The following is a 104334-nucleotide window of genomic DNA, read 5'->3' as shown; positions in this document are numbered from 1 at the left end:
ATGTAACTGCAGAGTTTTACAATTTGTACATTTTACCAGATTTACGGAGAACAACATAACAAATATAGGCTATAAATGTGATAGACTGGATGTGGGAGACATCCAGCTGCGATATCTGCCATCACATTGACTGCTAGAACGAATTTAGTTGATCTGATTGCCCAGGTGGATCCACCATCTCTCTGACAGGAGAATTTCACCTACAAGTGAGATAAGACAACACCTGAATTCAGGAAGGAAATCTCTGCTTATTTACTTGATGTTCTCTGTGTTCCCAACTTTGTCCAATGAAGGCCTGTAAAGGAAGAATATGGCAGCACAGTGTAATTAGCAAGAAGAGCCCCCAAGGAGCGGGGTCCTTGATGAAAAATGTAGTCATGTCTATGAAAGAGGTAAGTACGTTCACAGGGACTTGTGACAAGGATAACAGCACAAACACCCAATTCACAACAACTTTCACAATCAGCGTTTGGACAAAACACGCACATGAAGACATGTGACCCACAGAATATTAACCCCTTCGCAACCCTGGGATTTTCTGTTTTTGCATTTTCATTTTTTGCTCCCCTTGTTCCCAGAGCCATAGTGTTTTTATTTTTTGGTCAATATGGCCGTGTGAGGGCTTATTTTTTGCGAAATGAGTTGTACTTTTGAACGACATTACTGGTTTTACCATATCGTGTACGGGAAAACAGGAAAAAATTCCAAGTGTGGTGAAATTGCAAAAAAGTGCAATACCACAGATGTTTTTTTTTTTTTTTTGCTTTTTTTTACCACGTTCACCGAATGCTAAAACTGACCTGCCACTATTCTCCAGGTCATTACGAGTTCGTAGACACCAAACATGTATAGGTTCTTTTATATTTAAGTTGTGAAAAAAAATTCCAAAGTTTGATAAAAAAAATGGCGCCATTTTCCAAGACAAGTAGCGTCTCCATTTTTTGGGATCTGGGGCCGGTTGAGGGCTTATTTTTTGCAGGCCGAGCTGATGTTTTTATTGATACCATTTTGGGGTAGATCCGATGTTTTGATCGCCCGTTATTGCAATGTTGCTGCGACCAAAAAACGTAATTCTGTCATTTAGAATTTTTTACTCGTTACGCCGTTTACCGATCGGATTAATTCTTTTTTTATATTGATAGATCAGGCAATTCTGAATGCGGCGATACCAAATATGTGTATGTGTTTTTTTTTTTTTTATTATTTTATTTTGAATGAGGCGAAAGGGGGGTGATTTAACCCCTTTACCCCCGAGGGTGGCATGCACGTTAATGACCAGGCCAATTTTTACAATTCTGACCACTGTCACTTTATGAGGTAACTACTCTGGAACGCTTCAACGGATCCCCGATTCTGAGATTGTATTTTCGTGACATATTGTACTTCTTGATTGTGGTAAAATTTCTTCGATATCACTTGCGTTTATTTGTGAAAAAAATGGAAATTTGGCGAAAATTTTGCAATTTTCAAAATTTTAATTTTTATGCCCCTAAATCAGAGAGATATGTCACACAAAATAGTTAATAAATAACATTTCCCACATGTCTACTTTACATCAGCACAATTTTGGAACCAACATTTCTTTTTGTTAGGGAGCTATAAGGGTTAAAAGTTAACCAGCGATTTCTCATTTTTCCAACAAAATTTACAAAAACATTTTTTTTTAGGGACCACATCACATTTGAAGTCACTTTGAGAGGTCTTTATGAAAGAAAATACCCAAAAGTGACACCATTCTAAAAACTGCACCCCTCAAGGTGCTCAAAACCACATTAAAGAACATTATTAACCCTTCAGGTGCTTCACAGGAATTTTTGGAATGTGGAAGAAAAAAATGAACATTTAACTTTTTTCACAAAAATGTTACTTTAGACCCAATTTTTTTTTATTTTTGCAGGGGTAACAAGAAAAAAATAGACCCCAAAATTTGTTGTGCAATTTCCCCTGAGCACGCAGATACCCCATATATGGGCAAAAACCACTGTTTGGGCGCACAGCAGGGTTCGGAAGGGAAGGAGTGCCATTTGACTTTTTGAATGTAAAATTTGTTTGAATAATTAGCAGATGCCATGTTGCATTTGGGGAGCCCCTGATGTGCCTAAACAGTGGAAACCCCCACAAGTGACACCATCTTGGAAACTAGACCCTTCAGGGAACTTATCTAGATGTGTGGTGAGCACCTTCAACCCCCAGGTGCTTCACAGAAGTTTATAACATTGAGCCGTAAAAATAAAATTTTCACATTTTTCCCACAAAATGTTTTTCCAGCCCTCAATTTTGCATTTTCATAAGGTAACAGGAGTAATTGCACCATGCAGTTTGTTGTGCAATTTCTCCTGAGTAAGCAGATGCCCCATATGTGGAGAAAAAACACTTGAGGGGTGCAGTTTTTAGAATGGTGTCACTTTTGGGTATTTTCTGTCATAAAGACCCCTCAAAGTGACTTCAAATGTGATGTGGTCCCTAATAAAATGGTTTTGTAAACTTTGATGGAAAAATGAGAAATGGTCAACTTTTAACCCTTATAGCTTCCTATTAAAAAAAAATGTTGGTACCAAAATTGTGCTGATGTAAAGTAGACATGTCGGAAATGTTATTTATTAACTATTTTGTGTAACATATCTCTCTGATTTAAGGGCATAACAATTCAAATTTTGAAAATTGCAAAATTTTCAAAATTGTTGCCAAATTTCCATTTTTTTTTTACAAATAAACGCAAGTGATATCGAAGAAATTTTACCACAATCATGAAGTACAATATGTCACGAAAAAACATTCTCAGAATCAGGGGGGTCCATTGAAGCGTTCCAGAGTAATTACCTCATAAAGTGACAGTGGTCAGAATTGTAAAAACTGGCCTGGTCATTAACGTGCAAACCACCTTGGATTGTAAAGGGGTTAAGGTCCAAAGACCGGGCTTATAACTAGCACCAGGGTCGCCAACCGACCAGAAAGTCCACGACAGACTATAAAAATTATATTTGCCCGGTCCATAAAATTTTTTTTTTTTAGAAACTTCTGCACATTATTGTGACAGAAAAATTATTTTACAGTAAATGTAGCTGATGTCAACTTATCAGAAATATGGGCTATAGACAGTTATCACTTATCGTAATGATTTATTATGGTTTTCCAATGTGTCCGTAAAAAAATACGGTTCTGGAGTGGCCATTTCAGTCTCCTGACCTCAATATCATTGAGCCACTCTGGGGAGATCTCAAGCGCGCAGTTCATGCTAGACAGCCCAGGAATTTACAGGAACTGGAGGCTTTTTGCCAAGAAGAATGGGCAGCTTTACCATCTGAGAAAATAAAGAACCTCATCCACAACTACCACAAAAGACTTCAAGCTGTCAATGATGTTAGAGGGGGTAATGCACTGTATTAAGAACTGGGGTATGCTAACTTTTGATCAGGGTCATTTGGATGTTTTTGGTTGTCATTAAGATTTAAAAAGAGAAAACACAGTAGTTTGACAATAAATGGCTTCACCCAACCAATAACCATGAGTGGAGAAAAAGTTTTTTTGTTATCATTCATATTCTCTGAAACAAGGCCAAGAAAGGAAAAATTCTGCCGGGGTATGTAAACTTTTGAGAACAACAGTATAAACAAAGGAAATAGAGTAATACATGGGTGATTTGACTAAAGAGAAACCATTTTATATATAACCTTTATCATATACAGTGGCGTGCAAAAGTGTTTGTCCCTTCCTGATTTCTTATTGTTTTGCATCTTTGTCACACTTAAATGTTTCAGATCACAAAACAAATTTAAATATTAGACAAAGAAAACACAAGTAACCACAAAATGCAGTTTTTAAATGAAGCTCTTTATTAACCCCTTAATAACATCTGACGTACTAATACGCGTCTGTGCCCTGGGACTTAAGAGCCAGACCCGTATTAGTACGTCATGGCGATCGCACGCGCACACAGGCTGTGCGGGCGCGATCGCCGCCGGGTGTCAGCTGATTGTCACAGCTGACACCCGGTACTATGTGCAGGGAGCGGTCCTGCACCGCTCCCAGCATATTAACCCCCGCGATGCTGCGATCGAAGTCGATCGCGGCATTGCGGGGGCCAGGGGAGGTGATCGGCGATACTCACCTCCTCTTCCGGCTTCCAGCGCAGTCTGCAAAGGCTTCCCGGGTGTTGCCATGACGACCCGATGTCATCATGACAACATCCGGGTCACCAGAGAGCAGGAAGATTGCTTGGGCATGCGCAGTGCATCTCCAAGCAATCTTCACACTGTGCACTTCTGACAGCCTTCATGGCATAGGGATGGTGCTTCATTCCTGTGCCATGCAGGCGATCAGAAAAAAAAAAAGTGAAAGTACCAGAGTGGGACAAAGTAATAAAGTGTATAAACTGTGTGAAAGTGGAAAAAAAAAAAAAAAATGTGCAAAAATATTATAAAAAAATTAAAAAAAATAATACACCAAAAATAAAAATATAATGTACCCATCAATAAATATTATTATAAAAAAAAAAAAAAAAAAACACAATAAAAGTACACATATTTGGTATCGCCGCGTCCGGAACAACCTGACCTATAAAACTGTCCCACTAGTTAACCCCTTCAGTGAACACGGTAAAAAAAAAAAAACGAAGCAAAAAACAATGCTTTATCAACATACCGCCAAACAAAAAGTGGAATAACACGCGATCAAAAAGACGCATATAAATAAAAATGATACCGCTGAAAACGTCATCTCGTCCCGCAAAAAACAAGCCGCCATACAGCTCCATCAGCCGAAAAATAAAAAAGTTATAGCTCTCAGAATAAAGCGATGCTAAAAAATATTTTTTTCTATAAAATAGCTTTTATTGTGTATAAGCGCCAAAACATAGAAAAATGATACAAATGTGGTACCGCTGTAAACGTACTGACCCGAAGAATAAAGCTACCTCATCAATTTTACCACACGCGGAACAGAATAAAAAAAAAAAAAACAATTCCTGAATTGTTGGTTTTTGTTTATTCTGCCTCCCAAAAATCGGAATAGAAAGCGATCAAAAAATGTCACGTGCCTGAAAATGGCACCAATAACAACGTCAAGTCATCCCGCAAAAAACGAGCCGTCACAAGACTGTCTGCCAAAATCTGGAAAAATTATAGCTCTCAAAATATGGCGATGCAAAAACTAGATTTTACAAAAAATGCGTCTTTTAGTGTGTGACAGCTGTCAGTCATAAAAACCCCATATGATTCTGGCATTGCTGTAATCACACCGACCCGAAGAATAAAGTCGTCTAATCACTTATACTGCACAAGGAACGGCGTCAAAAATAAACTCTTGGGTTAGGATTGGGCTAGGGTTAGGGCTGGGTTTGGGGCTAGGGCTGGGTTTGGGGCTAGGGCTGGGTTTGGGGCTAGGGCTGTGCTGGGGCTAGGGTTGTGCTGGGGCTAGGGTTGTGCTGGGGCTAGGGTTGTGCTGGGGCTAGGGTTGTGCTGGGGCTAGGGTTGTGCTGGGGCTAGGGTTGTGCTGGGGCTAGGGTTGTGCTGGGGCTAGGGTTGTGCTGGGGCTAGGGTTGTGCTGGGGCTAGGGTTGTGCTGGGGCTAGGGTTGTGCTGGGGCTAGGGTTGTGCTGGGGCTAGGGTTGTGCTGGGGCTAGGGTTGTGCTGGGGCTAGGGTTGTGCTAGGGCTAGGGTTGTGCTAGGGTTAGGGCTGGGGTTGGGATTTTTTTCAAAAGTAAGAAAAAAAGATGACGATATGGCGACTAGTGTTGAGAGCAAGTGCTCGCTACTTGAGTTTGCATCGGGTGCTCTGGTATGCATTGAGTATCGTGGGTATTTGAGTGACATGCTCTAGTCTCTGCCCCATATGCTTCGCGGCCAAAAAACTTTACGGGGATTGCCTGCCATGCACGAGCGATCCCCGCATGTTTTTTTTTGGGTGTCTAATAACCGTGAAACATGCGGAGCAGGGACTCGAGCATGTCACTCGAGCACACGCTGTACATGGTGCATACCTGAGTACCCGATGCAAACTCAAGTAGCGAGCACTTGCGCTCAAGAATAATGACAACTTATTCAATATGATGACCTAATGTAAACAAATTCTGTGCCGTACCTCTGGGTTCAAAATGTTCACTATACACCTTAATAAATTCCTTGAGGGGTATAGTTTCCAAAATGGGGACACTTGTGGGGGAGCTCCACTGTTTAGGCACATCACGGGCTCTCCAAACGCGACATGGTGTCCGCTAACAAATTGAATGGAAAATCGGCTCAAATTGTTAGCGGATGCCATGTTGCGTTTGGAGAGCCCCTGTGTGCCCAAACATTGGAGCTCCCCCACAAGTGACCCCATTTTGGAAACTAGACCCCCCAAGGCACCTATCTAGATGCATAGTGAGCACTTGGAACCCCAGGTGTTTCACAAATTGATTCATAAAAATGAAAAAGTGTTTTTTTTTTCACTTTTTCATTTTTACTAATCAATTTGTGAAGCACCTGGGGGTTCCAAGTGCTCACTATGCATCTAGAAAGGTGCCTTGGGGGGTCTAGTTTCCAAAATGGGGTCACTTGTGGGGGAGCTCCAAAGTTTGGGCACAGAGGGGCTCTCCAAACGCAATGTGGTGTCCGCTAACAATTTGAGCCGATTTTCCATTCAATTTGTTAGCGGATACCATGTTGCATTTAGAGAGTCCCTGTGTGCCCAAACATTGGAGCTCCCCCACAAGTGACCCCATTTTGGAAACTAGACCCCCCAAGGCACCTATCTAGATGCATAGTGAGCACTTGGAACCCCCAGGTGCTTCACAAATTGATTCGTAAAAATGAAAAAGTGAAAAAAAAACAACACTTTTTCATTTTTATGAATCAATTTGTGAAGCACCTGGGGTTCCAAGTGCTCACTATGAATCTAGATAGGTGCCTTGGGGGGTCTAGTTTCCAAAATGGGGTCACTTGTGGGGGAGCTCCAATGTTTGGGCACACAGGGACTCTCCAAATGCAACATGATATCCGCTAACAAATTGTCGGCTCAATTTGTTAGCGGATATCATGTTGCATTTGGAGAGTCCCTGTGTGCCCAAACATTGGAGCTCCCCCACAAGTGACCCCATTTTGGAAACTAGACCCCCCAAGGCACCTATCTAGATGCATAGTGAGCACTTGGAACCCCTAGGTGCTTCACAAATTGATTCATAAAAATGAAAAAATGTTTTTTTTTTTCACTTTTTCATTTTTATGAATCAATTTATGAAGCACCTGGGGGTTCCAAGTGCTCACTATGCATCTATAAAGGTGCCTTGGGGGGTCTAGTTTCCAAAATGGGGTCACTTGTGGGGGAGCTCCAAAGTTTGGGCACACAGGGGCTCTCCAAACACAACATGGCGTCCGCTAATTATTCAAGCAAATTTTACAATCAAAAAGTCAAATGGCGCTCCTTCCCTTCCGAGCCCTGCCGTGCGCCCAAACAGTGTTTTTTCCCCAAATATTGGGTATCTGCGTGCCCAGGGGAAATTGCACAACAAATTTTGGGGTCCATTTTTACTTGTTACCCCTGTGAAAATAAAAAAAATTGGGTCTAAAGTAACATTTTTGTGAAAAAAGTTAAATGTTCATTTTTTTCTTCCACATTCAAAAAATTCCTGTGAAGCACCTGAAGGGTTAATAAAGTTCTTGAATGTGGTTTTGAGCACCTTGAGGGGTGCAGTTTTTAGAATGGTGTCACTTTTGGGTATTTTCTGTCAAAAAGACCTCTCCAAGTGACTTCAAATGTGATGTGGTCCCTAAAAAAATGGTTTTGTAAATTTTGTTGGAAAAATGAGAAATCGCTGGTCAACTTTTAACCCTTATAGCTCCCTAACAAAAAAAAATTTTGGTTCCAAAATTGTGCTGATGTAAAGTAGACATGTGGGAAATGTTATTTATTAACTCTTTTGTGTGACATATCACTCTGATTTCAGGGCTTAAAAATTCAAATTTTCAAAATTTTCGCCAAATTTCCGTTTTTTTCACAAATAAACGCAAGTGATATCGAAGAAATTTTTCCACAATCATGAAGTACAATATGTCACGAAAAAACAATCTCAGAATCAGGGGGATCCGTTGAAGCGTTCCAGAGTAATTACCTCATAAAGTGACAGTGGTCAGAATTGTAAAAATTGGCCCGGTCATTAACGTGCTAACCACCCGCGGGGCTTAAGGGGTTAAAGGAAAAATAAATCCAAACCTACAGGGCCCTGTGTGAAAAAGTGATTGTCCCCTAAACCTAATAACTGGTTGGGTCACCCTTACAGCGACAACTTCAATCAAGCATTAGCGATAACTGGCAATGAGTCTTTTACAACGCTCTGGAGGAATTTTGGCCACTCATCTTTGCAAAATTGTTGCAATTCTGCCACATTCGTGGGTTTCAGAGCATAAACCGCCTTTTTAAGGTCATGCCACAGCATCTCAATCGGATTAAAGTAAGGACTGTGACTAGGCCACTTCAAAGTCTTAATTTTATTTTTCTTAAGCCATTCAGAGATGGACTTTCTGGTGTGTTTTGGATCATTGTTCTGCTGCATGACCCAAGTGTGCTTCAGCTTGAGGTCATGAACAGATGGCCGGACATTCTCCTTCAGGATTTTTTGATAGACCGCAGAATTCATGGTTGCATTTACCACAGCAAGTCTTCCAAGTCCTGAAACAGCAAAACAGCCCCAGACCATTACACTACCACCGCCATATTTTACTTTTGGAATAATGTTGCTTTTCTGAAATGCTGTTACTTCTACTCAGATGTAATGGGACATACACCTTCCAAAAAGTTCAACTTTTGTCTCGTCAGTCCACAGATTATTCGCCCAAAAGTGTACGCAATGTAGGATATGGAACACATTAGCTCCGTACACTGTTGCCAAGTACTGCACTTTATCTCCCAGTCAAGATGGCCTATGGATAGGTCTTCAGCTGTTCAGTCCTAAAAAGCCCCTTTAAGGCGATATTGAGTTATGTGTATGGTCTGCTTAAAAAAAACATTCAAATCAGTCCTGATAGTATTAAACTTCTAAACTCCAGTATGCACTAATCTGGCCCAAGCTGAGGAGCAGATACCCTTTACTGGAGGGCTACCTGTGTATATAAACCTCCTGTAGTTTTATACCTGGCACAACTTTTCAGATAAAAAAAGGATTGGATGGTCACAAAGGGCTGAGTGGAAACATCTCCTAAACATTTGATCCTCTTTTAGCTCTAAAAAGGCATGCAGGATTGCTAAGCTGTCCATTATGGAGGCTGAGACAGGTAGCGAGTAGAGATGACAGAACCATAACTGTAGAGAGAAAAAAATGGGGATAAAATTACCAGTAAAAATCCCTGAGTTCCCCTGATTCTGCCACTCTTTAACTTTTTGCACTGCGTCTGGAGTGCAGTATGTGAAATCTCTGCTTGTAGTGCAACTAGGCGTTTCTTCAGTCTTCTCTAGAGGAGTGTGCTGTAACCTCCACCTCCCACATCCAAGACAGCTAGATCAGCTGCTAAGTTGTTATTGGTGGAGTCTGGGACAGAGGGGTGAGACACACGCTCCCAGAGAGGACTCTGAAGAAACACCCAGTTGCACTACAAGCAGAGATTTCACATACTGGGCCGCAGAAGCAACAAATGTGAATATCTCTGCAATGGAGCAACGCAGCACAAAATGGAAAAGAGCGTCAGAATCCGGGGAGAACAGGGATTTTTACACAGTATTTAACTTGATTTTTTTTAAGCAGGTGACAGGTCTTCTTTAAGTAGATATCCATCATAATTGATCATTTAAAGCACCATACATCATTTTATGATTATAAACTTTCAGATCATATTTATTCCCCTTATTCATGACCCTAATTAAATCTACCTTGCTACTGTACAACAAAAAAAAGTGTATTATGCACTCGACAAGTGTTTCCAATTCAGTTTTTGCCTAAATTATAGTCAATATATTGTGTTATAAAATTTCACTTACCAGGGGTTCCAGGATATGAAGTTGATGGGTTCCACCTATGTCCCATTCACGAGGAGTAAGAAACCTAAAAGAAATTGTTCCTCCCATCATCTGCTGGATCCTGATAGATCAGTCATGGAGGACATTTGTAGAGGACAGAGTGAGGTTTGCTAATATATTGTGCAGATCTCTACTGATTGGCAAGAACTAGAATTGGAGATATATCGTTCATGGGCGGATAAAAAGACCTCCCATTGCTCAAAATATGCCCCCCCCACCCACAACTACCAATAGAAGTACACAACTTAGGACAGCACACATGGATCACAGTACAGATTCAATAGAAAGCAGTGTGTCAGAGCTTTCTTTAGAATCCGTGCGCACTGAGGACCTGTGTGCTTTTCTGATGTCTTTTCAGCAATCTTCGTAGCGGTCTTCAGACACAGACCCTCTCTTCAATCCAGATATATAAAGGTACATTCAAAAAAAAAAAAATTTTGGACCAAACATTCATTTATTCTTTTAAAGGTTATGTACAGTCTTAATTAAACATACATTTTCTAAGATATTACCACTGAAGAGTCTGTAAATCCTTTATCTAGCTGAGTGATATCCTTTATCTAACTGAGCGCCTTCTGACATCTTGAGATAACTGAATGGATGGGGTTGTAAACCGATCTCCAGTGGACATCGGGGAAAGCATGTACTGTTGCAGGGAGGGCAGGAAAAACAAGCTATAGAAATGACGGAAAGCACATGTAGAGGAAATAAGTCCAGCGTAGAAGTTGTGCTAATAATAAAGACAGCAGTACCCTGGATATACACAGAGCTCACATCCAGGGGGAACTACCTCTAGAGAATAAATATCTGAAACTTGGATCAGACTCTAAACTGAATTTTAGGGGGTCCTGAAAATGAATGAAGGAATAAGATTGCAGACTGAAAGATGGTAAAATTGATCAAACTGAAGGTAGCCACTGATACATGTAAAAATCAAGTTTTTCCAAGACAAAAGGAGTCCACAGATAGGTGACTAGATTTCCCAATACAATCTGTATACACTATTAAATAGATCTCTTAGACCTGATGAGGCAGTTGGATTTACATTGAAAATCCATGTCAGAATGGGCATTTTAGAGTTGGACAACAAAAAACTTTTAAGATGGGATTATACAGCCAATCAAACAAGGATTTCTTAATTAAACCAATATGATCAGGTCTAAGACAGCTATTTAATGATGGAAGCAGTTTGGATTGTAAAATTGGCTCCAAGTCCTATATAGCTGAATATGAATACACATTTATACATTTCCCTATCACAGTAAATAGAAAAACAAACAACAATTGTTGAATAATTTTTTTATTTCATCTTTACACATTCAGGGAAAGAAAAAACATAAAATAAAACATGAAATAAAGCATGTACCTGAATAGTTGGCACAGTTTCCCCCCCAAGTGCCTGTTTACAAGCATAAATGAAAAATGTAATTTGGGATGAAGTAGTAGAAGCCTGATCTTTTTTTCTCAATTTTTTATTTTTTTTTTACTTTTTCCACTCGTCCAGATAAAAAGACCTGATGCTACTCTGATTTTGGCCCCAAAATAACACAAATGGCTTGTGGAGATCCCAAACCAAGTTGTGCAGAACACATCAATCTAGAAAAAAGAATGGAGAAAAATAGCCCGAGTGGGTAATTATGTATCCTCCAAATGCAACATAAGCTGCAATGTATCTAGTCAGATTTTTAACTTGTACCACCCTATGAATGCTGCAATTAATTTTGTCACAACATTTAATGTGAAGCTCCAACTTTAGCTTAGTTTGCACCTTGGGTTTTAGCATGAAAATGGGTAAATCAGGTTTAAAATGCAGTGCAGAACACAGGCTAAACTTTTAGAAAAATGCAAAAATAGCAATTCCTTTATTATAGCTTTGGAATTAATTCTTCTTGATTCAACTGGGTTATGGGGAAATTAAATTTGTTTTATATAATTACTTTACTAGTTTAACTACTACAGACCCAAGTTGAGATAAAATTGCCTTTGTCCGTCGATTGGTCAATAGGGCATCTTCTTGGGACATCCTAAGAGCTCAATCCGACGTTCGATTTTTTTGCACGTATGAGAAACTGGACGGATTATTGTGATCAAAGTCTGATACAAGGGTCATCTAATTTTCTTATATGTCGAAATGTAAAAAAATAAAAAATTCTCCATTCTAAAAGTCAGTGAAAATTGGACTGCACTCGGATGTCATTAGAGTGCAGTGCTATTTTTTTACGGACCCATTAACTTGCACTGTCAATTCTGATTGGATCAAAATTCAACATGTCTCTGCAGACCTCTCGGTCGAAGAAAAATCACGGACATGTGAATGGCTCCATAGACTATTGTAGGTGTGAGTGTGATCAGTGAAAATCACGGCGAGCACACGAACATAAAAAAAGGACGTCTGAATGAGCCCCTAAGGGTATGTTCAGCTATTGAGTTTCTGCAGCAGTTTTTTTTTTACACCTGCACCAAAAAACAAAGTGGTAACAGGAAAACTGCAGCTTACAATCTGTACATTTTTACTTGCAGGGGTTTTTTTTGTTTTGTTTTTGTACAGCAGATCAAAAAAAAAAGATGGAAAAAAAAAGCGTGTAAAATAGATTTTTGAAATCTCATTCACTTTTCTGCAAAAAAAACCCAAACATCTAAGGACAGCTGGAAAAAAAGCCACCTGTAAGCCATAATTAATACCCAACGGTCCTGGAGTTTTAATCAGATCAATCCTGCTTGTAGAAAAAGGGAGAAGAAAGAAAATCGTATGATAGAATTACTATTTTTGCAATTCTGAAACTTTTTAACAGTGTCTGCAAAGTTTCCTTTTTAAAGTTTTCTACTTTAAAAAATGATTAAAATTTTAAATAAAATAAAAAAAACAAAATATATCATACTTTTCAATCTTGCACTGAAATCCGAAATTTGTTTCTCCCCCACTGCTTTAAATTTCCTGCACTAATGATATGTTACCCGAACACGTGACGGCAGAAACTTAATAATTAGTGTAGGTATGGAAGTTTTGACCTGTGTGATGGTTTTCGTTTTGACATTTTAGAGGATCTAAAAGTTAATTTTTTTTTTCTTAATATTAGAACACACATTCAGTCGATTCATTATTTTTTCATGGATCCGGAGACATGGCAAACCTCATTTATATGTAAACAACACATTAAAAGCTCAAATGAATTGCTGCAAAAAAAAAAATATATATATACAAATTAACATAATAAATACAATATAGCAGCAATTACAAAAATGTTAGGTCACAGTTGCAATCAGAATTGCAATAAAACAGCACACACACACAAAAAAAAACATAATAGAAAAAAAAAAGTGCATATTCAACTTTTCCATTAATGGATGACCCGATCCCATTCACGGAAAAGAGTTAGTACCTCAAATAATGAAACTGAATAATAAATAAAAGCAAGAATACATTTTTTACGCTGTAACGACTCCAAGTGAGGCTGAACGATTATCGATTTACAAGGTCATATATGAGGTCACTGTTATAAGAGGATAGGCTACTAAAGGAAAAAAATATTTCTTCTTCCCACTGCAATTAGGAAAAACAAAACGGAAGGGGATGATGACCCCAGATACAACCTTGTAAACCAGCCCTAGGGCTATATGGCAACATTTGGTCACGTTGCGGTAAATCACTTTACCGCAACAGTCCTGCAACCTCAGTGTATCCTCATAGGAATATTATTGTGCAACAAAGTCACAATTTTTTTTTGCAACTGTTGCACACAGTCACCAAATTTTGTTTCCCCCCCATAGGAAGACATGGAGGCTGCACGATAGTTTTTACAGCAGTCTATTAATTACATAGCCTTAAAACGAGGAGAAAGTAACAAAACGGCATAGAAACAAAACGGTAGATGAACGTTAAGACGACATTATCCTTTTACACGCGTCACAATTTTTCTATGAACATATTTATATTATATTCAGGAAATTATATACTATATAATCCGGACATTAGGAAGTTGCTTATTTTTTAAGAGCCGGCAGAATTGCATATAATAACATTTATTTAAAAAAAAAAGTTTAAAATCAAAAAGAAAAACACTACTTGACGAAAAATAAAAAAAATTAGAATATAGTACCGAGATATTACATATTTTTAAAAAATCTTAAGATCAGGCAGAAATTCACATTTAATTACATTCAAGAGTAACAGCAAGGAATATAGGGAAATATAGACAGCCGGCCAAAACACTTGAGTTTTTAAGACATTGTTTTGGCGTGAAAAAGTTACAGAATTTGACGCACAACATTTATGTGCAAAACAAAATAATTAAAAAAAATTACGCCACCTTTTCAAAATGTGAAAGATAGGGGAAGAGCGAAGAGTCACATCTCTAGACAAAAAAAGTGTTCTAGCTAAAGATGCTCCAAATCTAGCAAACATTTTGCAACGCTTTCGAAAATTTGGCGAAAATAACTGCAACGTAGCCCCAGACTTCAAAAAAATCCACTCATGAAAAATTTCCCCTAGTGTTCAAAAATCACAGCCGTATTCCATTTCTAATCATAGAAAGATTTTTATCACATTAAGGTTTTCTGTATATTAGCGTTATTACACAACGTTTTTGATATTGGCCTATAATATTTCAGACGTACATTTAAAAATTGGAAAAATATTTTGACCAGATTAAAAATATTTTTTTATCACCACGCTCCCTCCTTAGTGGGTTATTTTAAACCAGATGTCCACTCTTACAGGATGTTGACTGACTGCAGCGGTCACATGAAACAGAAATTGCCAGTCACGAAGAGCAGCGACATTGCGGGAGGAGAGGATACATTGATTGAATTTTCTAAGGGTCTTTGAATTGATTAAGCAGAGGTTGTCCAATAGCCGACAACCCCTTTAACAGGGGACGTGTTATCTGATTCACGCTGCAAGGGTAGGATGAATCAAAGCCTGGCTGCACAATATTTTTTTTTTCAGAAATGCCCCAGTGTTTCGGAGTAAAAAAAAAAAAAAATTGAAGATCCGGCCAGGGACCATTGGTAGAGACAAGGCTGGTCCGATGCTGCCCCACGGACAGCTTCTCAAAGCGCTGCTAGGAGACGTAGACAGGTCTCTCACTATGGGAAAGACCTGTCAATCACCTCTGGCAGTGCTGGGAAGAGAAGGCCAGGAGACATAGGGAGGGGTGAGGCTAGTCCGGTGCAGCCCCCAAGGCCAGCTTCTCAAATTGCTGCTTGGGGACGTAGACAGGTCTCTCACTATGGGAAAGACCTGTCAATCACCTCTGGCAGTACTGGGAAGAGCCGGCCAGGAGACATAGGGAGGGATGAGGCTAGTCCAATGCCGCCCCCATTGCCAGCTTCTCAAAGCGCTGCTAGAGGGGGTCAACAGGTGTCTCTCTGTGGTAGGGACCTGTCAATCACTTGTGGCAGTGCTGGGAAGAGCCGCCAGGGGTCGTAGGGAAGGATGAGGCTTGTCTGGTGCCGCCCCCATGGCCAGCTTCTCAAAGCGCTACTAGGGGACCTTGACAGGTCTCTTGCTATGGGAAAGACCTGTCAATCACCTCTGGCAGTACTGGGAAGAGCCGGCCAGGAGACATAGGGAGGGATGAGGCTAGTCCAATGCCGCCCCCATTGCCAGCTTCTCAAAGCACTGCTAGAGGGGGTCAACAGGTGTCTCTCTGTGGTAGGGACCTGTCAATCACTTGTGGCAGTGCTGGGAAGAGCCGCCAGGGGTCGTAGGGAAGGATGAGGCTTGTCTGGTGCCGCCCCTATGGCCAGCTTCTCAAAGCGCTACTAGGGGACGTTGACAGGTCTCTTGCTATGGGAAAGACTTGTCAATCACCTCTGGCAGTACTGGGAAGAGCCGGCCTGGGGCTGCACTGGACTAGTCTTGTCCGCGGCCGGATCTTCTATTAATGTTATTAAATGCTGGAGTGTTTCAGAGAAAAACATATCTAATTGCAATCATGAGCCCGACTCCGACTCATCCTGACTGCAATTTGGGCAGAATGGGCATAAAGGGGTTTCCGCTCCATAAACTACTGTAGTTTGTTCAGCCAGTTACAAAGATTGGCTCTAACTCTGGCAAAAGTGACCAGTTCATGACTCACATGGCCAGTAAAATAAAAAATAATATATTCCATCCTCAGCTCATTAGGAATCCGTAAATCTTCTCTAAACCCTAAAGTTGCTTTGTGGATACATTAGCAGCTCTGCTGGACACTAAACATCATTATAGGGCACACTCAATTTGGGAGCCATGGTGAAAAAAATACATTTGATCTGGGAAATCGATTGGCGGAAGGGCTTCCATCCCAACACGTAACACTGTTATTTGTGTTTAACAAACATTTAAATCATTTATAAATACAATTAAAATATATCAACATATAAACAAAAATAACAATTCAAGAATCTATTGCCGACCCTTCGTATTTGCAGTGGAGTTGCTAGGATAGGGTTAGAGGTAATATTAGGGCGAGATTCCCGTGGTGGATGATGGGTATTTGCACTGAAATCCACAGCAGAAATCCTTGGCTGACCATCAGATGTTTGCGATCAATTTGAAGTTTGAACTGAAGAGGGCGCACAAGCTCGATTAAATGTGGCTACCTGCTGTCGTTTCTGGGCAGAAACCGCTTAAAGGGGTTATCCGGGACAAACTGGTCTACTTGGCAAAGACTCAGAGCGATCACGTCACGTCAACAAGGCAGCTCTTCCTATTCCAGGCTGCTCTGTCGATGGGGCGTGACTGCCGACGTCATGCTGATTGACACCCGGCTCCCCGCAGTGAGGCAGTAGGGATCTGTCTGTCAATCGGAATGAAGTCGGCAGTCATGCCCCATCAACAGAGCAGAGCAGAAGAGAAGCCGCTGCTCTGTCGACGTGATGTCAAAGCAAGCTGCTGAATCACCATTAGGAGCGGTAGAGAAAAAAAACGAGAGGCAGTTTTTGGGTAGATTTCAGCTTAGGATATTGGTTAAAATCTGCATTATAATAGTAAAAAAATTTAAAAAAAAAGAAAAAAAAAAAAAAAAAACTTGTGTGAATGTTCCCCTTACATAGAAAACTTTGCCATGCTGGGAAAGTATTTTGCTCATACATTGAGACAAAGGGTCAACTTTTTTTTTTTCAGACACACAAAAGTAAAAAGGAGGTCTTATTGTCTCCAGTCTACCAATGTAGAATGAGTTTGCGATATGTCTTTACCGTACCGTATATATATATATATTTTTACATAAATATTTATATAGAATATAATTTCGAAATTAGAACATGCAGTTATAGTGACAGGACCTACTGTACAATATAATACAAGATACGGGGATGAGGGATAAGGTTGCAGCTTGTTCAGGATAGAACGGCTAGAAAACCCCACACTTATAATGTCTCCTACATTAAACCCTCCAGACCCCCCCCCCAAAAGCCCCTGCAGTGCTATAGACAACAAGCAATGTTCCTCCAGCACAGCAGAGGTTAGAAAAGCTCATGGCTACAATAGGATAACAGACGCAAGTAAAAGAATTTTTTTCATTTCAAGAAAAATAAAAATTTCCATTGTATATCCTAAATAAGCCAGTTATGTAGCAAAAAGCCACAAGTAATGCAAGGATCAGATAATGGTATATATGATATCTCTAGGTAAAAGTATCATGCAATTAGCCGCATACACAGAAATGCCTGTGGGTATATAGGACTCCGACATACATTCAATGTATGCGCCCCTGCAGAACATCATTAGGTGATGCCAGCGCCTCTCGTCATGGTCCCGAGCCGGCTCAGGGTTTTGGGCAACCACGTCACGGTTTCTCACATTACCAAGCATGCACAGCCATTACCAAGATGGGTATTAATAGGAGATTACCTAGTAGGTTAAAAAAAATCATAAAAACGTATACATAAGTCTAGGGTGTGAAGAGCGTCCATAACCTGTATAGGATGATGTCAGGGTGTCGTAACAGCCAAAATAATGGAACTTAGATCATTTGTTTAAAATTAAAAAATACGATCCCTATAAAGTATAGTTGTCTTTACACAGTGTAAAGGCTTCACAGACCAAAAACAAAAACATTCCTGTATTGGGAAGTGTCCGTATTTGATAATACAGAACAAGACCACAATTTTATGTGGGGTTTTGTGAGAGGAGACCACTTAAAAAAAAAAAACTAAGTTAAAATAGCAGATTGTGTATTTCGCATTTTGGGATTTTCTTCCTCAAGGTTCCCCATGCCCTAAACTTTTCTATGACCATTTATCCAGCACTGATCCCATTGATCCTGGATTAAAGGAATTTTACTGTACAAGGTCAATCCCACATTACTTCTGTGTCAAAACTCATTAAAATAAGTTTTCTAAATCAGAGAACCTCAATAATGCATCTTAGATAACTTTTGCAGTACCAACCGGGCTATTAAATAACAATTTGTTATATAGTAGGAAAACTAATTTAAAGGGGCTGTCTGGGGAAAATAAGTCCACACCGATTGGCAGAACAGGGAGTTTCTCTCTCCAATCGGACCGCTAGGAAGGGGCTCTTTTAATGGAGAGGCCGCGCGCACGCTCCTTTACAATGGAGAGGCCCAGTGCACGCTCCTTTACAATGGAGAGGCCCTGCGCACGCTCCTTTACAATGGAGAGGCCCTGCGCATGCTCCTTTACAATGGAGAGGCCCTGCGCTCGCTCCTTTACAATGGAGAGGCCCTGCGCACGCTCCTTTACAATGGAGAGGCCCTGCGCACGCTCCTTTACAATGGAGAGGCCCTGCGCACGCTCCTTTACAATGGAGAGGCCCCGCGTACGCTCCTTTACAATGGAGAGGCCCCGCGTACGCTCCTTTACAATGGAGAGGCCCTGCGTACGCTCCTTTACAATGGAGAGGCCGCGCGTACGCTCCTTTAAAAATGGAGAGGCCGCGCGCACGCTCCTTTAAAAATGGAGAGGCCGCGCGCACGCTCCTTTAAAAATGGAGAGGCCGCGCGCACGCTCCTTTAAAAATGGAGAGGCCGCGCGCACGCTCCTTTAAAAATGGAGAGGCCGCGCGCACGCTCCTTTAAAAATGGAGAGGCCGCGCGCACGCTCCTTTAAAAATGGAGAGGCCGCGCGCACGCTCCTTTAAAAATGGAGAGGCCGCGCGCACGCTCCTTTAAAAATGGAGAGGCCGCGCGCACGCTCCTTTAAAAATGGAGAGGCCGCGCGCACGCTCCTTTACAATGGAGAGGCCACGCGCACGCTCCTTTACAATGGAGAGGCCACACGCACGCTCCTTTACAATGGAGAGGCCACGCGCACGCTCCTTTACAACGGAGAGGCCGTGCGCATGTTCGACCACAGCTGTATTCATTTCCAATGGGGCTGCCAAGAGCGGTGTTCAGATTTTAACGGCAGCCCTATAGACAATGAAAGGAGTAGCAGTCGGGCATCTGATATGCCGCTTCATTTTGTAACTTGGGAAAAAAGTGCCCAGTTGGGGAGAAAAGTTTCCACTTCTCCTAATCGGTGCCCATTCCCAGAAGTCCAACTGGGGAGAAAAGTTTTCAGTTCTGCCAAATCGGTACTGTTAGACACCCACCGATCTGTAAAGAATCACCTTTCCTATGGATAGGTATATATAGTTTTAACCAGATAACCCCTTTGATACTGCTTTCATGCCATAATTTTGTTATGGTAATATTTTAAGGCCAATAGTTACTTTGAAGTCAGCAGCGCAATTCTACCTGTCTAAGATGATGTGCAATATAAGGGTTTTCTTGCCCTAATGCAGAGAACATTTCCCATGGTTCCTGAGTTATGTGCCGTTTTATTTAGTGCCATTTTCAATGGTCCTTCTAGGGAAGGAAACATGGCTCACAAGATCCTCTGGGGCGTGTCTCGTGAGCCACACCACCTTGTATAAAACTATAAAAATTAGCACCAAATATAAAGGCCCATATCTCTGGAACTGTATGGCAGAATTTAAAAAAACAAAAAAACTACATACTCAGGGGAGCAGCGGGAAAAAGATACAGAGCCTAAACTGGCCACTTCTGATCTGGTGACAAGTGCCATTTAAGGCTACCAAAGCTCCCAACCGGACCCCAATGATTTTAAAGAGGTCAGACAGGATTGCAGTATATTGGATGAAAAGAATAGTGTAACAGACGGAAGTTTTCTTGCTTTGAAACAAAGTAATGGGAAAGCTTAAAGAAAACAAAAGGTGAAAACCTACAAAAAATATTATGGGAAATGAAAAGTAAAGTAACTGAACTGGGATGAGGAGAAATTCCGAGAGAAGATCTGAACAACTGGCTGACGATCAGAGGTTCTCCGCTTCGGTTTATGCAGCATATTCACTATTTTATCTATCTGGTTTCATACATTATTTTAGGCATATTATTTATTTTTTTTTACAGTTTTGCACATCTTGATGTTAGTTGCCAAGTTTCTGAGGGTGATTTTCTCTTCCAACTTCTACATGATTCCATTAAAACTTTGTGTCAATGGCAGACACCGGTAACAAACTTGGTTACAACTCCACTAACTCTACAACCCACTTTCCCCCATTTGATTGATTCCTATTGGCAAAACTGGAATGCGTATTTAGACATCCATCCCACTACAAAGACGTAACGAAGGGGTTTTCAAGTCTTTTCTTTAAAACATAAAAACCAACACTGATTTGGATTTTCTTTTGGAATATACAGTGACATACACAACATGCATTACGAGATGGGGAAATCACTGCTGCGGAGGCGGCAAATCCTGGCTACTATCTGCTTAGTTTACTGGATACTTTCACCTCTCGGACTGAGGATTTCCCACGGCTGGTTTTACTCCCTGCAGAGTGGTGAGTGCCACCTGGTCCCTTGGATAAGTTCTTACTTTGTTTGCTGCAGCAATAATCCTGTTGACAGGACCGTCTTGAAGAAGAAGAACCAGATAGGGTGGGTGGGGATTTGCTCCGGCCAACGTACGGTGACGAGCTTTTGGGGTCATGATGATGAGGTCTTCCTGCTCTTGATGAAGAAGAGCTATTAGTACGGGGTACGGAGGAGCTGCGCGGAGAAGCACTGGGGCTACGTCGAGGAACCACGGGGCTCTTGGGAGGAGTTTTGGGACTGTGGGGGGAACCTGGACTTTTGGATTGGGAAGAACTTCGTGCCTTTTGAGACCCATTCTGAATAATCTGAGCGAGGCGGGAGAGCAGGTCTGAATCAGAATTCCCGCTTCCTAAAACCTTGTATCTGCGTATGCTATAGAAAAATATATAAAAAAAGAGAAAAGTAAGCACACAACAGTCCATTTGATCCTATTTCTACAACAAATTTTAACAAAAGAGAAGTCAATATTTTACTATGAGGGTTTTTGGTCACGGAAGCAAAACAAATCACTCTACCGGTAATATTGAACCAGTCCATACAAACATTTTGGGACATAAAAAAAATTTCCTAACGGTTTGTGACAAGATGTGAGCACTGTCCTTCATCTCTACTGTATTGGAGCCGAGACCAGCACTGTGCAAATACAACAGGCCATTGGATCTTGCCCATCTCGTCATGCACCATACAACCTAAATGGTGATCTTGTGTCTCTCTACTTTTTTTTTACAATCAGCAAAACACTAAGAAACAAAGTAATAATCTAATGAAAAGATATAGACCTCTGTAGTTTTCCTTACCGTGCCTCCACTCCAGGTCGTGTGGGTGGTTTTCCAGGTGGTGGCCTTGGCAGAAAAGGCGTTGAAGGAGCGCTGCTTATCTGATCATTACTTGTCCAGGACACGGGGCGAGGGATCTTACTTCTCCTAGAATGGGGGCTGTGAGATGTTACACTTCCATCGTCAGACTGCCGGACGTTTGAATCAGAGACTGTTCTAGGAATGAAGAAGACTTCGTCCTCAGATAACCGTACAGCTGGTGGTGAGGTCTTTTCCTCCACAGACTTGTCAGAGGCACTTGAAAGATCACCAAAAAATGACTTTATTTGCCGTTTTTCCATTAAGAGCCTGGCAAGATCGGTCTGATGGGCTTTTTTCAAAAAAAGCTTCTCCTTTGCAGATATCGGAGAGGACGATTCTGATGCAGAATCGACCTCCTGGGCCAATACGGGAATCCTGCTGTGTCTGGTTGGAAGAGATGACCTAGTGTGATCCTTTTTGGAGTGCTGAGAGCCATCGCTTAGGTCACAACGCAGCCCATTTTTAAGATTTCTTTGATCCTTATCGCCAACATGGTCAAGTAACGTAGACAAGCTGGACTCGGCACAGCCATTAGATACTGTGATTTTATCTTTGTGATAACCATTTTGCTGAACCTTTTCAAGGGAGGTCGCTGTAGGCACTGCCACGTCAACATTTGAGACTGCTTCTAACTTTATTTCTTGAAGATCTGAGGGTTCATTTGGCACAGAGCAAAAAGTCCTGGTCTTTGTGGGTTCATAAATATCAGTCATTACTACGTCTGGGATTTTACACTGTCCAGGAGAAATCCTAGGAGAATGACAACTTTTGTTTTGTTCAGACTTGCCCTCAACCAGAGACCCAGAATGGGAGCGTACCAGAGTCTCTAGACTTTTCTTCTCTTTTGGCATTGGATCATTACCATTAACCATGTCATTATTGCCCGAGTCTATGGCTGTGCCACTTGCTTTGCTCTGACTTGGTTTATCTAACTCCAACGCCAGGTTTCCTTTGTTAGTAGCGGTGGCGAGATCATCTTCAGTTGTACCATAGCCTGTTGGCATCTCATGTGGGGAGAACATTTCTAAGACATTGGAGTCCCGATCTCGTTTCTCTAAGGCTGGTCCACAAGGAAAGCTTTCAGAAGCTGACTGTGTTGAAGTAACTGAAGGTCGGGGAATCGTCATCTAAGAATACAGAAAGTGATAAAATAAGAGATTAATGCCTCTACCAACAACACACGCGTACCCAATGCCATCTGATGAAGCATTAGACTGTATGCAGGCACCTGAGCCTTAACAATAAAGTGAATTTATTGCTTTCCTGAAAGACATAGGTAACAGGTAACGGAGGTAAAACATGCATTATTGTATAAAACATGCATCAAAATTAAAAAATGCAACAACTAAATGCACAGATAAATACCCATGTTAGTAAAAACTTTTTTTCTTTTTTTTTACAATTTATTTTTTTATCTATTTTTTTCCTTTTGTAATTGGAATTATAATAATTTCACCCTTTCGGAACTTTTAAAAAAAACAAAAATAAAGCAAAAAAAATAATGTCATTTTCGAAATTGATGCAGAAGTCACACAGATATACAAAGAATTTAGACCACGCTTGAATTCTTGCAATTGCAAGAAAAACACAAAGGCCACAATACCTAAAGTCTCCGTGAAGCCCAAGTCTAAGTGTCGCTAATGTAACTCTGATTTCCTAATTAGAAAACCTATTTTATCTAAAATGAGTTTCCATATAACTAATTAGTTATCTCTACATCGTCCATATTTACGGAGCCGTCTCTTACCTGCCAGCATCCATGGCTCCTCTAGGATTAACCAGCCTGGCGCCAACATCACATGCGCATCACGAAGCAAAGATGACTTTGCACCAGGCCAACTAATCAAAAGAGGAGCGGGGGATGTTGTCCGGGAAGAGGCGGTTTGTAGGGTTCCCGTTCGGCAGCCACAGATTACTGAAGTGGCCACTTGACTGGGGTCCTGGGAATTGATTTGCACCAACTCTAAGTCTAATTTAATATGACTAATAGACCGTTCTACCTACAAATTACATACGTCATTTATTCTGCAAGTGAAGACCAGGACCAGCGCTGTCTTCTGTTGCCACATTTGAATCGGGGACGGTATCTTACAGATTTCTTCAACAAGCATTATAGATTTACCCACATGCCATCTACCCATCTAGGACATGTGCCATCTACCCATCTAAGACAGGGGTGATTTACCCATGTGATCGCCTCTCCGGCTGCATGTTCTTCGGGTTCAGGTGCTGAAAGCATTCAGCCTATATGGGTGATTCTGGTACGTCTACTTGGGCATGCAAAAAGTATTTCAGTGCCCGTGCAGAAGAGGATGCAATCAGAGAGTTGGTTGCAATGATAAGTCACGACACAGCCACCACCTTTGAAGTATGGACGCGGTGACCACCGTGTAAAGCGTTTCCACTTGGTACCTATAGGCTTCATTGTATGTCTCGTGATAAAGAACGAGGCATTTTTAGAGTTTCCTATGCCAACAAACATCCTAAACTCTTGGGAAACCCCTCTAAAAGGAGATGCATTAAAGATATCGTGGGCAAAATGCAAAGAATCTGGTGGATCAGCCATCTACATGAAGAGTAGACACGTATACCACGTCTGTGTGACCGCTCAAAACTTTCCTTGGTGCCAACAGACACCGAGGGCTCTAGGAGCCGGACAAGAGACCCTTAGCTGATATTAGGAGCAGGTATCTTTACAGAAGGGGTGGTCTTCATGAGACAATCCCAAAGTTCACAGAACCTTCTAAATAGATTACTAAAATCTTTGTATATAACTACTTTTACGCAGTTTATGCAGTTCTACAAGTCCAGGAGAATCTGGAATAAAGATCCTCTCCGCAACTGCACTTTTTATGCCCTGTTATACTCTAGGGAACAAACAGAATGTAAAAGTGAAAAAAAAAAAAAGAAGATACAAAAACTTTGACATGGATTAACAAGTGACAGTGACTTTTGGACATTTCCATTCATTCACCTGGGACTTTGATATTCGTATTACACTGGGGTACTTGGTGCCACCATGGGGAATGGCAGGCAGCTTCCTGCGGTTGGCTGAACGAGAGGAAGAAGAGCAACTCTCAGCCGAATGACTCTTGGGGATGCCAATCTCTTTCTTGTGTGGCGACTCTGAGCGGCTCGACTGGGGTGTATTGGGGCTGGTGAAGCGCATGGGATTGCTAGCAGGTCTTGAGGTAGAAGATAACAGGATGTGAGAAGCACCGAGCTGTGAATATGACGTGAGGGGGTGAAAACAAAATCATAAAAGGAAAATAAACAATGTATGCACAGGCCAGCACCCGCCATGGCAGAAGAGAAGGAGGTGAGCAAGCAAGGAAAATAATTTACCTACCTTATGTTCAGTGCAAGCCACGGACGTGATCTCCACTCTGTTTCATTTGCTTTGGTGCAGCCTGAAGCAGAAGTGGACTTTCCCCAATAACTTACTAAACGATGGGGGGAGTTGACAGCTCGGACCTGAACCAATTGGCAGAACGGGGAGTTTTTATTTTTTTTTTATCCCCAATTGGGCACTTTTTCCCCAGTTAAAAAATGGAATGAGAAGATAGATGACCGATGGGGTTGCCGGACAAATCCGAGAGGAGCATTTGGCAGCTCCATAGGAAATTAACGGAGCGGTGGTTGAGCATGGGCTCCATTCTATCGATCAGTTCGGTTCCCAGCGGTCAGACCCCTACCGATCAACAAGTTATCACCTATCCTGTGCAAACCCTTTATGCTCCTGGGGCTCTTTCAGACGTGTATGATAATTGGTCCGATAACGGATCACAATGCACAGACTGGCAACACATCTCCTGACTCAAGAGTGACAGCTTGGGTCCAGGAGATGGGGGTGGCCAGTCCGTACATTGCGATCAGACATCGGACCGACTATTCCAGACATCTGAAAAAGTTCTTACTCTATTCTGTAGCTGTGGTTTAGAGGTAGGGGCCCTATTTTTCGTCAGGCCTTGCCCCTTGGCTGTCGCTCTGATATGCGGGAACGCTCCTGCAAATCTCTGGTAGTGGCATATCTCACTAACAAGAGGATCATCTGTCCGAAATCGGACATGTTAGATCCTTATCTCTCCCAACATCATCTGTCGGGGGCCCCCATACACATTAGACCATTGGAAGAACCGTTACATATTGGCCAACGTTAGACAAATGTGTATGGGAGAGGCATGGATCCCACCTGACTCAAAGATTTAATGTCTGAGATGGAAACCCTTTAAACTGTGCTATGAAGCCCCATCTTGATATTACAGGTATATGTGTTTCATCATTAAATGGAGGGCTATGCCAGCAGTATATCAGTGGGCATTTCATGCTTTGAAGATAAAAAGCAGCAGTTCGATGTAAGCAAAGCCAGCAAAATTAGAAAAATGTGTGCATCAAAATGCAGAGCTACCTGTGTGACCATGAGATTACAGGGGTTGTCCCCATTCTGGTAAATCCTTAGTAATAAAGTAGTCTGCCTTGTAAGATAAAATCCTCATTTCCTCACATCCCCCAGCAACGATGGTGCCCAGTGACATTGTTATGCTACGTGAGCCCTGCAGACAATCAGCGTCCGCGCTCTCAAATCCCTTGGATGAAAGTGGCACAAGAGTAATAAGTGACCCAAAAGTGGCCCAGGGCTCAAGTGGCGTAGCAATGTCGTGGGAGACCTGGCACAGACAGGATGATTGGGGGGGCAACCCCTTTAACTCCTAAATGACCAGATATATCACAACATAAATGCCCCATGAAATAGGAAGCGGCATTGCTTACCGGTGTGATGGCCCCTTCAGCTTGCGCTTCCATGGGACTTGTAGGTGTTGCTGGAAGCAGCTGGCCAGCAGCTCCTGACATAGGATCTAGCTTATCAATACAAGGGCCTGAGGAAATCAAGATATCAAGTTCGATCCCTGCATCGGTTTTCTTATCAGTCCATGAGCCTAGTTTCGGAGGGCCGTCTTGAGGAGACTCTTCCAGCACATGGAGCACCTCCGGTTCCTCTTCTGATGGACTTCCGGTTACTTTCTGACCCTTATTCCCATTTGACGTGAAATCCTTTAAATCTCTATCTTTATCCACAATGACCCATTCTTTAGAATCGACCTCCTGCCGGCAGGAGCTTAGATTGACTGCTACAAACCCACTGCTAACCACACCATCCAGGTGCTCCGGGGAGCTGCCGGATCCTGGTTTAGAGCCCTCCGGCATATACTCATCATCATAGTGCCAGACGTGGTCGGTACTGGTAGGGGCCACAATCGTCTTTCTTGGTAGAGAAGGAGATGGTGACGACCCATCAGCAGCTGCTGCATCTTTCAAGTTTGGATCCTTCTGGATCTTTTCAGCACTAGAATAAGAAAAAAGATAAAGTAATGAAATAAAATTATATTTATTAAAGCAGAAAAATAAACAATTAAATACAAATCAAACCATAACGATCGGTTCATTACCAGTTCTCCAAGAACTTGTCCGCATCGGGTTTGGATTCCAGAGTTAATCTCCTCTCCAGTTCGAAGCTGTGTATGGTGCGTAGTTTGCGCAGAAGAGGAACGTCGCGGTCTAACTGGGTAATTTCTGAACGAACCCTCACAGGAGATCCAAGGCTCGGAGCATTATGGATGCCATTCGCGTGACCATTGCTGTGTTCTTCTTCTGTGGCAGCCTAAAAATGAGAAAGAAATATACATTCATCATTAAAAGGGGTTTTTACAACCAAAGACACTTGTCACCTAATTCAGTAGTTTTTGGTGATAAAGGTCTAATCTCGGTCCCCACTAATAAAATAGTAATCAGATTTCCCATTCTTCTGGGAATGAACAGAGATTCATTGTCTATGGGACTGACAGAAACAGCATTCGGCTAGCCATGTGACATTTATCATCTATTGTCATGATAAATGCCTTTAAAACCCCTTTAAATCTGTACCTCCCCTTTAATTGTTAGAACTCCCTCTGATGCATCAATACTCTGTTAGTCTTTATGCATAGTTGACTCTTCCTCCAAATCCACTCCGCTCTCCTCTGACCAGTCTCCACATTGCAACTTCAGTCCTGTGTCAGCCCGGCCATGCAGTGCTGTGTAGCTCCTACTCTGCAGCTTCAGTCCTGAGTCAGCCCGGCCATGCAGTGCTGTGTATCTCCTACTCAGCAGCTTCAGTCCTGTGTATCTCCTACTCAGCAGCTTCAGTCCTGTGTCAGCCCGGCCGTGCAGTGCTGTGTAGCTCCTACTCTGCAGCTTCAGTCCTGTGTCAGCCTGGCTGTGCAGTGCTGTGTAGCTCCTACTCAGCAGCTTCAGTCCTGTGTCAGCCCGGCCATGCAGTCCTGTGTCAGTCAGGCCATGCAGTGCTGTGTAGCTCCTACTCTGCAGCTTCAGTCCTGAGTCAGCCCGGCCATGCAGTGCTGTGTATCTCCTACTCAGCAGCTTCAGTCCTGTGTATCTCCTACTCAGCAACTTCAGTCCTGAGTCAGCCCGGCCATGCAGTGCTGTGTATCTCCTACTCAGCAGCTTCAGTCCTGTGTATCTCCTACTCAGCAGCTTCAGTCCTGTGTCAGCCCGGCTGTGCAGTGCTGTGTAGCTCCTACTCTGCAGCTTCAGTCCTGTGTCAGCCCGGCTGTGCAGTGCTGTGTAGCTCCTACTCTGCAGCTTCAGTCCTGTGTCAGCCTGGCTGTGCAGTGCTGTGTAGCTCCTACTCTGCAGCTTCAGTCCTGTGTCAGCCTGGCTGTGCAGTGCTGTGTAGCTCCTACTCTGCAGCTTCAGTCCTGTGTCAGCCCGGCCATGCAGTGCTGTGTATCTCCTACTCAGCAGCTTCAGTCCTGTGTCGGCCCGGCCATGCAGTCCTGTGTCAGTCCGGCCATGCAGAGCTGTGTCAGTCCGGCCATGCAGAGCTGTGTCAGTCAGGCCATGCAGTGCTGTGTAGCTCCTACTCAGCAGCTTCAGTCCTGTGTCAGTCCGGCCATGCAGTGCTGTGTAGCTCCTACTCAGCAGCTTCAGTCCTGTGTCAGTCCGGCCATGCAGTGCTGTGTAGCTCCTACTCTGCAGCTTCAGTCCTGTGTCAGCCCGGCCATGCAGTGCTGTGTAGCTCCTACTCAGCAGCTTCAGTCCTGTGTCAGTCCGGCCATGCAGTGCTGTGTAGCTCCTACTCAGCAGCTTCAGTCCTGTGTCAGTCCGGCCATGCAGTGCTGTGTAGCTCCTACTCAGCAGCTTCAGTCCTGTGTCAGTCCGGCCATGCAGTGCTGTGTAGCTCCTACTCAGCAGCTTCAGTCCTGTGTATCTCCTACTCAGCAGCTTCAGTCCTGTGTCAGCCCGGCTGTGCAGTGCTGTGTAGCTCCTACTCTGCAGCTTCAGTCCTGTGTCAGCCCGGCCATGCAGTGCTGTGTAGCTCCTACTCTGCAGCTTCAGGCCTGTGTCAGTCCGGCCATGCAGTGCTGTGTAGCTCCTACTCAGCAGCTTCAGTCCTGTGTCAGTCCGGCCATGCAGTGCTGTGTAGCTCCTACTCTGCAGCTTCAGTCCTGTGTCAGCCTGGCCATGCAGTGCTGTGTAGCTCATACTCTGCAGCTTCAGTCAGTGTTGCTGTAGCTCCTACTCTGCAGCTTCAGTCCTGGGTCAGCCCAGCTGTGCAGTGTTGCTGTAGCTCCTACTCTGCATCCCTGTTGTGCAGTGTGCTGTAGCTCCAGTCCTGTGTCAGCCCGGCTGTGCAATGTTGCTGTAGCTCCTACTCTGCAGCCCTGTGTCAGCCCGGCTGTGCAATGTTGCTGTAGCTCCTACTCTGCAGCCCTGTGTCAGCCCGGCTGTGCAGTGTTGCTGTCGCTCCTACTCTGCAGCTTCAGAGCTGTGTCAGTCCGGCCATGCAGAGCTGTGTCAGTCCGGCCATGCAGAGCTGTGTCAGTCCGGCCATGCAGAGCTGTGTCAGTCCGGCCATGCAGAGCTGTGTCAGTCCGGCCATGCAGAGCTGTGTCAGTCCGGCCATGCAGAGCTGTGTCAGTCCGGCCATGCAGAGCTGTGTCAGTCCGGCCATGCAGAGCTGTGTCAGTCCGGCCATGCAGAGCTGTGTCAGTCCGGCCATGCAGAGCTGTGTCAGTCCGGCCATGCAGAGCTGTGTCAGTCCGGCCATGCAGAGCTGTGTCAGTCCGGCCATGCAGAGCTGTGTCAGTCCGGCCATGCAGAGCTGTGTCAGTCCGGCCATGCAGAGCTGTGTAGTTCCTACTCTGCAGCTTCAGGCCTGTGTCAGTCCGGCCATGCAGAGCTGTGTAGCTCCTACTCTGCAGCTTCAGTCCTGTGTCAGCCCGGCTGTGCAGTGTCTCCTAATCCTCCAGAGCAGGCAGCTTGCCCTACCTCCTACTCTGCAGCTTCAGTTCACTGGCGGGATATGCGGTGCCATAGGAAAGTACTACTAAAGAATGAAAACTAGCCCTGTTGTACAGCAAAAACCTGTGACAAGTACTCTCATCAGTCCTTGGAGCTCTGCTCTCACTGTGCATTTATTCACAGGATATAATGGGAGTTGTAGTACTTTAAATGTTTCAATTCATTCAGTCACATGTAGTACCTCAGTGTAGCATTGTGCATTAACCCGTTTTCAGGCTACGATGGGACTATTAATACATGTGCATTTATTCACAGCCTATGCTGGGACTTTTAGTACGGTGTGTGGCAATACCCAGTGAGCAGATCCTGTAGAGCTGTAACATTGCAGTATGCAGTTATTTAATTCTATGCCATGCTGGGACTTCTAGTACAGCAGTGTTGCCGTTTGTACTTCTTTACTTCTGGCTGTGCTGTGACTTGTAGTACCTCAGTGAGGAGGAGTATTTTTTTACCATCTAAGCAGGAACCTGTTGTACCTATGTTTTATAGTATAAATTTATTCTCAAGGCTATCCTGTGACTTGTGGTACCTCAGTGTTGCAGTGTACACATATTCACTACTAGCCTATACTGAGACCTCTATTACCTGTATTTTGAGGTAAGTCTATGCTGGCCCTTGTAGTAAGTCAGGGGTGTAGTGAACATTTATATTAAGGTTATGCAGAGACTTTAAATTCCTCAATGTTGCAGTGCACTTATTTACTTCTGTGCTGAGACTTGTGGTACTGCGACAATTGAGTGTGCAATTATTTCTGGGCTATACTGAACCTCGCAGTGCTGCAGTATGCATATATTCACTACTGGGCTATGCTGGGACTTGTGCTCCCTAGCGTGCATTTATTTACAGGCATCAGTCCAGCCAAACCAGCCTAAAAGTTGGTACAGTAGAATAAAAATTTGTTCCCATGGCAAAATTTGACATTTTCTGTTTAATATGTAGAGCATGGGCAAGCTAACCCCCCACGCCTTTATCTATAGTTAGAAACCCATTATTATTATTTTTTAGAACAGTATTGGACAGCACAGTGCAACATAGCAGCTGCAGAAAGGGGGAAAACTAGGAGTATCGGCAGGATAAGAAGTTTGTTTTTGGCTGGAAATAGATAGGGAAGGTGCTGGATAAAAAGAAATGACAAGTCGAAGAAGTCTGGGCAACAAAAGTCGGGGGCTTAATGGAGTCATCATGGCTGTGTGCACCACATGCAAAAAAGTGCACAACTATGAGAAGATGTCACCTATGATTCAATGGGGGGCGTAACGATCGCGGTCACAGAGGTCATGAACGGGCCTCTGTGGGTGAGGGGCCCGCCGACATCAGCGCAAACTTCAAGTGGATGTGTGTCCTCAGATGCACATTCAGCTGAAGTGTATTGCGGGGTAGAGACCTGTCAGTTCCGTGCGCGGCCTTACACGCTGCCGGCGTGCACAGCAGTGATGTCATGCGCTCTCGTCACTTGCATGCTGAAGTCAGGGCCGGCTTCAGCGCGTGGCGGGGGAGAGGAGGGAAGGCGAGTAGGAGCATTTATTTTTTTATGCATTAAAGGACAGCAGCAAAACAAGGGACTTATACCAGGATGGGGCCCACGATAAGGGACATATATACCAGAAAGAGAAACATACATAGCAGGATGTGGGACATCTATACCAGGATGTGGCCCAGAATAGGGGACATCTATACCAAGATGGGGCCCAGAATAGGGGACATCTATACCAGAATGTGGCCCAGGATGGGGACATCTATACCAGGATGTGACCCAGGATAAGGGACATCTACACTGTGTTCCAAATTATTATGCAAATAATATTTTCTCAGATTTTCCCAAATTACCTATATGAATTGCAGTCACTGTAATTTTCCAGTCAAATAACTATTAGAGTACAATTGAAAGGTTTTTGTACAAACTGCCTATGATAACAGTATATTTTTAAAAAAATCAAACACTCAAACTGCACTCAAAATGCATGTTCCAAATTATTATGCACAGCAGAGTTTTCAACCTTTTCATTTTAATAAAGAACAAAAAAATGGTCATTTTTGAAATTATAAGCATTAGCAGGTTATTACAAACTGAAATCAAACAGTTTTCAACTCAAAACTTTATTCTAGGTGATGTTACATTTGCACATAGGACCGCTTGTTCGAAAGGAGCTTCTGAACTCTCTCGTCCATTGAATTTGTCAGGTTTTGGATGGTTTCTGCTTCAATTGTTTTGCATGAGGACAGAATACCCTCCCAGAGCTGTTGCTTAGATGTGAACTGCCTCCCGCCATCATAGACACTCCTTTTGATGATGCTCCAGAGGTTCTCAATGGGGTTGAGGTCAGGGGAGCATGGGGGCCACACCATAAGTTTGTCCCCTTTTATGCCCATAGCAGCCAGAGATGCAGATGTGTTATGTGCAGCATGAGACGGGGCATTATCATGCATGAAATGATCTCGATGGTCCAGATGGATGGAGTGGAGGATGGCTGGTTGATGGGACACCCCATGCAAACACGGCTACGGCGCTAACAATGAGAAGGTGGAGTAATTTTTTGGGCTGGAATCATGGGGAGAGAGATTGTCGGCCCTTTTAGGATCCCTGAAGGGGTAAAGATGAACTCCATAATGTATGTTGAGTTTCTCAAACAGCACTTCCTTCCATGGTTCAAGAAGAAGAACAGTTCATTCCGCAGCAAGATCATTTTCATGCATGATAATGCACCGTCTCATGCTGCACATAACACATCTGCATCTCTGGCTGCTATGGGCATAAAAGGGGGCAAACTTATGGTGTGGCCCCCATGCTCCCCTGACCTCAACCCCATTGAGAACCTCTGGAGCATCATCAAAAGGAGTGTCTATGATGGCGGGAGGCAGTTCACATCTAAGCAACAGCTCTGGGAGGGTATTCTGTCCTCATGCAAAACAATTGAAGCAGAAAACAACCAAAACCTGACAAATTCAATGGACGAGAGAGTTCAGAAGCTCCTTTCGAACAAGGGGTCCTATGTGCAAATGTAACATCACCTAGAATAAAGTTTTGAGTTGAAAACTGTTTGATTTCAGTTTGTAATAACCTGCTAATGCTTATAATTTCAAAAATGACCATTTTTTGTTCTTTATTAAAATGAAAAGGTTGAAAACTCTGATGTGCATAATAATTTGGAACATGCATTTTGAGTGCAGTTTGAGTTTTTAATTTTTTTAAAAATATACTGTTATCATAGGCAGTTTGTACAAAAACCTTTCAATTGTACTCTAATAGTTATTTGACTGGAAAATTAAAATGACTGCAATTCATATAGGTAATTTGGGAAAATCTGAGAAAATATTATTTGCATAATAATTTGCAACACAGTGTATACCAAGATAGGGGACGTCTATATAAGGATGTGGCCCAGAATAGGGGACATCTATACCAGAATGTGGCCCAGGATGGGGGGACATCTATACCAGGATGGGGGACATCTATATCAGGATGTGACCCAGGATAAGGGACATCTATACCAGGATGTGACCCAGGATAAGGGACATCTATACCAGGATGTGGCCCAGGATAAGGGACATCTATACCAGGATGTGACCCAGGATAAGGGGCATTTATACCAGGATGTGACCCAGGATAAGGGACATCTATACCAGGATGTGGCCCAGGATAAGGGGCATCTTTACCAGGATGTGGCCCAGGATAAGGGACATACATACCAGGATAGTGGATATGTATACACACACACACACACACACACACACACACACACACACACCAGGATGGGGCCAGAATGGGGACATATATACTAAGATGGGCACAGGATGGCGGACATTACTACATAATGGGGGAGGAGGTGCAACTTGTATGTCATTATAGAATTTAGAACACTACAAGGGCCCATACACCTGACAAACATACGGGGGGTAGGAGGTGGTCCCAGGTCTAAACCTTGCACCAGGGCTCATCGGACTCTAATTATGCCACGGGCTGTACTGTATTCACCCATATGGTGCACACCACTATATGGTGGTAGTATTGGTGTTTGTGCATTGTATTCAATAAAAGTACGATATTATTATTAACTCACTATGCAATGGCAGAGTTCATTATGTTGCGGGGGTATTTGGGACTTGTGCAGTACAATGATTGGTTACATTGGTTTTTGTATTGCGTGTTTTGCTCAGTAACAATATAGAAATAGGGAGGCAATATTTTAGAGTAAAGTAGGATAGCGGAATTATTTAATAAGTATGTAGATGTATTTTTTTTTTCTCTACATGGGGTGGGCTGTGTTGCGGGCGCAATAAATGAGCATTTGGGCCGCCCTTGAATGCACAAGACCAGTACGACCGGACCTGTGGCTGTCAAATGCTTTCCTTACATAGGACGGTATACTCACATCCATAACAAATAAACCCATTGTGTTCTATAACAATCCAGACTATGGAGAATAATTGGTGCATAATAAATACAAGAATGTTATGGGGTAGGTAGAGAATCTTTAATTTTCAGATCGCTCAGTACCTTGCAGAGCCCCATTTTAATTTTATTCCTGTTGGCATCCATCTCCTCCCAGACATCTTTCTCCTGGGGACGCTGATGGCTAGGTGATCCGGGAATCCTTTCAGGGGAAACCATAATGGGGATTCCATTCTCGCCATCGCTGAGCTGTTCATCGGGAAACACTTCATCGGTGTTCTCACGTAGTAGATCTCCATTGACGGGGGTAGCATTTGCAATTCTAACCAGAGGAATCAAGTTGAATATTTTTTAGTTACTTTATAAGAAAATGAGCCATAGTAAGAGTTAATAAATGTCCACTTTCTAAAATGTAATTTTGACGTCCAATATGGTGTGCAGTCAATTTATTTACCCTAAGCTGCTGTATATTTATATATAAAAATCAAAACTGTTCTTTACTCACCCTACTCGGGTCCACCTCCTGAGCCTGCACAATGCGACTGCCATAACACAGTACAGCAGTTCACTTTTCATTTTAAATCCCACCCGTAATAGGATGTCATATGATGGGAAGAGATTAATTTTTGAGATGGAACCCAAGGATATGGATGAGAAAGATGTCTCAGGAGTCATGTGAGTATGACATCAATATGACGTGAAAACATCTCCAGACAATTTAGAAGACATTTTATGCAATGTCAGGAGTTTTATACCATTGCAGGAGAATTTTATAGTTTAGCTCCTACAGGAAACTGAAAGTTTAGGAGTCAAAGGGATTTGTTCCACAAGTCTGATGTAAGAACTTGACACAAAACGCTCACCCATGATTAAATAAAAGAAAATAGTCAACAGCATTGCCGGCTATCAACAGGCTGTAGAACAGTGACACCGCGAGAAGGCTGGAAGGAGGCATTAAACTGATACACAATGAAGGGGCCCATCACTGATGTGATATATATGGTCTTTGCTAAGAATAGGGGACCACCATCAAAGTCCTCAAACAGTCCTTTGAGATTAGTGGAAAAACTTGATCTAGTGGTGGCAAAAGTGTATAATTTAACTCTCTGGCTATGTAGAGTACTGAAGATCTATAACAGAAAAAAATACTTTTACCTACAATATAAAATATATAAAACATTTTTTAAAAAAGTGTAATATTTTTTACTTCAAAATATAAAAAAAACTGTGTGTGAAGGTTAGTATTTTCTATATATATTTTTTTTCTTTTTTTAAATCCATCATATGGTCCCAGAGATATGGACCTTTTTATCAAATGTTATTTTTTTAAGGTTTTTACATGGGGGGTGGCTCACAGGGGAATTTCACAGGGCAGTCTAAAGACACGCCCCCATTGATCCTATGAGCCACGCCTCCTTAGTAAACTCCATAAAAATTAGAACTGAATAAAATGGGCCATATCTCTGGAACTGTATGCCGGATTGAAGAAAAAAAAAAAAGGCAGAAAACTCGGGGGAGCAGCAGGAATAAAATAAGAGCAAAAACTGGCCATTTTAAACTTGATGATAGGACCCCTTTAAGTATGATATTTAAATGAAAAATAAATACAGGTTTATTCATGGTTCTGCTTTTTTCTTACTTTGTGTGAACATGATAAATAATTCCCGCACATACCCAATGGCAGCAGGAGTCAGGCGAGTGTGAAGCTGAGGGGTCGTTGATGTTGTAGTGGTAGTTAATGATCCGTCCATGCCACTCTTCTCCCAGTCAAATGGATCACTCTCCACAACACCGTATGTCTTCATACTGTTGTCAAAAACTGATATAAGAAGCTGCAAAAACAAATAAAATTAAATAAAATTAAATTTAAAAAGCAATGCTCAAAAAAAAAAAAAAAGAAGACGAAGACAATCTTGTAGCTTAAACAAACTAATTTGATTCCTGCCGGGTTCTATAACAAATACGCTGCCGAGATAATGTGATTTCAGCTCCTTCGCGCTTCCTTTCTTCCAGCCTCAGGAATAACTCCTGTCTGCTCTAGTGCAGTAAGCGATCATTGGAAGACTCGTTGGGTTTCGCAGCCAGATCACCCGTCAAATCAAATGCTTCACCTTCCCGATGCTTCCCGCTACAGGACGATGATCTGCCTCTGAACACCTTTTGATCTGTGACATAAAAGGGGCCGGATCGCACTTCTGAAAACACACAATGTTGAGCGGATTGTCGCTGGCAAGGCAGCATTCATTTCAATAATTAAAAGTCATGTAATAAATGCTTTACCCAATTTATGGGTTTCGCTGGCATCTTCTGCACTTTAAACTATACTTTTAACTAAAGACATAGGATATGTTCACATATGAGTTTTTTGCAGCATTTATTCCTGTGCGTTTTAGTGGAGGGGAAAAAAACAAGAAACAAACACACAGTATTTTCTGGCTTTACAGTACTAGAAAAGTAGATGAGAAAAGTCTCGTTCACACGCTCCGTTCTTTTTTTCTTTGCCTTTTTTTTAGCCGGTGGGCATTCTTTGAAACCAACAGCATGTCAAGTCTTACAAAGTTTTTCACCCATTCAAATGAATGGAAAAAAAACTCAAGTAAAAACCACACACAAAAAAAAGCACGTAAAGTAAACAGCATTTTTTCTGCCAACACTATGGTTATTGAAGCAGACAAACCTGCAGCAAAAATGCTGTGTGAACATACGCATAAAGAGGTTGACAGGCCTTTGGGCAGAATCCTTATATTTCTAATATTACCCAAAACATAAAATGATTACAAATAGAGGGGGCCACCGCCAGCGCCCTTCAGAGGCCGGGTTGGAGGGCCCGCCTCCAGCGCCCTCCAGAGGCCCAGGCGAGGCCCGCCTCCAGCGCCCTTCAGAGGCCCAGGCGAGGCCCGCCTCCAGCGCCCTTCAGAGGCCCAGGCGAGGCCCGCCTCCAGCGCCCTTCAGAGGCCCAGGCGAGGCCCGCCTCCAGCGCCCTTCAGAGGCCCAGGCGAGGCCCGCCTCCAGCGCCCTTCAGAGGCCCAGGCGAGGCCCGCCTCCAGCGCCCTTCAGAGGCCCAGGCGAGGCCCGCCTCCAGCGCCCTTCAGAGGCCCAGGCGAGGCCCGCCTCCAGTGCCCTTCAGAGGCCCAGGCGAGGCCCGCCTCCAGTGCCCTTCAGAGGCCCAGGCGAGGCCCGCCTCCAGTGCCCTTCAGAGGCCCAGGCGAGGCCGCCTCCAGTGCCCTTCAGAGGCCCAGGCGAGGCCCGCCTCCAGCGCACTTCAGAGGCCCAGGCGAGGCCGCCTCCAGCGCCCTTCAGAGGCCCAGGCGAGGCCGCCTCCAGCGCCCTTCAGAGGCCCAGGCGAGGCCGCCTCCAGTGCCCTTCAGAGGCCCAGGCGAGGCCGCCTCCAGCACCCTTCAGAGGCCCAGGCGAGGCCGCCTCCAGCGCCCTTCAGAGGCCCAGGCGAGGCCGCCTCCAGCGCCCTCCAGAGGCCCAGGCGAGGCCGCCTCCAGCGCCCTTCAGAGGCCCAGGCGAGGCCGCCTCCAGCGCCCTTCAGAGGCGGGAGGGAACCTGCAGCTTTGCACGGACACAATTGCTGGCAGGTTCCCTTTCACAATGCTTGCCGAGTACATACCGTGTAATCTGGTTTTGTAAAATAGTCCAAGCCACTGATGTGTTCAAGAAATACATGGAATTCTTGGGGGAGATGCTTCAACATAAGGCGATGTTCATATCGTTCCTTAATAGAACCCACTTGTTCCTATGAGGAAAAACCTTCTGGTTAAGAGTATTGACGAGAACAAGGATAATGTAGTACGTCACTCCAGTAGAGAAGGATGCACATAAATTACAGAGCGACGTATAATCATGTAGATGTGAAGCATTTTAATACATGTAAATGTGTAACAAGTAACTTTGCTCAGATGTCGATGTACGAATAGTTCAGTCATTCAACTCATATCTCCTAAGCATCCTGGGGGAACGGGAGGGTTCACAAATTTGTATTGAGACCAGGAACAAACTAACACAAAAGGGGTTTTCAATCATATTTTTGGGGTGTTCCTGGATGGAAGAGGTATGTAACATTTGTCCAGATGGATGAATCGAGAAATAACCAAACCTTGTCCTTTATCTTCCTCCATGGTAGCTGGCCGACCACAAACTCAACCAGCATGTAGAAGAGAGACCACAGGTCATCATGACGGCCCATCTCCTGCAAAACACAAACCCATTGACAAGCAACTGAATGGAAAAACTCAGGTTTGTTTCAAAACCATGAAAGTGTTTTGTGACAACACAATATCAGATAATATTAATAAATGATATTAAAATATCAAAACAAAAGAAAAAATAAAAATATCAAATATTATAATACTGTAACCCTGGATCTGGTTAGCTTTTAAAAAGATCACCCCCTACTCACCCTGTTTCTATGTGCATTGACAGATGCATATCGTACTGTTCCACGAAATCCAGCAACAGCACGAGGCTAGAAAAGAAAGCAAATGATCAGGATTAGAAGTGGACATTGTTCTTAAAGCATCTTCTATCAGCAGGACTTTGGATATTACACAACCATGTTGCAGACCACAGAAATATGCAGCTGCATTTAGTCTCTTCTGGACATGACATCAGTAATTTCAATGCCACATTCTTCAGTGTTCAGCAGCAATCAAAATGATTCAACCCCTTTAGAGATGAAAAATTTACAAAGTTCATGTTTGCAATAAATTAAACAAGAAAATTTTTAATATCGCAACCCAACTAATTTAAACAAGGGGATTCTCAAAAATTCATCACACAATGTTACTTTAAAGGTCAACTGCAGTCTCAGAATTATTCAACTTGTGCATAAGAGTCTTTAGTACTTAAAAGAAGCCCCCTTTGGCTGTTATGACCTGCTACCAATAATGCATAGCCAGTCACCAATCTTAGCCAATTCCTCATGGACGTGCTGCAATCATCTTCTTTAAATCCAATGAAAGATTTTCTATGGGTTCAAGTCAGGAGACTAAAGGCCACTCCTGAATCTTCCAGAACTTGTTTCTCAAAGCAAGTCCTGGTGAGGTATCTATGGATCATTGTCCTGTTGGTAAGTAAAATGACACCCAAGCTTCGGCTTCTAGAAGTAATGATGATTTATCCTGAAATTTCCTGTTACTTGATGGATTCAATCTTGGTCTGCACAAGTTGAGAAAGCAAAGCAGTCCAGGACATCGTCGAGCCACAGCTATTGTTCACTGTAGGCATCACAGAGCCACTGCCATGCTTCATTGTAGGCATCACCAAGCAACCGCCATGCTTCTCTGTAGGCATCACAGAGCCATCGCCATGTTTCATTGTAGTCATCGCCGAGCCACGCCATACTTCACTGTAGGCATCACCGAGCCACCGCCACGCTTCAAAGTAGGCATGACCAAGCTACCACCATGCTTCTAATTATAATCATTTTTATTGTTTTTCAAAAATACAAAACAGACAAAAAGGAGTAAATCATATTTTAAAAACAAAGAATAATTATTATTTAATTATTTCAAATGCCCCCCATCCTCCCTATACCATTCATTTATGGGTGCTATAAGTGTTATTTATTTAGTTGTATTACAGAAGGTCTGCATCTGTAGAAGTTGCTGAACAAGCTACCACCATGCTTCACTGTAGGAAAGGTGTTATTTTCAGCGTATGCTTCATTCTTCCTCCTCTAGACATGCTGTTGATCCATAGGCCAGAAAACTTTTAGTTTTGGGTCATTGCTCCAAAGAATATAATCCCAAAACTCCTTTTTTTTGGGGGGGGGGGTCAATAGAGATGTATCTTGCAGTTTGGGCATGGAGAACTTAAATGTTTAGTATGCACCTTACTGTATAAACTGAAACCTCAATGCTTGCGGCCACCAAATCTTGCTAAAGGTTATTTTTCAGTCACGTAAGGGTTTTTGACTGTTTGCCTCCTCAGGAATCAGCCGCTGGTAGCGTTCTCAACAACCAGGTAGTGTAGCCAGTGCTTCTTTATCTTTGAACCCTGCTTCCAGCTGTATCACTAGGAACATTCATTGCCTTTGCTAACTTTTTATACCCTTTTCGCTGTATGGCAGCGATTTCTTCTCTTAACGTTTTTTGATGGCTCTCTTGACAACCCACGAATATTGGTGAACTGGAAACCATTGCGGAACATACCAAGAATCCTCAGGAACACTACCAGAAGCTGATGTCTGGTTATGCATCACATTTGCAGCAGGTCATAAAAGCCAAAGGCACTAAAAACGCTTATCATGAAGTGGTTGAATAATTTTGAGACTGCCTAAATCAATAAAAGTGGCATTTTGTGTTGAATTTGGAGAAACCACTTGTTATATTAGCTGTGTTCATGTATTAAATTGTTTTTATTTTATTACAAAAAGAAGACATTTTGTAAATTTGCTAATAACCAAATTTGCATTGGAGATTGAATAATTTAATTTGATCCATGACCAGCATGTATTCAATCTCAAAAATTTTCTAAAAAGAAGGGGATAATGACTAAAGTAAGACTCTGGCAATCACAAAGTAATTTTCTGAAATCAAGCAGTTTTAGAAAATTCTCCGTATACAGCAAAGGAGATCACACAAGTTGTATCAATATAGAGCAGGGTACCCATGGAAGAATCTGCAGGGGAAGGAGGTGGGAGAACAGATCAATGGTGGGGTCAGCAAAAACTTGTGAAAAAAAGTGAGTGAACACAGTCCCCTTCTACACAGACTACATCCAGCATGTATTACTGGGAGGGACAATCTGAAATCAGGAGCAGTTTGGAAAATGTAAATGTTTACACCAGGCAGTATAATTTAAAGTAAATGGAATGACTTTCTGCATTGAAGCAGATAGGAATATGTCTCACAACAAACCTGCTGACTGTTTCTAATGGCAATAAGCAGAATTATGAATGTAGCTCGGGACTGCAGCACAAGCAATATGAGCTTTAACTTTTCACCAGTGAACAAGTAATGAAGCGTATTACGTAATCACGACTTGTTAGGTACAGCATGTCAATATACCATTTGTCACATGGTTCTTCTGGTGGACATAAGATTTACAGGAGGGCCTGGTCACATTCATAAACCTACAAGAATGAATGTGGCCATAAATGTGGTACATACAGGTGCATCTCACTAAATTAGAATATCATCAAAAAGTTAATTTATTTCAGTTCTTCAATACAAAAAGTGAAACCCGTATATTATATAGAGTCATTACAGAGTGATCTATTGCAAGTGTTTATTTCTGTTAATGTTGATGATTATGGCTAACAGCCAATGAAAACACAAAAGTCATTATCTCAGAAAATTAGAATGATTAACAAAAAACACCTGCAAAGGCTTCCTAAGCGTTTAAAAAGGTCCCTTAGTCTATTTCAGTAGGCTCCACAATCATGTGGAAGACTGCAGACTTGACAGATGTCCAGAAGGCAGTCATTGACACACTCCACAAGGAGGGTAAGCCACAAAAGATCATTGCTAAAGAAGCTGGCTGTTTCACAGAGTGCTGTATCCAAGCATATTAATGGAAAGTTGATTGGAAGGAAAAAGTGTGGTAGAAAAAAAGTGCACAAGCAACCGGGATAACCGCAGTCTTGAAAGGATTGTTAAGAAAAAGTAATTTAAAAATTTGGGGGAGATTCACAAGGAGTGGACTGCTGCTGGAGTCATTCCTTCAAGAGCCACCACACACAGACGTATCCAGGACATGGGCTACAAGTGTCACATTCCTTGTGTCAAGCCACTCATGACCAATAGACGACAACGCCAGAAGCGTCTTACCTGGGCAAAGGAAAAAAACACCTGGACTGTTGCTCAGTGGTCCAAGGTGTTGTTTTCAGATGAAAGTAAATTTTGCATTTCATTTGGAAATCAAGGTCCAGAGTCTGGAGGAAGAGTGGAGAGGCCACAATCCAAGCTGCTGGAGGTCTAGTGTGAAGTCTCCAAGCTGCTGGAGGTCTAGTGTGAAGTCTCCACAATCAGTGATGGTTTGGGCAGCCATGTCATCTGCTGGTGTAGGTCCACTGTGTTTTATCAAGACCAAAGTCAGCGCAGCCGTGTACCAGGACATTTTAGTGCCCTTCATGCTTCCCTCTGCCGACAAGCTTGTGGAGATGGAAATGTCATTCTCCAGCAGGACTTGGCCCCTGTCCACACGGCCAAAAGTACCAATACCTGGTTTACACACAACACTATCACTGTGCTTGATTGACAGCAAACTCACCTGACCTTAACCCCATAGAGAATCTATTATAGAGAATCTATAGGGTATTGTCAAGAGGAAGATGAGAGACCCCAGACCAAACAATGCAGACGAGCTGAAGGCTGCTATCAAAGCAACCTGGGCTTCCATAACACCTCAGCAGTGCCACAGGCTGATCGCCTCCATGCCACGCCGCATTGATGCAGTAATTGATGCAAAAGGAGCCCCGACCAAGTATTGAGGGCATTTACAGAACATACATTTCAGTAGGACAACATTTCCGATTTTAAAAACATTTTTCAAGCTGTTGCTATAAAGTATTCTAATTTACTGAGATAATGACTGCCGTGTTTTCATTGTCTGTAAGCCATAATCATCAACATTAACAGAAATAAATACTTGAAATAGATCACTCTGTGTGTAATGACTCTATATAATAGATCCCTCTGTGTGTAATGACTCTATATAATATAGGAGTTTCACTTTTTGTATTGAACTGAAATAAATTACATTTTTGATGATATTCTAATTTAGTGAGATGCACCTGTATGCAGCTGCATATACTGACTCCCTGTCAGATTCACATTAGCGGTTTCCATTGCTGCCTCTAACCACATCACACAAGCAGGTCAAGAAAGTGTCGTCCTAAGGCCCCCAAGACACACGAGCAATGTGAAGACTTGTCATTACACTGGATAGGAGCACTCAGTAATTAAGGCTGGAGTGACAATTAGCAATTACAGCTGCCTGGCACATTAATTTGTAATAAAAAATAATAATAAAGTACTAGAACAGAAATCAAGAGTTGTGACAAGATATTTAGTGAAATTCCAAATGAGAACGGTTTATGCCGGCACATAATAGAATTAGTGATTCAGAGGCAAAGGATTCACTATGAGCAGTCATTTGACTGGAAGGAAGGCAAAAGCAGGAAGGAAGGCAAAGGAGGAAGAAAGGAAGGCAGGTAGGCAAAGGAGGAAGGAAGGAAGGCAGGTAGGCAAAGGAGGAAGAAAGGAAGGCAGGCAGGCAAAGGAGGAAGAAAGGAAGGCAGGCAAAGGAGGAAGAAAGGAAGGCAGGCAGGCAAAGGAGGAAGGAAGGAAGGCAGGCAGGCAAAGGAGGAAGAAAGGAAGGCAGGCAGGCAAAGGAGGAAGAAATGAAGGCAAAGGAGGAAGAAAGGAAGGAAGGGAAAGGAGGAAGGAATGAAAGGAAGAAGGGAAAGGAGGAAGGAATGAAAGGAAGGAGGAGAAAGGAGGAAGTAAGGGATCAAAAGAAGGCAGGAAGAAAGGAAGGGAAAGGAGGCAGGCAAAAAAGGAAGGTAAAGGATGAAGGACAGAAGTTTTTCTTGTACATGGAAGAAAGGAAGGCAAAGGAGGAAGAAAGGAAGGAAGGGAAAGGAGGAAGGAATGAAAGGAAGGAGGAGAAAGGAGGAAGTAGGGGAGGAAAGGGAGACAGGAAGAAAGGAAAAGAGGATGAAGGACAGAAGTTTTTCTTGTACATGAAAGAAAGGAAGGCAAAGGAGGAAGAAAGGAAAGCAAAGAAGGAAGGAATGAAAGGAAGAAGGGAAAGTTGGAAGGAAAGAAAGGAAGGAGGAGAAAGGAGGAAGTAGGGGAGGGAAAGGAGGCAGGAAAAAAGGAAGAGAAAGGATGAAGGACAGAAGTTTTTCTTGTACATGAGCATGGTCTTATTGCAGTTCAGTAATATTTTCAATGTTTATGACCTGCAATAGAAGACAAAGTCAATATACGCACATGGAAAAGACGTGTCAATCAAATAGAGTGGTGCAGGGAGAAGCCTGTTACGGTCTCCCGCTAAAGACCCCAGCTGGTTCTTCAAACTAGACTTTCTCTAAACACTGAAGCTTTTTAAAGGAAGACATGCCCGATTTCAGTCGCACAGCTGGGCTCTTAGGTTTGCTGTTCATGTTCGCACAGCAAGAATGCAATTCGAAGTTCCCTTTAAGTGGGCAGTTACCAATGCCTACATTTACTCCTCTTTTCCACCACTATACTTTATTTATAGCATTAGCAATAGACAACATATAGCGAATAACCACATTGTATCCTTTTCAAGTGGTCAACCAGCCTCTGTGGGGGAAAAAAAAAAAGCTAGTCCTGGATGGCCCCTGCACTGGACAGCCCTGGCAGCTACCCACCAGCGGGCAATATGCAGCACTACTCCCCTGCCACGCCATACACCTAGAGGTATACAGCATATCCTAAGGCCTCGCTCAGACGTTGGACTTTTTCATCTACGTGACTATGTAAAAAAAGGACTGATTTTCATTAGCATTTTGTCAGTGATTTTCTTGAATGTAAAAAAAAGTAATAATTGCAAAGTTTCTCCTACTTATTACAATGTTAATCACGGATTGAACACTGATCCGTGTGCTGCCGTGATTATCATAGACATATATGATTGTTTTTGGTCCGAGTCACAGATCAAAACCAGACATGGGCTCCAAAAAAAAAAAAAAAAATGTAAAAAACAGATATGTGAACAGCTCTATAGACAATCATGAATACGTGTTCTATCCAGGAAACAAACAAAACGGAGGTGTGAATGAGGCCGAAGCTCGTTTCAGTCAATTAGACTGTAACTAGCTATAACATTAGGCTTCTTCTCTGCAGGGAGGCTGCCCATAGCTCTGCCATGTCCTGGCCTCACCTCCTTGCCTCGCTCATAACGTGAGAAAATACATATGAACATTTCTTTCAGATAATCTGATCAAACAGGATTATGTCTGCCTAGATGTACAGAGGAGGATGGTGAAGGCTGGAGGCTGCACATTAACGACTGCCAGCTCCAAATAAAACCCTGTGTGCTTCAAGCAAGGGTGGATGTTTTGACATATGACAAAAGATGCATCGACATTACAGACTAGGAGCATATGGAGCCAGATTACAGTTTTCTATCTATATTTGTGTATTGCAACATTATCTGCGCTGACATCCACCCACACATACGCATTATTATTATTATTATTTTTTACTTCCAACATTTATAGCTGAATCCAAGGTCTGACAGCAAACAGAAGGTCATGTTATCAGGTCTCGTAGACAAGGGGTAGGACTTTTAAAAGTAACATTAAAAGGGAATCTGTCAGCAGGTTATTGCTATGTAATCTGAGAGCTGAATGATGTAGGGGCAGAGAGCCTGATTCCAGAGATGTATCACTTACTGGGCTGTGTTTCTGCTTTAAAAAAATAAATAAATCAGTGCATTATCACATAAATTTTACTGTTTCAATACAATCATTGTTTAATCACAAGGAGATTATCACTATAGGACTAGTCATCTCATACCCCATGGTAAACTGCTATGTGCAACCCCACCCCCAACATGGATTGGCAGCTTTCTGCCAGTGCAGAATCAGCCAATCAGTGGTGTGGGCGGGGTTATACAGAGCTCAGCTAGATCTTCAGTAGAGAAAACTGTGATTGTATCAAAATGACAGCAAGCAGTCCAGCAAGTGACAACGCTGGAATCAGGGTCTCAGCCTCTACATCATGCTGCTCTTAGATTACACAGCAAAAATCTGGTGACAGATTAATTTAAAGTGTGGACTATGGAAATAAAGCGATATTGCATCACTAATTTTATATATAATTTTCTTTCTAAATATGTACACATACATATTATCTATACACACACACACACACTAACTAGGCATCTGCATTGCATACATATATATGTATAACGTACGTGTGTGCACATGTGAGATATAAGTACATATTATATATACATATACATATATATATATATATATATATATACACACACATACACTTAAAGAAATTTCTGTATTTTCATTACTATGAAAATTGTACATTCACACTGAAGGCATCAAAACTATGAATTAACACATGTGGAATTATATACTTAACAAAAAAGTGTGAAACAACTGAAAATATGTCTTATATTCTAGGTTCTTCAAAGTAGCCACCTTTTGCTTTGACTGCTTTGCACACTCTTGGCATTCTCTTGATGAGCTTCAAGAGGTAGTCACCGGAAATGGTCTTCCAACAATCTTGAAGGAGTTCCCAGAGATGCTTAGCACTTGTTGGCCCTTTTGCCTTCACTCTGCGGTCCAGCTCACCCCAAACCATCTCGATTGGGATCAGGTCTGGTGACTGTGGAGGCCAGGTCATCTGGCGTAGCACCCCATCACTCTCCTTCTTGGTCAAATAGCCCTTACACAGCCTGGAGGTGTGTTTGGGGTCATTGTCCTGTTGAAAAATAAATGATGGTCCAACTAAATGCAAACCGGATGGAATAGCATGCCTCTGCAAGATGCTGTGGCAGCCATGCTGGTTCAGTATGCCTTCAATTTTGAATAAATCTCCAACAGTGTCACCAGCAAAGCACCCCCACACCATCACACCTCCTCCTCCTTGCTTCACGGTGGGAACCAGGCATGTAGAGTCCATCCGTTCAACTTTTCTGCGTCGCACAAAGATACGGTGGTTGGAACCAAAGATCTCAAATTTGGACTCATCAGACCAAAGCACAGATTTCCACTGGTCTAATGTCCATTCCTTGTGTTCTTTAGCCCATACAAGTCTCTTCTGCTTGTTGCCTGTCCTTAGCAGTGGTTTCCTAGCAGCTATTTTACCATGAAGGCCTGCTGCACAAAGTCTCCTCTTAACAGTTGTTGTAGAGATGTGTCTGCTGCTAGAACTCTGTGTGGCATTGACCTGGTCTCTAATCTGAGCTGCAGTTAACCTGCGATTTCTAAGGCTGTTGACTCGGATAAACTTATCGTCAGAAGCAGAGGTGACTCTTGGTCTTCCTTTCCTGGGGCGGTCCTCATGTGAGCCAGTTTATTTGTAGCGCTCGATGGTTTTTGCAACTGCACTTGGGGACACTTTCAAAGTTTTCTCAATTTTTCGCACTGACTGACCTTCATTTCTTAAAGTAATGATGGCCACTCATTTTTCGTCACTTAGAATTTGTATTATTGCAAGAAAAAAGCAGCTAACAGTCTATTCAGTAGGACTATCAGCTGTGTATCCACCAGACTTCTGCACAACACAACTGACGGTCCCAACCCAATTTATAAGGCAAGAAATCCCACTTATTAAACCTGACAGGGCACACCTGTGAAGTGAAAACCATTTCCGGTGACTACCTCTTGAAGCTCATCAAGAGAATGCCAAGAGTGTGCAAAGCAGTCATCAAAGCAAAAGGTGGCTACTGTGAAGAACCTAGAATATAAGACGTATTTTCAGTTGTTTCACACATTTTTGTTAAGTATATAATTCCACATGTGTTAATTCATAGTTTTGATGCCTTCAGTGTGAATGTACAATTTTCATAGTCATGAAAATACAGAAAAATCTTTATATGAGAAGGTGTGTCCAAACTTTTGGTCTGTATTATTTATTTTTATATATATATATATATATATATATATATATATATATATATATATATATATATATATATATATATATATATATATATATATATATATATATATATATATATATATATTAAAAAAAAACGTAATTCTGGAGTTTAGATTTTTTTATCATTACGCCGTTTACCGATCTGATTAATTTTTTTTTATATTGATAGATCGGGAGATTCTGAACGCGGCGATACCAAATATGTGTATATTTGATTTTTTGATTGTTTTATTTTGAATGGGGGTGATTTAAACTTTTATATTTTTTAAATTTTTTAAATATTTTTTTTCTAACTTTTTACTTGCTTCAATAGTATCCTTAGGAGACTTGAAGCTGTGATTGTCCGATCGCCTCGGTTTTACATAGCAGGGCTTCAGCCTTGCCATGTGTAACAAAAGAGCTCATCTGCTATGAACGCCGATCACTGGGTGGAGCTCATAGCAGATCGGCTATGACAACCACAGGGGTCTCATCCAGACCCCGGGTTGTCATGCTAATCCATTGGTGACCCGTGATCACGTGACAGGGTCGCCGATGGGCGGAGCCAACAACGCTTCTTCCCTTCCAAATAATCCCTTTAAAAAAAAAAAAAAAAAGAGATGTTTTCAAAATGGATTAAGAAAGTAATGCCGCTCTCAAGTGAAATTTAATCAGTCATTTTCACCCTCATTTAACTAAATCAACATTGTGTGGAGCCAAAAGAAAGGCCTGTACGCCCCCGCCGTTGTGCGAGTCTCCTTGATGGCAGATCATTAGTGACTCCACGGCAGGGGCCAGGTGCCTGAATGCAAATCCAGTTAGGACTCTGCAGCATCTGATGTAAATGTGTCCTCCAACAAATCGAATCCTGCGCTCTCATCTGGAGCAGAGATAATGGGATTAATCAGGCCACTATCGCCTATGGAGACAGAAGCGGCAGCCGGCAATGGGTCAGAACACGGTGATAAGTGTTTGCTAGTGCAGGACAGGGTCCTGTGGCAACCTGCGGCTCGTTGGGCCCGCTCATCGGCACGGCTGCTGTTTTTGGCATATGGATTCTGTAACATTCATTAATAATTCAATGTTTCACAGTATTGGGCAAAACAGAAAATAAGACATATCCATTAGTAGCTCCTCGCATAAGAAAATCACATCTTTGGCCATAAGCAAGTTATTATTGGCAACTATACAGCTAAAGGCCGCACCATTTACTACAATTTTGTGGTAGTTGTTACACGCACGCCGCTAGGTTCAGATAGGGCAAGGCGGGTTTCATTAATTTTTTGGAATCCTGGGGGAACCGTTACTCAGGGCAACCATAGGCTGCAGCTTCTCTCAAGCACACGATAGATTCAGTTGCTGACCAGACACATGTGACAAGAGTCTTTTTCAACAATGGAATTTAATCTGAAGCGCGGCCAGCGCAATTCAGGGATATTACAGCAACAATCTTCACTACAGTACAATCTGAGTTTGAGCAACCGGCTCCAGTAACAATACAGTAGTTTCTTCACAAGACACAGTATTACAGTCTCTTCAGTAGCATAATTCAGACAAGATTAGATCTCTTGGCAGCATGCTTCTATGCATAAACAGCAGGCTTTTCCTTCACAAGGACTCACTAGTACAGAGCATTCTTTATACTGCATGGAGATGGAGGAGGGGGTGGGGTTGATGCGGGAGATGATCTCTGTGGCACAATTCCTTCCAGTCCTTATCTTCCGGCCCGTTGATAGACTTCCAGAACTAACAGTGCAGGGTATCTAACCTGTGTTGAGCTTTACCCTGGACTTGTATCCTGTTCTCTTTCCTGCACTTCTATGAGATACAGATCACACACACCACTTCTCCCTTTGGCTGCAGCCAGAATAGTGAACAAGTTCCTCACAATCCCCCTTGGGCTCTGCTAACCACTCCCTGTCTCTTTTGACTGTGTTAACTCTAAAAGTTGCTGGATGCTTTTGTAGCCACAGCACTACTTCTGCATGTCACACTCTTCCCTCCTTTTTGATATCGTACTCGATATTCGTCTTAATTGGTCAATCTGACCAATTCTGAGACAGTGGTAAAAGTTGAATAACTTTATATACAAACTAGAAGGTGGCCTGATTCTAATGTATCGGGTATTCTAGAATATGTATGCGGCCGACCGGGCGCAATCAGCAGAGCGTTGTTTAAATTTAGCGCCAAAATCGCTGATTGGTCGTGGTTGGCGGTTGCGACCAATCAGCGATTTTGGCGCTAAATTTAAACACCGCTCTGCTGATTGGTCGTGGTTGGCGGTTGCGACCAATCAGCAGAGCGGTGTTTAAATTTGGCGCCAATATCGCTGATAGGTCGCGGCCGCCAGCCGCGACCTATCAGCGAACCGTGTTATTGAGGACCGGGGAGCGGATCTGCCTGTGCGGGTACTTCCACTGCGAGCAGCTGGGAGATGACCGGCTAGCGCTGGTCATCTCCCGGCTGCATCGCCGCTGACCTCCGTGCGGCAGATGAGCCGCTAACGGCCGCCATCTTTTTCTGAAATCCCGCGTCGCTGATTGGCCGCGGCCGGACCAAACAGCGACGCGGGATTTCCTGGACAGACAGACAGGATAAGACGATTATATATATTAGATTGGCATAACATTTACAAACATCAATAACAACCTATTCTTACGACCTTTTGCTTGTAGAACTCCTATAAGAAATACACAATTAAAACAAACCGCATATCTTCCGCTGGAGCTTTTCGTATGTCATCAGTCAACTCTCTCTCTCTCACTAGGCCAAAACAAGTCTTTCCACCAGGTAACATTGTCTATACTGTCTCTCAGTGGTGAATACCACAAAAAAAAAAAAAAGCTTACCTGGTCCATAGTCAGAGATACCCATTTCCAATCGACAGTCCTTGGCACTTGGCTCGGTTCACCAAGTGTCTCATACGTCAGCATCACAGGCCTCCTCACTTCTCGAGTCAACATCCTCCTGGTAGTTTGTTCTTCAGATACCACAGGTTCCTCGGTTGCAGGAGTTTCTTCTCCCGCGCTTATTTCTCGTACTGCCTCAGATTATCTTGGAACAGCCTCTGTAAGTTCCTGTACTTCTCTTGAATCGTCCGTTTCCACCTGGTCTGGTAATTCTGCTACTCCTAAGTGTCGATCGGTCTCTTCAGTGACCAGTGTTCCATCATCAGATCTGAATTGGACTTCCTCTGTACTCCGTGGTAGAAACTCTGAAGCCTCGGGACTTAATTCATTCTCCTGAGGATGGTACATCCCTCTCCTTGCCGGTCTGAGAAATACAACGGTGTGTTCTTCTTCATCTGAACTTTCAAGGTCACTATCCACCTTCGGAGCTTCAGTCTGTGGTGGTCCCTTAGTAGATCTCGGACAATGGCTACTTCTGGGAAGTATTGTTGTGGTGGGAGATAATCACAGGGTAGTAGTAAATTCCGATAGACTATTCTGGTTTTCTTGTCTCCCGTTTCCAATCGGATTTCATACACTGGGCTGTCATCGGCTTTCCTCCTTAAGACCACATATACCTTGTCTTCCGAGTAAGAACAAAGTTTTCCTGGACCGCCTTTCTAACGTACATTCTTGACTAGCACCCGGCTTCCCAGTGCCAATTCTGATCCATAACTTTTCGATCATAGTACTCCTTACTCTTGCTCTGTCCTTGTGTAACCACTTTGGACGCTATGTTGTATGCCTCTGCCATCCGTTCCTTCCATTTCCGAATGTACTCCGGATACGTTCTGTAAGTCTCTGACACCGGAGTATCGAACATGATGTCGATTGGCAGTCTTGGCGATCGTCCATACAATAGAAAGAAGGGTGAGTAACCCACTGCATTGCTCTTTGTACAGTTATAGGCATGTACCACTTTTGACAGAGAACTCTTCCAGTCTTTCTTCTCGTCAGCTGTTAAAGTGCGCAACATCGATAATAATGTCGAGTTAAAACGCTCCACTTGTCCATTACTCTCTGGGTGATAGGGCGTTGTGTGAGATCTCTGAATTCTACAGTACTTTCCTAGCTTTGCAAAGAGCTGGTTCTCAAATTCTCTTCCTTGGTCATGGTGTAACCTCGTAGGGAACCCAAACCTCAAAGCAAAATCATTGAAGATCTTCTCTGCCGTTGTTTGACCCGCTTTATTGGTGGTGGCATATGCTTCAGCAAATCGAGTAAAATGGTAAAAAGTCAATTGAGACCATCTCAAACAGATACGTAGTTTGGATGTTGCCCATAGGTGCCCAGGTTGATATGTTGGGACATTTAGCTTTCAGACACCCACACTCCCTGGTCGCGTACCTTTCAATATCTCTCTGCATGTACGGCCAGAAGAAACGTTCACGGATCAAGTTTGTTGTCCTTTCCACTCCCAGGCGTCCCATGTTTTCATGGAGTTCTTTGAAGACCAGCCTAGGGAATACTCTGGGTAGTACCAACTGCCGGTTTTGACCTCCTTTACAATACAGAATACCGTATTCACTGAGGTAGAGCTTTGTCCATTCTTTAACTAAAACAGATACTGCTGGTGACTCATTATCTCTCTCCCGTTTACTTGGAAACCGATTTTGGTCCACATAAAGTAGTATTCTACCAATTATCTGAACTTCCTTTTGTGCTCTACAGATTTTTCCTTTTGGTAGTTGTTGAATAGACAGGGGGTGATCTTGTTCTCTCGCTTTTATGGTGGTTTCCACCATCAACGGACACCACAATAGTGTCTTCCTCTTGATGAGCTTGTACTGCTTGGGTAGTGCTCTCAATTGCTTCCAGACTGACTTCCTCAGATCATTCTTGCATGAACTCCCCGGGCTCTAGTGGCATTCTTGACAATCCATCAACATCCGCATTGCATATTCCTGGCCTGTACTTGACGCTGAAATTGAAGTCAGCTAGTTCAGCGACCCATCTCTGACCCGTTGCATTCAGTTTGGCTGTAGTAAGGACATAGGTCAAAGGGTTGTTGTCAGTGTATACCTCAAACTCTTTGCTGTAGTAGAGATAATCTCTAAATCATTCACAGATAGCCCATTTCAGTGCCAGGAACTCCAATTTTCAGGAATGTAGATGGTAATTCTTCTCGGCTTCTGTCAATGTTCTAGAACCGTAACCGATGACTCAATTTTCCATCTTGATGCTGATACAGGGCAGCTCCCAGTCCAACTTGAGAAGCGTCACAATGAAGAACAAACGGTAAGTTGAAATCAGGATATCCCAAGATGGGTGGTTTTACCAGGTAGTCTACTAGTTCTTCCAATACCTCCTGGTGGTCTGCTGTCCATAAAATGGGCCGTTGGGACGAAAAGGCGTTGTTTCTTTTAAGCCTGGTCCTACCCGCGTTCTTCTTTTTCTCCGTGGGTGTTGTTGACTCTGTCCCCCCACCCCCACCCCAAGAGGAGGTTTAGTGGGGCGGTAGTTCTGAACGTAGGTACGATAGTAGGAGAGGAATCCTAATATCTGCCTCAACTTCCAGACAGTAGAGGGCCGCTTGTCTTTTAAGGCCAGTACCAGAATGATTTCTGCTGGGTCCATGGTATATCCTTCTCCGGACACAATTTTCCCTAGAAAACGGACTTGCCTTTTGAACAGTTCACACTTCTTTTGGGGTCAACTAAACTTCATGTTGTTGATACCGCTGTAATATGGTCCTCACGTGTAAAACATGCTCCGGGAAGGTTTTGCTGTGTACCACATTGTCATCCAAGTACGGCTGGCAGATATCGTCCCTCAATCCTTCTAAACATGTCTCCATGCTCCTCTGGAATTCTGCTGGAGCTGAACTGAGCCCAAATGGTACGCGGATCCACTCGTATAACCCCCACGGTGTGATGAATGCTGTCAAAGGTCTACTGGACTTTTCAACAAACCCTTGATGGTATGCTTTACCCTGATCGGGGACAGAGAACCAGGTACTTCCTGATAGGCTATCCAGCATATCTTGAATCTTTGGTATCGGGTGCCGATCAGGTACTGATTTTCGGTTTAGTTCCCGGTAATCACAGAAGAGTCTCAATGTACCCTCCTTTTTCCTAACACAAACAATAGGAGAGGAATAAAACGACTTCGACTTTTGTACCCAACCTCTGTTGATTAGGTCTTGTAAATACTCTTTCACTTCACAGTGTAATGGTTTTGGCACAGACATGTAACTTCTGGTTACTGGGGTCGCGTCTTTCAAATAGATTTTCAAATGCAACAACGGGATACAGTTTATATCAGTCATCTTTCGAGATTGCATGACTCTTCTTTCAGCATCTGCTTTGCTACCGCTCTATCTTCAGCACAAGTGTTCCAGGGATCCTGGGGGGATCCCAGGACCCCAAGGGGGGTCGTGCAATTTCCTCCCGTAGGCAACTCCTGTTCCTTGGTGGGGAGACTGAATTCACGGTAGACCTCTGGGCGGATCTCACACTGGCTGGATATACCGTTTTAACGGTTTCGATGTGACCTAACACAGTCTTTGGATCCAATCTAATTTCGTGCTTCATAGTATTCATCACTGGTACTGTCACTCAAGCAAACCCACCAGTAGGATTAGTAAGCACAGTCTCACCTTGAACTAAGCCTTCCGGAACTTCTGAGGAGTCTTTTGGCATGAACAGTCTTTTCTGGACTTTTCTTCCCGGATCTACCCGGACTCCACACCTCACTCCCACCATTTGGTTTGCAGGGATGATGGCTGGACGCCAGCCTACCTTGACTTCTTTTAGGTCCATTGTATTCTGTGCTTTCTTTAGTCTATGAATCACATTTTCAATCGAATAGGAAGCAGATGTGCAGTACACCGCGGCGGCCACTACCACTTGACAGCGGAGCTCCACAGGTGAGCACTTCTGGCCGGAGTGAGGGTTACTGCAGGTAGTAGGCTTGTCGGAAGAGTTGGGTCTTCAGGTTCCTTTTGAAGGTTTCCATGGTAGGCGAGAGTCTGACATGTTGGGGTAGAGAGTTCCAGAGTAGGGGGGATGCACGGAAGAAATCTTGTATGTGAGTGTGGGAAGAGCAGATTAGAGGGGAGTAGAGAAGGAGATCTTGTGAGGATCGGAGGTTACGTGTAGGTAAGTATCGGGAGACTAGGTCACAGATGTATGGAGGAGACAGGTTGTGGATGGCTTTGTATTCCATGGTTAGGGTTTTGAACTGGAGTCTCTGGGTAACTGGGTAATGGGGAGCCAGTGAAGGGATTGGCAGAGAGGAGAGGCCGGGGAATAGCGGGAGGACAGGTGGAATAGTCGGGCAGCAGAGTTTAGGATAGATTCGAGGGGTGCGAGAGTGGTAAAAGGGAGGCCACAGACCAGGAGGTTGCAGTAGTCGAGGCGGGAAATGATGAGGACGTGCACGAGTGTTTTTGCATATTCGTAGTTGAGGAATGTGCGGATCCGGGAGATATTTTTGAGTTGGAGTCGACAGGAAGTGGAAAGGGCTTCGATATGTGGTTTGAAGGAGAAATTAGAGTCCAGGGTTACCACGAGGCAGCGAGCTTGCGGGACTGGGGAGAGTGAGCAGCCATTGACTATGATGGATAGGTCAGATGGGGGGGTTGAGTGAGGCGGTGGAAAGATGATGAATTCTGTTTTATCCATGTTAAGTTTTAGGACTCTAGAAGAGAAGAAGGAAGAAGTAGTGGACAGACATTGTGGGATTCTGGTTAGTAAGGAGGAGATATCAGGTCCAGAGAGGTAGATCTGTGTATCATCAGCATAGAGGTGATACTGAAAGCCATGGGACTATGAGCTGTCCAAGGCCAAAAGGTGTAGATGAAGAAGAGCAGGGGTCCTAGGACTGAACCTTGGGGGACACCGACAGATAGGGGGCGAGATGAGGAGGTGGTGTGTGAGTGGGAGACACTGAATGTCTGGTCTGTTAGGTATAAAGAGATCCAAGATAGGGCCAAGTCTGTGATGCAGAGAGATGAGAGAGTCTGTAGTAAGAGGGAATGTTCCACTGTGTCAAAGGCAGATGATAGGTCTAGGAGGAGGACAGAGTAGTGTCGCTTGGACAGTTATTAGGTAGTTGGTGACTTTAGTCAGGGCAGTTTCAGTGGAGTGATGCGGTCGGAAGCCGGATTGTAAGTGGTCAAAAAGGGAGCAGGAAAAGAGGTGGGAGGACAGTTCAAGGTGGACGTGTTCCAGTAGTTTGGAGGCATAGGGGAGAAGTGATATGGGGAGATAGCTAGTCAGAGAGCATGGGTCAAGGAATGGCTTTTTGAGGATGGGTGTGTCGAGGCCTGTTTGAAGCATGAGGGGAAGACACCAGTTGTAATTGACAGGTTGAAAAGGTGGGCTAGGGTTGGGATGAACATTGTGGTGAGGTTAAGGATGAGGTGGGATGGGATTGAGTCAAGTTCGTAGGTGGTGAGGTGTGATTTGGAGAGTAAAGAGGAAACTTGCTCTTCTGTAATGGTGGAGAAGCTGGTTTTGGAGGAGGAGGATTGAGTAGATAAGAGGAGGGACTGTGGGGACTTTAGGCGAAAGCTTTGCCTCATGGTGTCAATCTTCTGCTTGAAGAATGAGGCAAAGTCTTTGGCTGAGATGAGAGGAGAGGGAGGAGGTGCTGGGGGATGGAGGAGAGAGTTGAAGGTGTTGAATAGCAGTTTAGGGTTGCGAGACAGGGAGGATATGAGAGATGAGAAGCATGTTTGTTTTGCTGCAGTGAGTGTGGACTTGAAAGTATTGAGGGATTGTTTTAATGCGATGAAATGCTCGTTGGCGTGGGACCTTTTCCATCTCCGCTCAGCTACCCTGGAGGCGCTTCGCAGTTCTTTAGTCAGGTTGGTGTGCCGGCTGTGGTATGTGTGAGGGGGGCGACCGGATTGAGAGCTGCAGCTGTTGTGGTGTTATATAAACTGGCAGCAACATCTGCATTGTGTAAGGAACTTATGTCGGTAACAGTGAGGAGGGATTCAGAGAGTGAGTGTAGGTCAAGGTTTTTGAGATTTCTGCAAGGGTATGCAAGTTTGTGGAGTGGGGATTGTGGCCCTGGAGAGGAGAGCGGAGAGAATGTAAGTTTTGGTCAGAAGGAGGGAGAGGTGAGTTAGAGAGGTTAGATGGGGAACAGAGGCTGGTGAAGATGAGGTCCAGTGTGTGGCCATCTTTGTGAGTGGGGGAAGAAGACCATTGAGCAAGGCCAAAGGAGGAAGTGAGGGATAGAAGCTTAGAGACAGAGGAGTGGGAAGTGTCAATGGGGATGTTTAAGTCACCCATGATAATAGTGTGGATGTCAGCGGAAAGGAAATGAAGCAGACAGGTGGTGCAGTGGTCGAAGAAAGAGGTGGCTGGTCCTGGGGGCGGTAAATGACGGCAGGTTGGAGGGGGAATAGATGCACACAGAATGCACCTCAAAAGAGGGGAGAGTAGCGGAGGGAAGCAGTGGGATTTGGGTGAAGGAACAGTTATCCGACAGGAGTAAACCTACTCCTCCACCATGCTTGCCGCTGGAGTGGGGGGGGGGGGTGAGAAAGATGGAATCCAGCGTACGAAAGTGCACCTGGGGAGGCAGTGTCAGAGGGGTGAGCCAGGTTTCAGTGATAGCGAGGTAGGATAGTTTGTTAGTGATGAAAAGATTGTGGATGTAGGAAAGTTTGTTGCAGACGGAGCGAGCGTTCCATAGAGCACCTGCTAGTGGGACTGGGGAAGCGGGGGCTGGGTGGATGGGTATAAGGTTTGAAAGGTTGCGAGAGTTTGTGACAGATCGTAGGTAGAAGGCGGAAACGACTGTGGGGATGTGCTGAGGAGGGCCAAGATTTGGAGATATCGCCGGCAGTCAGAAGGAGCAGGGAAAATGTTAGTAGGTGGAAGCAGGAGAGGACACGAGGTGGCTGTCTGTGTTTGGAGACACAGGAGTGAATGTTGAGGAATAGTTCTGAGGAGGAGGTGGTGAGAGGAGATCGATATATATATATATATATTATACATACATACATACATACACACACACATATATACATACATACATACACATACAGTACAGACCAAACGTTTGGACACACCTTCTCATTTAAAGATTTTTCTGTATTTTCATGACTATGAAAATTGTACATTCACACTGAAGGCATCAAAACTATGAATTAACACATGTGGAATTATATACTTAACAAAAAAGTGTGAAACAACTGAAAATATGTCTTATATTCTAGGTTCTTCAAAGTAGCCACCTTTTGCTTTGATGACTGCTTTGCACGTTCTTGGCATTCTCTTGATGACCTTCAAGAGGTAGTCACTGGAAATGGTCTTCCAACAATCTTGAAGGAGTTCCCAGAGATGCTTAGCACTTGTTGGCCCTTTTGCCTTCACTCTGCGGTCCAGCTCACCCCAAACCATCTCGATCGGGTTCAGGTCTGGTGACTGTGGAGGCCAGGTCATCTGGCGTAGCACCCCATCACTCTCCCTCTTGGTCAAATAGCCCTTACACAGCCTGGAGGTGTGTTTGGGGTCATTGTCCTGTTGAAAAATAAATGATGGTCCAACTATAAGCAAACCGGATGGAATAGCATGCCGCTGCAAGATGCTGTGGTAGCTATGCTGGTTCAGTATGCCTTCAATTTTGAATAAATCCCCAACAGTGTCACCAGCAAAGCACCCCCACACCATCACACCTCCTCCTCCATGCTTCACTGTGGGAACCAGGCATGTACAGTCCATCCGTTCACCTTTTCTGCATTGCACAAAGACACTGTGGTTGGAACCAAAGATCTCAAATTTGGACTCATCAGACCAAAGCACAGATTTCCACTGGTCTAATGTCCATTCCTTGTGTTCTTTAGCCCAAACAAGTCTCTTCTGCTTGTTGCCTGTCCTTAGCAGGGGTTTCCTAGCAGCTATTTTACCATGAAGGCCGGCTGCACAAAGCCTCCTCTTAACAGTTGTTGAAGAGATGTGTCTGCTGCTAGAACTCTGTGTGGCATTGAGCTGCAGTTAACCTGCGATTTCTGAGGCTGGTGACTCGGATAAACTTATCCTCAGAAGCAGAGGTGACTCTTGGTTTTCCTTTCCTCATGTGAGCCAGTTTCTTTGTAGCGCTTGATGGTTTTTGCAACTGCACTTGGGGACACTTTCAAAGTTTGCCCAATTTTTCGGACTGACTGACCTTCATTTCTTAAAGTAATGATGGCCACTTGTTTTTCTTTACTTAGCTGCTTTTTTCTTGCCATAATACAAATTCTAACAGTCTATTCAGTAGGACTATTAGCTGTGTATCCACCTGACTTCTGCACAACACAACTGACGGTCCCAATCCCATTTATAAGGCAAGAAATCCCACTTATTAAACCTGACAGGGCACACCTGTGAAGTGAAAACCATTTCCGGTGACTACCTCTTGAAGCTCATCCAGAGAATGCCAAGAGTGTGCAAAGCAGTCATCAAAGCAAAAGGTGGCTACTTTGAAGAACCTAGAATATAAGACATATTTTCAGCTGTTTCACACTTTTTTGTTAAGTATATAATTCCACATGTGTTAATTCATAGTTTTGATGCCTTCAGTGTGAAATATATATATATATATATATATATATATATATATATATATATATATAGATATAGATATAGATATAGATATAGATATAGATATATATAGATATAGATAGATATAGATAGATATAGCTCTGGAATGCTTCAACATATCTCATTGATTTTGAGACACATGATACTTTATAATATTGGCAAATTTAGTTTGATATGTTTTGCGTTTATTTATAAAAAATATCAGAAATTTGACAAAAATGTTTTAAAAATTGCAATTTTTAAACTTTGAATGATTATCCCTTTAATCCCGATTGTCATACCATACAAAAACATTAATAAATAACATTTCCCTCGTGTCTGCTTTACAGCAGCACCATTTGTAAAGTGTTGTGTTATTTTGTTAGCATTTAGAAGGTTTAAAAATGTAGCAGTAATTTTTCATTTTTTCAAGGAAATTTACAAAACGTATTTTTATAGGGACCTGTTCAGTTTTGAAGTGACTTTGGGGTCCTATATGTTGGAAACCACCAAAAAAGTGATACCATTTTAAAAACCGCACCCCTCAACATATTAAAAACTGCTTTCAGGTAGTTCATTAACCCTTCTGGTTCTTTTCAGGAAGTAATGGAAAGTGGCATGCCAAGAATTAAAAAGTTTATTTTTACCATCTGAATTTTGATAACTTCTGTACAGGCCGCTATAACGGGCAGACTCTAAGGCCGTTATTTGGCCGTTACCTGCCATGGCAAACATCAGGGCCACACAATCAAGATCTCAGGGTGCTGATGAGGTTAAAGAGGGAGCCCCCACACGCTGTTAACCATATAGATGTTGTAGTCACTATTGCCAGCAGTATTTAAGGGGTTAAACATCCATGGTCGGTGCCACCACTAATCGTGGCTGATGCAGCAAGTTGTCAGCCATAGTGTACAGGTGACAGCTACAGGATTGTCACCTGTTGGGGGAACGCTGGTCTCTTATATTGCAGGTCAGGAAAAATATGTCTATTGGTCACTAAGGGGATATATATACCACCAAAATAATAATAAAATGGACAAATTTGGCATTGTGTATCTGTACTGATCTGGAGAACCATAACTGCCCAGTTACCACACAATGAATACTGTAAAAATAATATAAAATATGCTCACTCTCCCTATTTTATAAATGTGAGGGCATCTCAGAGAGATATTATCAATGTAGAACACAGATCTTTGCTAAGCAGCAGATGGAAGCAGCTTCTAAAAGAGCATGAACCAAATATATATGTATATTTGGTTCTGTGTTCTATATTTAAATAATCTCTGTACAGGAATTCCTCTGTCTGAGTCCAGGAGTGATGAGAAGGAAGCAAAATAAGGTAAGTAGATTATAAAAAAAAGAAAATCAATTTGCAATGCCTAAAGGATAATTAAATAAAATAAATTAAAAAAAAGTCTTCTGTGATCAGTAACAGACATATCTCAATACAATTAATGTTCAGCACATGAATAAGACCAATTACACAGATTACTTTTATAACAAACATGATGTATTCCTTTTCATAACTATCAGGTTTCAGGACAGGTTTTCAAAAACTTACCGGCCGAACATCTCCACAGGAGTTTGTAAACTGCCTCGCTAGCCCAAAGTCCAGCATGTAACACTTCCGACAGGTACTGGGAAATCGGCCCATTGCAAAATTGGACTAAAAGGAAAAAGTAAGGAACGGATAATGAAATATAAGTGAGCCATATGTGCCGTAATTCCAATAGAATAGACAAAATTGTTGTGTCGGGTCAGGAGTAAAGCTGCCATTTAGTAACACAAAATTTACTTTCTGAGCCATCTTAATATAAAAGAACTGCTTCATGTCTGCGGACCTTAATATCAAAAGAATTTGATCTTATTATCCTGTACTCACTGGTTTAATATCTCGGTGTAAGAAGCCCACAGAATGAATGCTCTCAATAGCTTCCAAGATCTGTCGTCCAAGTCGTAGCATGGTGCTGATGGAGAAGGTACCTCTGGATTGACTACGTCGGAGATCTGCCAAATTTCGACCCTAAAGAGAAGAGAGACCATCCATTAACACTGGCATATAACTCTTACCTTTCCTAAAGAAATAAAAATGGGGGAAAAAAAAATACTAGTGGAAATGATAAATACAAAATATGCCACTTTCCTATGATTTCTAATACTTCTGTTAGTGGCGCTGTATAGAGGATAATGGGGGTCCCCAAGTGGGGACTCTCTTTATCAAGTGCACATGCCCTAAAAGGTTTTAGATGGCATCTATACGGTACAATATAACCAACCTATTTGTGCCCCAACAGATTAAAAGCAAAATAGCCACCCCCCACCCGGAATATGTTTATGTAAGTATACACAGACAGATCTATACATTCCCTTTAATTACAAACCCAAAGGTTCCTGGGATTCAGTTTATAGCCGGTGAGAATAGAATACACAGGCATGTGATTTCCAACAATCTCCAGAGGTTTTCTGGAGTGTTCGTATAATTTATACCCTTCATTCATATAGGCGGTTCATACATAATAGCATAATAAGTAAAGGCCATTCCCTGTGTTCACTCAACTTACCTACCCCCATGAACAGTTCTGGATTCCAATGAGTTCTTGGATGGGAAGACATTACCCCTTACCTTACTCTAACAATAGTTACCAAATACTACAGAAAAAAAAAGGATAAATCTTTGCTTTAAAAGTTTACCTGTAATTGCATTACTACATAATTAAATCGATCGTTCCTCCCACATCCGATGAAACGGCACACGTGATCTTTACCTAAGAAAAAGAACAGAAGAAATTACTTACACTCCTTATTATAAATCAATGTAACCATCCAGTGCGCAGACAGGAGTTGTCTCCAGACTCCTACTACCATCGTCCATGGGCTCAGATGGACAGATGTCATTTGTTTTTTATTTCCACATGATAAAGATGCCGGTATGGCATTGAAACGCGTTGCTAATAAAAAACCTTATTATTGAAAAAATTGGTTTATTCCAGCAGTGCAGGCCACCTAATGCGTTTTATCCAATATCACTCGGAGGATTTATCCACCATCCACGGGGCGGCAGCAGCTGTTTTTCTTCACGCCGGTCACAACTCTACCAGGTAAGTGTAACCAGCACTTACACACTCTCCCTCCATAGGGTAGCACCCCTATTGTACGCTCCGTTCCCCACATCTAAATTTCTTCATGGTGGACAAATGTGGCATTGTTTCTGGGGTGAGATAGAAAACCACATTTGTAATCACATACTACTTTCTTAAAATTTATAAAAGGACCAATCCTTAAAAGACCCAGCCTGAAGGCCCTCCATACACATTAGAATAATGTCGGCCGAACCAGCAGATCTCAACAGGCCCAACTGATGGTCTACTGTGTATGGGGCAGCCGGACATCTGACTGTCGGAGGAGAGGTTGACCACACAGGTTTGATTTTGGACTGACAATCATATTGTGCTCCCGGAAATGAGCCACGGCCAACATAGCTAGTGGCTTCCTCATAGAGAACACAGGAGCTCTCAGCCGAACGAGAGCTCCTGTGTATGGGAGGTTCGGCAGGGATGGCTGTCGACAGGAACATCGTTCAGCCAACTTCAATCTACTGTGCACGGGACATCATCTACTGTATGCGGTCGCCGGATGACCGATTGCCAGGGGAGATATCGATTGCATTTTTCTCCTGGAGATAAGCCACCGACCAACATGTCAGCCGGTTTCTTCCTCATAGAGAACACAGGAGTGCTCGGCCGAATGAGCGCTCCTGTGAATGGGAGGACGAGATGGATGTCAGCTGAACAATGGTCCGAAGCATTATTCGGCTGGCAGACATCTAATATAATGGCTCAGCCTTTAGATTTAGTGGATTTTATGTCCCATTTTTCGGCTGCTATCAGTTGATGGGGTTCTGGGAGACAATAACCTTTCTCCTAAAGAGAACATGACATGAGATTCATGCTGCCCGAACCATGGGGATAGTGAATCGGACACTGGCTTTTCAATTTTGTATTCTCTAAAATGCAACAGCGGTTCAGAGTAAAACATACGCGGCTGCAATAACACAACCGGTGTCCGATTTAGGATGCCTCTGGTTAAGATGTCTGGTTCCCTTTAAAAGTAAGTCTGATGAATCCTGATACATTATGGTGTGTGTGTGTCTTAAGCATGACGTATAAATATGGATCAGTGAGAAATTAGATTATTCGCCTGTAAACGTCACATCTCCACAATAACAAGGACACGTAGTGTGGTGCACATAGTATCATGCGACTCACAAAAAGCCTTTTAAATGCGTCTCCTGTCATTTAGCCTTTATTGCTGTTCCCGTCCTCAGTGATGGAACCAGGATGCATCATTTCTTCATCAAGAACGCCGAGCGCTACACACACCTAAGAGCGATTTAATTGCAGGCATAAAGCCTACGGACAGCAGTCATAGAAGCCATAAAAAGCAAATAGATGACGCTGCACTTCATGTATCTTCCCATCTGCAATACTAATAAATAAGAAGGATCATAAAATATACCAGGACCTCGGAGGCCAATCTCCAATAACATGCCGTTAATAGGAGTCCTGATCAGAACATTAATGTAGCATCAGATCAGCTGCGAGAAGCAGCAACTCTTAAAGGGATGACTAGAGGGTGATCCCTTTTAGAGCAGGTACAAAGACCAAGACCAAAGAAGCATTACACAGACAACCCACTGATTTTATAGGGCATGGTTTAATACTTCCTTTCCTCAGCAGCAGCACTACAGGAAAGTTTAAAGGGAATCTGTCAGCAGGTTTTTACATTGGAATCTGATAGCAGCATAATGTAGGGATGGATACCCTGATTCCAGCAATGTGTCACTTACGGAGCTGCTTGCTGCAGTTTTGATAGAATCCCTGTTTTGTCTGATACAGATAGATGTAGCAAAGCTTAGAATGCTGAGCTGTGCATGACCCCGCCCACACCACTGATTGGCAGCTTGCTGAGAATGTACACAGGAAGCAACCAATCAGTGGTGGGGGCGTGGTTACACAGATTAGCCGGACTTTCCTGCATGTGAGACCTAGTCCTGTAGTGATTATCTCCTGCTGATAAAACACTGATTGCATTGAAAATACAACACACAGCCTAATAAGTGACACGTCACTGGAATCAGGCTCTCTGCCCCAATATCATGCTGCTCTAAGATGAAACAGGAAAAACCTGCTGACAGATTCCCTTTAAAAGGAGTCTGCCACACCCAAAACTCAAATTGATCCATTTATACTGTTCTATAGGGGAACTTAGCCCCTTTAAAGATCATACCTGTAGTATAGCTTACACTATATTAGCTTTACATAAAAACGGGTTTTATTGCATATGCAAATAAAGGATCCTCGAAGCACCATTGGCGTGGGCAAAGGGCTAGTGTACCGCTACATCCCCCTAATTAACACCCTTTAGCTTGACAGCGCTCACTTGTCCATAGCAAGAGCTAGCCGAACTGAATTTCAGGCCCTGCGCACCGACACTGCAGGGGCCAAACAAGTCCGTGTGCACACTCAGTTTAACACTTGCTGCCACCATAACCTCAAGCTTAGGAGATCCAAAGGGGAAAACTCATCTAAATTATTCCAGAGCTCTGAAAACTCTAGTGGTTTGGACTTTATAATGATTTACGGTACTTCTGCCTATAGCCAAACTCTTCTCGCACAGGAGGATGGATGTAGACGGAGTATTTTTTTTTTGCCATATTCTGAATATAACTGTTAGATCACAGCTTTCCTTTTATCTGATCTAAATTTGGAGATTGATTTTGTATTCTTAAATTGCGGAAGTTAAGAAATATTCATCCCCTCCACCCCTCCCCCATCTATTCTCCCAATGTATACCAAGCCTGCCCAGCATAGCATCAAATTGCTCTAAAACAAACACGTTCAGCAAAAGTTGCACTGTATATGTTATAGGGCAGAAGTGGACAAATGACTGTAGATTTTCCATCTGCTTCTAGTAGTAGCCTGGCAATTAGACAAACTAAGCAGAAACCAGGAGCAAATTCCTAGCAACATTGTCTCACAATTAGGATGGGGGATAAAATCGGAATTCTTCATGTACTTTATTCAAGGAAACTGTTAAAAGTTGCAAATTTGTGATGTCATAATAGGTACTTGTTCCCTTTGTAACTTTTCTTATCACTCGTGAAAACCCAAATAAATGGTTAAATAAAGTTGCAAATTGGCACAAAAAATATTGCCACTTTTGGCAATTTCCGCCAACTTTTCGATAAATGAGTGAAGCTTAGCGGTAAGGCCCAGCCTAGGACAACCCATGGGATCCTCAAAAGTGATGTAAAAATAAAAATGTATTCCGTCTTTGGTACATGAACAGTTGAAAGATTTGCCAAATCCGCTAGGGGGGCTGCACCATGTAATGAATTTGGCGCATCTTACTCCAGAGGACTCGGCATCCAGACCGGGGTATAAAACATCAATCTGGATTAATTCTGTCCCGTTGGTGGAATAATGGTTAGAAGCATCAGTATAATTATAGAACACTTTAAATTGAAAGCGTATCCGTCATTATAAATGTTAATCAACACGTACAAGTGAAAATAAGCAACTCTGTAAAATCATATTAGAGAAATGCAATTTTTTCTCCTTCTAGATTGATCTTTCACTCTCAAAATGATCAATTCATGGTTAATATCTGTCTTCGTCGAACACAGGTTTTCCCATTACTGAGACAGATGACAGTTGGTGCTCATAAAGTTCTATGGAGAAACGTAACAGTCATTTCAAGAGAACATCTGTGTTGGCCTCCAGCTCCTCTCTTTTCCATAGAATTTTAAAAGCACCAACTATCATCTCCTATCTCAGTAATGAGATAATCTGTCTTAATTGAATGCAGATTTTACCCATGAATTGAGCGGGAAAGATCAATCCTGGAAGAGAAAGAAGCAGCTTTCTCTGATAATATATATTACAAAGTTGGTTAGTTTCATGTGTACTATTGATTTATGAAATAAAAATTTAAAGTGACGGCTACTCCTTCATGCGATTCCAGCCACAACACCTCATCTCAACGGCTCTGTCACAATGTAATACCGCATGCGTCACTAATAAAAACTGCCCCACTTTTTGCTGATGAAGAGTCTTGAAGACTGTTCACCCTGGAAAATGAAATCATTACATGAATCATAAAGGGATCTGAAACGCAATTTCACATTTAATTAGATGGTGATGAAAATAGGAAAGGTTTAAATATTTCAGTATATTACGCTGGCGTCAGGTTCAAGTACGCCTTTATCTTTACATAGTGAAATAAGGCCTACAAAATCCAATTGATGTGCTCTCGGTATGTACCAACAGCTTTTAGGCCTGTATGCTTGGATAAAAAAGGACGCTGATCCCCATATTAGAAGTTATGAAATTTTGCAAATCACTTTACTGGGGAATTTGTCTTCATTCCTGTAAAAAAAAAGAAAAAAAAATTTGCACACAAGTGACTTCCAAACCCTGGCTTTTCCCCAGTCTATTTGCTGCCTTCAGCTGCATTGATATCAGAATGTATTCTTTTGGAGTGCAGAGGATGGCAGTGGGGAGTGCAGATGATGGCAGTGGGGAGTGCAGATGATGGCAGTGGGGAGTGCAGATGATGGCAGTGGGGAGTGCAGATGATGGCAGTGAGGAGTGCAGATGATGGCAGTGAGGAGTGCAGATGATGGCAGTGAGGAGTGCAGATGATGGCAGTGAGGAGTGCAGATGATGGCAGTGAGGAGTGCAGATGATGGCAGTGAGGAGTGCAGATGATGGCAGTGGGGAGTGCAGAGGATGGCAGTGGGGAGTGCAGAGGATGGCAGTGGGGAGTGCAGAGGATGGCAGTGGGGAGTGCAGAGGATGGCAGTGGGGAGTGCAGAGGATGGCAGTGGGGAGTGCAGAGGATGGCAGTGGGGAGTGCAGAGGATGGCAGTGGGGAGTGCAGAGGATGGCAGTGGGGAGTGCAGAGGATGGCAGTGGGGAGTGCAGAGGATGGCAGTGGGGAGTGCAGAGGATGGCAGTGGGGAGTGCAGAGGATGGCAGTGGGGAGTGCAGAGGATGGCAGTGGGGAGTGCAGAGGATGGCAGTGATGGGTCAGCACTTGGGTCCTTCTCTGAGTGTTGTGCTCATCAGAACAATCACCTGCAGCAGTTTATTCACAGAGTTAGGCCTCATTCAGACGTCTGAATTTTCCACGTATGAGAAAAACGGACCGATTTTTGGGATAACAGTTTGATCAGAGTGCGGTCCGCTTTTTTCACAGACTCATTGACTTGCATTGCCAATTTAGATCGGACTGCAAAAAAAAAAATAAAAATCAGACATGTGAATGGCTCCACAAACTATCAAAGGTACTAGTGCTATCCATAAAAATCACTCGTATGCAAAAATCGGACGACTGAATGAGGATTTAGGGAGATAAAGATGCTGAGCTGACCTATTCACTGCCATCATCTGTACTCCTAATGGGTATATGCTGATATCAGTGCAGCTGAAGGCAAATAGACTGGGGCAAAGCTGAAGTTTGGGAGATACTTTATGCAATTTTAATTTTTTTATTTTTTTTTTTTTTTTAATACAGGGATAAAGGCAAAATACAATTACACTAATAAAGTGATTTGCGAAGTTTCAGAACTTTCCATGCTGGACCAAAATTACTAAAATAAATTAATTAATAGAATAACTACTTTTTTTATTTATTTAAACACTAAACCAGTTTTAATCTGTAAGCCATATTGCACATTATTGTATCAGCGCTGAATTAGAATGAGGTCACTAATACATACTTGCCTCCTGTACAAGTTTTTACAAGTAATTCACTGACATGGAAACAGTTTTAGACCTCTTCTGATCCTTCTCCAAATGCATCTATTGGAAACAGGATCCAAGGCCTCCCCACCTCCGAACATCTAGAATTTACAGAATACAGATTTCATAGACGTCCCATGGCTTTGGTAATGCCATTCAGCCACATTAAATTTTATGTGTCAAAGCAGCAATGACAGACACAATTCATTGGCAAAAATAAAGAGTAAATATTTACATATATGATACTTTAAAATAAATCTTGTAAAACCATAAAGTCCTGGTCGATGAGAAGTAGTTTATTCCCTAAAGACACATTGGCAAACTAGTTCCAGTCAAATCTATGACATGTCCTTCTAGACAACAAAATTAAATCCATTTACAGGATTAAGTAATTAGCTTCAGAATTTACCGCTTTAAAAATCACAGGGGACAGACTATAAACTACCATACTTAGAATTAAAAGTATTTTGTGCTAATTAGATACATTGTATTCTAGTTTTATAAGCTTTTTTTTTTTAAAGGGGATGTCCAGGACCTTTACATTGAGGGCCTGATCAGACACTGATGACCTCTCTTAAGGTTTGGCCATCAATTTAAAAGTCCTGGACAACCCCTTTAAGGCTCTGTTCACATGTCTAGCAGTTACTTCCACGACTGGATCAGTTTTGAGATCATAAAACCGGATATAAAAACGCATTCTCCTACAGGATCCATTCATTTTAGTGGGAACTGAAGTGTCATAAAAGGTCTTCCATTTGCCTCCTTTCCAGCTATAATCCATTTTTCTTTTAGCTGGATTAAAAAAAATGAGGTCTGCAAAAAATTTTCGACTAAGAAAAAAAAAGGATAGAAATTAGTTTTTGTTTTTTTTTTAAATAAAATCATTGAAGTCTATGGAAAACGGATTATAATGGTCAATTCTTTTATGTCATCAGTTAATGGGTGCCCAGAGCACTAGAGATAATTAGAGACACCTCTAGTTAAAAATGATTCAAGAGGGAGAGCCAAGTGTCCAGTTTGGTCTTTATGGATTAAAAAAAAATCCAATCCATTCAAAAAACAGAAATTTTGGTTTCCATTGCATCCGAATGTGCTGTTTTTAATGGATCCAGCTTTACTGGATCAATTAAATAGATGACACCTGGACATGTGAACAGAGCCTAGACCAAGTTTCGTCCGTGTTTTTGATCAGTTTCAGAGTTTGGTTTTTCTCAGATGTGGGAGAAAAAAAAAATAATGCTTCTCATTAGTCTGTGAAAAACAGACAGTACTCGGATGGCATCTGAGTGCCATCCGATTTTTCCACAGATCCAGAGACTTGCATTGCCGATTTTGATCTGACTCTCAGATCAATATCTGACATCTCCGTAGTTTTGCACTTACAACTTGGTCCAAAAAAAGAAAAATATGCAGCAAAAGCCATTTATGCCCTTAAATTATAAGTTTAGCTGTCGTAATAGTTAGAATTCTTTCAAGAATTATTTTGGATGCTTCATCGCACAAATATTAAAAATGTGGCTTCAATCCAGTTTACAGCAAATGATCTCACGGATTAGAATTCTTAAGAAAATTGTCAGCTAATTTTCTCCTTTTGCCCTTCAGTTTCAGGATGACTTTGTTAAAACCACTGATGCATGCAGTTTATTTCTTAGCCTGTGACCTTCCTCTAGAACTTCGTCAAGATTTAACTTCACAATTACCAAAGAGATGCACCACGATGGATCTCAATGGGCAAAGTTTCAAAAGCACAAAGCTGCAGTGAATTTCAGTCTCTGCACACACTGAAGTTGGAAAGAACGGTCAGATTTTTAAAAGCAAAAATATTTACGCTATTGTCGTAAACAGTAAAATTACAATGACATCTACAGAATGGGAGGAATATAACTAAGCAACAGCACGTGTGAAAAAGACTTGGGTATACTAATAGATCACAGACTAAACATGAGTCAACAGTGTGATGCAGCAGCAAAAAAGGCAGACAGTTTTGGGATGTATTAAGAGAAGCATAGAGTCTAGATCACGTGAAGTAATTATCCCCCTCTTCTCCTCCTTGGTCAGACCTCATCTGGAATACTGTGTCCAGTTCTGGGCACCACATTTAAAAAAAAAAAAAAAAAAAAAAAAAGACATCGAAAAACTGGAACAAGTTCAGAAAAGAGCGACCAGGATGGTGAGCGGACTGCAAACTATGTCCTACGAGGAATGGTTAAAGGATCTGGGAATGTTTAGCTTGCAAAAAAGAAGTCTAAGAGGAGACTTGGCTGTCTACAAATATCTGAAGGGTTGTCACACTGTAGAGGGATCATCCTTATTCTCATTTACACATGGAAACACGAGAAGCAATGTGATGAAACTGAAAGGGAGAAGATACAGATTAGATATTAGAAAAAAACTTTGACAGTGAGGGTGATCAATGAGTGGAACAGGCGGCCACGAGAGGTGGTGAGTTCTCCTTCACTGGAAGTCTTCACACAGAGGCCGGACAGACATCTGTCTGAGATGGTTTAGTGACTCCTGCATTGAGCCGGGGGTTGGACACGATGACCCTGGAGGTCCCTTCCAACTCTAACATTCTAGGATTCTATGACATCTGATCTGACGATCAATGGGGATTCCAGGGAATAGGATGTTATTTCTTTACACCTGAATACTACTTTAATTCACAAAAAAATATATATAAATAAATTACATTCAGATCATTTCTCAGCCTTTTTTTATTTGTTCGGTAAGCACTTTGTACAAGCTACGATGGTTTAGTATTTAGCTGGTAGATCAGAGAAGGAGGATTAAGTCATAGCAGTAAAAAAAAAAACAAAAAAAACCTCAAAGATCATTGAGAATGGATCAATAATGGCTGCACAGCAGCTGCAGGATTACAGGTTTGATACTGCAGCTTATCCTTACTGGCACAGAGCAGCATGTGCCGCCTTAAAAAGGATCTGACACAATGGGGCACTTTTGGTTAAATTATAAAGGGATTTTCTGGATCTATGTAAATAAAGTACAAATCAGTGAATAATGAGAAGTTGTGTGACTTTCTAAAATTCATTGTCTAAAGCCCTTACGGTTTTCACGGTTGCTTGCAGTCAATGAATAGACACATTCTTCCGCGTCTGAGGCTGATTATATGCACCTGACACAGGTACAGTGTTACAAAAGAGCCACGCTCCTCTGCTAGGCATGAAGGGACAGCTGCTGTTTATGAATGCACATGGACGTCAGACCTGCAGCTCTTGGCTTTACTGTCAAAGGATTTTAACCTGAAGGTAAAAAAAATCTATTCCATCATTTATTAGTTTAGATATCAGGTTAGAAATGATTTTCCTGCATTTTAACACGCCAAACACTCTTTTTTTTTGAGTGAATGGTCTTTCATCAGCATTCTGCCAGCACTAAGGGTTCTGGAACTTACTTTCCCCTCGTTGCTTATTAGTATGTATTGCACCTGCTAATGTACAGTGGCTTACCTGCCTGACCCTGTTTTGCTTGTATATGGTTTGACAGACAGAGCAGGAGCAGAGACACAGACCCTGCACCCCCCTTCCTGTAATCTGCCTTGGCATCTCTGTTGCTAGAGAGGGATTACATTTTACAACAGGCAGTAGACTGCTAATTAGAAGGGAGACCCTAGTAACTGGCAAAAGAAACATCCAAAGCACTTTTCTAGTTATCTGAGCCATGTAGACAATCACAGGTTGCAGAGGTCCTGGCGACTACTAGATCAGACATTGCTTTCGGAGCCGGTGTGGCCAGAGTGAAGAGAGTATGCCTACTGTGCTAGATTGCCTTACTTGGCTGCTCTCAGAGGTAGACACAGGAACAGTTTATTTGGCTGGTTTATTAAAAATGCGGCATGAACCAGAGCAGTGGTTAACAAAATAAAAACTGCCTTTCCGACATAACGACAAAACAAAAGATAACGTACAGTACAGTCCTTATACATGCAGGATTCGCCAGCTCAGGATACAACAGGCTTCAGCTCTCACTGGAAACACACCACAGAAAAATAACTCAGTTGCTGGACATTTAACTTCTCTAGCCACACCTTTGAGGTGGAGATATGGTGAGTAGGTGTACCCTTGAGGTGGAGATATGGTGAGTAGGTGTACCTTTGAGGTGGAGATATGGTGAGTAGGTGTACCTTTGAGGTGGAGATATGGTGAGTAGGTGTACACTTGAGGTGGAGATATGGTGAGTAGGCGTCCCGCCCATCTCACACTTGCAAAAAAAAACAACCCATAACATGGCAAATTAACCCCCTCAGCACATAACATGCTGGAGAAAAGCTTCTGGGTTTCACATCACGAAAGATAGCAAACTTTGTGACATATCTCCCCTCACATACATAGCCAGTGACCCTGTCACACTATGTATATTGTTTTTACACCATTCATGCTTAGAAATAATTTTAGTCGGACAAAACCTTTAAGGGGTTAAATATCTACTCCATAAGTCCCCTTTTCTGACTATTCCTATAGCTATATCACATACATGGCAACAATGAATTCTCTCCCTGCTGTCTGCAATCCTTCAAATAAGCCACATCTGTACAGCTTCTCTCTATACCCAGGGGTGATAGGGAATGAAACCTGCGTCACTCCAGCTCGTGCACGGCAGCTGAGCAATGCTTCCTGCTCCTCCTGTACATCTAAGCTCTCCGCATCAGCACAGATCCTATGGATAAGTGGGGGCAATGAGACATCGCTGACGTCCCCTGACAATTTAGAGAGAGTGGAGAGCCGCAAGAAACATTCGAAGGAAAATCTCACAGCGCATTCACCAGGCTGCATACAAAATAGCCGATGTCCTTCAGAGCCGCGGGGAAAGTGAAGATTCACCTTGAAATCTAAGTGTCTCGAATATTGCCTGCGCCACTCCCCTCATACACTAGAAAGGCTTAACTCGGATTTCAACATCTCTGCATCACGCTTTTCCACTCATGATAACCAATTCCACAGAACGGCAATGCAATCTTATATACAATGCTGATCTCATACATATTGTTTGAAATTTCATTAAACCAAAGTGCATCGTCGGTTATAGGGAAAATAACCTATGGTTTAAATTTTCTTTTTTTCTTGGGTGGCATTTTTTTATTTCTCCCATATCACAATCTTTACTAACAAAACAAAATTAGAAATCGTGCAATTTTCACACTGGTCATTGAGGTTTTTTTTTTTAAAAGAATTTAAACTTCTTGTTTCAGGAAACAACACATATTTCAACAATAAATCACGTTGCAAGGATGCAATTGGGGAAACCCAGTAATAAGTGATTAATTCCTCCACAGCTCCATTAAGGGAGAATAATAGAATTTCACGGTGCATTAAAATCAATAACCCATTTGTGTAATGTATGGACTTACTGGGTTTTCCAGAGAGAAAGATGCTCTCTCTACAGAAAGGATGTCTTAATGGTAGGACTCCCTTATAAATTCAGAACTCCCTAATGGGTTATCTACACCAGACAACCCCTTTAAGCCATATATTATACGCAAAACCACATATATACACACACACGTGTATACATATATACACACAAGGGACGATGCGACAAAAAAAAATTTCTTAAACAGATTGTACAGTCATTCTGATATGGATTTTCAAAGTAAGTACACCAGCCTCATTAGGTCTGAAGATTTATTTAATAATATATGCAGTTTGCATTGTTAAATGTAGTGACAGATCTCCTTTAAAAAAGGAAAAAAATAATATGTAGAGATCACATTAGTGAACAGGAACCACAGCGTTATCAAATGTATAGAAGAGAGACTAATGCATCAAATCCAAATGCATGAACTGCAAGTCACTCGTAGGACTGTGCAGCACCAGCTACTAACAGGGTCACTTACACTGACAGGTTCTTGTGCCCAATGAGAAATACAACCCTGAGTACATGTCTGATCGGCTACACCAGCTGTACAGGAATTGGCTACAGACCAGGTTGATACAAGTTAATAAAATGTAGCAAAACATCCCAAAAGTTTGGTACAAAACTCAACCAATATGCTACAGCAGAGGTCCCCAACCGCCGGTCCGCGGACCAGGACCGGGCCGCTGGGGTTTTTCAGCCGGTCCGCGGGGAGAGGGGGCCCCTCCAGCCTCCAGCAGGGCCGCCATCAGGGCATGACTGCCCTGACTCCAGTATGGGGCCCGGCCGGTAGGAGCCCCCTCGGAGCCCCCCTCTTGTGCGTCTCTCTCCTCATGGGGCCCCCGGCCGCATGCTATGCGCCGGGTCCGGGACATCTTAGCGCTGCGCTGCTGCGGCAGCACCTTCATGATTCCCCTGACTTCCGGTCATGTGACGGCGCCGTCACATGGCCGGAAGTCAGGAGAACCTGGTGTCAGCGATTTGGACGAGCGCCAGGATTCTGCAGGGATCGCATGGGGGTAAGTATAACAAGTTTTATTTTTTTTTTAAATACAATTAACTAGGAGTGGGGGGAATGGGAGATGCACATGGGGGGAGGGGAGAGATGAGAGATGCACATGGGGGAGGGGAGAGATGAGAGATGCACATGGGGGGAGGGGAGAGATGAGAGATGCACATGGGGGAGGGGAGAGATGAGAGATCCACATGGGGGGGGAGGGGAGAGATGAGAGATGCACATGGGGGGGAGGGGAGAGATGAGAGATGCACATGGGGGGGAGGGGAGAGATGAGAGATGCACATGGGGGGGGAGGGGAGAGATGAGAGATGCACATGGGGGGGGAGGGGAGAGATGAGAGATGCACATGGGGGGGAGGGGAGAGATGAGAGATGCACATGGGGGAGGGGAGAGATGAGAGATGCACATGGGGGGAGGGGAGAGATGAGAGATGCACATGGGAGGGAGGGGAGAGGTGAGAGATGCACATGGGAGGGAGGGGAGAGGTGAGAGATGCACGGGGGGGTGAGAGATGCACGGGGGGGGTGAGAGATGCACGGGGGGGGGGGTGAGAGATGCACGGGGGGGGGGGTGAGAGATGCACGGGGGGGGGTGAGAGATGCACGGGGGGGTGAGAGATGCACGGGGGGGTGAGAGATGCACGGGGGGGTGAGAGATGCACGGGGGGGTGAGAGATGCACGGGGGGGTGAGAGATGCACGGGGGGGTGAGAGATGCACGGGGGGGTGAGAGATGCACGGGGGGGGGGTGAGAGATGCACGGGGGGGGGGTGAGAGATGCACGGGGGGGTGAGAGATGCACGGGGGGGGGTGAGAGATGCACGGGGGGGTGAGAGATGCACGGGGGGGTGAGAGATGCACGGGGGGGTGAGAGATGCACGGGGGGGTGAGAGATGCACGGGGGGGTGAGAGATGCACGGGGGGGTGAGAGATGCACGGGGGGGTGAGAGATGCACGGGGGGGTGAGAGATGCACGGGGGGGTGAGAGATGCACGGGGGGGTGAGAGATGCACGGGGGGGTGAGAGATGCACGGGGGGGTGAGAGATGCACGGGGGGGTGAGAGATGCACGGAGGGGATGAGAGATGCACGGAGGGGATGAGAGATGCACGGAGGGGATGAGAGATGCACGGGGGGTGGATGAGAGATGCACGGGGGGTGGATGAGAGATGCACGGGGGGTGGATGAGAGATGCACGGGGGGTGGATGAGAGATGCACGGGGGGTGGATGAGAGATGCACGGGGGGTGGATGAGAGATGCACGGGGGGTGGATGAGAGATGCACGGGGGGTGGATGAGAGATGCACGGAGGGGGATGAGAGATGCACGGAGGGGGATGAGAGATGCACGGAGGGGGATGAGAGATGCACGGAGGGGGATGAGAGATGCACGGAGGGGGATGAGAGATGCACGGAGGGGGATGAGAGATGCACGGAGGGGGATGAGAGATGCACGGAGGGGGATGAGAGATGCACGGAGGGGGATGAGAGATGCACGGAGGGGGATGAGAGATGCACGGAGGGGGATGAGAGATGCACGGAGGGGGATGAGAGATGCACGGAGGGGGATGAGAGATGCACGGAGGGGGATAAGAGATGCACGGAGGGGGATGAGAGATGCACGGAGGGGGATGAGAGATGCACGGAGGGGGATGAGAGATGCACGGAGGGGGATGAGAGATGCACGGAGGGGGATGAGAGATGCACGGAGGGGGATGAGAGATGCACGGAGGGGGATGAGAGATGCACGGAGGGGGATGAGAGATGCACGGAGGGGGATGAGAGATGCACGGAGGGGGATGAGAGATGCACGGAGGGGGATGAGAGATGCACGGAGGGGGATGAGAGATGCACGGAGGGGGATGAGAGATGCACGGAGGGGGATGAGAGATGCACGGAGGGGGATGAGAGATGCACGGGGGTGAGCTGCACATGGGGGGGTGAGAGATGCACATGGGGGGGTTATGTTTACATAACTTTGTTGCCTTATGAAGGGCGGGGGGGGGCCCCCAAAAATTTCTTGCACAGGGGCCCACTACAGTCTGTGTCCGCCCCTGGGATGAAGTAAATGCAGCTGAACAGCAGCTGTCAGGACAGCTGCCCTGTCCTGCTGCAGGGCGTGATGGGGCCTCAGTGATGCTGCTCCTGGCACAGCACATTATGTGGGGCTCCTGGCATAGCTCCTGGCGGGGACCTGGTCTACACTATATGATAAGTATGCACTAAACTCCAAATCCCTCCATTACCCCGCCCCCATATTACCAAAGCCCCGCCCACCCCACCCCCTCCTTGCTGGGCCATGGAAAAATGATCTTGCTTCAAGCCGGTCCCTGGTGCAAAAAAGGTTGGGGACCACTGTGCTACAGTAAAACCAAAATATCAGACGTGTTAAACTACTATTACATAGATATTATATGAAGAATTAAAGCAAAATTCCCACAACTGCATTATTTTTCACAAAGCACAGCAAAGTTTCATTCCTATACTTTCAACTTTTTCATCTTGATCTGACCCTTTGTGCATCCAGCTTCACAAAAGAAAAGAAGAAGAATAGGAATGCTCATTCTGCTGCTAAAGACATTTCCAAGGAGCACTGGACTTCTCCTCAATGCTGTAGACCCCTCTCACCTCCCATGTTTGCTCCTGACCAGGCACACCTCTCCGAGTTATAAGCTAATCTAAGAGTAGAAATCACTTTGTGCTTCTGTGCACTGTCTGCTGTTGTACATTAACCTGAATGCCAAATCCATCAGTATTGCTGCCAGTGTGGTTTTACATCATTGTTAGCTGGTTAAAGCAGAGCTCAAATCTTCTGCAGTCCTGGGTAGTGCAGAGATGTGTTTGTTGACTGCTGCAGAGAGTTCAGTGATGTAAAACTGCAAATTCTGCCATGTTGACACATATTACATATAAGCCCTGTCATATGCATCAACAGAACAGCAGCACCGATGTCACAGCAGCAGTCAACAGCTCAACTCCTCTATACACAGCCTTAGCTTACAGTATATCTCATCTCTCAGACCCATCCTGCAGTATACCAATCCTCTCAGTACCTCTATACACTACCCTATCCTACAGTATATCACTCCTCATTTCCTCTATTCAATGCCCCATCCTGAAGTATAATACTCCTGTCATGCCCTCTATACACAGCCCCATCGTCCATAAGAATACTTCTTTTAGCCCCTCTATGCACAGCCCCATCCTGAGGTATACTACTGCTTTTCGCCCCTCTATACACAGTCCATCACTCCTTTTAGCCCCTATTCTGCAGTACATCTCTCCTCTCAGCCATCTCTATGTACAGCCCCATCCTGCAGTACATTATTCTTCACAGCCCCATCCTGCAGTACATCCCTCCTCTCTGCCATCTGTATGTACAGCCCCATCCCGCAGTATACTCCTTTTAGCCCCTCTATGCACAGCTCCATCCTGAAGTATACTACTCCTTTGAGCCCCTCTATGAACAGCCCCATCCTGAAGTAAAATACTGCTTTTAGCCCCTCTATACACAGCCCCATCCTACAGCACATCTCTCCTTTCAGCCGACTCTATGTACAGCCCCCATCCTGCAGTACATCCCTCTCTATGTACAGCCCCATCCTGTAGTACATCCCTCTCTATGTACAGCCCCATCCTGCAGTACATCCCTCTCTATGTACAGCCCCATCCTGCAGTACATCCCTCTCTATGTACAGCCCCATCCTGCAGTACATCCCTCTCTATGTACAGCCCCATCCTGCAGTAGATTGTTTATCTTCATTTCCAGAACATACGCACACTGCAGCTTCCTGGTATGATCTCTGCACTGTAATGAAGAAGGTTTCGCCCCTTCATGTGACATCTTCCTCAGAAGAGAAGCTCCGTTCTAGATACGACCCAAATCAGAGCGATGTTGGCAGGAAGCCAGCTGAGAGACTACGAGGCGCACGATCACCCAGGAGCACAGGAACTACAGCAGAACGATTCCAAAAACAACTGGGGGGGGGGGGTAGATAGGACCTGGAGGGTCCTCCTTTGGGGCGTGATATATGCAAATAAGGCAGATTTAAAACAGAGTCACCCTGTCACAAATTAATAAATGCGTACATGATTATGAGACCACTCTGGGATTTTTGGAATATCCATTTAAAGGAGAACACAACAAAACATTTCTCAAAACTTTTTCTAAAACTTGCTGCCATTCCAGTGTAGCAGGTCAGTGACCAGCAACACCCAGCCGTCCACCGTTACATTTGCACATTTTTACCTCCTTCAGCATTATACAAGCCCATTCTCAAACTAGACAATAAAAACAAGAGAGCGGGTTATTTTACCTTGAAGTTTCTTGAGAACGGCCACCTCCATCTTCAGTACTTGTTTTGGCTGTTGGGCAGATTCCACTTTGAGAGCGACGTTCTCCCTTGTTAGCAGGTCCAGGGCATCGTAGATTTCCCCAAATCCACCACCACCAATTTTTCTTAGCTGTTGAATAAAAAAAAAAAAAAAAAAAAACACAAGATCATGGTCAGTGGAAGCGCAAGACATGTATTCTTACACTTTTCTTATAACGTGGATCTGTCAGCATACCTGACATGTCTAACTTCGTAAATACTTCATAAAGAAAAATAACAATTCTGGAGCATCTTTCCCTAGAACTTTTCAGTGTACGGTTCCTCAATTATTCCTCTGAGAAATGTGCAACTACATTGACAGATGGTCATTTCCAGTTGTGTGTATAAGGAAAGGACTGTCCATCTGGGAAAAAAGGGGTGGGGAGAAGCCGCTGGGGACTGGCCTCAAACTAATTATCCCAAACGCATAGGCCTGAATTCATCATAGTATTTGCAGCTTTTTTTTTTGCCTTATTATTTACTTTGCGCCCTCAAGTTAATTAATTGTTTGTTTTTTTTTGGTTTGTTTTTTTTTTTCGACAATTTTTCCTGTCTAGATGTTTTAGCCCAATTCAAAATTTGGGTCTTAAAAATATTGCAAAAAAATAATGCACAATTGTAGTTCCGTACCCCACTGGAGTTCAAAATCTGTTTAGTCTTCAGCTGCACAAAAATAAAATTCAAGTGCAAGATTTCAAAAGATGTGACTTTCTGCCATAAATCGTGCAAAAAGGGTAAAGAAGAAACTGATTTTTGAGCAAAATTCATCAACCACTTTTTTTTTTTTTTTTAAAGAATTTGGAGCAAAAATTGTCAATTTTAATATGCAAATGAAGGCGCTATGTGCACCCATGGTGTGCCTAAATGCAATAGTGAACCATTCCACCCACTTATTTAGATTACTGCCACTCTTTCTAGGTTGATTGACAGCACTAGCTGAAGATAAAAGTTATGAGACCACTGTCCCTGTGCGGGAGAGAGCACACTAATCGCTCTCTCCTTGCAGTTGACTTCACTACACACCTATACCAAAGTGATGTCAGCAGCGAGGAGAGAGTGATGCCTGATCTCTTCTGCACGGAAGTAATAAAGAAGCACAGTAGATGCGACATTCTTCTGTGCTACTTGAATACTTGCGTGGAGGAGAGAACACGCATCACTCTCTCCTCGCTGCTGACATCGCTCACATATCGCTATGCAGCACTATCAGCTGCAAGGAGAGAGTGATTAGTGTACTCAGGAACAGTGATCACATAAAGGAGGTTTCTCTTCAGACAGTGCGGCCTCTGAGCAAACCAGAGTTGTCAATCAACCTAGAAATGGAAGTAATCTACACAATGTGAAACGATGCACCGAGGCATTTAGCCACACCAAGGGTGCACTGAGCACCTTCAAATTGCATATGAAGATATAGTTGTATTTTTATTTTTTTTTAATTGTTGCTCTGGCTCCAAAAAGACTATATGGGTAATCTGAAGTGTAAATTTGGGGTGACAGACTGCCTTTAAGAATCTCTATCAAGTATAAGCCACAGGCAAAGTAAAGCAGCAGAAAACTGGCAATGTAGTGGTAATTAATTCTTGTGTAGAACTTTCTATCACCGCGCCCTAAACATCAAGATGTATAATTGTTAGACCTACAAAAAAAAAAAGAAAAAAGAAAGAACACACATGCTGGCCAGACAAAGACACTGATGGAAGAGCGGAGGATGGAGGCCGCACTGTAAAGGTCACTTTGGAAATACAAATGAAACCTGAAACTGCATATTACATCCAGGCACAGCACAATTTATTAAAAAAATTAATAAAATCTATATTTCGGGACGAACCTATATAGACACAACAGATGAGACATTAACCCACTCCATATACATTAATACGTGGATGCAAGTCTACATGTGAAGGACCTACAGGTCATTGCAGAGGTCGTAAGCACTTGCTCTACTTGGGGGTCTTAAATTATTAAAGTACTTATAGATTATTTTGTAATTCCCAACTGAAAGAAAAATGCTTTAATAGCTTTCAAGAACTAGACAAATGATCATTCAGCCATCATCATTTTAGGGAGTTTCTTTACCCTACAAACATGAAATTATCAGTAATTACATAGTTCAAACAGCCAAAAAAAAAAAAGCTTACATCAGTAAAGTTCAAAAGACTTATCAAAAAAAAAAAAAATGTTGCAGACCTTTTGAAGGATGATTAATCTCAATGTTAACAATGACAAGCATGGAATATGTTACCAAATATTAAAATAACTAAAAACATCAAAGGCTGAATGGTGTAGCTCTGCCAATCTGCATAATGCATCAAAACCCTTTTTCACTTTCAAAAACAGTGTATGTCGAGATAAAAATCTGCCCGATAAAGAAATAATAAAAAAACAGATGCACTAATAATCCTTGGAAGAAAAAAAAACATATAATCCAGAAAACTGCTGTTTTAAGAGTTCACATAGCGTGGAAGCGGATCTGTCATCAGACTGAGCTCCTCAGTGTCCCTCCTCCCTGCTGAGATCTCACACTGCTCAGTACAAGCTGCACTTGTCCGTCAGGCTGGGTGGGTGCAGACTGAATACACTTTTACTCATGAGCTGTCTTGCTTTATAACTGGACTCATGAAAAGCTCATTTCAATTCTTAAGATTATTACGCCATTATGATATAGATTTTTTAAAAGCAAGTACACCGGTTCATCAGGTCTAAGAGATCTATTTAAAAAGGTTTGCACAGTTAAATCAGGTGACAGGTCGACTTTAATTACAGAAAATTGATTATGAAATTGGACTGTCACAGAACTTTTTACACTTATCGGGGCATGACCTTTAAGCCATGATCAGACATGGCAGATTTGCTGCATAATTCATGTGAAAGGGGTTTCATAAAACTCAATACACACAAAGCAGATTCCTCTTCTTCAGAGGAGGTGACAGAAAACCTGTGCTGTCCTATTCAACGGCTGCATCAGGGACCCACTAAGAGCATCCACTGTGAAAAGATTTGTTTATTCACCCAAAAAATAATGCTATTTTGTTGCAAAAACAAAATTAATTAGTTTACATCATGTCAATTTCTTTCCTAGGATCTGATATATTTTAGAATTTATTTATTTTTACTAATGTCTTGCAACTCAAAAATGTATTAAGAATAATAAATAGTATGGGGGGGGTCATCATTGGCCTCTGATGCTAGACAGTTAGGGTCAATGTTTGCTACGAGGGTGTAAAATAAAAAAAAGTCAAATTATTTTAGGAGCCACAATATGTCCCATGTTTATTTCCTAAATATCAGCGTGGTGACTGGTCTTCTGCAAATACTGAGCACAAAAGAGTGGAATATTTCTATAAATGTCAAGCAGGCAAACCATGAAAAAGAAAATCGAGTCTCCTGAATTTTTTATGACCCCTTCCTTTATCACATTACTTTACCAATCTCCTTTTCCAGACTCCTTTTTTCATTATATAGTACTGTGCAAAAAATGCTGCAAAAGTAGGAATGCTTTTCAAAATAGAAGTGTTAATAATTTATTTTTTATCAATATTTATTTAGTGTGACCGCCCTTTACCTTCAAAAACATCAAAGCATCAATTCTAGGTACTTATACACAGTATTTTTGAAGGAACTCAGCAGGGAGGTTGTTCCAAACATCTTGGAGAACTAACTAGCGATCTTCTGTGGATGTCGCTTGTGCAAATCCTTCTCTCTCTTCATGTATACCCAGACAGACTGGATGATGATGAGATCAGGGCTCTGGGGGGGGGACGGATCATCGCTTCTGCAGTTCTTACATGAAGACCACTTCTGGCCAGACTTATCTGAACAGTAGATGGATGTCGCAGGGTCCCACTGGTTTCTGCTAGTTCTTGGCTGATGGCACTGCTGGACATCATCTGATTTAAAAGGGAAGTAACATGATGTGTCTTTTATCTGCTGCACTAAGCTTGATTGGCTGATCACAGAGTTTACAGTCCTTATTATTAACATTTCTTGGTGTATCTTCAAAAGAGCTTGAACAGCACATCTGGAAACCCCAGTATGCTTAGAAATTTTTGCCTGGGAGAGACCTTGATGATGCAGTAGAACTACCTTGTGTCTTGTTGCTGTGCTTAATCTTTCCATAGTGTATGATCTGTAACAGGAAAAAGTCTTCCACAACCTCACTTTTGTAGCTGAGGGAGATTTGCTGTTCCTCACCCAATCTTAGCTGAAACAGAAACAGCTGTGTAGGAGGCTAACAACTGTTTCAACCAACATATGACTCTCCTCTCACCCAGCCAAATCAGATTTTATACTTTGTACTGAAGAGGGGCAATACCCCGGAACACCGTGTCTGCAAATTGAGATTCTGATTTGGCTTTTAGCCCAAGTCATATTTCAAGGCTCATTAAAGGGTCAATAATCACTTGTAGGATTGCTACTTCCTATAGGTGGCGCTAGAGTTCAAGTCCTCTTCCTCTCTGAAGAGACAATTTGCATATTTAATTTCCCAGAAGAGCATGCAAGGCGTTTAAGTCTTCTCATACTGGCATGCCAGACCTGGCATGTCACTCTCCACAAGGAGAAAGCTTACTGCTTAGATCCTAAATATGGAAATGATGATTATTATCACCTGTTAGGTTTAAATGGCTACACATACACCTGCCGATAATCCTACATCACACGAAACATTCATTTTATTTAGATTTCTCTTTTGTTCACTGCATTTTGTTAGTTGATAGAAATATTGATAGAAATAAACTAAATTAAAGCTTTAGTTTTTAAAGCATTCTTAGGCTTGGTCAACATTATGTCTGTGCCCACCGTCCAGCACATACACCCCGCAGGTACGAGACCAAAAAAGCGTGCAAGTCATGATGGATGCCAAGGCAACCTTCCACCGTAGAGACCCACTGTAAAGAAACGTGGACAGTGAGGTATTATTTCAGGAAGCCTTCTGTTTAGGAAAGTGTAGTCCTCTGCGACCCCTTTCCATTGACAAAAGTGGCTAAAACATTGACACATGACCATCACAAATGTACTATGCAACAATGGAAGGACAGTCCCAAAATACATGGTTAGAAGGAAAGCCAGCAGAAGTGTTGTGATCCTCTGGGCAATATTCTGCTTGGAAACTTTGGCTTTCCTTGGACACATACCACCGACCTAAACATTGTTCCCGACCAAGTGCACCTCTTTTAGGCTGTCATTTTATCTAATAGCAATGATTCGGTAGGATGACGCATTCTGCCACTGTTCAGAAAAAGTCTGAGGAACATGACAACATATTCAAGGTGTTGACTTGGAGATCTTAACGTATGGGATCTGCTGGAGAACCATGTCTGACGCATGGACTCCACTTTACAACTTACAGAATTTAAAAGATTTCTGGTTAACCAGCTGGTGCCCGATACCAAAAGGACACATTCAGGGGTCTTCCTTAGCCCATGCCTCGAATAATCATAGCTATTCCGGTGGCATAAGGGGAATGACACAATATTAGACCGATGGTTTTATGACTGATCAGGTAGACCGCTTTTGGTAGGTAACAAATACGGTAAACCATGAAAGGGTCATCTAGCCATAACATTTTGGCCCTTGTCGAGATAATTCAGATCCTTATGTTTGCCCATCTTTATTGCTTCCAACACTGACTGTTCACATGCTGTATTAAAGTTTTTTTTTCTTTTTACATAAAGAGGTTGTCCAGGATTTTCACATAAATCTGCAGTTGCCCTATGTTACTGTGGACTTGTTAATCTTCACATCGCGCGCTGTAAGGATTCTCTGGTGCTGGTGGTGAGACAGAGTGGACAAGTGACCACAAGTATGCAATACGCATTCTCCCGGCCACATTCCGACTAGACGTGCACATCTAGTCGGAATGTGGTCGGGAGTATGCATATTGCATATTTGTGATCACTTGTCCACTTAGTCTCACCGCCAGCACCAGAGAATCCTTACAGCACGCGATGTGAAGATTAACAGGTCCACAGTCACATAGGGCAGCTGCAGGCTTATGTGAAGATACTGGAGAACCCCTTTAAAAAAACGTGTATTGGATGCACCCCCTCACCACAAAATTGCAAATTATTCTTCGGGGATATATTTACCCAATTAGAAAAATTTATCCTTTAAAACATAAGGTTATTAATGCCTTTACGATCATTGGCCCCATCTGGCTCATATTTCTGGCGAGCTTGTAAAAAGCACCTCACCCGCTGTACTCATCATAGACCTACACAGTGCAGAGGTGGTTGTGGGGCGACCATCAATCATCAGGCACATTTTAGTGAAACTCATACATATAGTTTAATTAAAAAAATAAATAATAATTAATGTGAAAAATCACAATATTTTAACCCCTTCATGATCAGCAAATTTTTATATTTGAGCTTTTGTTTGTTTTGCTACATTTCTTCAAAGAGCTTTTATTTTCAGTCACCCTAACCCTAGGAGGCTTGTTTTTTTGTGGGACGAGTTGTATTTCTCAATGACACCATTTATTTTACCATATCATGCACAGAAAAACAAAGAAAAAAATTACAAAATGGTGAAAAAAAAAACCAACCACGTAATTCTGACAATGTTTTATGGTGCACTAAAAAAAAAAAAAAAATATCGCTAATTTTTCAGATCTGGAACTTTATTTTTTTTTCTGATGGATCTGTATGAGGGCTTGGTTTTTTGGATGGCAAGCTGAAGTTTAGGTATAAATAATTTTAGATTTCTGTAGACTGAACTTGTATGTAACACCAAATAAATATTTTTATCTTTATTTATTTTTTTAGATAGGAAAAGGGTGGTGATCCAAACTTTTAAATTTTTTTTTTTTTCTTCATTTTTAGTCCCCTGTGACTTGACAGGTCCTGGCTGTATGACACAGACGGCACCTACCGTGTATACAGCGGGGTTAACTCAGGAGTCCGTTTCATACACCCCTACATGTACGTCATACATCGGGAAAAGAGTAAAGGGGTTGTCTGTATTGATAAGAAATGGGGACGAGAACGGCAATGCTTTATTGGCTGTGGATTTAACAATGAGCACCATATCAGGGTTTTTTTCTGAACGTCTCCATTCTGCTTTATGACCACAGACCAAATGAAAGTTGAGCTGAACTTTGATGTGGTCATAAATCAGCTGAGAGGAACTCAGAAGAAGATGGAAAAGAGAGTTCTACACTATCAGAACAAGCTCACTGATGGACTCCCAGATAGATCATTCTGGGGCTAAACAATAGACAGTGCATTACATTGTGTATAGATGTGTATTTTATTATTTTTTTGCATTTATTTAATAAATCTATTTTGAAAATGCAACACAAACAATTTGAAGAAAAAAAAAAAAAGGAAACACAAATGTCAACAAATAAAACAATTTATATTTTTTGATACATTTATCATATCAGACCTGGAGATTATAATTTGCATTGGAAAACAAATTGGCTGTTGGCTGCAATTAGTACGGCCATGAATTACAATCTGGGCATTTGTGTCTTCTCCTAAGCTTCTAGGATTTAGCCTGACTCATATGGAGAAGGCAGCGCTCCTTAGAAAGGCTCCGCACCCCATTAGCGGGGTCCCATGACAAATGCTTCCTGCCAAGAACCATCTGCACATATACATGTCTCCAGCATCTCCCCAGATACAGGAGCTGAGTGTCTCATGGGGACTGGGATATCATGTACAGGGCTGGAGACAGACGAGCTTTGCTTTCCGCTAAAACTATCCAGATGTCATCTTCTGCCATCATCCACTGTACTGGGACCTCATCTATACCGTCCGGGGCACAGAACCATTCAAAAAAAACCTTGTTCAGGCAGATTTTGTATAAATAATACAATAAACGTACAGCTCATATCTACTAACTTATGCGCCAAAATAATATCTGCTTTCTGCTCTAAACTCCACACAGGGTCTAATCACATAATGGTTCATAAACGGTAGACTATAAAAGGATATATCCCACATATAATATCAGTCTATATAACTTTTTCCACTATTCACAATAGGAGGTGTCACAGCTCACCTACTCCTCACCCTGTACAATAACTGATAAAACCTCTACTGTATATTCTGCAAATAGCATAGGATCCAGATCCACCATTCACAATAGGCAATGTCACAGCTCACCTCCTCCTCATCCTGTACAAATACTGATAAGACCTATATACAGTAGATAACAGGATCCACCATTCACAATAGGCGATATCACAGCTCACCTCCCCCTGCTCCTGTACAATGACTAATAACACAGGATCCACAGTTAAAAATAACAGATGTCACAGCTCACCTCCTCCTGTGATCACACATAATTCACCATTCCCAAGTCACAGATCACCTCCTCCTCCTGTAAAATGTCTGATAACTCCTCTATATACACAACAGGATACAACATTCACAATGGGTGATATCACAGCTCACCTCCTCCTCCTCCTGTACAGTGACTGATAAGACATCTATACGCAGCTGATAACAGGTTCCACCAATCACAATAGACAATGTCACAATTAATCCTGCTCCCCCTTCCTTCACAATGACCTTTGCTCATTAGATGCATCAGTACAAAACATAAGGTCTGAGTCTGTTCATTGTGGCTATGTACATGTGTTGTTTCCTGAAAAAAAACATCCAAGTGACCAGAATGAAAGCTGTGAGATTTCAAATACAGACTCTATATACACGGCTCAAAAAAATAAGGGGAACACTCATATAACCCCTCCTAGATCTGAATGAATGAAATATTCTCATTGAATACTTTGTTCTGTACAAAGCTGAATGTGCTGACAATAAAATCACACAAAATCATCAATGGAAATCATATTTATTAACCAATGGAGGCCTGGATTTGGAGTCACCCCCAAAATTAAAGTGGAAAAACACACTACAGGCTGATCCAACTTTGATGTAATGTCCTTAAAATAAGTCAAAATGAGTCTCAGTATTGTGTGTGGCCTCCACGTGCCTGTATGACCTCCCTACAGCCTGGGCATGCTCCTGATGAGGTTGCGGATGGTCTCCTGTGGAATCTCCTCCCAGACCTGGACTAAAGCATCCGCGACCTCCTGGACAGTCTGTGGATGGAGCGAGACATGATGTCCCAGATGTGCTCAATTGGATTCAGGTCTGGGGAACGGGCGGGCCAGTCCATAGCTTCAATGCCTTCATCTTGCAGGAACTGCTGACACACTCCAGCCACATGAGGTCTGGCATTGTCCTGCATTAGGAGGAACCCAGGGCCAACCGCACCAGCATATGGTCTCACAAGGGGTCTGAGGATCTCATCTCGGTACCTAATGGCAGTCAGGCTACCTCTGACGAGCACATGGAGGGCTGTGCGGCCCTCCAAAGAAATGCCACCCCACACCATTACTGACTCACTGCCAAACCGGTCATGCTGAAGGATGTTGCAGGCAGCAGATCGCTCTCAAAGGCGTCTCCAGACTCTGTCACATGTGCTCAGTGTGAATCTGCTTTCATCTGTGAAGAGCACAGGGTGACAGTGGCGACTTTGCCAATCCTGGCGTTCTGTGGCAAATGCCAAGCGTCCTGCACGGTGTTGGGCTGTGAGCAAAACCCCCATCTGTGGATGTCAGGCCCTCATACCACCCTCATGGAGTCGGTTTCTAACCGTTTGTGCAGACACATGCACATTTTTGGCCTGCTGGAGGTCATTTTGCAGGGCTCTGGCAGTGCTCCTCCTGTTCCTCCTTGCACAAAGGAGGAGGTAGCAGTCCTTCTGCTGGGTTGTTGCCCTCCTAAGGCCCCCTCCACGTCTCCTGGTGTACTGGCCTGTCTCCTGGTAGCGCCTCCAGCCTCTGGACACTACGCTGACAGACACAGCAAACCTTCTTGCCACAGTTCACATTGATGTGCCATCCTGGATGAGCTGCACTACCTGAGCAACTTCTGTGGGTTGTAGAGTCCATCTCATGCTACCACGAGTGTGAAAGCACAACCAACATTCAAAAAAGACCAAAACATCAGCCCGAAAGCATTGGTACTGAGATGTGGTCTGTGGTCCCCACCGGCAGAACCACTCCTTTATTGAGGGTGTCTTGATAATTGCCAATAATTCCCATCTATTGTCTATTCCATTGGCACAACAGCATGTGAAATTGATTGTCAATCAGTGTTGCTTCCTAAGTGGACAGTTTGATTTCACAGAAGTTTGATTCACTTGGAGTTATATTCTGTTGTTTAAGTGTTCCCTTTATTTTTTTGAGCAGTGTATATAAATATGATATATCTGATTTAACAGCAGGCAGGTCATTTTCGGACAATCACTTACATTTCAATGCAAGTCTGACCCACACACAGTGCTCTATGCAAAACTCAGGATTAGGATTTCCCTGTTGAGTGGTTGAGTGCAGCATCTCCTGCCGTGGGCCATTTGCATGTAACTATTCCTCACTTTGCATAGATTTTCTTCAATCAGTCTGAACCATGAGTAAAAGGTAAATGTGCACAGTTTAGATCACAGAGAGCCATGGTTGGTCCGGATATGTGAACGTACAGGGGCCAATTTCATAAAGAGCCACTTGTTCAGTTTTAGAGGTTTTTGGAAGGTGGAGGAAAAACTGGAGCTCTGGCAAAAACTTAGACAAGAAGACCAGACACAATCCCTGCAGCTGCGGCTCTGCTGGGCACTGTGATGTCCATTCCCTTTGTTAACCCTTGCCGAACACTGAAGTCCTTTAATAAGTTAAAGGGAAAGAAAAATAACAGAAAGGGACAGTTATACTATCCAGTAGTAAAATAGTGCAAGAAAGTGAAGTCTAAATCTGACTGCTGCTTGGCTGGAAAGTGTGCACATTTCTACTGTGTGGATTCCAGATACCGCGATGGGGGCACACGATACCCCTATTCCTGCAATGTAATGATCCAACCACAGCTGCCACCACCGACCATGACGAGTGCGGCATCTCAGATAGAGAGGGGGAGGGAGGAAATCTCTTACCGATAAGCTAGCCAGCTCACATTTAAACAATGGACTCCATACTGGGTTCAAACGTATGTCGGAGCATACTCATACACTAAAATAGACACAAACATTTTATGACTTTTGGCGTTTTCATGCCACTTTGGAACAGCTCCACTAAAATGGGTGGACTGGGAGGATCCGGGCGGGAATGGAGGGGAGGAGGTTATAGCTACATCTTCATCAAATCTGCAGGCGTTTTCTACACCAGAAATGCTACTCCTGTCCCCGACTGGAGTAACATTTCTGGCGCAGCAGACAGAGGCACAAAATTCACTAAGTGGTATGTGCCTCTTAATGAATTCGACAGCACGTACTCTGTCAAGACTGGCGTGGCGCATGCTTGGGCTATGACAGTTTTGATAAATCGGCCCCTTAGACTTTTTTTCCCCCATCATCTTCAATGGGAGACGTACTGAAAAGTATAGCAGCATGTCTCAATATGTCTAAAACATATAAAATTTTTCTCTGTTATATAGCGGAATTAATTGCACAGCACTTCACAGACATCATCATCGCTGTCCCTATCAGGGCTCACAATCTGAATTCCCTATCTGTATGTCTTTGGAGGAAACCGGAGAACTTGGAGGAAACCCACACAAACACAGGGAGAACATACAAACTTCTTGCAGATGTTGTCCTTGGTGGGATTTGAACCCAGGACCCCAAGCGCTGCAAAACAACAGTGCTAACCACTGAGCCACCTTTCATTAAAAGTTAATGCCTATTTTATACTGACTGCAAACCCTGTCGAAACAAAATTCCTCAAAATCCAGGCAGGCAGTAAATATCTTCCTTGCCTTGAGGGTAAGAATAAGGGTCCACAAATCTATGATGCCCATGCGGTAACATTCCAATTTACTTACCACTTTCCATCTTTCTTTCACTAGGACCCCCACGTTGAGGATATCCGGCTGCTCCCCTCCCCCACTCATTGCACCTGGTGCTGGAGCTGCTACGAAGAACTTGTGTCACCGGAGATCATCGGGCTCCCGAGGGCGACTTCCATCTACCCAGTGGCTGCAAGGAAAAAAAAAAAAAAAAAAGAGGAAAATATATTTTATTAATAATCTTGTAAAATAGTTTACTTTGCATAAAAAAATAATAAATTGCAAAATCATTAAAAATCCTTTAGAACTGTTATTGCCCCTAGTCCTCACATTCACAGGCGTTGCAATCTTGGTTAAATAAAGCAGAGTAAAATGGAGATTACTATGTGACAGCGGACTATCAGGCTCTGCTCACATCGCGTTTTGAGCCTATGACTAAAGTATACATCTGATCAAATAAATAACAATAAAAAAAATAATGTATATTTACCAGATTATTTCCCTTTGATAAGAAGGAATATGCAAGAAAAGGGTTCAAAAGGATCCGGACTTTTGACCTGGAACATATTCTCTCACTCTCAAAAATTTACTATAAGTCGCTGCCTCCTGCCGTTTTCAGCGGAGATCCGGTATCGTGCGATCGTATTTGAAACCGGACGGATCACAAAGTGTATTCTGCGTGGAACGGCAGTTACTTTTGACACGCCCCTGGGCCTGTGTCGCGCAGCGTTGCGCACGCGGGAGCTTACCCGGAGCCGGATCTGTTGAAGGTTGTAGTCTCGTGGCGGTGATCCGGTCCGTGCCCAGGGAGTCAGACTAAGTGGCGCTGTATTAGCAGTAGATGTTGGACGACTACGCCACCCGTTGAATGCAGCTATGGAGCTGCCGCTGCAGGGCAGACCGCTGAGGCCGGTGGTACGATTGTGCAGCGTAGATGGTGAAACCCCCAACGGGAGGGGTATGGCCTCAGGGCAGCCGACGTGGATGATGGGGGTAGTAGGAACCACTCAGAGACGATGCGGTGTAGTTCAGGGTCTTTACTGGTGATAAAGATAGACCCTCCCGGAGTACTGGCTAGCGATTGGGGCCTGGTCAGTCCTTGAGCAGATGGGATCTCCCCTGGCCAGGCGGAGTTGTAGGCCTCCCAAACTAACGATACTCTTCTGGCTACCTTGCTAGAGGCGGGTATAAGTAGCCCACGTCCCTGAGTGTACCGTGTGGTGCTCACCCGTATGGCCGGTGACTCGGGGCCTTCTAGTAGCTTCCGCTCCACGACGGCGGTGCTGGTCCCATGCGTGTGACCGTGCCTTCGGGTTTCTTGGCCAGAGGACCTGAAATCCCCTGCCTGACGGATTCTGCTGCTGGGTAGGAGTTAGTCCCCACAGCCTCGGACTCCGGGTCCGGTAAGAAATCTTCTCAGTCAGGGCGAGCTCTGCAGCTGCCAGCCCCTGACTCCTTGTAACACTGCTCCCACAGAGCTCCTGATGTTTCTTCCTATGCTGCTTCTCTTCTCTACTTCTGGCATGGCCCAGGAGCTGGGCCCAGCCGGAGCCACAGCTCCCTGTCAGCCCTCCTGGCTGAACTCTCCCTCTGAACTCTCTAACCCTGCCTCAGCCCCAGTTTTATATAGGGGAAGTTCTTCCCCTCCCAGGACTGGGCAGGAGGTGTGGGGCATGCACAGGATCCCTGACCAAGAGACCTCCCACCTGCTCTCAGACATAACATTGCATTACTGTGGAAACCAGACCCCTGGGGTGCCACACTTTCTCATTGTAAGTGTATGAGGCTCGACTGAGAAAATGTACAAATTGACCTCTACACTGCACAGAAGACACTGAATCGGCAGGTCACAAGTGCGGTCATGTGATACCGGAGCTCCGCTGAAAAAGGCAGAGGACGGCGACCGATAAGCAAATTACTGCACTCATACATACATGAATGATTGCTAACAAAGAGAAAAAAAATCACCGCAGTGCTCCTATAAATAAGCAGTAAATTGCAGAAGTGCTTGTTTTTACAAGCACCATCCAACAATATCGATCTATGAAGATGGGAATAACCCTTTAAGACACATGGACATGAAAGAGGAGAGACTCTCCCGTGCAGGATCTGCTTTATCAGCAAGGGTGGATCCCTTTCCTGCAGTCCGTGCCTCTGCAGCGTCAACCGACTGCCAGACCTATGGTGATCAGATGAGTCAAGCCAAAGGTGCAAGAGCCACAAGGGTAGGTGCACACGGAGGGGCGAGGGTTAAGTTATGTGCACACAGATTTCGAGGAGTTTTTTTTGAAGCAGAAACTCTAAAAAAAATCCTATAAATCTTAAAACATCTCAAAAATTTTGAGTTTCTGCTCTAAAAACTCAGCAAAAAGACTCCATGTGCACAATGGCTTTCAAGAACTACGGGTGTTTCAAACAGACCACTTCAGGAAAAACGAAGGAGAAGTTTTTCTTCTCTTGAAGAGTTTACAAAAACCTTAATAAAATTCCTCTATTCCTCTTATGAACAGCAATGTGTATTCCCCATAGAAATTAATTTTGAAGAGTTTTCCAAGAGTTTTTGCGAAGGATTCTGGAGAGGGTCTGATCCAAAAATGTTTGCACAAACCCCAAGACTATCAGATCAAGAATAAACTTTTCTCCACCTTCAAAACCACTTGATGCCCTCTTGTTCTATTGTCATCCGGTCTCAGAGGAACCTATGTGGTCACATTTCTACGGCTCCAGAAAGAACGACCTGACAACCACAGCAAACACCAGATCGGTGCAAATCCATCATCCCGGAGCTTTGTGCGCTGTGGTGATCACGGCACGACTATGCTTTCTATTGAAGGAGAATATGGTACTTTGCACCAATTTGTAATTTGAATTCTTAGATCTCGTTTAGAAGCAGTTATTTTCTTGTAAACTTTGGAGCCCCACCTGGTACATGAGCCGAGTCGTCTACGGGAGGCCTTCTTGATTGCCCTGTAAATTCTTGGAAATTGGACTATTTCTTGGGGTGACCTATTTGGATCTGAATATGTACAGTGATTTGCCCCTGGATTTCCAGAAAAGTCAGACAAAGGATATGGAAAACTGGTTCTGATCAGACAATAAATGTTGCTATACACAGGAAAAAAAATGGTCGGATGAACCTGCCCATCCCAGGAGGACCAGCCGACCATCTAGGAGGTTTGGCCTATAAAAGAAAAAAAGAATATTCTATATGCCGAATACGATATCTTTAAGGAGTCTATCATAGGATATGTCTGGTAATGGATTACTTCTGTCCCCATGTAAAACCCATGCAGGCTCGGCTGCTCTGAGCATTCATGTGTATGGGGAGGTTAAAGAAATAGCTGCTGGCCGTCAGCTACTGAATGTGTATGGTCATTTTAAGGTTGCCAAAAACTGCTGAATTCAACCTGCAAACAAGGATTAAATGTTCTTCGGACATTCATTTGGTCTATGTTGGGGTAAAAGAGGATTGGGCATGTTGAATTTTACATGCTCAATCCTTTAGAAATAAACTGATGCCAGAGGCTTTTTAGCAGCGACTGTCGTCATTCAGGAAACACATGCTTGGCCGAACCGAGCACATGGGTACGGGTGGGTGTTGTGGGGGGTGTACATTAGGAATAGCTAACAGTTACTGGAAGTGTATGGGCAGCTTCAGAGCCAAGAAAGTACAGTCCTATAAGCAGGTCTAAGAAAAAAAAAAAAAGCTTTTATTGTCATTGACAGACGAAAAGCTCCGAGTGCCTCCAGCAAGTGCACAGACCTCAATTACGTCGGAGACTCTTGAAAGACAAATTTGGCAATTTACTATCAATCTCAGTTACCATAGTATAGAGCGGAGTAAAACCGATAGGCCTGGACACCATCTTTTAGAAGTCAGCACATAACATGGTAGGGGTAAAAAAGAGATGGTGCAAGGGAACTGTAGTCCGAGGCACCTTTGTTCTACCAATCAATATGGAGAAGGGGATTGGGGGATGTCCACTTTTGGAGACTTTTTTTTTTTTTTTTATTAAAAATGCATGTATTCGGTCTAAAAATTATTCTTGCTAATTTGGTTTAATCAAAAAATTTGTACTTTTACAAATTTGGCTTTTTGGAAGTGGTTGCGCGCGCCCCGCTCTGCTATAGGGTCCAATTTATCATACTGATTTCTGATATTCCAGGACTTTTGTTCTCGGGGTTTCTTTTATGTAAAGTTTGTTCTATCGGGATGAATACATTCTACTCATTTGCATAAGCGACTGAATATATTGATCCTGCCCTTGGTGTCTGCTATGTCAACCCAATTTCTGCACGTGGACTTTAAACATTGGTTTTCTATTCCTGGAACTTCTTTATCTCTAGCAATGCCAGATCTAGATATTATTCTTATTACTGTACGATTCTTATTCTTGTTCTGCACATCCGAAATAAAAGTCAATGCTTGAATTAAATTAAAAAAAAAAATGGATCTTTATTTCCCGGCACATTCAGCTTTGATGTGGTTAGTGGTTATAAATCAGCTGAGAACAGCTTAGGAAAAGACAGAGCAGAGTTACAAACTCCTGTTAGATTGTCACAATGAGCTCACTGACAGATTCTCAGATAACTCATTCTGCAGCCAGATATAGACAGTACAACACAAAGGCTATAGAAAGCAAATTGTGCTTAAGTTTTGATTGCAAAAATAAAGTTTTAGCCATGTATACAAGTTAAAAATACGAGGAGGGCTCAGACATCAGTGATTTTTCTCGTATGCAAAAAAAAAAAAAAAACGGACTGATTTTCATCAGTGGGTCAGTTTTTACCATCGGAGCTTCATCATTTCTTTGTGAATGTAAAATTCTCAAACTTCTATTAAACATGACAACTGGACAGCACACAGATTTCACACGGATGGCGTCCGAGTGGACGTCCGATTTTTTTTTTTTTATGGAGTCAGATTTGAATTTGCAACTATTAAAATATCAAAAAGGGAAAATAAAAACAAACTAGGCCTATGCGTTTCAAGCACTAAGGCTCTTAAGATATCTAGATTTCACAATACAAACTAAATACATTATTAAACAGATCTCAGACCTGATGAGGCTGATCTACTTACTTTAAAAGTCCATGTCAAAATAGCCGTGTAATCCTATTTGATCATTTTCCTGCCTAATATTAAAAACCAAACATAAAATGCTCATTTTGAAACTGAGATTAAAAACAGCTATTCTGACATCGAATTCAAAGTCAGCACACCGGCTTCATCAGATCTAAGAGATCCGTTTCATAATGTATGCAGTTTTTATTGTTAAATCTGGCAACAGATCAGGTTTAATCCATTGACCTTTAGCGAAATGGCTCCTAATATCAAAGTATTGAATTTCCGCAGCAGAAATCATAACTGACAAAGTAATCTGAGCCCATTCCAGAAAATAAGTCTTCTCTGAAGATCAGCAGAGCCGGTGACTTCATCGCACTGTTCGGCTGCTGACAATCGAGGTCAATTGTTTCTTTCCCAGTGTTAGAGGAAGGCTTTTATGGTTTGCTTAGGAAAGAGCGTAATTGTAAGGGACATCTCTATATATTCTGCCGAAGATAGCAACCGCACCATAAAAAAATAAATAATAATAATATTATATATTATAAAATCAGCATCCAGATTACACACATCCAGACAGAAAAGGGAACTGAAATTTTGAATGTTTTTTTTTCCCCCTCTCTACCCTCTAGGGACACCACCATCATAGAGGCTGTCAGTTTCTACGGACTGAGAAATGCAGCCAGGAAAGTACAGGGGTAACCGCACCATCCGCACCTGCCTGCGCTGCAGGTCGTTCATTGTCAAAAGAAATTTCAGAGGAACTGCACTTAAATCATTAACACATTTTTTAACTTTAACCAATGTTTGAATTCAGAGGGGAAATTCACAAAAGCTTTGTGTGTGTAACCTCCTCCGCTCATCGGTCTATCTGACTGCACATGCATTTACGCACAACGCACTCCAGCATAAACCAGGTCTGAACGACGCCCTAATCTGTATTCTATCAACACAGAACTAATGTTCTGGTCAAAAACTGAAGTAGGTGGATGACAGCGGAAAATAATTGTAATCAATCTGTATTATTCAGATTAATCACTATTATAGAATCATTGTTTCGCGCACATTTTTGTAGAAGTTCTGCCATAGTTTAGAACTCTTTATTTTATTTCTAAAGCAAATTTGACTGCAAGTGCACAGGTGGGCATATCGATGCACTTGCAGTCCATGTCTCCTCTGCTCTTAGCTCTGCCCCGCACTTGCCTTCTACTACTGATTGACTGACAGCAATGAAGAGGCTAAGGCCATGGCCCCACTATCAGTATTTGGTCAGTATTTTTTCTCAGGAGTAGAAGCCAAAACCAGGTGAGAAACAATCAGAGAAAAGGTATAATAGAAACAAGTCACCAATTCTGCATTTATCACCCACTCCTGGTTTTGGCTCCCACTCCAGAGAAAAAATACTGACTGAATACTGATAGTGGGGCCATGGCCTAAGGCGTGTGATGCAATTCTGCAGCACCCCACAGGCCCAGACCCGGCGCGGCGCCCACACAGGCCCAGACCCGGCGCGGCGCCCACACAGGCCCAGACCCGGCGCGGCGCCCACACAGGCCCAGACCGGACATAACAGATAAGAGCCAGTGGGATGTCTTCCCGACATAGCATAGTCACATCACACCAAAACCTGTCTCAGCTGTCAACCATAAAACAGCAGAAGGCTGATCAGGGAAGAGAGAACATCACAGGATTCATGAACTGCAAGTGCAACGATTCACCCTACAAGTGCACTTGTAGTTGAATTTGATTAGCGATTAAGCAAAGAGTTGTTAACAATGGGACAATGGATAAAGACCAAAAAGGTATCAATCATGAGAATTGCAACACAAATTCTCTTTAAGCACTTGCTCAACAGTCTCTACAAATCACTGAAAGGGTTATTTCTCCCCTAAAAAAGATATTCTTTATTAAGACAGGATATAACTTGCTGATCGCTGGGGGGCGGACTTTTGGGACCCCAGTGATTACTAGAATGGGGCTCTGCAGACCAGTTTTGAAAGAAGCAGAAAACACATATTTTGCCTCTGCTCCATTTATTGTCTATGGAGCTATCGAAAAAAGCTGATCGGTGTTTTGGACTATTTCCATCAGTTCTATAGACAATGAATGTAGCAGAGACCAAACATGCATAGGTATTATTAATCCAAGCTAATCACCAGCCTGTAGTCACAGTCTCAAAATAATGCAGTGATGCAAAAACTGGCGGTCTGTAGCCATAAGACTATGTGCACACATTGAGCATTTGCAGCAGACTTTCCTACACTAAACATCTAATGTGATGGCTGAAACAAAACGCTGCATAAAATAATCGCTTTTTTTTTTTTTTTCACATTTTTATTGCCATTCTTTTGTAAGGATGAAACGCTACAAAAAGGCTGAAAAAAATGAGAAGCTGCAGGTGTGGGAAAAAAAAAAACATGCGCAGTAGCATCTTTTGGTTGCCGAGAGATGCTACTGCGCATGCGCAGGCGCCATTTTGCTTCAGGAAAAAGCATTTGGGTGCACACTTCAGCAGCGTCTTTAAACACACAGCGGCTATGAGCTTTCATGAGACCACTTCCATCTTAACTTCTTTCATCCTTTTCTACCAATCATCAATTCTCCAATTTAAAGGAAACCTCTCAGCAATACTTTGACATGTAATCTGAGAGAGGCATGATGTAGGGGCAGAGGCCCTGATTCTGGTCCAACCAGGACCCCTCCACTGATTATATTAGCAGCTTTCTGTCACAGTGTACACTGAAAACAGTCAGTCAATCAGTGATATGGGTGGGGCTTTGCACAGAAAGCTGCTAATCAGTGGTGGGGATGGGATTATACAGTGCTCAGCATTAAGAGCTCTGCTAGATCTGCAGCAGAGAAAACTGAATTTATCCTAACTACTATACTCCGTAAACTAAGTGACACATCGCTGGAATCAGGGTCTCTGACCCTACATCATGCTGCTCTCAGATTACATAGCAAAAACCTGCTGACTGATACCCTTTAAGGCCACGTTCACACATTCAGTATTTTACATTAGTATTTGTAAACCAAAATCAGATGGCAATATGAATAGTGCTGTAGTATAGAGCTCTGTTCACACATGATTCTTGATTCCTATTTTTACCATACACCTCAGGGCATTGCCGGATCTATTTCGCACCTGATCTATCCAGTGCCCGACAGTGCCAAGAGAATCTACAGGAGAACTCCATGGCTGACCCTTGGATATCTGCCACAGATTTGCATTTTGACACGCTCCAATCCGCACCAGGGTTAGCCTCGTCAGCAGGGCTGACCGGTGTATTGCCTCCCTCCTCAATTTCTGCAACGCATATTGCAAATTCAAGCAAAAAAGTGATATTTGAATGATCAAACAGAATTCATGCTGAAAATCAGTGGGAATCCGTTTGTGGATCAGGTTTGCGAACATTTCAAAAGCGCAAAATCCTCCAAAATAAAATCCACGTAAATCTGCATCTGTAGTGTCCACGGCTGCGATGACCCATCAGGTGCCAGCATTGGCCATCCCCATCCCTGGCCATCCCTCTTACTTGCAGCAACGATCAACACTGCCCAAACAATGCAGGAACAAAAAAGTGCCGAATGTAAGAAACAATAAGGATCCCAAGCAACTATATATCTGTTCTTAATGGATCAGAGAAATGTCCAGGCCGGCCACGGGTCTCCTGACCCCAAGATCAGTCCATACTTCTGGATGTGTGATCTGGCCTTAGGCTGCATGCACACATCAATGTGTCCCAGTCCGTGATCTGACCATCTGGGTTTCTCTTGTCACTCACAGGCATATACGAGGAGGACTAGTTTGGGCCAAGAGGACAGAGGTCAATCTGTACCGTTGATTGTGCGTTCTGGCCTTAGGGTGCAGTGAGACAGCCGTATAAATCGGACCAAGATCAGAACTCAGTGCACGGACTGGCCGGCAGCTCTCCCCCACCTAAACGGGACAACTTCATGTATTTCTATGCAGCTGTCTCACTCGGGTTGGGAGAGCTGCTGGCCAGTCCCTACACTGCATTCTGATTTCAGCCCGATTTATACGGCCGTCTGACTGCACCCGAGGCTGCATGTACACATCCGTGTAATGCACTGATCGGCCGTGGGTCTCTTAACCCGCACACAACAGCTTCACAAGCATATACGAGGCTGTTGAGTTTGGGTCAGGACCCTGGTAGCCCATCCGTACATCAGCCTTCTTACTCGGACCACGAAACACAGATGTGTGAAGCCGACCTTAGGCTGGGTTTCCACTTATCAGTTGTGTTTAGCCATTTTTTCAGCCTAAGCAGGGAATAAATGGTGCAAAGTTTGACCAACAGTGCGGCACCAATCCGGCTCGAAAACCAAATCAGTTCCCACATCAGGTTCACTCCGGCGTTTCTGTACCAAGCTGGAGGAAAGAGGAAAAACAAAACCGTATGTGTCATTCAGACGTCCATGCCGCACGTACATACTCTATCCGTGTTTCGACAGATACAAGTACCCATTATAGTCCATGGGACTGTGCACATGTCCTTGTAACACTCACGGAGACGTCCATTTTTTCTCAGCAGCATGGAGAGAAGGGCCAATACAAGTCTACGGTCCATGAAAACCATGAACAGCACGCGGATGGCATCCGTGTACTATCTTTATTTAACACTTCAAAGTATAGAAGAAGCTTTGCAATCTGTTTATCCATCCATGAAGAACACTGATGGCAAAAAATGGACACACAGAGCCAAAACGCTGGTGATGACGCCGCCCGGGGCCCATAGACGCTGGGGATGACGCCGCCCGGGGCCCATAGACGCTGGGGATGACGCCGCCCGGGGCCCATAGACGCTGGGGATGACGCCGCCCGGGGCCCATAGACGCTGGGGATGACGCCGCCCGGGGCCCATAGACGCTGGGGATGACGCCGCCCGGGGCCCATAGACGCTGGGGATGACGCCGCCCGGGGCCCATAGAAGCTGGGGATGACGCCGCCCGGGGCCCAAAGACGCTGGGGATGACGCCGCCCGGGGCCCAAAGACGCTGGGGATGACGCCGCCCAGGGCCCAAAGACGCTGAATGACGTCCGGACCATTTTTTTGCGTTCATAAAAAATACTGATGTCTGAATGAGGCCTTAAACAGACCGTAGCTTTACAAGTCAAGAAACCGAAGACAAAAAACAGAAAATGGCTCTTTTCTCAGCAGACCCCTGATATCAGGCCGGCGTGCTGTACAGAGATGCTCCATGCTGCTGTTCTACTACAGATTTACAATGTGGGTGGACAGATACTGGATGTGTTGCATAATACAGAGGCTCATGAAAATCCCAACGCAGTGTCTGCAGAAGGCTGACTCACATCGAACATCTCCAACCTGCCGGCGTCCATCACTCTTCTTCTGTCTTTTCCATAAAATATAAATATGTCATCTACACCTTTTATATTTTTACCTAAATTGAAACATTAAAGTAATACAATTTTGAAACTTTCATAAATAATTATTTAGAAATGTAATATTGGAAGATTGTTGAAAAATTGAGGCAGTAAAAAAATATATTTTTTATATATTTTGCAGCAAAATTTTCACCAGATATACAGCGCTATATACCCAATCCCTCAATCTATCCAGATTACTGAAAGGGACTAAAGTGACATCCAAAAAAGCAAAGGAAATTGTTTCTACATGGAAAGTGCAGATTGACCTTAGCAAAAGTGGCTCGTCACCCCCCTGCGCACACCCAGATCAGCTGCTCAATAGCCATCATTGCCTCCCACCAGAGCTCTCTGCTTGATGGAACCATCCCTTTAAGGACCATAACCCCCGATAATTAATACTGTTATTTGTATACTCCTCAAGCATGCAGAGAAATCAAAGGGTTAATTATACTCTGCAATGAGGAGGGGATAGCTGTCCAATGTGTTGGGAAAGTCTGTCGCACCGGAGATACCGGCCTACATGACCTGGGTCCATTCATACTCTGACAGCAGCCACATTTTTATTATTATTTTTATTATAAATTTTATTGTTTTTTACTAATTTTCCTTTTTTTCTTTAAAATGTTTTATATTATTTTTCTTATTATATTATGCTTTTGCTACCTTATTTTTTGTATCTTTTTATATAAAAATGTCAGTTTTTATTATAAATACAATACTCATCTGATTATTTTTGCATGATGGGCATCGATATATTTTTTATACATTATTATTATATTTTATTTTAGTTATATTTTTATTATAACAAAATAAAATATAAATAATAAAAAATATAACTAAATTATATAAAAAATAAAAGAATAAAAATATAACTAAAATTAAATACAATACTATATATTTTATTTATAGATATTTTTTATATTATTGTATTGAATTTGTTATATTTTTTATTATAACTAAAAATATAAATAAAAAAATAAACCTAAAATAAATAAAAGATATAATGAATAAAAATTGAAATAAAATAAAAATAAAATATAATAAATATATATAACAAATAAAATAAAAATCTAACTAAAATTAAATACAAATCATAAAAAAATATATAAATAAAATAATATATATATTATATATACACATAATTGTAGCTTTTTTTTCTCCTTTGCTTGATCAAAAACATAACTTTATCTACACCCATTTAATACACAGGCCCCATCTACAACCATCAGCATCATTATTTTAAAAGCCTTAGTACTTGGCTGCCTAATATAACCTCTATTATAACCTTAGATCGGACCATATCCCAAAATTTAAAAGAAATAATAATAATTTAAAGAAAAATGCCACTCATCATGTGCTACGGAGGATTCGGACACAATAGCAGGATGGCTGCAAATGTGATCAAAAGCGACATTACAGGAAAATTAGGTTTTCATTGAAAAAAAAAAAAATGGCTTTACCAGAAGGGATTTTCTTCTCCATGGGGGTCCTTCATGTCATGTTCAGTAATGACAGGGGAGGAGGGGTACCGCTGTCAGTACAATACAGAGCCATCAGATTGGTGGGCCCCTCCCTACTATGTGTGTACACACTGATCCCACTTGTGTGTGGCCCCCCTCACCCACAGCTGGAGGCAACACTTGCAGATTGTGGGGCCCCCTATGATTTATTCCCAGGAAATATAATTGCATAGGTAAAATACTAATTTTTTTTTCGGATGGCCCATTTTGATCATTAGCGTAAACCATCTCTGATCACCCAATGGATACGACAGGCCCATTCATTCTCAGTGATTGGCACCACGAGCTCATCTGATCATGATTTATTAAATAAATGCCCCTTGCAGAGGCCCCTAATATTGGTCACTGCAATAATCCCTGCTCTGTATTAATAAATCAGCCAGTGATGGGGGATAATGAGCTCCAGGGGCAGGCAGACATCATCATACACAGTGGAGTATGAATGGATGGCCTGGATCAGTGCAGGGTGACATGATGTATGGCTGCACAGATGCTGAGGAGCCTGTGTCACACTGTAACACTGCAGCAGCCTCTCTCACACACTCACACACACACACACACACACACACACTAAAAAGCCTCCCAATGGGTAACAGCACCTAGCACCCCTCTTACCTCAATGGTACAGTCGGGATCCCAGGGGTGACATACCGTAGACCCTTTCACTCATGTAAAAAACGGGGGGAGGGGGTTCGCCACGTCCAATATAAAAGAGATCTTGCGGTCACCTCTATCCAGCAATAACCGTAATACGAGGCACATCCATAACGATCCGTTATCCGCCAGTCCCGATTCTCGCCGCCGCCATTATCCCTCCTCGGTCACCGGCAGCTCCCCCCCACTCTCCATCACTGCAGCACCATCGACGTCACAAACTACCTTACCAACACAAGTGAGACAAAACCTAACCTGCTAGGCAAACGCCACGCCTCCTTCTCACAATATCCCCGCCCTTCTAGACTGATGTTTCGATTTTGATTGGTTAGAAGGGAAAATGACAGCAGAGGAAAAAAGGGGAGGTCCTGCCAATCACAGCGGTTAAGGGCACGCCCACACCAAGCCCCTCCCCGCCACTCCTAGCGAATGCCTAAGTTTCATGGCGATTGCGGTTACCTGGGAGAAGCGTCACAATTCGACTGCGCATGTGCACTAGTGCCTGCCGGGAAATGTAGTTTTTTGTGATTTGGGTACTGAGCACCTCAGACTTCAATACCTAAACTGCGTAATAGGAAGACAGTTGTTGCCATAACAACCAATCACAGTGTCACTTTCATATTTCCAGCAGAAGTTTAAGAATTTACTTGTTTAAACACCTTTAACCTCTTTCTTGCTGACGCGTCGATATTAAATATGTTTTTATTTATATTTAAATGGGGATGATTCAAAATCTATTATATATATATATATATATATATATATATATATATATATATATATATATATATATACTGCAATATGCCATTATCATATAGTGAATGTAGTATATAGAGGGGGCCTCAGACAACCCAACAGA

The 104334-nt window shown here is 43.1% G+C and overlaps 1 protein-coding gene across 2 annotated transcripts; it reads right to left on the bottom strand.

Moving 5' to 3' along the window:
* Positions 1-19212: 19212 nt before the first annotated feature.
* TTBK2 (tau tubulin kinase 2) lies at positions 19213-103755 on the bottom strand. 2 transcript variants are annotated; one of them, XM_073638853.1, is made up of 16 exons: positions 103437-103755; positions 90860-91013; positions 78981-79128; positions 62168-62241; positions 61359-61499; positions 61038-61142; positions 38823-38888; positions 38520-38612; positions 38034-38159; positions 36092-36249; positions 34523-34739; positions 27114-27325; positions 26437-27010; positions 24641-24889; positions 21607-22793; positions 19213-21181 (listed from the first exon to the last, which is right to left on the bottom strand). In XM_073638853.1, exons 2-16 carry the CDS (start codon positions 90926-90928, stop codon positions 20698-20700), a joined length of 3903 nt encoding a protein of 1300 aa, XP_073494954.1. In that variant the 5' UTR covers positions 90929-91013; positions 103437-103755; the 3' UTR covers positions 19213-20697. The 2 variants fall into 2 exon arrangements, with proteins under 2 accessions (XP_073494954.1, XP_073494955.1); XM_073638854.1 differs by lacking the exon at positions 24641-24889.
* Between the last annotated feature and the right edge of the window lie 579 nt (positions 103756-104334).

This window comes from Phyllobates terribilis, unplaced genomic scaffold, assembly GCF_046119375.1.
Source record: "Phyllobates terribilis strain yellow unplaced genomic scaffold, ASM4611937v1 Scaffold_7__3_contigs__length_470593459, whole genome shotgun sequence".
In the NCBI taxonomy this organism is placed as follows: domain Eukaryota; kingdom Metazoa; phylum Chordata; class Amphibia; order Anura; family Dendrobatidae; genus Phyllobates; species Phyllobates terribilis.
Note: the sequence above shows the minus strand (reverse complement) of the source record. Positions and strands in the feature narration are given on the sequence as shown.

Bases quoted from the DNA above. Each gene is read 5' to 3' on its own strand.
- TTBK2 (XM_073638853.1), bottom strand. From the start codon at position 90,928: ATGAGTGGGGGAGGGGAGCAGCCGGATATCCTCAACGTGGGGGTCCTA. The intron at 61,143-61,358 runs GTGAGTACAGGA...TTTTCCTTTTAG, and splicing joins TACACCGAGATATTAAACCA to TCCAATTTTGCAATGGGCCG. The intron at 21,182-21,606 runs GTAAGGAAAACT...ATTTTTCTATAG, and splicing joins CGACCTGGAGTGGAGGCACG to CATACGCAGATACAAGGTTT.